Source organism: Macaca mulatta, chromosome 7, assembly GCF_049350105.2.
Source record: "Macaca mulatta isolate MMU2019108-1 chromosome 7, T2T-MMU8v2.0, whole genome shotgun sequence".
NCBI lineage: Eukaryota > Metazoa > Chordata > Mammalia > Primates > Cercopithecidae > Macaca > Macaca mulatta.
In genome coordinates, this window is record NC_133412.1 from 128,691,243 (window position 1) to 128,835,421 (window position 144,179).

At 37.3% G+C, this 144,179-nt stretch overlaps 1 protein-coding gene across 23 annotated transcripts; it reads left to right on the top strand.

Moving 5' to 3' along the window:
• The first annotated feature begins 14,854 nt into the window (after window positions 1-14,854).
• Window positions 14,855-119,044, top strand: KTN1 (kinectin 1). 23 transcript variants are annotated; one of them, XM_077941045.1, is made up of 45 exons: window positions 14,855-14,999; window positions 34,918-35,041; window positions 46,082-46,634; window positions 50,630-50,767; window positions 52,087-52,257; window positions 53,304-53,434; window positions 62,334-62,450; window positions 64,361-64,501; window positions 67,600-67,706; window positions 69,209-69,341; window positions 71,161-71,248; window positions 71,907-72,073; window positions 72,482-72,550; window positions 73,887-73,924; window positions 74,602-74,692; window positions 75,063-75,131; window positions 75,577-75,614; window positions 75,773-75,854; window positions 76,337-76,405; window positions 81,484-81,518; window positions 82,224-82,314; window positions 82,994-83,062; window positions 83,993-84,030; window positions 84,551-84,641; window positions 84,790-84,858; window positions 86,113-86,150; window positions 87,065-87,155; window positions 87,232-87,300; window positions 87,775-87,812; window positions 90,254-90,344; window positions 92,740-92,808; window positions 93,856-93,893; window positions 95,684-95,774; window positions 98,120-98,206; window positions 101,430-101,519; window positions 104,898-104,978; window positions 105,737-105,826; window positions 105,957-106,049; window positions 106,813-106,884; window positions 107,112-107,195; window positions 107,355-107,438; window positions 109,984-110,067; window positions 112,504-112,596; window positions 113,702-113,822; window positions 118,563-119,044. In XM_077941045.1, the coding sequence occupies exons 3-45, from the start codon at window positions 46,112-46,114 to the stop codon at window positions 118,565-118,567; spliced, it is 4,074 nt and encodes a 1,357-aa protein (XP_077797171.1). In that variant the 5' UTR covers window positions 14,855-14,999; window positions 34,918-35,041; window positions 46,082-46,111; the 3' UTR covers window positions 118,568-119,044. The 23 variants fall into 23 exon arrangements, with proteins under 23 accessions (XP_077797171.1, XP_077797174.1, XP_077797175.1 ...); XM_077941048.1 differs by lacking the exon at window positions 107,355-107,438; XM_077941049.1 differs by lacking the exon at window positions 98,120-98,206.
• Window positions 119,045-144,179: the final 25,135 nt, after the last annotated feature.

Sequence of the window (144,179 nt, forward strand, 5' to 3'; positions counted from 1 at the left end):
CCATAGGACTTTCTATATATAAGTTCATGTTACTTGTGAATTGAGATAGTTTTGCTTCCTCCTTTCCAATTTGGACTGCTGTCTTCAAGACCGCTGTTAAGCTGCAGAGGGGTAGAGAGAAAGGGTAAGAAAAATGCCACCAAGCTCTTCTAACATGTTTCTGTGGCCCTTCTCCTATCTGAGCATTCCCCTTGGACTATCTTCCAGTGTTCTGATTAAAATTGATTTTGGAAGCTCTTTTGGTGTTTTCGTGGAGGGACAGGTTCTCAGAGTTTTCTACTTTTCCATTCTTGCTGAGACCATGCCAGCACAATGTCCTTGGGATTCATCATGTTGTTTCAGAAATTCATTCTTTTTTATTGCTGACTGGTATTCTACTGTATTGATGCACTACAATGTATCTGATTGACAGTTACAGGTGTTCATTGTTTCCAAATTTTGACTATTATGAATAAAGAAGCCCTAAACATTCACCTATAGGTCTCTGTGTGGATATATCCTAGCAGTGATATATCTTTCATTTGCCTAGCAGTGAGATTATTGGTTTTATGGTTTTATGAATTGTGTTTCCTTCAAATTCCTAGATTGAAGCCTAACCCCCAGTACCCCAAAATGTGATTTGGAGATAAGGCCTTTAAAGAGGTACTTAAGTTCAAGTGGAGTTGTTATGATGGACCCTAATTCAATATATCTGGTGTAGTTATGGGAAAAGATGAGAATCCACAGAGAGACACCAGGGGTGTGCATGCACAGAGTAAAGACCATGAGCACACAGCAAGAAGAGGGCTCTCTGAAAACCACGGAAGAAACCAAACCTGTCGGTACCTTGAGATAGCCTCCAGAACTGTGAATTTTTTTTTTTTTTTTGAGACAGGCTAGGGTGCAGTGGTGCAATCTCAGCTCACTGTAACCCCCTCCTCCCAGGTTCAAGCGATTCTCTTGCCTCAGCCTCCTGAGTAGCCGGTACTACAGGCACACACCACCATGCCTGGCTAATTTTTGTATTTTTAGTAGAGACAGGGTTTTACCATATTGGCCAGCCTGGTCTTGAACTCTTGATTTCTCGTGCTCTGCCTGCCTGGGCCTCCCAAAGTGCTAGGATTACAGGGGTGAGCCACCATACCCAGCTATGTTAAAGGTATTTTTTAATGACAGCCCTAGCAAACTACAGGTTGAGTATCCTTTATCTAAAATACTTGGGACCAGAAGTGTTTTGGATTTTGAATTTTTTCAGAGTTTGGAGTATTTGCACTATACTTACCAGCTGAGCATCCCCTATCAGAAAATCTGAAATCTGAGCATCATGTCAGCACTCTAAAAGTTCCCAATTTTGAAACATTTCAGATTTTAAATTTTCAGATTAGGGCTGCTCAACCTGTTTTATATATATGCGTGTGTATGTGTGTAAACATATATGTGTGTGTGTATATACGTATATATATAGTGTGTGTGTGTATTTAATTTTATAAGAAATTGTCAAGCTATTTTCTAAAGTGGCTGTGACATTTTACAGTCTCACCAGTAATACATGAGAGTTCCAGTTGCTCTGCATCCTTGTCAGCACTTGGTACTGTCGTAATTTTTAATTTTAGTCATTCCATTAGGTACAGTCATTATTCAGTGTTCACAGGGAATTGACTTCAAGACCCCCTGCAGATACCAAAATTTGCAGATGTTCAAGTCCCTTATATAAAATGATGTAGTATTTGTGTAAAACTACACACATCCTTATACTTTAAATCATCTTTAGATTACATATAGTACCTAATACAATGTAAATGCTAGTAAATAGTTGTTATAATATATTGTTTTTAAATTTGTATTATTTTTATTGTCTTGTTATTTTATTTATTTTTCAAATATTTTCAATCCAAGGTTGGTTGAATCCACAGATACAGAGAGCTGATTATATGCCATAGGATTTAATTATGTTTTAAATTTGTGTTTCCCTAATGCCTTAATAACATTGAGCATCTTGTATTCTTATTTGCCACCCAATATGGTTTTAATTTGCAATTTTCTGATGATTAGCAATACTGGACACATACTTATTGGCCATTTGTAAGGTGCCTGTTCAAGTCTTTCACCCATTTAAAAAATAAGATGTCAGTCTTTTTCTTTTGGAGTTGTAGCTGTTCTTTACATGTTCTGGATACATGTACTTTTTACAAGTACTTTGTTGTATATCTGTATTGCAAATGTCTGCTCCCAGGATTTAGCTTGCATGTCACTCTCTTAATGGTGTCTTTTGATAAAAAGAATTTTAATGAAGTATTATTTTCCATGTATAGTGTTATGCTTATTTTTTAATCTTTGTATGACAAATTTTTGTCTATATCAAGATTTTAAAGGTATTCTCCTATGTTTTCTTCTAAAACCATTATTTTATTCTTCATACTTAGGTCTATGTCCATTTCAAATTAATTTTTTGTGCATGTGTATATGAGATAGGCATCATATTCCCTTGTCCAATTGATTCACCACTATTTACTAAAAAAATGCACAAAATTTAACTATGGATAATATTTGCAGAATGGAAGGTGGTGGTATTCCAACATGAGAAAATGGAAGGCATTACCAGTGAAATTATATATTTAGGTCTGTTTAAGGTGGATGTCAATTTATCTTTTTTTTTTGTGAGACAGGGTCTTGCTCCATTGCTTAGACAGGAGTGCAATGATGCAATCATAGCTCACTGTAGCTTTGAACTCCTGTGCTCAAGCGATCTTTCTGCCTCAGCCTCTTGAGTCACTGGGACTACAAAGGTGTGCAACCATGCCCAGCTAGGATGTCAAATTTTAATATCCATACATATTATCTATTATAAATGTTGACTCCTGGATATGCCTCCATTCTTTTCTCTCCCTCCCTACCCCTGCAACATTCAGACCAAGAAGTCTGGTGTGGATCACAATTTGTCAGTTACCCTTTGAAAAATGCTGGTAAAATCAGGGTAGGTGCTGTACTGTCTTTCTTTCTCAGATCAAGCTAATATAATTACCTTAAAAACTTTGTGGACTTTTATAATCAGTTTATAATCCACCCATCATATAAAAGCCAAGCCCACAAACCTCTTGATATAAGTATTTATCTTCCTTAGACTCTCTGAAGCTGTTGTGGGACAATGACCTTATATTCCTGGAGGCCCTGCTGTTTAAACAGAGAAAGTCTGCAAGATAAACTCTTAAAATCCCAAGAAGACCTTCTTCTGTCTGTCTGCAAGGGCCTAGGAGATGCCACCTTAAATTTCCCTGACTTCTTAATAAAAGATCTCACAGCTCTATGCTAGATTTGGTTTCGCTCTGAAGCTATTTGATAATAGTTTCCTGCCTAACGTAGACTCCTACCACTGATGGGACAAGAGTAACTAAAAGATTTGTGAAAAGACACTGGGAAAAAAAACATTTAGAAATCATTCAACCTGAAGACTTGTGTAATGCTCTGGCTGTTAATTTGCACTCCTCCTTCTAATAAAAACTTTCTTTGCAAGACACCTGTTATTTTCTTTTCTCAATAATAAATGACTTTTGACAAAACTATTTATAGAACTTAGTGGAGCATTGATGCTTGAGTCTGGTCCTTTTAGCACTCTGAACATTATATCCTCTATTGTCAGGCTAGAAGCTGAAAGGAGTTTGTTGTTGCTAATCTTGGTGCTTCTGTAATGCCGATTTCTTTTCAAACTCCTGAACCAGTGGGAATTGAGATCTCCCATAACAGTCCAAATACACTCAATCGAAGAAAATTAAGTTATAAAATAATAACTTTTAAACCCAAAGAAGGAAAAACGTGGTAAAAAATATTTTTCTTTAGAAATCCCCTTCTTTGCTGGCAATTTTACAGGAGGTAGACTCTGACAAACTGGAGTGAGACTCTAAGCATAATGAATATCTTTTGGTTACAATTTAAATGGTGTCACAAATTCTGTTCTTCTTTATTGCTAACCTCAAAAAATTAGAGGACTGATTCATGAGAGCAAAATGCAAGACCAGTAGTCTATTTACCCCATTATTTGACTGAGATTAGCACCAGTGGAAGATTTGTGGGATGGCATTGTTTTATCTCAGTTGTTTCTCATATGAAATGAAATAAATCTTAATCTTGGTTTTGAGTTCTACTCTGTGGTTGGTGCTGTAAGCCGGGTCCATATGGAAGCAGATTTTTTGACAATCACGGATGTTATTACCAAAACACAATAGAAAATGGGACTTAGCAGACCAACGTCCTCATCAACAAGCTCTCATTGAGTAGTGATTTTTGATGAGATGCTAGAGAACACTGAGGTTTTGAAAGTCTGAGTTTACCATCATTATACAAGCAAAAGTAAATTACTCACTACATCAAATGTGCAAGTGTAATTTTTGGTCAGTTGAAGAAATGAATGCCTGGAGAACATGGCAAATCATAAGCCAAAACAAAAATAACGAAGTTTTAAATAATAGGGCAGTTGCAGATGAACATGAAATATTTGGGTTTGGGTTAGATGATTTCTTGATCCCTTCTTGAACATAGATTTTCCATGGTGCTGGAAAAATCAGATTAATGAGAGAATTCATTTAAAAAACTAAAGATCAAGTAGTACATCATTCTGGGAGAATATGAGTAAAGAACAAAAATCAGCTCAAGTATATGACATGTAGGGTTTTCCCTTCAGCTTGCCAGGGAAGCACTACTCCATCCTCAAAGGCATACGAGCCACTGAGGATGATGTCTGTGGATAGAAGTAAGCCAGTGAAGGAGCAAGCCAATGCTATCTGCAAACATTTCTCCCTGGGATGCAAAATAAGTTTGCATGTCATCAAGGATCTACTTTGCGAGGATTGGGATGGATTCTGCTTGAGTGTCTTCAATGTCCTAGTGAAGCTAGTTGGGCAACCAATTGTCCCAAGTTGCCTAGGAGTAAGGGATTTTCCAGCATGTGAGATTTTGAGTGATAAAACTGAAAAAGTCTTAGACGAACTGGTATGAGATGGTTAACGTAGTTATGAGAAAACTAAGCAGGGTCAGATCCCCTTGGTAGTACGGATCCATGATTCCAGTAAGAAGAGTATGTCCCTTCTCTATCTGTTTGGTGGCTGGAGAAACACATAAACGACCACCTGGAAGCCTCGACTTTCAGATCAAATAGGACATATTTATCTCCTGATAGAAGTCTTCCTCCCCTGGCAACCAAGACCTCTAAATATGCAGAGATCATTAGGTATAATAATAAGAGCCGGCGGGGTGCAGGGTGCAGTGGCTTATACCTGTAATCCCAGCACTTTGGGAGGGCGAGGTGGGCAGATCACCTGAGGTCAGGAGTTCAAAACCAACTTGGCCAACATGGCGAAACCCTGTCTCTGCTAAAAATACAAAAATTACCCAGCGTGCCGGCATGCGCCTATAATCCCAGCTACTCGAGAGGCTGAGTCAGGAGAATCACTTGAACCCCGGAGGCAGAGGTTGCAGTGAGTGGAGATTGCACCACTGCACTCCAGCCTGGGAGACAGAGTAAGACTCTGCCTCAAAAAAAAGGGGGGAAAAAATTAAGAGCCATTCTCACTTCTTCCTTTTGGTTTCTGCATCTATATATTTTGTCTACAGATTTTTTAAAAAGTCATACAGATTTTAAAAAAAGTCATACAGTTTTGTAGCTGATTTGAAGCACATATTGCATCTGGTAGAATAGCACTCTAATGCCATGGTCTCTGTCTCTCATTTGTCACCAAAGCTGTTTTTTTTGATAGCCATTCCAACCATTCTGTAATGTTAGCTGCTTCTTGTGAATTCTTTGCCCATTGTCTCACTCTGCTGTGAAATCAGTTTGTCAGAAGCAATGTTGTATGGTGTGTCAGAAGAGCCATGTGGATGAGGTTTCCACTGAAGTCAAGGAAAGAGAAGCATTTCAAGAAGTGATCAGTGGCATCCTATGTAACAGAGAGGTTCTACCAGATGGATGAAGACTGAGATACTTCCCTAGAGTTAGCAGCAGGAATGTCATTGATGACTTTGGTGAAAAGTGTTTCAGAATCTAGTTGTGGGTACAGAAGCAGACTACCATAATATGAGGAGTGAATGTGAGTGAAAATACTGTCAAGTAAGTGACTCCTTTTTTTTTTTTTTTTTTTTTTTTTTTTTTGAGACAGAGTCTTGCTCTGTTGCCCAGGCTGGAGTGCAATGGCCGGATCTCAGCTCACTGCAAGCCCCGCCTCCCGGGTTCACGCCATTCTCCTGCCTCAGCCTCCCGAGTAGCTGGGAGTACAGGCGCCCGCCATCTCGCCCGGCTAATTTTTTTTGTATTTTAGTAGAGACGGGGTTTCACCGTGTTAGCCAGGATGGTCTCGATCTCCTGAACTCGTGATCCGCCCGTCTCGGCCTCCCAAACTGCTGGGATTACAGGCTTGAGCCACCGCGCCTGGCCTTTTTTTTTTTTTTTTTTTTAAGAAGAGGTCTCACTCTATCACGAGGCTGGAGTGCAGTGGTGCAATCTCAGGTTACTGCAACCTCCACCTCTCTGGCTCAAGCAATCCTCCCACCTCAACCTCTGGAATAGCTGGGACTACAGGCACACACCACCATGCCCAGCTAATTTTTGTATTTTTTTTGGTAGAGATTGGGTTTTACCATGTTTCCCAGGCTGGTCTCAAACTCCTGAGCTCAAGCGATCCACTCACCTCGGCTTCCCAAAGTGCCAGGATCACAGATGTGAGCCATCACACCCATCCTAAGTAAGTGACTCTTAACTAACCAATCAGCTAGCCAACCAACCAACCAACCAACCAACCAACCAAAAACCTGGCTTTGCAAGAAATGAGGTAGATGGGGTGATTTGGAGTTGGAAGTAACTTTTTTTTCCCATTTAAGTGGAGAGAGCTCTCAATGCACTAACGACTGACAGAGAGGGAGAGGTTGGAAATACAGACAGAATGGGCATTGCTAATGGAATGAGGTCCCTGAGGGGGCTGAAAAGGCTGACATCCCGAGTTCTGTGTCATGAGACTTGGCATCTAGAGAAAGTATTCTACAGCCTTCATGGAATAATGATTTGTAATGGAGCTTGGAATCTATTTACCTTTTCTCATAAATAGAAAATTTCCAAAACAATATACAGAAGTACCAAAAGGTACCTTTAAAAAAATTGTTGACTCAGATCAAAGAAATTGGTAAGTTGGAGATGTGGTCAAAAATAAATGGAACAAAGCCTGTGAAGGTTAATCACAGAGCTGTCATACTACAGGGGGGGAAAACACTGGGTAAGGGCTGGCTGGGATACAAACATTACCACAAAGGAGCTGAATAGGAGTCAGTAAACAGGAGCGAGGTTTAAAATGTGAGCACCACTTTGGAGCACAAAAATTTTTGAACGCGTGTTTTACATTCAAACACCTAACAGGATGCTATGCATGTTATAAATATTTGCTGACTTGATTTGATTTGTTGCTACTGATCTGCCCTTGCCTGGTCATATTAAGAGTTATTTGGACAGCAGTGGTGATGGTTTATGCTGACATATCCACATTCTCTTGCCTGATTCCTCAGGCCAGGTCCCTGCAACATAGCTGGTCAGGATGAAGGTTGTGCAGGCAGTGGAAGAGAACTTTTTTGTTTTTTGTTTCTCTCTTATATGACACGTATATGGCAGCCTGCTGCCCGAATGTTGACCAAATTTCTTATTTAGGCCTTGTTGAAGAGCTAATACTGATCAACTAAAACTGATCTAACCTTCCAAACAAATAAGACGTGTCAAGTGAGGACTAAAGAACTACAAAGTAACCTTCCATTACTGGGAGCATTCTTTAGGGATCTTACTAGCAAAAATGTAGCATTCACTATTAAAGAGAGCCATGGAAAACCTTCCAGACTTCCCCAGCTGCACCCCAACGCCCCAAAGGCGAGGAGAGCACTGGCAGCATAAGATGCATGGGTAATTGGATTAGAGGATGAAGGCTGCAAGGTTGATTTTTAATAAACACGTTAAAGTATTTACAGAAAAAGTAACCACCACAGAAGACACAAGAAAAGGTTGCAAACCACTGGGTTTTGCTCTTACATTTTTTTTCTGCAACTTTTCTACAATAGCCATAGTTTTGTTTTCTTCTTCTTCATCTTCTTTTTTTTTTTTGAGATGGAGTCTCGCTCTGTCGCCCAGGCTGGAGTGCAGTGGCGCGATCTCAGCTCACTGCAAGCTCCGCCTCCCGGGTTCACGCCATTCTCCTGCCTCAGCCTCCCGAATAGCTGGGACTACAGGCGCACGCCACAACGCCCGGCTAATTTTTTGTATTTTTAGTAGAGACGGGTTTCACCGTGTTAGTCAGGATGGTCTCGATCTCCTGATCTCGTCGTCCGCCCGTCTCGGCCTCCCAAAGTGCTGGGATTACAGGCGTGAGCCACCGCAGCCGACCTCAATAGCCATAGTTTCCTTTTGGATTTTTCCCTCAGTATTTTATTGTGAAAATTGGGAAGCATGCAGAAATGTTGAAAAACAGTGCAATGTACACCTGCACACCTACCGCTTAGATCCAACAACTGTTGACATTTTTCCATGTTATCTTTATCTATCTATCTATATATATTTACTCAATTATTTGAAATGAAAGTAAGTTACAGACATCATTTACTCCTAAGTACTTAAATGGGTGTTTCTGAAACACAAGGATATTGTACATAATTCTGTAGTATAAGCACACATATAATTCCCAAGAAAATTAACAAGTCCTCTAATATTATTCAATATTCATTCCATATTCAAACACCTCCCATTTGGACCAAAAACATTTTTCATAACTTTGTTTTTTGTATGGGGATCCAATCAAGGGTAACTTACCATGTTTCTTTATTCCGTCTGTTTTAATATATATTAAGATATATAAACAGTCTTCCCAAATTTATTTGTTAATTTTAAAGTCAGAAAGAAATAGATGTTAAAAAAAACCCCATGATATTATTTAAAAGTTTGGTGTGTATTACTTCATTTAGTATTTACTATCACAATTACAATAAAAGTATGCAGATATTTAAAAAGAAAGAAATAAAAATGTTACTCAGGGTTATCTCTAGATATAAAACTATAGGTGATTTTTCAAAACTTCTTTTTAATTTTTAATTTTTAATTTTTAGTTTTTTTCACAATGAACATGAAATTTAAAGTGTTTATAAGATTGAAGCCGGGTGCGGTGGCTCAAGCCTGTAATCCCAGCAGTTTGAGAAACCGAGGAGGGTGGTTCACTTGAGGTCAGGAGTTGGAGACCAGCCTGGCCAGCATGGTAAAACCCCGTCTCTAATAAAAATACAAAAAATTAACCGGGCGCACTAGCAGGCATCTGTAATCCCAGCTACTTGGGAGGCTGAGGCAGGAGGATCGTTTGAATACGGGAGGCAGAGGTTGCAGTGAGCCGAGGTTGCGCTATTGCATTCCAGCCTGGGTAACGAGAGCGAAAATCCGTCTCAAAAAAAAAAAAAAAGTTTCTGAGATTGAGTTCAGAGTGATAGAAGAATTACATAACTGTGAAGGACATTAAACCTTTAAACACTGGGTAAGTAGCTGTTGAGAAAGAGTGTTGAATTATATGTAAAATTTTTTAAAAATAAGGGCTGGGCTGGGCATGGTGGCTCACGCCTGTAATCCCAGCCCTTTGGGAGGTTGAGGCGAATGGATAGCTTGAGCCCAGAAGCTGGAGACCATCCTGGGCAAAATGGCGAAACCCTGTCTCTACAAAAAATAAAAAAATTAACCTAGTGTGGTGGCATGTGCCTGTAGTTCCAGCTATTTGGGGGGCTGAGGTAGGCAGATTGCTTGAGCCGCAGAGGTTGAGGCTGCAGTGAGCTGAGATTGCGCCACTGCACTCCAGCCTGGGCATTGGGAGTGAGACCTTGTCTCTCTCCCCTGCCTCCCCGCCACCCCTCTAAAAAAGGATTCCCCCCTATGTGGTGAGGCTAAGAGAGGTTTGGGCTAAAAGTGAGAAGAAAGAGATCAAATCTCCCTTTTTTTTCCTGCTGTTCAAGCAGGTTGTAAACTAGCCTGTTAGCATGTAGGGAATAGTTTGGTAGAAAGGAAGGAGCTTGAACTTTGGAGTTCCAGTCCCAGCTCTGCCACTTAGTAGCCATTTGACCTTAGGCAGGTTATTTCATTCATTCTTTCTATTTTTTCCTCCTTTTGCACACTTCTCTGTTGTGAATTATTTCCTTTCCTAAGCCTGAGCGTAATTACATCCCATGAGGTTGTTACAATTTGTAATTATATGTAGTATATGAAAAGTAGCTACTAGGGTGGTTATTATTATCAGATACATTATAGGTTAAATAATGCCTATTTATATTTAGACCCTATAATAAGGTGGACTCTGTTATATAGTTATATGCTATTTTGTAGCTTAAAAATATTTTAAAATACATTATCTCTTTTATTAATAATTCTCACACTAACTCTTGGAACTAACTCTTGGCCTCCATTAATTAGTGAGGAAACTAAAGCTCTGGGAAATGAAGTAACTTGTCCAAAGTCTCATTACTAGAAAGGGGCAGAACCGGGAGGAAAATCAGGTTTTGTAGTTGCAAATTCAATACCTAAAAAGAAAAAACAAATTATTATAAGGAAGTGTATAAAAAATCACAGAATCAAGCATCCAAGTGGCTTGGATTTTTCCTTCCAATTGCTAGGTGTACTTGGACAAAAATGTACACATTTCAATGCTACATTCTGTTAGAAAAATTTACATGAAACTGGTTGATAGTCAATATAATATTGCTGATTTAAAGTTACATATCTTATTATTTATGCAAGTGACAAAAAAGATATCATAAGCAAAAATTATGTATAAATGAAACTTCACATTTTAGTTGTTTGTGTACCTAAAGATTTACACCTTGGGAGTGAACATAGTATTGGGGCATGTACATGGGAATTGGAGTCAAACAGCTCTAGGTTCAAGTACCAGTTTGTGAGCCTTGTGTCTTTGCACTAGTTAGTTACCCGTGTGAGCCTGTTACTACAATATGGGGTTGTTTCGAGGACCACATGAGCTAAGATATGTTAAACACCTGGCACAGTGCATATGCACAACAAATACTAGTTTCTCTGTCATCATTTAATACATTAGCTTCCATTTCACTGGCAGCCTTTGAGGATGGGAGACATTAAGGTGGTTTTAATCATGTTAAGTAATGTTACATAATAGCTTTACCTCTCCACCTACTTCTGCCTAAATTTCCCTTGAAAGACTACAGGGATGTCTTGAGACTGCATGAACAAAGTAGAAATTTCCTTCTGCTTGAATAAGATTTCTTGCAGCTATTATTTTAAAAAGTGGAAGAAGGCTGTTCCATTTATCTATTACATGACAAATTATAAAAAAAATTGCAAAAATTATTTTATTTGTATGGGGTCAGAATTCGGAGGGTTCAGAAACTCAGGCAGTGCTTGGTTAGGTGATATTTTTGCTCCATGTGGTATTAACTGGGGTCGCTTGGTGGCATTGAACTTGTAGCATGGGTGGTCTGGAGTTCAAGAAGGCTTCATTTATATTTCTGCCATCTTGGTGGGAACAGTTGGAAGATGGTCCAGCTGAACCCCTCTCCCACCCAGTGTAGTCTCAGGGCCTCTCTACACGGTTTTTCCAGCAAGATGTATGAACTTTTTACATGGATCTAAGAGGCAGTGAGTGGAACTACCTGTCTTGTATAGCCTGGACCCAGAAGTTGGCAAAGCATCACTTCTGCCATATTCATTGGTCACAGCAGTCACGGAATCCTTCTAGATTCAAGAGGGAGGTCTATAGATCCCACCTGTCATGCAATGAGTGGCAGATAATTTTCAGTCACCTTTAATCTGTTATGAAAGCACATGCTTGAAGATACAGGTCAAAGGAGCACAGTGCAGACCTTTATGAAGCACCTTTCTGTGACAGATACTTTGCTAGAATAGCTGATGACCTCTAGATCTGCAGCCGAAGAAGTTTCGATGAACTTTCCCTCTCCATTACTTGGGTGAAAGTGGACCTGGAATCCTCCAGTTGCTTCCATCATACTTTCATTTCTGCCATCCCTGATCTTGTGGAGTCAAGAGATATAATCTGTTACTCATGCATTACTCAAATCTCTACACAAGTCACCACTTATGGGAAAACTACCCTAGTCAAAACAGGAATAGCCAGCTTGTCCTCCATCTGCAGGACAGGAATATATTATTTGTCTTTAAAACTTTCCCCAAACTCAGAAGAAAGCGTTGTTACATGCAAAAAATTCAGAAGACAGTCTTCAGTAAATTGCAATTTTGTTAAATTAAGAAAAAAAAGGATGTGAGCTCTTTAGGTAACAGTATTTAGACTTTATAGTTTTCAATAAAATTTAATTTATTAGTTGTTGCAACTAGAGGTACCTCAGATGCTGGGTGTGTTGCTAATCCTTTTTAACAAGTTAGTTGTTGGTTTCAGTGGCATTGGAGGGTAGTAAATAGCAGGCAAAGTTAATTATATCTTAGGTTAATTATATGTGTTAACTATAGCTAATTACATTATATTATACTACACTTCAAAACCTGGAGGGTTGGTGTTAATTCATAATAGGGCGTGCCTATTATGCATAACACTAGAGATGCATAGTATTTCTAGTGAATCTTTTTTTTTTTTTTTTTTTTTTAAGACAGTCTTGCTCTGTTGGCCAGGCTGGAGTGTGGTGGTGCCATCTCTGTTTACTGCAACCTCCGCCTCCCAGGTTCAAGAGATTCTCCTGCCTCAGTCTCCCTAGTCGCTGGGATTACAGGCGTGCACCACCATGCCCGGCTAAGTTTTGTATTTTAGTAGAGTTGGGGTTTCGCCATGTTGGCCAGGGTGGTCTCGAACTCCTGACGTCGGGTGATACGCCCAGCTCGGCCTCCCAAAGTGCTGGGATTACAGGTGTGAGCCACTGCGCCCAGCCTCTAGTAAATCTTTTTGTTTTTATGTGAATAAATAGAAAGCTTATAAAAAATAAAGCATTCAACCACTTCCCTTTCAATAGTCAAAGTTCAAACGCCAGAAAAGCTGAAATAGGTGATACAAAGTCATCCTTTAATATAGGCAGCAGTATATTTTGAGAAAATCCTAAACTCCACTTACTGTCTGTCTTATTTACAAGTGCACCAAAATATTATTGCCTGTAACTGACATTGCGGTTTTACTGGTCAGGAAAATATGATTTTTTAATTCTAATCTAAAACCTGCTTTAGTACTAACCTGAGGAAATTACATGGTTGTCTGTAAGCTAATCAAGAGCCCTTAAACTCCATTACATAAATGATACACTTCCCCTTTGTATTAAGGGACTAATGGCTTCGCTTTTCAACAAAGCTGGATCTTCTGGCACACGCTCAGAAGATAGCCAGTACTTCAGAGATAGATTGCTTTGAGGGCTCTGGAGCCGCTGAGGGGCACAGTAATCCTAATGAGAAAGGAAAAAGAGGACGCCTCTGGAGTTAAAATAAGACAGAATGCATCTGTGGAGAACGGTGACTGAAGACTGGCAGAATTCTCAATATCTCAGGCCACTTACACAGCGCGCAGTTTTCATTTGTATTTTGGAGGTGCTCTAGAAAACTTAGAAATGATTAGAATAAAAAGTATAGATACTTTTAACCAGCCCATGTGCAGGAAATTCTGTTGGTGTAGAAACGGTTCTGCTGTTCATTTCTTAATTGCTTCTGTTCCGACTTTGTCAGATGTAGGGCGAGGTGGTGGTGGTGGTGAGTCCTAATTTTTTGTATCTCTATGCAGTCTGGAAGCGTTTGGATTATTTTAAACCTTCATAACATTTGCGGAGAGCTTGGAGTGTTTTGTACATGTAGTGGGGCAGTGCCTGGCCTCCTGTGAGAGATTGATCATCTATAAACAATCCACACAAAACTCACTTGCCAGTGGACCGGGAGGATCGCTGCCATCCTTTCAGCAAAGAGCTAAACGAATAAGCAGAGATCCGGGCCCATCCATCCTCGCGCAGCAGTTTCTAAATTTTTACCTCGGCTTTATGAATGGCTACCAGCTGGCAGACACAACACTTTCATAATATTTGCACACAATTTATTTGGGTCGCTGTCTTTTCTTTCCTTTTTTTTTTTTTTTTTTTTTTTTTTGAGAGAAACGGAGAGTCGCACTCTCTCGCCCAGGCTGGAGCCCAGAAGTGAGATCTCGGCTCACTGCAACCTCCGCCTCCTGGATTCATGCGATTCTCCTGCCTCAGCTTCCCAAGTAGCTGGGGCTACAGGCGTGCGCCACTATGCCCAGCTAATTTTTTGTATATATGTATTTTTTTGTAGAGACGGAGTTTCACTACATGTTGGCCAGGCTGGTCTCGAACTCCTGACCTCAGGTGATTCGCCTGCCTCGGCCTCCCAAAGTACTGGGATTACAGGCGTGAACCACCGTGCCCGACCATTATGTGGGTCGCTTTCTAATTTCTTTCTCCGTTTGTAGCTAGCGTTGCCCGAAGGAGATTTCAGAGATCCCCTGGAGAAAGGGACGGGGGATGTCGTTTTCCAGTAATTTCAGGGGGTAAATCTAGTGCCGTTTGCTTAAGTTAAAAGAAAGGCGTGGGGAGCCAGGTGGTGCCCTGGAAGGAGCGTCGCGCAAGACGAGACCAATCTCCGGGACAGGGGAGAGCGGGGCTACTGAACGCAGGAGATTCCGCGGAGCCTCCAGCTCCTGAACGTCCACCTTCCGCCCAGCTTTGGGACGCGGTCTCGGGAGGAAAGCCCGGAATCCCGAGCCGGCCAGCCGCGAGCTGCGGGTACCGGAGCGTGTGGGCAGGCGCGCGAAGGCAGAGGCGGGCCGGCGTCTGTCCCTTTAAGGGGCCGGTCTCCCGGCGCCGCCGGCCCAGACGCCGGGACGTGCCGGGGCCGCCCCGCCCCGAAGCCGCCCGTTTCCTGCCGAGCGGCGCGACGGCACCTGAGCGACTGCGGCGGCGGCGGCGGCTGCGGCGCCTCGGAACGGGCGGCCCGGGCTGTAGTGCCGGCGCCGCCGCGTCTTCCCGGTCTCCTTCCCCGGCCGCACAGGGTGAGGGAGAGCAGGCCGCACCGGGCCGGGCACCGGCGGCAGGGAGCGCGGGGGGAGGCGGCGCCGGCCGCGGGGTCCTGGGGCAGGCGGGAGGGCCGCGCCGGGCGGGGGGGCGCGGCCGCGGGGTCCGGACGCCGCCCGCTGGGTAGGCCTCGGGCATCGGGTCGCCGCCGCCGGGCTCCTGCTGGGGCCGGGACGCCGCAGGGGGCGGGCTCGGAGGGACCTCCTCGTCCTCGCGGGGCCGCCCCGGGTCCGACCCCGGCTCTGTCGCGGCGCCCGGGGCGCGGCCGAGGGATACCCCCCTTCTCCCCAAGGACGACTCTCCCGAAGGCGAGGTCGACCCAAGAGGGCCCTGGGGTGACCGAGGCACCTATTTTTAGCCAGGCCTGAGGGCCCCAGGAGGGAAGGCGGATTACCGCCTCCTCGGTCGGTGGACGGAGGCAGCGCGTCTCCGGCGGCGTCCCCGGGCCGGAGCTGGGCCACGCTTACGCCATGCTGGAATTCCAGTCTTCGCCGCTGCCTCCGGCGGCCTGGGCGCTCGCCCCCTTCCCCGGCGCCCCTCCCGCTGCCCTTTGCGAGTCCCTAGGTCAGGGCGGGAGGCGGTTGGGCACGGAAAGCAGCGTTGCGGGGACTTTGGAAAAATCCGTGGACCACCCTCGACACCGGCGAAGTTATCCCTTCCTCTCCCCGAGGGGTGTGTCTTCTTAGCGATTCGGCCTGACCCCTTCAGTTTCCAACAGTGAGACTTTTGGCCTTGGGGACCTCGCCGGAAAACTACACGGGAAGTCTAGAGAAGTCGTCTGGCTCTCAGCCATACGCCTGGTGTGGGATGTGCAGCCCCGCACGCTGGCGGTGAAGGCGCTGGGTGCACTAGAAGTGGGCAGCCCCGGACGCGGGCAGCGGCGTCCCAGCCTGGCCCAGCTGCACCTTGACTAGGTTAGGTTAAAAGTAAGCTGTTCGATGTTGGCCCTTCTTTCTTCTGGGAGGAAGGGGGAATCTAAATTCAGAACTGTGTTGTCAGACGAATTCCTTAGCAGCTATTTAAGTTAGTAGTGCTTAAAGAGCTACAGTTGAAGTTAACTGTTAAGTTGTGTGTGTGTGTGTGTGTGTGTTTTGAGATGACTTTGTGGAAAGCCTTGATAAATGTAGACACCCATAGCCAGCCTAGCCGAAGATAAGCATCTTCCGGTGAACTAAACGTTCTGAATTGTATAGGAGTTAACTTAAAGTTAGAAGTTTTGCTAAATGAGGTTGCATTTGTTTTCCTTAGCTTACTTACCTAGCAGGCTAATGGCAACAGTGTCTCCAGTTTGGTCCAGAGCAATTGCTGGTGAGACTGGGGATAATGTTCCCAGGAATAACACTAAATTACTCTTTGAGTATTTTGTGTAGACATGCCTTGCAGTAGACTTTCATATTTGATGTGTTGCCTGTTAAAAAAGGCTCTTTTTTTTCTCCCCCTTTTTCCTTTTGTCTTTATTTTAGGGATCTAACCTGAAATAGCTGGGTCTGTTGATGAGTTCCCCTTCCACCTCAACATTGAGTTTCAAATGTCTCTTCTAATTTTTTAGCCTTCAGCAGACATAACAATACCTTGGCTAGTGAGCTTAGAGAATAAGGTGTTCTACTTAATTTACTTGAGGCTGATAATGAATTTGAAAATATAACAAGATATATTGAAAAATTTTCTTAATACTTGAAAATTATAAAGAATATCAAGTATTTAACTCTTAATGATTCAGGGTCAGCATTATGAAGAGACATTTACAATTTTGTTTCCAATTTAGATCTTTATATGTTCTTTTAATACCAGTAGTCTCTTCTGTTTGATATTGTGTTTTTCCCTAAAAATGCCTCACTTCAGGCTCCCTTCTAGTTTATAGACGTTAATCTGCTTTTGGTAGGGAGATCGTTTTAATAATTATATTTTTAATATCAGTCAATATGACTCTTTAAAAGAGCCTAAAAAGTGAAAACCTTTTTGAGGCTTAACTTCTAAAGAACCCATATTAAGATTGTCGCTGTTGCTAAGTTCTTAACTTGAATTTTAAGTTATGGTTAAAAGTTCTTAATCAGCCTGTAATGGTTAAGATGACACGTAGAATACTGAATCATAATTTTTTAAATAAAAGTTGAATGTGTCTTATACATTTAATATGTGTAAGTTAAGTTCTTAACTTGAATGGAAGATGTATTTTTAATTGTGTGCTTATAATTTTTATAGCAAATGAAGTTTTAACCTAAAAGATCTCCAATGCTGTGTTAAAATATAAAATGGTTGATGAACTTAAATGGTTCTAGGAAGGTTTTGGTTCTCTTGGGAATCTGACCTACTATGTAATAAGGAAATGAGAAAAATCATGCTTTGCAAGATCATTCATATATTTGAGAATACACCTTATGACTTGCTTGTTCTCTGTACTGTTTTTAGTGACTTTGAAGGTAAATCCAGAGTATACTTAGAGGATAGAAGCAAGTAACTATTTCTCTAGAAGTGACATTGATGATCACTCATGCCCAAAGAGAATTGCATTTCATTGCTTCCTCTTTCAGTTCCTGTGAACATGACTTTGAGTGTCCCAATCAAAAAATGTAATTTATTTTCAAATCACCGGGAAAACATTGGTCTAGATGAGATTATAAACCTTTTCCCCACCTCTGTAAATAGAAAATTAATCAGTAAGGGGAAGAACGTTATGTCCTGTGAACTAAGGAGTTTAATATAACCTGTGTCTGAGGTCTAGAGAGAGAGAAATAATGACAGTTTACAACTGTGCCAGGCTGTTGTGCTTGAATGTGTTTTTGGTCTTTGACAGAGGTAGCAGTGAAAACTAGGCTATTTTTCTTTTTTAAAAAATGGTACAAGCTTTTAATTGGTTTTATGTTAAAATAGGCAAGATATACTTTTAATTCTAACAATAGTTTTGTCGATACTCTGATAGGAAAAATAATATTCCTAGGAAATGTATAAGACATAACCTAAAAAAAGTTGTGATTTAGTATTTTACGAGTCATCCTAACTACTACAGGATGATTAAAACTGTTCCATAACTTAAATATGGTTTCAGCAAAGTGATTTATACACTAAATTTAATTTGTTTGTGCTCTTCTTCCAGGACATTCTGCTTTTTGGGCTGTCTCATTACTAATTGCTTTGTTAGTTCTGTCTTACGTCTTCTACTCTTAAAGTTGACTTGCTCAGTCCTTGTTTCACTTTTCTTTTTATATTCCTCTGACAGTCTTATCCAGTGTCATGGTTTTAAATACCTATATGCTGATGGCTCCCATATTTATATTTCCAACCCAGACTTTCCACATATCCTGTTAGGCCTATCCACTTGGATGTGCAGTGGTCAGCTCCAACTAAACTTCCATATTTTTCCTCAAACATGTTTGATGTTTCCATCAAACATTCAGGTAAAAAAACGTTGGAGTCATCCCTGACTTACTTCTTTCACACTTGGCATTCTGTGCTCTGTCTTATCTTGAAAATATAATCAGAATCCAGTCAGTACTTATTGCCTCCACTGCTCACCAGCCTGGTCCAAGCCATTCTTATCTCTTACCTTGATTTCTGTAATTAACCTCCTAACTGATCTCGCTGCCTCTGTACTCTCTACAGTCTTTCCAACACAACAACCGGATCATATCACTTATCTTCTCAGAATGCTACAGTGACTTTCTCTATGCAGAGTGAAAGCTGAAGTTCTTATGTCCTTAAGGCCATACAGAATCTGGACACTTCCACTCTCCCCATTCCCCCTTACCTCTGAGGTTAGCTACTATCTTCCCTCTGCTTATTTCCTCTGGCCCCGTTGGCTTTCCTAGGGGCAGCTACATGTCAGACACTGCGCTAAACACTTAGGCTCCATCAATAAACAAAACAGACGAAAAGCGCTGCCCTGATAGAAGTTATGTAATAGTGTGTGTTTGAGGGCAAGGGGAAGAGATAATAAACACAATCAATGAGGAAATTATATACTGTTGACTTCTCCTGGCAAGAAGGTGACAAGTGCCATGGAGGAAACAGAGCTGTGTTTTATACTGGCTGCTGCCCCTCCTTAGATCAGTGTTTTTTCTGAAGATACATGCATGACTTGTTGTCTCCGTCCAGTCTTTGCTTTTTAAATGTCACTTTCTTAAAAAGATCTGCCTATTTTATTTAAAACTGCACTCCCCTAACGTCTGATTCTTGTATTTTGCTCTGTTTTCTTTATAGCATTTGTCACCTTCTGTTGTACTGTATAATTTCCTGGTTGTGTTTATTGTCTCTTCCCCATAACCCCCAAACAACAGTATTACATAGCTTCTATGAGGGTAGGCTTTTTCTCTGTTTTGTTTATTGATGACTCTTTAAGAGTTCAGAGCAGTGTCTAGCATGTAGCAGGTCCTCAATAAGGATTTGTTGAACGCAGTAATTAAATCCTGGCTGGGTGTGATGACTCACATCTGTAATGCCAGCACTTTGGGAGGCCAAGGTGTGTGGATTGCTTGAGCCCAGCAGTTTGGGACCAGCCTGGGCAACGTGGCAAAACCCCATCTCTCAAAAAAAATATAAAAATAGCCTGGCATGGTGGCGTGTGCCTGTGATCCTAGCTTTTTGGGAGGCTGAGGTGGGAGGATTGCTTGAGCCAGGAAGGTAGAGGTTGCAGTGGATCATGCGGACTGCACTCTAGCCTGGGTGACAGAGTGAGACTTCGTCTCAAAAAAACCAAAAAATCTCGCATTCCTTCCTTTGATGGATACCTCATTATTGGATACATGTGGTTTTCAGTTTGCTTCTTTACTCTTTCAGGGATGGTCAGAGCGGAAGAAAGTGGCATGGAGCCTTTGGGAATGATGTTAGAGTGTGGTGGAGACCGTCTTACATACCCCACATAATTAGGACCATTCGTTAGTTAATTCAAAAAGTTGGTTAAAGCAAGGACTCAAAATATATGTGCACCTTAAATGTTTTCACTGAAAATATTTGATTTTACTTTTATTTACCTTTTTATTTGTACTGATTTCTTAAAATAAAGATTATCCTGATTTTCCTTTCATAGATTGTACTCTAAAAGCATTATCTATGATATCTAGTATTGGCTTCTTTAAAGTGCAATGAAAAGGTAGGAACTGGGAAACTCTCCAAGTACAAAATCTTTATAGATTTTTGCAGTTATTCGTCAAGGCCTTCCAAAGGATTTAATGCCGTTTTAATAGAAATAACACCTTTTGACTCTATTTTCATATTTGATAGATATATAGAAATAAGTAAGTAGGAGAGTAACCGCTAGCCAGAAACAGCTTTCTGAAGACACCAGCCTATGTATTTTTACAAAGGAGTAGAATGTCAGTTAATCCAGTGAGAGATCCTTTAAGACAGCTTCCACTTTGAATAGGTTTCATAGGGGCCGTAGGGTCATACCAGCCTGTAATTACTAGAGGAGAATGTTATTTACTTGTACTTCTTTATTTTGACTCTGAGTAACATCTACAATTAGTTATCAGAACTTACGTGAATTCAAGTAAGTGTCCATTGTCTATCAGGAGACATGATGTTACACTGCATTTTCACTGGAAAATGTGGGACAATTATTATTCTTACACATGAGTCATTGAGTTGTCAAGGAAACAGTCTGGTCTGGTATAATGAGCTGAAAGTCAGTAGTTAGGAGACCTATAGGTCTTAGACCTTATTAATTCTAAGGTTTTTTGCAAGTTCTTTATTGTCCAGTTCTTTAATTACATAATGTTCTGTGGGGTAGTAGAAACAGTGTGGGCACTAGGGAGTCTGAAGAACTTGGGCTTGAATTTAGTTTTGCTAATCAGTACCGCTTACTGCATGTGTGATCTTAACATATATTAACCTGCCTAAGGCTCATTAAGGAATTATCTTCAGTAGTTGCCTCATAAATGATAGCTAACATTGGAGTATATATTTGCTGTCAGACTCTAAATGCTTTATGTGCATTATCATATTTAATCCTCTCAACAACCTTATGAGGTAGGTACTATGTGGTGAAAACTAGGGAGACAAATAATTTGTTCAAAGACACAACAAATGTCTTTAGGAGGAGCCTTAATTTTAACTGAGGCATTCTGACTTAGAGCCCATTCTTACCCATTGAGCTGTTTTATAAGAATGCTTTCTGAAAAAAATGCCGTCCATGTGCAGCTGTCTACTGTTAGGCGTTACAAAGCTAAATTAAGGTTACTGTCTACTGTTAGGCGTTACAAAGCTAAATTAAGGTTATAAGGATTCCGCACCCCCCCCACCCCCCCACAGGAATTAGATTAATTCTTAAAACTAGTAATTTAAATTTAAAGACTTGAAGTTTTTCAAGTGGAGAAAATAGTAAAAGCTACCTAAAACACGTGCTATAAAATGTTTTAGTTATATGAAAAGCAGTAGATAGAATGTCATCCTTTTAGTTTCCAAGAAATTTTTCTGTTTCATTTCCTACATATGTTCATTATGAGTTACTCTTGTGTGATCTTACAGGCATTCCTCAATGACTACCTCAAAAAAGCCAACTCTGACCCTACCTAAAAATGCATACCCTCCCTATTCTTTGTCACAGCCTTATTTTTCTTCATTGCACCATCAGTCACAACCTGATGTTATAATATGCTTATTTCTTTCTTGGTATCTGCCTCACCTACAAGAATCTAAGTGAGGCAGGGACTGTTTTGTTCATCACTGTGAACTATGTGTTTGACACTTAGGTAGTGCTCAATTTGAATGAATGGATGGTCTGATGCTCGAAAATGATTGGGACTCATTGAGTCTTTTGCTTTACTTGCCATCCTTTATTAGCATGCCTAGCTGAGTAGTATTTGGTATGCCATATAAAGTGAAACTCTAAGAATAAGGGTTTCAGGTTTACTCTTGGGAGAGTGGAATGGAAAACAGTTTGAAACACAAATTTCAGCAAAATGCTTGTGCTTAGTCTCAGTTAATCTTGTTCATCAGTAATGTAAGTGTTCTGAGTGGAATCTCTACATAAATAATTCAGTGAATGCCTGTGTTTAGATCTAATTATCTTTTGAAATAAATTTGGACAAGCTAAGCTGTGCGCTGAAAACTCCCTAGTGTTCTGAACGCTGTGTTGCAGAACATTGAAGATGTTGCCTTAAATCTGTAATATCCACACAGGTTGAATTCACTTACGTGCTGCCAACCTTTACTTGCCCACTTTGTTAGGAAGTCATGTTCATTTGAAATGTTTCTGTAATTACTTTACGTAGTTTTCGTAATCTGGATCTCTTCAGGTTGGCTAAATGTCATGATTTCTGTGAAGGGAATTCCTCAAGCTTGTATTTAGTGCTCTTATTTCTGGGTACAGTTTCAGGTACTGTGCTGTATAATCTTTGTGCTTGGTACTCTATTGCTGGGGAGTCATTTCTTAAATAACTTCCAGTTTGACCTAGATGTTTGCTGTAATTTTAAGTTTAAATTGAATCCTTTTGTAAAAGTGGCTTGGTTCTTTTGCTCTTTTTTTTTTCTTTTAGTCTAAAGAATTAGATTTAGTTTTAACTTGAAGTATTTCTGAGCTTGAAAATTTTTTCAAGTGAAAAATACAGCTGACCTTTGGACAATGTGGGAATTCGGGGCGCTAGCACCCTGTGCAGTCAAAAATTTTTGTATAACTTTTGACTCTTCAGAAGCTTAACTACTAGTACCCTACTGTTGACTGGAAACCTTACCAATTACATAAATAGTCAATTAACATGTATATTGTATGTTATATATATTATATACTGTATTCTTATAAAGCTAAAGAAAATGCTAAGAAAATCACGAGAGACTGTATTTACAATACTGTACTGTTTATTGATACAGTAAGTTTATATCATCTGTAAGATGAATCATCTGTCTGAAACAGTGAGCAACTGTAACTGCAGACCTCAGTCTATAGTACATATCAAGTAATTCAACTTTTCCTTGTCATGACTTTTCTCTGCTTCTTGGGAGCACTTCCAGCATTACTAGTGGCACTTGGCATGGGTCCCATGGTGTTATTCAGGGTTTATGGTGTTGTGCTAAAAATGATGAAAAATGTGCGAGAACTAAGATCACTTTTTACTGTGTTACTGTTACTGGAAGGACAGAATGCTCATGTGGAGATAATTAGAGTCATGGATAGGAGTCATGGATACTTAGACACTTGAGCTCACAGTAATAGCAACAGGAGGTGGCTACAAAATTATTACAGTGATACAATATGTACTGCAGTTAATTTTATGCAGTTGTGATTTAGTAGTATATCTTTATATTTGTTTACATTTCCTTCTATTGCAAATGGCACCATGTACAGTCACCATATAGGGTCTGGTTTGTGTTTGTGTAAGTTTTGATAAATTTTAACTTTATAATTTGTGTATATTTTATGGTAGTAAATTATAAAATAGACTGGTATCTACATATATTTTATGCATTCATGACATGCCTTTTTCTTAATTTTTTCAATATTTGTAGGCTATGGTTTCTCTGCGAGTTTTTTTCAAATTATTGCATTCTCCAAAAAATTTTCCAATGTAGTTACTGAAAAAAATCTACATGAAGTGGACCCATATGGTTTAAACCCATAATGTTCAAAGGTCAGTTATATATTCAAGATTAGCCTTGGAATTATATGTAAAATACAGCCCAGGCATTTACCTTGTCTGAGGTTTTGGGGAGAAAAGAAGTAATTCATAAATATAAGTTAGTTGTAAAGTGATGAAAGCCGAATTTTTGTCTGCTCGTCTAGGATTAATTACCTGGCATAAATTGGTAGTTATATTTCATATTCTTTCAGTGTTATGTAACCTTTATTTAAGCAGAAAGTCCTGACAGCATTCAAAATAACATACTACTTTTGGTATAAAGAGATTCTTTTTTTTTGAAACGGCGTCTCGCTCTGTCACCCAGGCTGGAGTGCAGTGGTGCAATCCTGGCTCACTGCAACCTCTGACTCATTGGAACCTCTGATTCACTGCAACCTCCACCTCCTGGGCTCAAGCGATTCTACTGCCTCCCAAGTAGCTGGGATTACAGGCACCTTCCACCAAACCTGGCTAATATTTGTATTTTAGTAGAGATGGGGTTTTGTCTTGTTGGCCAGGCTGGTCTCGAACTCCTGACCTCAAGTGATCTGCCCGCCTTAGCCTCCCAAAGTGCTGAGATTACAGGCATGAGCCACCATGCTGGGCCAGAGATTCCTTAATTGTTATTCTTGGTTACTATATTTATCTGATTTCTTTTCTTTTTTTTTTTTTTTTTTGAGATGGAGTCTTGCTCTGTCGCCCAGGCTGGAGTGCAGTGGCACGATCTCGGCTCACTGCAACCTCTGCCTGCAAGCGTTTCTCCTGCCTCAGTCTCTGAGTAGCTGGGATTACAGGCATGCACCGCCACGTCCAGCTAATTTTTATATTTTTAGTAGAGACAGGGTTTCACCATGTTGGCAAGGCTGATCTTGATCTCCTGACCTTGTGATCCACCTGCCTTGGCCCGGGATATTCTTTCATCATGTTGTATGTAGCTCTAACTGATTTGGCTACTTCATGTATGAATATTTTACAACCTGTTTCCTGTTGTTGGACATTTGGGTTTCTAGGTATTTTTGTTGTTAGTATACACAGTGCTACTAGGAACACCTTGAATAGCATAGGTCTCTTTATTGCACTTGTGTCTCTAGGATACTGTTTTTTTTCAAACTTTTTGTTACCACTCACAGTAAGAAACACATTTTAAATTATTACTCATTATATTATCAGGTATACTATTCCATGCTATTCTGTTTCATTAAAACTAAAAACACTAGTCAAGACCTAAGTTTTATGCTAATCGCTAATGAGACAAGAGTGTAGATAGTTTTAGGGCTTATAACTAGCTAGAAATAGAATTGCTGGATTGTAGGAGACATATATTTTCAACCTTACTAGTTAGTGCTAAATTGTTTTCTTTCCAATATAAATGTTCCAGTTTATTCCTGTCACCAGTGTATATGTGTGATGGCTCCACATTCTTCCCTATACATGATAATGGCAGAAACCAGTTAGCCTATTGTGTGTGAATTGATACATTATATGTCTTTGCATTTCTTTCTTTCTTTCTTTTTTTTTTTTTTTTTGAGACGAAATTTTGCTCTTGTCGTCCAGGCTGGAGTGCAATGGTGCGATCTTGGCTCATCGCAGCCTCTGCCTCCAGAGTTCAAGCGATTCTCCTCCCTCAGCTGGGATTACAGGCATGCGCCACCACGCCCGGCTAATTTTGTATTTTTAGTAGAGATGGGGTTTCTCCATGTTGGTCAGGCTGGTCTCCTGACCTCAGGTGATCTGCCTGCCTTGGCCACCCAAAGTGCTGTGATTTACAGGCGTGAGCCACTGCGCCTGGCCTTACGTTTCTGATTAATGAGACAAAACATATTTTCAGTGTTTGCTGGGCACTAGTTTCCTTTTCTCTGAAATGACTGTTCATTTTTCTGTTGGGTTTATTTTTTTTTTTGGGTGGCAAGATTTCTTCATATGTTCTGAATACTAATTCTTTGCCACTTATGTGTTATAAATGTCTTCCTACTTTGTGGCTTGTCTTCTGACTTTCCTATGGTGTCTCTATTAAAAGGTAAAAATTTTAATGTATAATTAAATTTTCCTTTTATAATTTGTACTTTGTGTCTAGTTTAAGAAATTCTTCTCTGCCTCACGGTTATGAAGATGTTCTCACATGTTGTCTTCTAAAGTTTTATGTTGTCTCACAGTTCTTTCCTTTGAATTGATTTTTGTTTCTTCCCCTTTGTGCTGTTTTCTTTTCTCCAAGGTTTCCACTGCTTACCGTTTCAGTTTTTAAGGGCTAAAATGTGTTTATTTATAGATGCTTTGAAATAATACTTTGACTATCAGGTTGTTTTGAGGATTGCATCTACAACTTACTTTTAGAGTCACAAGAAAATAATTGCAAGTGGCCCTTGAACAACATAGATTTGAACTGCATGGGTCCATTTATGCGTGGCGCAGGATGGTGAAACCTGAGTAGATGGGCTATTTGACTTGACTATGGGCAGATTTTGGTATATCTGTGTGTGTCCTGTAACCAATTTTTGATGCATACTGAGGGATGACTGTATGTTTTTAGAAAGAAACTTTGGATAGTTATTCAGTAAACTTTGAAGTCCCTCCTCCAATCCCTAGTTGACATCCTAAGTGTTTTGTAAATATTTGACAGTGATGCCAGTGTTTGCATGTGGTTTTCTTAAATTGTTTTGCACATATATTGTGAAGTAGATCTTTGTGCTTGGTATTTTGAATAAATATGGACAAACTTCTGTGTATCCAGCTGGTACTCAGAGTGTACTTACAGTATGAGGAATCAAATCCTTAATTTTGAAAAATTCTTACCTCTTTAAATATTGCTTCTTTTATTTTCACTTTTCTCACTTGTTAGACCCGTCTTGGAGTCTTAGTTTATCCCGTGTCTTTGATTGTTCTATCATTTTTTTCTCTTCTCTGTGCTTCATGCTAGGTGAATTCATTACTGTCTAGCAATTTACCATTTTATTTTTCTATTTTGTCTAGAGTGTGTTGTATCTGTTGAGTCTATATGCCAGTATCTATAATTTTCATATTTTAGATTTGGAATTGCTTTTTCATAATCACCGGTTTCAATTCTCTTTTTGTTTGACAACCCTTTTGCTACTTAGAAAATCTCTATCTCTTCCTTTAACATGTTCAAATTAAAAAATCTTTGTCAGACCATTTCATAAAACATCTGACGTGAATTCATGTTTTTATATGATTGTTTTTTCTCATTAAATTTCTTGCTATGTTTTGGATTAAAAAAAAACCTGGTTTTAACATTGGACAGACTCATTATTTTGATGACTTTTGTGTTCAAATCAAAACCCTGATATTTAATCTTGTTTTTGAGTTTACAAATTGATCAGAAATAGACACCCCCCCAAAAAAAAAAAAAACTTGTTAAACACTGTGAGGGTACTATTAACAAAATTCACACTGGGAAACTCTCTAGGACTAGCTGCCTGGTTTTTTTTTTTTTTTTTTTCCCTCCCCAACTAAAAGTTCTAAGAATTGTAAGAAACTGAAAATGAAGAGATAGGTATAGTAGGTGAAAGGAGACAAGAAATATACCAGTCAAGGAATAACAAAATACTTACAAAGCAATTGGGGAATGTGAACGAACGCTAGCTTTGTATTAAGGAATTATTAATTTTTAATTTGCTATGACGTTGGATGTTTTGTTATCTTTTTTTTTTCTCCAGGCTTGGAGCTTCTATAAAGTTATAGCTCTGGATTTGCAGTGTCATTGTTTTTCTCCCCTCTCTTGCCCTCTCCTTTTTTACCTTTTTATTTTTTTAAAACCTCTTTTTACAAGCTGTGCAAATCCTGACCCCTTGGCATCAGGCAGTGAACCTGGTTCTGTTTTATTGCTGTTACTTTTAGGAGCTGAACTATCCAGCCATCTTCCTGGTTCCTTCTTCCCTCTACTCCACTTAAGATATGGGTTGCTACTTTGAATTTTTATTGCATTTCATCCCACTATGATGTTTATCTTAGTTTTGAGTTTAGCCATATCTTTTAAATCATTTCCTTTTATATTCTTGCAAAAGGTTGGTACAAAAGTAGTATTTCACACCATTATTAAGTTATTTGGAGTAGGAGGATCCTTATTGGAAGTCTTTATCTTCATTTCTATCTATCTTAGTCTTACTTGTTTTTTGAATCCCAGCTTGTGTATCCTGAGTAGTATTCATAGTGTATCCTGAGCACTCTAGTTCAGTGATCTTTTCCCTTCCTTTGCACAAATCTGTCTTTTAATCTTGTTGAATATTATTCAGCTCTACAGAACACATCTGATATTAGCATCACACTGATTTATGATGATATAATAATTAGTTAGAATCCTTAAGTCTTGAAATGCGATTCTTGCTTTTGCTGCTTGATCTTACTCATCTTGTGTTTCTTCATTCTGTTTTGGAGTTGCTATTCCCACTCAAGCAGAGTAGATTTTTTTTTTTTTTTCCGTTTTTTGAGTTTGGACTGGGATCTGTTGTTGTCTGAAATATTTTTGCTTGTTGTCTCCAACTTGAAAGTCACATATTCAATGTTTTGAATTTATTTTCTTGAAAACCCTGCTGGTAATTTAAAAGCTATTAAATGAAAGCATATTTCCATTAATTTTAGTAGGGAATTATGATGCAATATTTCATCCCAAACAGTTCTCACATGTAGGTAAATATTAATCTAACAATGAAGACAAGTTTGTGTAGGTATAAACAAGTTGAAAGTAAATACACTTTATACATAAAATATAATGTATATTGAAGGCTAATTGTATTTGCCAAAGGAGAAAGAAAATTTGATGGTGGATGGTAGTCTGGTTGGTAGGGTGTCACTTTTTGGAAAGTCTGTTTCTTCTATATTGTGTTTTTTCACCAATTCACGTGTTCTGGAGTTCAGAGTTGTCTTGCATTCAGTCTGCACTTAAGTTGTCTGCGCAGAAAAGCACCACTAGGGCAATAACAGATAAACACAAGTTGTTTAAAACACGGGAAATGGAACGCAAGCAGAAAAGACAGAGTTGTAGGAGCTAGAAGCTCATTGACTTTCTTGCTCTGCGTATATACACAAAGCATATCTAGGTTCATCCAGTATACTGTATGTGCAGTATAGATCTGTTGCATATGATATACGCTGATGGGAAATAATTATGTTGAATAAAACATTGATTGTGTCTTTGCCTGAAATCATAAATGTTGAAATTTCACTCTATAGAATATTTATTTTGTGTGTGCTTAGGTAAACAGTCACTAATACCAAAAAAGGTCATTGCTTGAAAAGTGGTAATTTTCAAGAGCCATTTTGATGAAAACCAGTTAAATGAACAGCTCATTATGTGGGGTAAGTTTGTAGACTTAATAACTGATATTCCAGCTTATCTGAACTAGTTGTCAGAATTTCTGTTATTCTAACCAGGTAGCTCAAAGAGTAACACAGGATAATACAAATCTTATTTTCTGAAACCTTTCATTGGTTTGCCCTTTGTTCTCATCCACATTTGTGAACTGGCAAGATTATCTTTAAGTAATCGATTAAAATGTTAGTAAGGTTAGGCTAAGAACCGAGTTTTTTTGTACATTGTTAAGGTACTTTCTAAACATTAATTGGCAACTTTGGGATATTATTGTTTAACCTTTTAAATATTCTCCAATTTATGCCACTATTCAGCCATGTTCAGGATTTATCAATCTTGTCACCAAGGATAGCTTGTTTATTGACTGTTCTGACAAAATCAGACATTCCATAATGTGTATTGGGTTTTCCTGATTTAGTAATCCTTTTATTTAAAAAGGTACTGGAGTGATTTTTTTTTTTTTCATAGTGACTGGTTTGGCGGCCGGGCGTGGTGACTCACGGCTGTAATCCCAACACTTTAGGAGGCCGAGGTGGGCGGATCATGAGGTCAGGAGATCGAGACCATCCTGGCTAACATGGTGAAACCCCGTCTCTACTAAAAATACAAAAAAATTAGCCGGGTGTGGTGGTGGGCGCCTGTAGTCCCAGCTACTCGGAAGGCTGAGGCAGGAGAATGGCATGAACCCAGGAGGCTGAGCTTTCAGTGAGCTGAGATTGCGCCACTGCACTCCAGCCTGGGCAACAGAGCAAGACTCCGTCTCAAAAAACAAAAAAAATGGTTTATAGTGGATAGCTTTTGATGTGCCTGTATTTTTTAGTAACAATTGTCTGGATTTACCTAAAATAAATTCATCAATTTTAATTTGACTACTTTCTATATTTAGTACATGATATTTAATAGCTTTTACTTTTTTTCCCCTGACTCTTCAGGCATCTTCTAATAGTGAGGAAAGCAGAAGCCTTTCATGGAACTTGAAATGTAGGATCATGGCAGCTGTGTCTGCTGAAGGCAACATCTATGTTTGCATGGCTGTTGAGGTGGTTGTGTTGTAAACATGGATTCTAAGGATGACTATAGGATAGGAGCCTCTACTTGTGGCTGTATTTTAGGTTCTGATAACTGATCACCTTTCAACCTCTTACTTCATATTTCTGTTGTCTGGAAGGCAGTCTTTGCGATCACAAATTTTGAAGGTTCATGGTATGCTGTGTTTTAATTATGCTAATTACGTAATTTTCGTACTTAAACCAACTTTCAGTTGGTGAAATCTCAAGGACTATTTCTTGGAGTTAGCTTCCTATGGTTGTTCTTAGTAAGATCTGTTCTCTCACTAATTTTTTGCCTAGGTTTCTTATTATTGTGAGTGATGTTAAAAGAGTAGAACCTTTTTTTCTTTTTTTGACAAACTTTTTTTTTTTTTTTTTTTTGCCACTGTAGACTTAAACTTTGTTAATATATGAGAGCTACACTTATTTCCAATTCAAGGTAATTGTGTCTGTACTTTCTGATGTTTTTTCTGTCATAGACTCTTGGCAGCTTCAAGAATAGAGCATTATAATGAAGACCATATCATGATAAAACATCCTTGATTTTGTGTTTCAGAGTACCAGTGAACACAAATAGAATTAGTATATACTGTATATATGAAGGATTATTTTGAAAAAAAATCCAAAGGGAAGAACTCACAAGGACCACCTATATAAAGTTAGTAAATATTTGACAACACTGCGTTGGACTCTGTGTTGGGCTCCCAGATAGATGGGAGAACATATATTTGAAAAGGAGAGTTACTCATTTGACTTATACTTTTTGAGTAGTATAAACTAAACTTTGTATAAGAAGTGAGTAAAAATCTTCAGTGAATGTTTTCTTAAGCCATAGTTCTTAAGGTACAATTTCAGAGAATGATAAATACATAAGATTGTGAATGTATTAAAGCAAATGCCTCTTTATTTCAGTGAATCAGAATCAGAACATTTCTTAATTTTATCGGATTCTTCGTTTGTACTTGTTTTTAGATTGTAAGATTTTGCTGTTTATTGACGATTTTGCTGTTTGTGTAGATGTTGAATCTCTTTGCTTTTTCTTAAATAGCAATGATAGGAATTTCCCTGTGGAATATGAACATTAAAATTGAAATGTAGAAGGGCCGGCATGGTGGCTCATGCCTGTAATCCCAGCACTTTGGGAGGCCGAGGTGGGCGGATCACTTGAGGGTCAGGAGATTGAGAACAGCCTGGCCAACATGGTGAAACCCTATCTCTACTAAAAATAAAAAAATTAGCCAGGCATGGTAGTGGGCACCTGTAATCCCAGCTACTTGGGAGGCTGAGGCCAGAGAATCACTTGAGCCCCGGAGGTGGAGGTTGCAGTGAGCCAAGATCATGCCCCTGCACTCCAGTCTAGGTGACAGAGTCAGATCCTATCTCAAAAAAAAAAAAAAAAAAAAGGAGAAATGTAGGTTGTAGAAGTGTAGAAATTAAAATGTAGACTACAGAATAGATTGTAAGGTTTAGAAAAAAATTCAGGCTTTCATCATTTAACTGGTGTACTTGACTATCTGTGAAGATTTGTCCTAATTTTATATGGCTTTGTACATGGAAGCTTGGAATCGAGGGGCCAGAGAGGGAAAACTCTTTGCTAGCACTCTTCTTTGTGCATTCCTGGAGTTTATTAGAGAAAAGCAAAGGTCAGCTGTAATCCCTAATGAAAGAATAAGAATATTGGTTTCTCAGTCAGGCATACTCTGGTTGGAAAGAGGTACTATTCATTAAAAAAATTACATTCTGGATTAGTAAATTTCATATAAAGTCTGAATTTTTACTATTTACTAATGTTAATCAGTTTTGTTTGTTGCATAGCTGACAGACTTATTGCTTCTGAAAACTAATAATATTCCAGTGTTCAGCAGGGTCTAGAATTCTGTGGTAATTAATGGTCATTGTTTCTATAGAGATTTTATTACATTATCCTTTGGCTTCTATTGCTAAGTACTATGTAAGTCTAAATTTCTTCTTCAGTACTCTTTTCTGTGTTGCTTTCAAGACTCGTTTGAGTTACACGGTGTTACTGCAAATATGTTTAAATATCTTTTATTCTGTTCAAATTTTGTTGCCTTTCCTGAATTGGAAGATTCATAGCTTTCAGCAGTTTTTGAAAATTCTCAGCCACTTTGTTTCTTTGTTCTTTCCTCTCCTTGAATTCCCATTTGATTCATTGGACATTCTCATTGTATCCTTTATGTCTGTTAATTTTTCTTTCATATTTTCCCTTATGTATAATTTTTTGTGGTACATTGTCAGTTTTTTAATCAAGTCTGTCTTGTTTGATAATTCAGCTTTATATAGTTATCAGGCCATTTGGCTTTTAATTTCTGGGGGTGTTTGTATGTCTGTGTGTGCATATGTATGCATACACATAATTTATAAAGTTCAAGTTCTAATTTTTCTTTTTTTTAATGAGTGTTTTCTGTGTTTCTGATTTCTTTTATAACTCTAATGGCTGACATTTTTGTTTTAATAGTCTTTCACATTCTGTTATCAGTTTTTTGGGATCTACTCTCTGTATGTGCTACTCTTGTTCATTTTGACTGGAAGTTCACCTTTGACAGGAGAATATCTGCAAATACTATACTGTACAGACTAGATTGGATAGAGGTAGTTTTTTTCCAGAGAGATTTTTCCTTCCCAGGAGTTTTTCCTGAGTCACAGGGCTTTTGTGGCTGTTGATCCATTTTTTTTTCTTTTTATTGAGAAGGAGTCTAGCTCTGTCACCCAGGGCGGAGTGCAGTGGCGCAATCTTGGCTCACTGCCAACCTCTGCTGCACAGGTTCAAAGCGATTCTCATGCCTCAGCCTCCGGAGTAGCTGGGATTAACAGGCTCCCGCCACCATGCCCGGCTAATTTTTTGTATTTTTAGTAGAGATGGGGTTTCACCATGTTGGCGAGGCTGTTCTCAAACTGCTGACCTCAGGTGATCTGTGAGCCATTTTTATGTTAGTATTTGTGGTAGGAAGCGGCAGTAGGGGAGTGTTCTGGATTGGCAGAGACTGTAGATAATAATTTATGATTGTAAAATCTTAATGGAGACTTTTGGGTTTTGGAAAAGCAAACAAGCTTTCTCTTGTGTCTTTTTCGCATTTGTGCCAACACTACTTATTAAATCTATTTTTTTTTCAACTTACTGATTTGAAATGGCACTGTGATAATATACTGAACTTTTTGTTTGTATTCGGGCTATTTTGCCTTTAATTGGGTGTTCTTGGACAAGGTTTAAAAATTCTTGTTTTCATAAGCCAAACTTTTTTGGTAGAGTCATTTTTGACAGTATTTGATATTCTCATTTACATTTCATGTTTAGTTTGTGAGATGTTTTAGGTATTATGTCTTTTCTGGGGATAAGCAAGAATAAATGTTTTAGGTATTATGTCTTTTCTGGGGATAAGCAAGAATAAATTATTCTTGAATTCACATTTGATTTATTGGACATTCATCATTGTATCCTTTATGAATAAATTATTCTTACTTATCCCCAAAAAAGACATAATACCTAAAACATCTGGTCATTTTAGTACTTCCATTGTTGAGTGACCTAAGGTGATCCACCTTAAATTTAATTTTGTTAAGTTTAAGCATCAGTTATTAAGACTACCTGGTGGTAGTGGGATTGGACAGATTTGTTAAGGTTAGGGTAGAGATAGGACCACTGGGAGAAGTTACAGGGTGATGCGATTTTGGATCAAAACTAAAAAGAACTTGTCTTTCTAAAGAAATAAAGGGGGTTTATGGGAGGTGTTCATCCCTGCTTTTCAAGCATGGGCTGGCTGCCTGTTTCAGCTGGGTCTAATCTCTGAGTGACTAGTTGGATTAGATGGCCCTTTCTTACTCAGGAATCTTATGAAAGGAAAAGTAGGTCAAGATGGTAGATTTTAAGGGGAGGAAAGCTTCTGTACATGGTGTAGCTGTTTTACGGTTACATTATTGGTATGAATTTCGTGTTGTAGTGTTAATTTTTGAACAGTTTTGATGACTTATGTTCTTTTGTCTTTGAAAACTGATTTTATGTGTTGATTTGAAAGACTATTTTAAAAAGTTATTAATTTTTTTGGTATTAAAGCTTTCAGTTTATCTAATTATAAATTAGATTTTTTTTACAGAATAAACTTTTAACCAGATTATTTCCTATGGAATTGTTTTAAAATGAGCAGTGCCTTTTCCTGAGAAAATGGGCCGGTTTGGGCATGATGAGTAAGCAAAAGTCTGAAAGATACTTTCAGCAGCTATCATCTATGCAATTCCTTTTCAGTTTCTTGAGAAAGCTGTTCAAATGGATTGATCTATTCTCATTAAAGGGGAAAAAGTTTGATTAAAAAATAGAAGTCTCATTTGTTGTGACATGATACCTAATGGAGAAATTAGATTTCGTTACTCATTTCTGGCATTAGTTATATTCATTTCAGATTGGGGTAGCAGTACTTTAGAATGGATATTGCTGAAGTAAGGGGTGTGTTAATAAGATGTGAGTCATAGAAATAACTGCCTTGCAGTTTAAAAGGAGAAATTGTACCACAGCTTTGAAATTTTAGTGTGGTCTATAGAGTTAATCTTAGAAAAGATACTGTAAATGGGATTCCCATGCTGAGGAATTCAGTGTTTGGATTTCCTGGATTGTTTTGTCTTTTGCTTACTTCGAATGTTTTTCCTCTTATTTTAAAAGATAATTGTTTAATTGTGTTGTGCACTCCGGGGCCATTATACTTTTGGTGTAGTGACTGACTAGGACAATAGGAATTTAGATGAGTTTTTGCATTTTGATGGCCATTTCAGGAAATGGTTAATGCTTTGTCTATTTTTCTCATTGATTTTTTTGTTTTTTTAAATCGATTGGTAGAATCATTTATTTTTAAAAATTCTTACTGCAAATGGAATATACTTACAAAAATTTAAACATATAGAACTATGTAAAATGAGCCTATCTGTTTTCTTGTGTTTTCAAGTACTTTATATTTTTTCTTTTTTTCAGATAGATTTTTGCTCTGTCACGCAGGCTGGAGTGCAGTGGTGTGACCTTGGCTTACTGCAACCCTTTGCCTCCTGGATTCGAGTGACTGTCATTGCCTCAGCCTCCTGAGTAGCTGGGATTGTAGGTGTGTACCACCACACTCAGCTAAGTTTTGTATGTTTGGTAGAGACAGGGTTTTATCATGTTGGCCAGGCTGGTCTTAAACTCCTGCCTCAAGTGATCCACCTGCTGTGGCCTCTGAAGGTGCTGGGATTATAGGTGTGAGGCACCACGCCCAGCCCTCAAGTGCTTTATATTTTTTCTTATGTTTGAAACTTTATTTGGATGTTTTTAGTTGATTTGAATGATACAGCCTTCTACTGATTGGAAATAACTTAGAGTAAACTGAATTTTTGTATGTATTTGGGTTCGTTTTAGATTTTGAATTCAATTATTATTTTCTTATCTTTATCATACTGCAGTATGTTGCTGCCTTGCTATATTAGTTGAAACCGTTTACTGTCTCATAGAATTCTGTGCATGTGTATGTAAATAGAGAATAAGTGCTCTGGAATTTTAGGAGGAGAACTAGCTGTGGACATGGTACTTGAGCTGGAAGAGTAGAATCACATGGAGGCTCAAGTTAGGCTTTTTGCTCTGGTTAGTTTTGTAGATACTATATACTTCCTTTCTCAGTGAGATTATAAATTCATTTAAAGTCAGCAAATTTATTTGTGAACACTGTTAAATACCCTGCATTCAAAAACCTAAGTGGAAAATTAAAACGAGTGCAACTTACAAAGAATAAAAACTACAACAATAATTGTAATGTGTTTTATAAGACCTTCAATACTGTTTTTTTTTTTTTTTTTTTTTTGTATTTTTGTTTTTTGAGACAGGGTCTCCCTCTGTCACCCAGGCTAGAGCGCAGAGGTGAAATCATGACTTACTGTAGCCTTGAGCTCCTGTGCTCAAGTGATCTTTCTGCGTTGTTCTCTCGAGCAGCTGGGACTACAGGTGCATGCCACTACGTCTAGCTAATTTTTTATTGTTTGTAGAGACAGGGTTCTGCTATGTTGCCCAGGATGGTCTTGAACTCTGGGCTCAAGCAATCCTTTCTCCTTGGCCTCCCAGCGTGCTAGAATTACAGGCGTGAGCCACCGTGCCTGGCCACCATCTTTTTTACACTTATTCTCTGCTTATGACTTTGCTTCTCATTTCATAAAGAGAATCGTAGCATTAGGAACAGAATTTTCACAAACGTCTATACCATCTACCTCCTTTCCTGTCTTGGGTCTGTGCTTTTGTATTCTTCCTTCTCTGTGTTCCTACAGATGAACTGTCTGTGGTACTATTTAAGGCCAATCACTCTTATCTACTTGTCCAAATTCTGTCCTTTCTTGCTATTTGAAAACATTGTCTCTCCCTCCTGCATCATTAGTCTTTCCCTTTTTAGTGAATCGTTTTTTTGTCAGCATATTATCATGCTGTAGTTTCTCCCATCTTTAAAAACCAAACTCTTAACCTCATATTCTCCTCCAAGTTCCATCTTATTTCTCTGCATCCTTTCACAGGAAGGCTGCTTCAAAGAGTTGTCCACACTTGCTAGAGTTCTTTTAACTTTTAAATTCGTTTCAATCAGGTTTTGATCACCACTACTCTACTGCTTTGGTCAAAGTCACCAGTAACGTCTATGTTGCTAAATTCAGAAGTCAATTACTAGTTTTCATTGTGTTTTACTTACCAACCCCATTTGACAAAATTGATCCATCTCTCCTCCTTAATAGACCGTATTCATCTGGTGTCCAGGACAGCACACTCCTGGTTTTCTTTCTACCTCTCCTCTCTCCCTTGAGAGTTCTTCATCTTCCTGTTGTTGAATTTCAGTGCTTCAGTCTTGAGACCTGGTCTCTATTTATACCCATTTGTTTGGGATTTTATCCAAGTTTATGGCATTAAGTATAGTCCATTTGCTGAATACTTCCAAATTTATATCTCTAGCCTTCACTTCTCACGTGACAACTCTTTTATTTAGCTGTCTACTGGACATCTCCACTTACCTAAAACCTAACTCCTTATCTTCAACCTTAACCATGTCCCTGCCACATTTCCCCTATCTCAGTAAAGGGCAGCTCCTTTGTTTTTGGCCTAGTCTAAAAGCTTTGGAATTGCCTTTGGCTTTGTTTATTCTCTCATACCCTATATCCAGTCCATCAGCAAATCATCTTGGCTCTACCTTTATAAAGTATCTAAATTTTGACCACCTCACCTGCTACCATCATCTCTAAATTATTTCAGTTGTCACCTAACAGTTTTCCCTGATTTCACTTTCTCCCTACACCCTTCCCTAGTCACACCCCTCCAGTAGTTTTCCCATATTACTGAGAGCGTTAGCCACAATCCTTTTCCTGTAAGAAACAACATGAATTGTTAACCACATCCCCTCTCCCTTTCAAATTCTCTTTGACCTCATCAGTTTATTCTTCTGTTCATTCTGCCTCAACCATGTTGTCCTTACTGCTCTTGCTCATATATAGCAGGTATGTTACTGTCTCATGGTCTTTGTGCTTGCTCTTCTCTCATTCACCGTATTTTGCTCTTCACTTAGATACAGATAGCAACATGGCTCTATCTTTCACTTATTTCAGGTCTTTATTGAGATGTCATTTTTTAAAAATGAAATCATCTCTGACCATTCTACTCTAAATTTTTTTTTTTTTTTTGAGACGGAGTCTCGCTCTGTCGCCCAGGCTGGAGTGCAGTGGCGCGATCTCGGCTCACTGCAAGCTCCGCCTCCCGGGTTCACGCCATTCTCCTGCCTCAGCCTCCCGAGTAGCTGGGACTACAGGTGCCCACAACCGCGCCCGGCTAATTTTTTGTATTTTTAGTAGAGACGGGGTTTCACCGTGGTCTCGATCTCCTGACCTTGTGATCCGCCCGCCTCGGCCTCCCAAAGTGCTGGGATTACAGGCGTGAGCCACCGCGCCCGGCTCTACTCTAAATTTTAACCATTGGGAGTTTCAGACCAGCCTGGGCAACATGGCAAAACCCTGTCTCTAAATAAATAAAAAAATAAATAAATAAAATTTAACCGCTGTCCACATCTTCCTGTTCTCCCTATTTCTCTTCCCTGCTTATCACTATTCTTGCTACTTATTGCCCTTTCATATACTGCATACTAATTGTTGGTCCGTCTTACCACTTAGTAGAATGTTAGCTCTGTAAGTGCAGGGTTTGTGGCCCTTTTACTGCTGTCTACTCAGAATGTCCTAGAGCAGTCCTGACATATGGTCAGTGCTAAATAACAAATGAATAATAAAGACTATTGTGGAAGAGAGTTGAAATTACATATTCATAGGTTTGATTTAAGCTGGGTTTTGAAGGTTAGGTGGAGATTTCATACAAAGGACAAGGCAAAGATTTTTAGATTTGATTGCAGGGATGAGGTGAGGTGCTTTAAATGGAACTTTAGAAAGTGGTTCCTCTGATTGCCTGATTTAGAATCCATAGTAGCCTCCTCCTGCTGATTTTTCCCACTTGGTTGACTGCTGATCTTTTCTAGCTGGTGGTCCCATATTTTCTTCAAAATCTGATCTACAACTCCCAGATAGGAACGTATTCCTGTATTCTTAATCTTGGCAAGGGGTTTTTCTCTTTTATGGAACCTTCCAAGCATGACATGTGGGAATTGTCTTACTAGAGTCCTCACTCACTTTCAAATAGTTGAGTTTTCTTGTTAGTTGTTCCACCCAAGTATTTCTGTGTTGAAATTGATTTACTGTCATCAGATCTACTTAAACTATTGAAAGTCATTTTAATTGATCTCTTTGCAACTATTTTTAACCTATCCATTTGGTTTTATTTATGTGTTTATTTTATTTATTTATTTGAGATGGAGTATTGCTCTGTCTCCCAGGCTGGAGTGCAGTTGGGGATCTAATTCTTTAGCTTGTTTCTTCTGCCTCTTGTTCATGATGGCTTGTCACATGTTCTGTTATTTTTTTGTGGGCTCATATCTGGATAATAATTTTTAAAAACCTTAAGGAGCCTGACTTGGGGAAGGATTCCACGGAGAGGTTATGCATTTGCTTCTACCATGGGTACTCTGGGCACCACCAACTGGGGGCCACTTGGATCTTGGCATATCCAAGATCATGCAAGTAGTTTGGACCCTAAAGCCATGTGAGAAGAAACTCATGGTTAAAATTTTTAAGTAAGACTGAGTGAAGGCCGAATTGGAACTAAAAGTCAAGACTCTTGCCTTCCATTTTACTGCTTCATTATATTGCTATTCACTAATCTTAAAATAATTTACTTTTGCTCAGGATGTATCTGCAATATAACACGCATACTATATTCGAAGGTTATCAACTACATGATGCCTAATATTTAATTGTAGCAGGAGGAGTTCATTGTAGCTAAACCTTTTGCGGAATGGAAATTTAATTAAATGATACTTGGCTACCAATAGTAAACTTTTTATCACTGTAGAGAACTTAACCATAAATCATTTTTCTTAAAAAAAGATTAACGTGTCTGTTTAAAAAAACATGAGATAGTATTGTGGGTTTAAAGAAAGGTAAACATGGTATGAAGAGTGGCACGTTTGGAATGCCAAGTATTTAGATTCAGTGTGATCAGATTACAGATAGCTTTTTTTTTGTTGTTTTTTTTTTAACCTATAAACATTATTTTTACAGATAACCTATAATAATAGCTTTCAGCTTAGGCCTCTCAGCTACTTCTGTCATATTTTAACTGTATTCAAATAACGAAATCAAGCTCTTATAGGCTGCTCTGGGAGCCTGTATATCTTAAGGGTGTATTCGTTTAGTTGTCCATTGATTTATACTGGAACTTTTATGGAATTTTGCATTCCTATGTTGAAAATTACCTTTCCCTCAACTTACTGCTTTTGTTTTTTTCAAATGTGTCTGCTTGCTTTGTATGTTTTTTGGTGGAAAAATACTTTCACTGTGTTCAGATTTCAGTCTTGAATTTTGATTTGTTAAGTTTTTGCTAATGGTTTTTTTGAGTCACCCTAACTGATAAAATTGTGTCAATTGAAGGACAGAAATATTGATAAAATTTTTTTTGTCATTTGCTTTCAATGTTTTTAATGTGAAGAAAAGGATAGCAGAAGCAAGAGCAACTGAAACCCTATAGTAAGAAAATAAAATTCAAAATTGTTGTATTACTTGAAATTTAATAGTATACTTATCAAACTGCCTCAGTTTTTTCTCATAATATGAATAATTCTTATTTTTATGTATTTAAGCTGTTGAAGTTTAGTACTGTGCATTTAGATTGGTTACTTATTGTTTTAATGTGAAATTTTAAAAGTTGAACAATTAAAACAGTAAAATGTTTGTAATAATCTCCCTTCAAAAAAATGTAATGATTCTCATTTTTTAGGTATCATCTATGAGTGTATATAATACTCAACACAAAAATTTTAATCTATGTAATGTATTTTGCTGCATTACAGTCTTAATTATTTTAAATGGTCGTATGATGTTTCTTCACATGTCCCACACTGAAACAGTTTCATGGTTTTATTATATAAACAGTGTGGTCTGTCTTGTATATACATAAATATATTATCCTTTTTGGTTAAGCAGTTCTATTGAAATTCTAATAATTGCCACCAGATTTTTGTATCACTTAAAATTTTAGGGTGCGGTGGCTCAAGCCTGTAATCCCAGCACTTTGGGAGGCCGAGAGGGGCGGATCACGAGGTCAGGAGATCGAGACCATACTGGCTAACAAGGTGAAACCCCGTCTCTACTAAAAAAATACAAAAAACTAGCCGGGCGAGGTGGCAGGCGCCTGTAGTCCCAGCTACTCGGGAGGCTGAGGCAGGAGAATGGCGTAAACCTGGGAGGCAGAGCTTGCAGTGAGCTGAGATCCGGCCACTGCACTCCAGCCTGGGCGACAGAGCGAGACTCCGTCTCAAAAAAAAAAAAAAATTTTAGGTTTCACCTCTTTGTTATATTAATATAAACGGGTCATTGTACCTTCTGAGAAGTTTATAGAATTTAACTCAGTGATGTGTCTCAGTTTTTATATGAACAAATGTAAGTTATAGGAGGGCGAGTAAATAGAATATTAAAACTATTTGATTAGTATTTGTAATACGTACTCTGATGAAACACAACTTACATATCATGCATGTTAACTTATAATTATTTTTGTAGTTCTTTTAAGATAGGGCAGGAATGAAAACTCTCATTGTAGAGCAGGATTTTAAACTTGGGGCCCGGGCATATTCTTCAGGGAATCCAGAAACCTTCTGGAGATTATATGTAAAACTTAGTGAGTGTGGATACTTTTTTTCTTTGAGAAAAAGAGTCAGTATCTTTATCAGTTTCTTGAAAGATTTATGTCCAAGTAAAAGATAAAAGACAATGGTGTGGAATGTGGTTTTAAAATAGTTTGGACTTACTTTCCTATCATTCCATGGATATTTCTCTCCTGGTTCTCTTGACAGAGAAATCCTATTTACCACCACTGGCTGTTTATTGCATTCAGATTGGAATCTATTATGACTTACGTGTGATGAGGTTAAAGACGTAACTAATACTACAAAGGGTTAGCCAGGCTAGGTGGTACATGCCTGTAGTGTAGTTGCAACCACTTGGGAGGCTGAAGTGGGAAGACCTCTATGGTTTGATGCTGCAATGCACTATCATAGGGATTGTGAATAGCCAATGTGGTCCAGCCTGAGCAGTGTATATATAGAGACCCCATTTCTTTAAAAAAAAGTGTAAAAATATTATAATTTTTTTGTAGTAACTCAGGTTGTGAGTTAGCAAAAATCAACAGTGTTAATGATTTTTTCCATGTGTGAAAGAACAGCATAAGTGTCTACATGTCTCCATTTTTCAACTCAACAAACATGTATTGAATTGCATACTGTGGACTTAAAAAATTTTAATGACCTGGTTCTTATCACCCAGAGCTAAATTAACGTTTTCTCAGCCTCTTTCCTTTTATTTTTCAATTTTGCCTCCCTGCTTTTAAATCTTTCTGTGTTTGTTCTTCCCTGAATTTTCCTGTTTCATTTTCAGTTCCTATTTGTCTCTTGTTTTTTCCTCCTTGTGTAATTCTGATGCTCGTGGGTATAATGTGAATCTGAGGTATATTAATTGGTATGGTAGTATTTATTCAATAGACACTCATGTTTTGCCTTTTTAAAATAATATTTTAAGAGTTTCTCATAAAGTTTAAAACTAGAGTATTAAGGCAAATGAGACTGTACCCATGATTTTGGCACTACTCCTTAGTTACTGAACTTGCACATATAAAATGTTTTGATCATATAAATACATATGATTTTGACTTTTTAGCAGCATTGAATTGAAGTTTTAGGTTCATGGTTTAATACCTATACTTTGAGTTGATATTTGCTGGTTGAAAACATTCTGATGTTGAACGTTTTCTTTTTTCAGTTTTTATGTAATGTTGCCGTGAACCTTTTTTTAATTTTTTTGGAGACAGAGTCTTGCCCTGTCGCCCAGGCTGGAGTGCAGTGGCGCGATCTCGGCTCACTGTCACTGCAACCTCTCCCTCCTGGGTTCAGGTGATTCTTTTGCGTCAGCCTCCTGAGTAGCTGGGATTACAGGCGCGTACCACCACGCCCGGCTGATTTTTATACTTTTAGTAGAGATGGGGTTTCACCATGTTGATCAGGCTAGTCTCAAACTCCTGACCTCAAGTAATCCGCCCGCATTGGCCTCCCAAAGTGCTGGGATTACAGGTGTGAGCCACCGCACCTGGCCTGTGAACATCTTTCTTTTTTTTTTTTTTTTTTTGAGACGGAGTCTCGCTCTGTCGCCCAGGCTGGAGTGCAGTGGCCGGATCTCAGCTCACTGCAAGCTCCGTCTCCCGGGTTCACGCCATTCTCCTGCCTCAGCCTCCCGAGTAGCTGGGACTACAGGCGCCCGCCACCTCACCCGGCTAGTTTTTTGTATTTTTTAGTAGAGACGGGGTTTCACCATGTTAGCCAGGATGGTCTCGATCTCCTGACCTCGTGATCCGCCCGCCTCGGCCTCCCAAAGTGCTGGGATTACAGGCTTGAGCCACCGCGCCCGGCCGTGAACATCTTTCTATATGTTTTTTTTCTTGCAAATAAATTCCTAAGGATAAAGAATTGGGATTATTGGGTTAAAGGAATGCAAACATTTTCTTCTTTTTTATTCTTCTAAAGAAAAAAAAAAGCAGGATATATGTGGAGAACATGCATGTTTATTACATAGGTATATGTATGTCATGGTGGTTTGCTGCACCTATGACCCATCCTCTAAGTTCCCTCCCCTCAACCCCCACCCCCCAACAGGCCCTGGTGTGTGTTGTTCCCCTCTCTGGGTCCATATGTTCTAGTGTTCAACTCCCACTTATGAGTGTGAACATGCATTGTTTGGTGTTCTGTTCCTGTGTTAGTCTGCTGAGGATGATGGCTTCCAGCTTCTTCCGTGTCCCTGCAAAAGACATGATCTCATTCCTTTTTATGGCTGTAGCAAACATTTTCTTGATTCTTAATCTCTTTGTGTCTATGTAGGTTCCTCTAAATGCATAGTGAGTCTCATGTGAGCTCAAGTGAAGGTGAATTGAATTGCGTGAAGAGGGACTCCCATGAAAATTCAGAGATAGAAAGCTTGATTCCTTCAGGCCTATATATGGGACCTGGAAAAGGAAACTAGAAAATCATTAAAACGTTTGAAGAATCGGTGTTTCAGAATTCTTGTGGTCTCATAGCCTCTCTTCTCCTTGAACATTTGCTACTTTTTCTTTCTATACAGGTGAATTTGCTGTGCTTGATCATAATTTCTGCTTTCCTAAGACCTAGGTTTGTACAGGGCTGCAGCTTATTCATTAGGCCTTTTTGACTTTTGCCCCTTTTTTCAGCTTCTGTTATTGCTGGTAAGTGCCTCAGCGCCTCTTCCTCACCAAAACAAAAATTTGAAGCATTCCAACTCATTGTTTTGTGCTTTTTCTCCCTTGGCTTCCCAGCTTATGTTGAATAGGCTGTGTATTCTGTGGATGTTATGTTTGAAAAGAAAATTCTGGGCTCTTTAAAAGCATTCCTGGGTGACGAATCACACTTAACGCAGGCACAATAAAATATGTCTAATTTTAAAACCTGGACAGTTCATGTTAATTTGAATTATCAGGGAAACAATTCTGTATGGAGTTTCTTTTAGTATTTTGTTAGCACATGATTCCTTTTCCCCCTTAACGTGTTAAAAATTTGTCTTAGTAAATCTAGGGTTTAACTAATACTATTTAAAAATTGGTTATGGAAGTATGAAATGTTACTTCAGTCATATAGATTAATAACATGTCTGTGGAACAAACGACAGTCATTCCTTGGCATATGCGGGAGATTGGCTTCAGGACCCCTGCATATATCTAAATCTAAGCATGCTCGAAGTCTTGGAATAGTCCCTGTGGAACCCAGGTATACAAAGTTGGCCCTCCATATTCTTAGATTTCATGTCCAGTGAATACCGTATTTTCAGTAACAATTGGTTAAAAAAAAAAATCCATGTGTAAGTGGACCAGTGCAGTTCAAACCCGTGTTGTTACAGTTCTGGCAAAGTCTTATATTCAATAAACTCACATTTGTCCAATTTAAAATCAGATGTTTTCTTAGGTGTAAAATAATTCTTAGAGTAAGTCCCCTGTTTAGGTAGAATTAATTTCTTTATCTAATCATTACGTATCAAGATTCTCCAAATCAATACTTTGAAAATTTTAAACATTCTTAGATTTATTTTTACATTAAAAGTGCAGAAATTAACTTTAATTTGCTTTATCCTAAACATGTCCTGATGTTTAATTATATCTGTATTATATACCTTGTCTTTTTCTACAACACATTTGAGATGACATAAGAATACAAGTCACTTTTATGTGGCTTATGCATGTTCATAAGGAGCATCAGTATGTAGAATCTCAACATCAGAATCATTTTTACTTTGAGATTTACTTTTAGGGGAAACTACCCTTCACGTAAGTGATATAATGTCTGTATTCAAGGCAGATGTTGGTAGTCAAGTTACATCTTTCCTCCCTGCCGCCGTACTTACTGAGTCAATCTAAAAGTAGGGCCTATGTCCTATTGATGAGGCAAAGCCTTTTATTTAGCAATTTAGGTAGGATGTTGATGGCAGCCTCGCTTTTGCTGTATAACTTGTTTTGTGCAGTATGGGGTGCCTTTAAAAAATTGAGATAAGTTCCTAACTTGTAATTTATTTCACTACTTTATTTTTTTGGGACAGGGCCTTGCTCTGTTGCCCAGGCGGGAGTGCAGTGGCAGAGTCACAGCTCACTGAAGCCTTGACTTCTAAGGCTCAAGTGATCCTCCCACCTCAGCCTCCAAGTAGCTGGGACTACAGGCTCGTTTTAACTATGCCCAGCTAATTTTCTTGGTGTTTTTTTTTGTTTTGTTTTGTTTTTTGTAGAGACAGGGTTTCACCATGTTGCCCAGGGTGGACTGGAACTCCTTAGGCTCAAGTGATCCATCCGCCTCAGCCTCCCAAAGTGGTGGGATTCAGGCGTGAGCCACTGCGCCTGGTCTGTAATTTATTTTAATGCCAAATGCCACATCCTAACATTTGGATTTTGATTATGTTAGATTTTTATATCCTTGATAGATCCCACCGCATCATGAGGCTGATAGTCACTGGTGTAAAGATGCAAGCAGTTTGTGACTGGTCTTAATCTGTAAATAAACCACCTCTTTTTGTGTGTGTGTGCATTTCAGAATATGACACTTTTAATGAATGTCCATTGAGTTGGTAATAGTGCCTCTTTATTTTCACATGTAGTTATCAACACTGTACAATAAACAAAAAAAATTAACTACTAATAAAATACCAAAAATGGATATTTGGGGAAAAGAAAGTAATGAATATTTAAAATTTTTCTCTTCAATTAGGATATTTTCACATGATTTAGAAATGGAAGGATGTGTTCTACTCTAGTTACCACTAGTCTTATTTTTCATAGTATGTATGAATTGTTGGCAAATAAATCAAGAATGTGATTTAAAGAACTAACCTGTTTAGATTTATAGGTCAGGTTAGATTTGAAATGCCACTTGAAAGAGCAGCAGTTTTGACTTTAATTTTTATGAGACTGACAGGTTCTTTTTTTTGTCCCTACCTTCTTCCCTATTTAGGTTTTATAGGATCACATTGACAAAAGTACCATGGAGTTTTATGAGTCAGCATATTTTATTGTTCTTATTCCTTCAATAGTTATTACAGTAATTTTCCTCTTCTTCTGGCTTTTCATGAAAGAAACATTATATGATGAAGTTCTTGCAAAACAGAAAAGAGAACAAAAGCTTATTCCTACCAAAACAGATAAAAAGAAAGCAGAAAAGAAAAAGAATAAAAAGAAAGAAATCCAGAATGGAAACCTCCATGAATCTGATTCTGAGAGTGTACCTCGAGACTTTAAATTATCAGATGCTTTGGCAGTAGAAGATGATCAAGTTGTACCTGTTCCATTGAATGTGGTTGAAACTTCAAGTAGTGTTAGGGAAAGAAAAAAGAAGGAAAAGAAACAAAAGCCTGTACTTGAAGAGCAGGTCATCAAAGAAAGTGATGCATCAAAGATTCCTGGCAAAAAAGTAGAACCTGTCCCAGTTACTAAACAGCCCACCCCTCCCTCTGAAGCAGCTGCCTCAAAGAAGAAACCAGGGCAGAAGAAGTCTAAAAATGGAAGCGGTATTGTAATCTATTTAATCTATTTAATTTTATTGTATGATTTGGAGCTTGGAATTGAGATACTCTGTTAGGTACATACACAGAAGTTTAATACTGAATTTGAAACCGAGATTATTCTTTTCATTATGTGTTTGCTTCATTAACATTAATTGCTGGTAGAAGTTAGTATTGATCATAAAATAGCACTTTAAACTTCAGAGCCCGATGCAGTGGCTCATGCCTGTAATCCTAGCACATTGGGAGGCTGAAGTGGGAGGACCCCTTGAGGCCAGGTGTTTTAGACCAGCCTGGGCAACAAAGAGAGACCTCATCTCTACAAGAAATTAAAAGAAAAAAACCCAACAAACCCATACATCTTATAAATATCCAACTTTGACTATTTTACTAAAACCACTTAGGACCTGTAAATATCAGCAGTTATGAACTTCACTTTCTAAATGATGTGGTAAGAATTAAAGGTGGAAAGCTAAAATCAGATATCATTTCTCACCTTTGATTGCTTCATTTTGCTAACATTTATCATATATCTGTTATGCTAGGCATTATGCTAGGTAGTAGGGCTACGGAGATGAATAGTGCATTTTCAAGGTAGTCGTGTGTTAGCTGTAGACACAAATAGGTCATTATAAAAGATTTAGTGTAGTGGTCTAGATATGTCTAAACCAGTGTAGGAATTCTAAGGTAGACCACTTAAAGCATGTAATGCCAGAAATTTTTAAAGTTTGGGTAAGTACTAGTTAGGTCTTTTGGGTGGGTGGCGGGGGAGGGAGATTCCAGGGAAAGGGAGTTGATAGGTACAGTGGAAAAGCCTTGAGAAATGGCGTGGTGATGTGTGCAACTGTAAACAGTTTGTTTTATTTGAAAGGACTCGTATGTACCATTAAGTAGTTTGTGTGTCTTAACTTGTAGGAGGTTATATTGGATTTTTTTTTTTTTTTTTTTTTTTTGAGACAGAGTCTCACGGTCTCGCCCAGGCTGGAGTGCAGTGGTGCGATCTTGGCTCAGTGTGTCCTCTGCTGCCCAAGTTCAAGTGATTCTCCTGCCTCAGCCTCCCGAGTAGCTGGAATTACAGGCGTGTGCTACCACACCCAGCTAATTTTTGCATTTTTAGTAGAGATGGGGTTTCACAAAATTGGCCAGACTGGTCTCGAACTCCTGACCTCAAATGATCCACTCGCCTTGGCCTCACAAAGTGCTGAAATTACAGGCATGAGCCACCACGCTCGGCCTGGTTATATTGGATTTTAAATATTTGCATGTCAGCTAGGATCAAGACATAGTAAGGGTAAACACTACATGTTTTAGTTGGGAAAAAGGACATGTAAGCCAGTAAAAAAAAAAAAGTGATTTATGTAGGAGATAGAGAAAGTATAGAGGAAATATAGAAGCTAAAGCAACTACTGCTTATGCTGGAGGAAAGGCTTTACAGAGGAGGCAGTGCCTGAGCATTGAATCGCTTCATCAAGCAGATAATGGAGTCTCATTCCTCATTGGCAGGATGTCATGTAAAGGCACAGAGCTGCAAGAGTACAGTGTATTGTTGAACCATACAATGTGAGGTGTAGAGAGTGGTAGGGAACAGAGCTGAAAAGATGGCAGTGGCTAGATCATGATGGGTTTTGGATACCGTGCCAGGGAGCTAGGACTTCTTAGGTTAGCCATTGTTGAAGATTTTCAAGCAGTTTAGTTACATGGTCATATTTCTGTTTTAGAAAGATTTTTTGGCAGAGCTAGCAAGAACAGATTTCATGGGGCGGTATTTGATGCCAACAGACTAGTTAAGAGGTTATTGTAGTTTTCTAAAATGAAGATGTAGGCCTGAACTATGGTAGTGACAGAAGAAACAAAGTTGAGAAGTATGCAAAGTAAGAATGACACGAATAACCTCACTATATAGAAGTGTGGCAGATAAAGGAGGAGACAGGATTAAAGCTGATCTCCCAAGTTCTAAGTTAGGTTGGGGTTGGCAGACTGCAACCTGTGAGCCACATGTAGCTCACTTCCTTTTCTTATGCCCATGAACCAAGAATAGTTTTTACATTTTAAATGGTTGGGAAATAGAATAATATTTTGAGAAATGTAAAAATGTAAAAAAAGTCAAGTCTCAGTATTCATAAAGTGTTTTTACATGCAGCTACATTCATTAACTCATTCATAATATGTTTATGACTGGCTTTCATGCTGCAGTAGCAGACTTGAGTAGTTGTACCAGAGTCCATATGGCCTATAAGGCCTAAAGTTTTTACGACCTGGCCCTTCGCAGAAAAAGTTTGCCAACTTGTGCTTGGCAGATGGTTGGTAGCACTAAAATGGGTAATACTGGAGAGAGACTAGATGTGAATGGAGAAGAGAACACCCCCAGTTTGTGTTTCCAGTACCTGTGGGGCCATCTACTAGAGCAACTCAGGATGCAGTAGGGTATGTAAGTGTAGAAAAGTAGATTCAGAAGCCTTAAGCATGAAGGTAGTAGAAGGCATGGGGGTAGATAGCTTATCCAAGGAAAGTATTTCAATTGAAGCCCCAACCCTGAAAACTAGCAGCATTCAGTAGAAGCAGTTCCCAAAGGATACTGCAAAGGAATATTTCAAGTGTAAGAAGAGAATTATCATGGGAGCTGATAGGAGATAATTTATTTTATTTTTATTGTGGCAAATTACATATAGCATGAAATTTACCATTTTAACAACTTTTAAGTGTATAGTCGTGTGGTGGTAAGTACATTCACATTCTCATATAATCATCACCACTAGCCAAGTCCAGAACTCTTCATCTTTTCTAAATGAAACTCTGTACGCATTATACACTAATTCCCCATTCTACCTGCCTCCCTGTTTTCCCCTGTCCCTCCACCTTCCCGCATATCTCGACAATTACCCTTCTGCTTTCTGTCTTTATGAATTTGACTACTCTGGGAATGTCATATAAGTGAAATTATATAATATTTGTCTTTTTGTCACTGCCATATTTTACTGAACAAAATAGAGAGGAGAGAATTTTAAGAAAGGGGTAGAGACCAGAAGTATAAAATGCCAGAGTAGTCAAATAAGGATTAATGGGTATTTGTAGAATATGGCATTTGGGACACTGGGGGATCTGAGTTAATCCTTTCATGGAATGAAAGAGATAAAAATCAGGTTGCAATTAGTTGAGGAATGATTGGTAGAAAAGGAACTAAGAGTACTTTGTCAATATGTAAGGAAATGTATGTGGGATGCTGGGAATTATGGTGATGGGGAAGGATTTTCTCTTCCTTCCTTCCCTTCTTTTCCTTCCCTTTTCTTTTTCTTTTTCCTCTTTCTTTCCTTTCTCTTTCTGTCTCTCTCTTTCTCTCTTTCTTTCTTTCTTTTTCTTTACTTTTCTTTTCTTTTCTTTTCTTTTCTTTTCTTTTCTTTTCTTTTCTTTTCTTTTCTTTTCTTTTCTTTCTTTTCTTTTGACAGGGTCTTGCTCTGTTGCTTAGGCTTGAGTGAATAGTGCGATCTTGGCTTACTGCAGCTTCAACCTCCGGGGCTTAAGCTGTCCTCCCACCTCAGCCCCAGAGTAGCCAGAACTACAGGTGTGTGCCACCACACCTGGCTAATTTTTTTATTTTTTTCATAGAGATGGGGTTTTATAGAGATTGGGTTTCACCACGTTGCCCAGGCTCGTCTGGAACTACTGGGTTCAGATGATCTGCCTGCCTCAGCCTCCCAAAGTGCTGGGATTACAGGTGTGAGCAACTGTACCTTGCTGTTTCTTTTTTTAGATGATAGAGACTTGATCATGCCTATTGGCTCAGTAGGGTTGAAAATAGCTGAGGAATGGGAAAGGAGGAGTAAGTACATTGAAGAGCTGGTGTAGTGGAGTAAGAAAGCTAGAATAAGTTATTAGTAAGAGTGTTATATGTCACACTTTAAATTTTTAGTGGTAAAGCATTCTGGGAATTACTCAATGATTGCATCTTTTCTGTTATGTTCATTGTTTGCTGCAATTATTTTTTTCATTTGTGTTTAATAAAGATGACCAGGATAAAAAGGTGGAAACTCTCATAGTACCATCAAAAAGGCAAGAAGCATTACCCCTCCACCAAGAGACTAAACAAGAAAGTGGATCAGGGAAGAAGAAAGCTTCATCAAAGAAACAAAAGACAGAAAATGGTGAGATGTTTAGATATGTATTTTTGTAATGCTAATTCTAAAGAAGTACACCAGCACAAGGACCCTGGAAATCTCACACACTCTTTAGCTCCCAGTTTAATGTGTGCTAATGACAACTATAATACTAATGCAGGTCTAAAATTATCTTTAGCCTTATGACTTTGTAGTGCTTTGACAGATGGGCAGAGTGTACATTTGAGGTGAAAAAGTTTATATACCATTTACAAAGGGCAAAGCATTTATAAATATTCTTAACTCAGTTTTGAAAAAAATAAATAGCATACAGACCATAAAAGAAAAACATTCTTGAAATATTTGTACTTTTTAATATCATTTAAAGATTATGCTTAAGGACATTAGCTAGATCTGGCATTAGCATACATTTCTAATTAATTCCTAAACAGAACTCGCATGTGTATATAGCAGCCATCAAATGATAAGAGATGGAGCAATCTTATTTGTTCACAGTTTTCCAGGGAAAGCTTGGCTGTGAAATTTGTGAAGACTAAACAACTTAAAATTATTACATATCAATTAGGTATGAGAGAAATATTACCTGAATATATTTGTTAAAATTAAATGTTAAACAATTTTAATTTTAAATAAAAGAAGAGACATATATAAGTACAAAAGTTCTTTTTAAAAGGTAGGAATGAAAAGAAAAGAGATTTTCATCTGGGTGTGGAAGTTTGTATCTCTAACCAGCAGACGTTAGACTTTATGTTCAAACTCTTTAAATTCTTCCCATTACAATTAGGAACAAAATAAAGAGGCTTCCTTCTTTCACTTTTAATGTTATTTTGGAAGTTTTAGCAAGTGTACATGTGCCATAGAAATTAGAGGCATAACTATTGAGAAACGAGAAGCTGTCTGCTAGGAACAGTGTGATTTTTGCACTTAGCAAGTACAAAGAACTTGATTAAAAATTATCAACTACAATAAGTTGGTACAGTACCAACATAAATAAAAACTAATAGTTTTCCTTGAGCACTAATTAAGTGGAAATAATTCTTATATTAAAACAAAAATTAAATGAGACCTAAGGATGCGTAAAAAGTTTTTAGATACCATTAGAGGAGATACGCTATACATTTTTAGAGAACTTAAATGATTTACTATAAAATAAGGCTATTGAGCTGGTACTGCTTCATTAGAATGAGTGTTTTGACTTGTTAAATGATGAAATAGGAATTTAGAACCAATTTGAACTACTATTAGAGGTTTCAAAATAACTGCATTTATCATTAAAGTATGCTTGCATGTCATTTACTCTGTTTTGTAAATATTCTAATTACGATTTTGTTGAACTTAAATTGCAGTCTTCGTAGATGAACCCCTTATTCATGCAACTGCATATATTCCTTTGATGGATAATGCTGACTCAAGTCCTGTGGTGGATAAGAGAGAGGTTATTGATTTGCTTAAACCTGACCAAGTAGAAGGGATTCAGAAATCTGGGACTAAAAAACTGAAGACTGAAACTGACAAAGGTAATAATGTATGGGATTTATAGTCTTCGTTGTACTATAAAAACACATTTCTGAGTTCTGATGGAGTCATATATTTCATTTTCTTATAGAAACAATGCATTGCAAAAGAATCAAATCCTCATAATAGAAGATTTATTGGTAGTCTTTTAGTCCAGCCTCCTCAGTTTTTTAGATCTGGAACTTGAATTTGACTTATTAAAGGTCCTACAGCTATTTTGCTATCTGATGATGATTTTCCAGCTACTACTGTCTCCTGTGAGGTTTCTTGGCTAATTCATAGCTGTTTTTTTTTTCTTTAATAGACTTTTAAGAGTAGTTTTAGGTTCACAGCAAAATTCATTGCAAAGTTCAGAGTTCCCACATATCTCCTGTTTCCACATATGTACACAACTACCTTTTAAAACTTATAATTTAGCTGAAGTATTAAAAACCCTAGGCTCCTTTGAGTCTGATGGGTGGCAGTTTCTTTTTAAGAAGAGGTTGTTAATGCCTAATACGAGAACCTTGGGAAAATAAGGGTGGATGGGTCAGGAGGTGCTTGATGCATGGATTTTTAAAATGTCAGGATGGTTTGCCTATATTTGATCTTCATAGAATCAGGTTTCCTTTTTATAATTATCTCAGAACTTATTTTCTCATGTGTGGAATTTGGCTTATATATCTCTCAGGATTATTTTGTTTTTCACAGTTGGTTGTCAGTGTGCAAGGATTATTAAAGTTCATTGAGATTATTGTTAATATAATAGTGCAGATATTAGCACATACTGGACACCTAAATGATTTTTTTTAAAGTGAGGGTATATTGGCATTTTAGTATTTTGCAATTTGAGCAAACTTTTAGCTAATGTAATTATTCCGTATTATAGATGATAAACCCTTTTTTTTTCCTATTGACTGGAGTATTTGTTTTATTTGACCTGAAGTATATATCTGTTTTCTTTTGGTTATTGACTTTCTGGGCCATGAATTCTTCATGCTTACCTTTGCTGAAGTTACTACTTGTGTTTTTTTAATGCCAACTCTTTTTTTTTTTTTTTCAAATTAAGAAAATGCTGAAGTGAAGTTTAAAGATTTTCTTCTGTCCTTGAAGACTATGATGTTTTCTGAAGATGAGGCTCTTTGTGTCGTAGATCTGCTAAAGGAGAAGTCTGGTGTGATACAAGATGCTTTAAAGAAGGTAAGCATGTTTTTTGATTGTGGGCATATTTGTGACCGGTCATTAGAAGTTCACCAAAGAAGACTTTAGCCAGAGCAATTAATATCTACTCCCGTCCTTAACATCTCAGAACATATAGTGTGGAATGCCTTCAGAAATTACTTCATATATTGTATTAGTCCATTTTCATGCCGCTGATAAAGAGATACCTGAGACTGGGTAATTTATAAAGAAAAAGTTTAAATGACTCACAGTTCTGGTGGCTGGGGAGGCCTCACAATCCTAGTGGAAGGTGAAAGGCACGTCTTACGTGGTGGCAGGGAAGAGAGAATGAGAACCAAGCGAAAGGGGTTTCCTCTTATAAAACCATCAGACCTTGTAAGGCTTATTTACTACCATGAGAACAATATGGGGGAAATCGCCCCCATGATTCAGTTATCTCCCACCAGGTCCCTCCCACAACACATGGGAATTATGGGAGCTACCATTCAGGATGAGATTTGGGTGGGGTCACAGCCAAACCATAACATTCCTCTCTGGACCCTCCCAAATCTCATGTCACATTTCAAAACCAATCATGCTCTCCTACTGGTCCCCCAAAGTGTTAATTCATTTCAGCATTAATTCAGAAGTCCACAGTCCAAAGTCTTATCCGAGACAAGGCAAGTCCCTTCCGCCTATGAGCCTGTAATATCAGAAGCAACTTAGTTACCTCCTAGATACAATGGGGTACAGGCATTGGGAAAATACAGTCACCCAAATGGGAGAAATTGGCCAAAATAAAAGGGCGACAGGCCCCATGCGAATCTGAAATCCAGTGGGGTAGTCAAATATTGAAGCTCGAAAATGATCTCCTTTGACTCCATGTCTCACATCCAGGTCACACTGATTCAAAAGGTGGGTTCCCATAGTCTTGGGCAACTCCGCCCCTGTTGCTTTGCAGGGTACAGCCTCCCTTCAGGTTGCTTTCATGGGCTGGCGTTGAGAGTCTGTGGCTTTTCTAGGCTCACGGTACAAGCTGTCAGTGGATCTACCATTCTGGGATCTGGAGGATGGTGGCCATCTTCTCACATCTCCACTAGGCAGTGCTTCAGTGGGGACTTCGTGTGGAGGTTTCAACCTCACATTTCCCTTCCTCACTACCCTAGCAGAGGTTCTCCATGAGGGCCCCGCCCCTGCGGCAAACTTCTGCCTGGACATCCAGGTGTTTCCATACATCCTCTGAAGTCTAGGCAGAGATTTCCCAAAACTCAAATTTTGACTTCTGTGCACCCTCAGGCTCAACACTATGTGGAAGCTGCTAAGGCTTGGGGCTTGCACCCTCTGAAACCACGGCCCATGCTGTACTTTGGTCTCTTTTATCCATGCCTAGAGTGGCTGGGATGCAGGACACTAAGTCCCTAGGCTACATACAGCAGGGGGGCCCTGGGCCCTGCCCAGGAAACCATTTTTAATTCCTAGGTCTCCAGCCCATGATAGGAGGGCCCTGCTGCAAAGGTCTTTGACATGCCCTGGAGACATTTTCTCCATTGTTTTGATGATTTACATTTGGTTCCTCATTACTTCTGCCGCTGGCACAAATTTCTGTGCTGGCTTGAATTTCTCCTCAGAAAGTGGGTTTTTCTTTTCTATTGCATCATCAGGCTGCAAATTTTCCAAACTTTTATTCTCTTTTTCCCTCTTAAAACTGAATGCTGTTAATAGCACCCAAGTCACCTCTTGAGTGCTTTGCTTCTTAGAAATTTCTTCCACCAGAGACCCGAAATCATCTCCCTCAGGTCTCCCTCAGATCTCTAGGACAGGTGCATAATGCCACCAGTCTTTTTGCTAAAACATATCAAGAGTCATGTTTACTCCAGTTCCCAACATGTTCCTCATCTCCATCTGAAATGACCTCATCCTGGATTTCATTGCCTGTGTCATTATCAGCAAAGCTATTCAGCAAGTCTCTAGGAAGTTCAAAACTCCCACATCTTCCCGTCTTCTTCTGAGCCCTCCAAACTGTTCTAACTTCTGCCTGTTACCCAGTTCCAAAGTCACGTCCACGTTTTTGGGTATCTTTACAGCAGTTCCTCACTCCTGGTACCAATTTACTGTATTAGTCTATTTTCACGTTGCTGATAAAGACATACCTGAGACTGGTAATTTATAAAGAAAAAGAGGTTTAATGGACTCACAGTTTCATGTGGCTGCCCTCACAATCATGGCAGAAGGTGAAAGGCATGTCTTACATGGCAGCAGGGAAGAGGGAATGAGAACCAAATGAAAGGGATTTCCCCTTTTAAAACCCTCAGATCTTGTGAGACTTATTCACTACCAGGAGAACAGTATGGGGGAAACTGCCCTCATGATTCAATTATCTCCCACCAAGTCTCTCCCATAACATGTGGGAATTATGGGAGCTACAATTCAAGATGAGATTTGGGTGGGTACACAGCCAAACCATATCATATATTCACACTAATCAATTCACTTATTTAAAATGTCATCTGATGTCATCTGATCCTTTGACAGAGCCAATTGCTTAAAATAAGATGATTTATATTACTTTTTTTTTTTTTTTTTTTTTGAGACAGTCTTTCTCTGTCTCCCAGGCTGGAGTGCAGTGGTGTGATCTTGGCTCACTGCAGCCTCCGCCTCCTGGGTTCAAGCAATTCTCATGCCTCAGCCTCCAGAGTAGCTGGCATTACAGGCATGCACCACCATGCCTGGCTAATTTTTGTATTTTTAGTAGAGATGGGGTTTCACCGTGTTAGCCAGGATGGTCGTGATCTCCTGACCTCGTAATCCACCCGCCTCGGCCTCCCAAAGTGCTGGGATTACAAGCGTGAGCCACCGCGCCTAGCCAGATTTATATTACTTTTAAAGTCATTTGGCCCTTGGCTAAACTGGACTGTGCTTTGCTCTGACCAGAAGTGCTAAAGTCAAAGTCAGGTGATTTCTGGATAGCATATATGAACTGTTTTTGTGACTGAAGATCACACCGTTCAAAGAACTTCAGGGCTGTTGTCGTGGGAGTGTGTGTATGTTGTGTTTACTTTTCTAAAAGAAATAATTTGAAAGGCATAGTCACTGCTATGGCTGATTTAAAAAAAAATTGTAAAATAAAAACCCCATGCAGTTAACATCTATATTATGGGTCATATTCACTATAATATCATATGTACTATGTCGTACTGGGAAAGGTGAAGTTTTCAAGGGTTACCTATGTAAAATAAAGTGATGTGGTGTCTGCTATTCAATATTAGCATTTAACTGTCATTTAAATGCTATGGTGCATTTAACTGCCTTTATTCTAAAAACACACACATGCACACCTCTTTTCCCATAACCTTTCAACTACTTTCAAACCTTCAGTGGTTTGATTTTTTCTTAGACTAGTCTAGACCATTACCTCTCACCTGATTACCTGCAGTAGTCTCCAAATTGATGTTTCTGCTTTTCTTCTTAGTCCTCTAATTTTGTTTTTTTCCCCCACATAACTGTAAAGTGACCTGTAAGAGATAAATTAGGTTATATTACTGCTTTAAAAACCCTTTGGTGTTTTTCTGTTTTGCAGTTAAAACATAAATCCAGATTCCTTAACAGGTCTATGTCCTGCCTGTCTCTGCAGCCTCATCTAATGACATTTTTTCTTATTTCTTCACTAAATTTCACCCATATGGAGTCTTCTCTGATTCTTCTCTCATATCAGATTTTTTTCTTCTGTCTGTCCTGTCTCCCCTTTCCTCCCAAACCCTCCCCTCCAATTTCTTTCTATGCCCAATTCCTCCTTCAAGTCTCCACTTAAATGTCATTTTCTCATATAAGGCTAACCTGAATTCACAGTCTAAATTGTTTGTCCTTCTATTCTTTCTTACAACCGTCTGGATGTTTTTGCCATAGCATTTATTGTAGCATTATAAGTCTGTCATACTTCTATTGACAGTGCATTTTACAAATCTGTGGCAATTTTACGATGTAGCATGCTTATTAGATAGTCTCCATGTGATGCCAGCAATGGCCCAGAGTAAAAAGGTAATCAGTAAATACGATAAATGTGACTTTAAATACGAAGACAGGTGTTTTGTTGCAAGGAACTTTCTTGATTATTTTTATTTTTATTTTTTTGAGATGAGGTCTGGCCCTGTCACCCAGGCTGGAGTGCAGTGGTGCGATCTCTGCTCACCGCAACCTTCACCTCTTGGGCTCAAGCGATCCTCCCGTCTCAGTCTCCTGAGTAGCTGGGACCACAAGCAATGCCTGGCTAGTTTTTGTATTTTTTGTAGAGATGGAGTTTCACCGTGTTGCCCATGCTGGTTTCAAGCTCCTGAGCTCAATCAGTCCTCCTGCGTTGGCCTCCCAAAGTGCTAGGATTACAGGTGTGAGCCATGGTGCTTAGCCTTGATATTGATTAAAGAATTTGTCCTTTGGTTTATTTTATTGTAATTGGGTGACTACTTTTCCCATAACCTTTCAACTACTTTCAAACCTTCAATGGTTTAATTTTTTCTTTAAAAAGTTGTTAGTTATATGTGGGGATTGAGAACAGCTCCTAGCAGGAAAGAACCTTGCTGAAGTTACTGTGTTACTATATTGCTGTTTAGAGTTAATGCTTTTTAAGATTAAAAATAATTGCTTTAAGTGTCTCTCTTCTAATTAAAGATGTTCCTGGTAGCTTATGGGGGCAAGAGTAATCATTTTATTGTCTGAGACAGCTTTGAACTCTAGAGTCTGGGTGGTAAATCAGACTACCCTTTGTCTATTTTAGGCAGGCCTTGGAAGAAGTTGGAAACTGTTAAAGATAGCATGGAGCAAGTGTTTTGAAACTGTTGATGTTTTTCCCCTTTTCCTTGGAGCCATTTGGTTTTAAATTAAAATCTTTTTGTTTTTGGTTTCTCATGGGGCGGTTCTATTCTCTACTGAAGGAACTCTGCCTTTGTAGGTCTCCTGTATCTGAGTAAGACTAGGTAAGTTTAATTTCTCCCTTTTCCTGCCTTAGAACTGAGTTGGTCAGACCTTTTCACAGATTGTTCAAAGTCTCAGAGGTAATTGAATCCTTGTGCCGAATAAAGACCACTTTAGAGCAAGGGAAAGATAAATACAGGGCACTGGCATAGGATAGAAGAGTTAAGGGATTTGCTGAGCAGTTGTATGTAGTGGCTAAAGAAGAGTCCATGGTGACTGCTTGTTTTCTCTCTTGAGTAACTGGATAGGTTGTGGTGAGTGTGGTTTTTGTGAACACTTTGTAGAGAGTAGAGGATTGAGAAATTTCAGAAAGCTGTTTTAGGTGTCCCTTGTGCCATTTAAGTGGATATAGTCATTTTACAATTAAAAACATATTTCTCTGGAGTAGAAGAAAGGCTACAATGGGAGTGATAGAGGAAGATAATCCACTATCATCAGTACATATGGTAGATGTATATTAGATCAGGGAGGATGTGAGAGGTGATAGAAGGCTCAAGAATGAACCCCAGGAAACACCAACAAGTAAAGGGCAAGGAAAATCACCAGAAAAGATACTGAAGAGACGTGAAGTGGGAGGAACACCAGGAGATAGTGGAATCACAGAAACTTTGAGTTTGAATGATCAACAGTAACATGCTTTAGAGATGAGTTTGATATCCTTAGTAAAAGCAGTTTCATTGCAATACAAGATTATAAATAAGTACCAAATGAATGGGAAAAGTGACAGCGAGTGTCCGCTATGAATAAGCTTAGGTGGGAAGGGGAAAACAGAGCAGAAGCTAGAAGGGTTGGAGCAGAGATGTTATGTTGTGTGAGTGCACACGTGCCCTTGTATTCGAGTTATGAGGCACTTGAGAGTGTACTTAAGATCCTGAGCTCTGGAGTCAGACTTCCTGAATTCAAATCTGGACTCTGCCAATTGCAGCTTTGTGGCCTTAGGTAAGTTTCTTAGCTTTAATGCCTCAGTTTTCCTGTGTCTAAAATGGGAGTGACCAAGTTTTGAGAATTAAATGATAGTGCATGTTAGGTGCTTAGAGTCCCTAGCATATAATAAATGCTGAAAAATATAAACTATTAATATAATTATTAGTAAAATGTTTAATTATTAATTTATTATTGACGTTTAAATATACTTGCTTCAGTTATATTTTAAACTTTAAATTATTAACAATTTGGGCCTCATGCTGCGTAGCAGGAGGAACTACTGTTATACCACTTAAATTTTTTTCCCCTAGCTGCTTTCTTCTACCCCTCTCAACTTTTGTTAATAATAGTTTTTCTGTTTGTCAGATACTTGTAATATTTAACATCTCTTCTGTGATTATAATTTTCATGTTTTAGTTTTATAGTTTAATGGTAGGTCCAGATCTCAATATTAGTATTTTTGTCATAGCTTCTTTATTCATCTCTTGGTTAGCTGAAGTTGCTTTTCCTGGGATTTCTTCAAGAAATTTTCCAAATTTTGGCAAGTTAACATGCTTTTGTTGTATTTATACTTAAATAATAGTTTGGTAGGGTATAACATTCCAGAGTTTCATTTTCTTTCCTTGAAACATTTTATGCATTTGTTGTTTCACTGTTCTCTTTATTCATATTGCTGGGTAGAGGTCTGAAGCCAGCCTGCATTTTGCACCCTTTTCATATATTTTTGTTAAACTGCACTCTCACAATAAAACATTCTTTGAATAATCAATCACATTTTTATTATTTACTGGATTTTTTTCAGTGTCTGACCGACTCTACACACATCAAGGGATTCAGTTTCTTTGGCATTCAGTAATTGTACTATAATATGGCTTGATGTTGACTGCTCTGTTAAACTTACCTTGGATACAGTATGTCTTTTTAATCATTAGATTCAAGTCAGCTTTTATTACTGGGAAGTTATATGTAATGTTCTTGAAATAAGTAAAATAATGGAGATCAGTTAAATACATGTGGGCTCTCCTCTGGCTACCTTCATTATCTTTCATATCTTTAACAACAAAAAAAACCTAACACATTACCAAAGAAAACTTTATTTCTCCTTTTTATTTACTTCTCTCTACCATGTACTCTGTGGCCCTTACTGTGTTTACAGCGGCATGTGCTTTTCTGTTTGCTGTTTCTAACTATAGTATATTTCTGGGATGGTGTTGCTTTTGCTTCCACTTTAGTTTTGCCAGCTCACATTTCATCTCATTTTGTGTTATCTTTTCTCTGAGCTCTTTTATTTTCCAGAGATGACTCCTATATTAGATTTTTAATCACAATTTTTATCTGCTGTTTGATAACCTTTTTCTGGTGATTTTTCTTCACTTGTTATTTGTGTTTTTCTTATTTTCATTTTTTTGATATCTAGTGTAGATCCTGTTTTGTTTTATTCTATTTTATTTTATTTACTACTGTTCTTCCAATGAGGGGTGTTTTTCTTGGATCATCTTTGTGCTAAGGCTTGGTATTACTAAAGGGTCAAGGCTGACTGGTGTTCTCCTTGGGGACTGTGTATGTAAAATGAGTTTTTTTAGCCTTCGCTGCTTTTCAGATAAGAGACTTAGGGCCTCCCTCTAGAGAATCTTTTGACTGCCTCACTGGCTAGTTGCTCCCTTTGAGTGATTTTTTTCCTGCTTGAGATGTGTGATTTTATCTGTGACTTTTTTTTTTCCTTCTTGAGACCTTCTGAGAAAGTTTCAATCTTTGCACTTGTTTGTTGTTTCCCATGTCAAATTGGGGATTGCTGGTTTTACCTTTCAGGATGTGCCTGTTAATTTCAGAGAACTACACATTTATGGCACCTCTATAGCCATGGGTGTATTCTGATGGGGTCGTGGAGCATCTGATTTTGATTTTTACTGTATTTGGTGATCTTTCCTCAGATGCTTTGAGATTATAGGTTACTGTTTCATTCATAGCAGCTTACATTTTGGTTTCACATTGTCTCTTTCGATCTGGTAGGAGAAGGAGGAAATTACTGTCTTGACTCTGAGTTTAAAACTAGAATTCCCATAATTCTTCGTAAAAATCTGTTTTTTGATTGATATGTATCTAGTTGGAAATTTCAGAATATACAACTTTAAAGAGATTTTTCTGAATATTTCACTGATCAGTATTTGGCAGTTATTTTACTTTTTATGTAATACAGAACTCTGCATTGACCCAGGAACACTTAATGTTAGATACTTTATTTTCATAATTTCTTAAATCTTAGCACCTTTTATTTTTTATTTTATTTTTCTTATACTTTAAGTTCTGGGATACATGTGCAGAACGTGCAGGTTTGTTACATAGGTATACACATGCCATGGTGGTTTGCTGCACCCCTCAGCCCGTCATCTACATTAGGTGTTTCTCCTAATGCTATCCCTCCCCTATCCTCCCACCCGCCGACAGGCATGTTCCCCTTCCTGTGTCCATGTTCCCCTTTCTGTGTCCATGTGTTCCCATTGTTCAACTCCCACTTATGAGTGAGAACATGCAGTGTTTGGTTTTCTGTTCTGGTGTTCGTTTGCTGAGAATGATGGTTTCGAGCTTCATCTATGTCCCTGCAAAGGACATGAACTTACCCTTTTATATGGCTGCATAGTATTCCATGGTGTATAGGTGCCACATTTCATTTTCATACTTTTTTTTTTCTTTTTGAGACGGAGTCTCGCTCTGTTGCCCAGGCTGGAGTGCAGTGGCACGATCTCGGCTCACTGCAAGCTCCGCCCCCCGGGTTCACGCCATTCTCCTGCCTCAGCTTCCTGAGTAGCTGGGACTATAGGCGCCCGCCACCATGCCCGGCTCATTTTTTTTTTTTTTGTATTTTTAGTAGAGACGGGGTTTCACTGTGTTAGCCAGGATGGTCTCGATCTCCTGACCTTGTGATCCGCACGCCTCGGCCTCCCAAGGTGCTGGGATTATAGGCGTGAGCCACGGCGCCCAGCCCCATTTTCATACTTTTTATTAGCCCTTGGTAACTATTACTAATTCTGCGTTGCTTTCTCAATTGCAGTCAAGTAAGGGAGAATTGACTACGCTCGTACATCAGCTTCAAGAAAAGGACAAGTTACTTGCTGCTGTGAAGGAAGATGCTGCTGCTACAAAGGATCGGTGTAAGCAGTTAACCCAGGTGAAGACATTCTTATGTATGAAGGATATACTTCGCAAATCAGAAAGATTTTAGAAATTATCTATTGTCAGTAGTTTAATTATTTATAATTTATATCCAACTAAAGTAACTTTCTTTTAGAGTTTTGGGAGAGTAGATAGAGCCGTCTCTCTCTTTCGTGATATTATAACCTATAGTTGAATTATTTAAAATAAGAGTACTTACAGATATCCTAACTTCAGAATAACAAAAGCATTCTGTACAGAAGCATGGGAATTTGTTTTAATTGGATCTGACCTAGATCTGTTCTTTATAGAAACACAAAATTTGGTGTGATCTTGTTTGAGTCTGATTAATGGAATAAATGTGAAACTCTTAACATAAGTAATTTATTTATGGAGCTTCTTGTGATAAATATAATTTTTTGTCTAGTTCTTCAAATCTCAGAAATATTACTCTCAGAGGTTAATAGTAAAAAATACTGGAAAAGCCAATCTTTAAAACATCATGAAACTGAGAGAACGGAATTGAAACTATAGAAAATATGGTTTCATTATTCCTGAAGTGCTTGTTTCTCTTTCTAGGGATTAAATGCAGTAGAGTACATGATGTTTATTTACTAGTCGTTCACCTAGCCACTTGATGACATTGTAAGAATGAATGACCTTGTTTGAATATAAATCCTTTATGTGAATTTGAAGTAAATAAAAAAAGTCAATGGAAAAAGTTGGCAAGATTAAAGTTGTTAATAAAATTAGAAACTTACAGTTTTATGTGACTATATGACTGTATTTAAAAAAATTAGGATAACTAATTTGATAATTCATTGAGCTGTGTACTTACGATGTATATACTTCTAAGTATGTCATACAGGAGTATAACAATTTGTGAAGATGAATGAATAAACTCAGGCAAACATAAATTATGTAATATCTCAAATTTTGTCGAAAAGTTGCTTTAGAGCAGGGACATGATTAGTCCTAATCATACCTGCAGCTGATTTTAAAATTGCTTGGCTTTCATGTACTTCGATAATTAATATTTGTTCTAGGAGTTCATAGTACCAGCAAAACAAAATGAAATCCCTCATTTAAGATTTGACTTAGGGGCCAGTTGCGGTGGCTCACGCCTGTAATCCCAACACTTTAGGAGGCTGAGGCGGGCAGATCACGAGGTCAGGAGATCAAGACCATCCTGGCTAACACGGTGAAACCCCGTCTCTACTAAAAATACAAAAAAAATTAGCCGGGCATGGCGGCGGGCGCCTGTAGTCTCAGCTACTTGGGAGGCTGAGGCAGGAGAATGGTGTGAACCTGGGAGCGGGAGCTTGTAGTGAGCTGAGATTGCGCCACTGCACTCCAGCCTGGGCAATGGAGCGGGACTCCATCTCAGGGAAAAAAAAAAAAAAAAAAAAAAAAAGATTTGACTTAGGAAGATGATAAAACTGCTTTCTGATTTTTACTTTCCCTTGTTTGAAACTTTGACTCTACTGTAGACATCTTATCCCTATTTCTTCCCTTAGGAAAGAGACTTTTATTTCCTTCTAGGCCTTTTTTCCCTGAAAGAGAATGTACCTGGGAATGATAGAGAAGGAACTATTGTGCTTTAAAATGTTCTTTCGTGTAATCAAGTTAGAATGTAGGATTTATTTTAGGTTCATAGTCTTTAACTTATAATAAACTAGAAAATGCATTTGAATTAGTAGTAAAACAGTGGCAAAGTGATTATGAAGGGAATTGGTGTGAAGAGCAGATGAGATGCAGAAGACTGTTTTTGAAATCTTTTGACCTAGCTTTTTTAAAGCAAGTACTTAATGTTTTATCATTCGTGATTATTTTACTGATGTTACATAACATCATTGTTTATCATTGTTGCAGGCTTATGATACTTATTAAATAACAAGTTTTTAAATTTCTGGGATATTCTTTTAGGAAATGATGTCAGAGAAAGAAAGAAGCAATGTGGTTATAGCAAGGATGAAAGATCGGATTGGAACATTAGAAAAGGAACATAATGTATTTCAAAACAAAATACATGTCAGTTATCAAGAGACTCAACAGATGCAGATGAAGGTATATTTTCATTCTTTGAAAACAAGATGAAATGTTTGCATTCATTTAATTAGCAAACTTTTAAGTGACTAGTATGTGCAAGGCCCTTTGCTGGGCTATCAACATACAGTGGCTAGTGAAATTCACTCTCTGTCCTAAGTAAAACAACTTTTCTAGGTGGGGATGAGGTAGGGAGGCTGGATGCAGATCAATATGATGATAAAGATAAGTATTGGCTACTTTAGAGCAATGGTGATGGGAGGTAGGGAAGAGAAGGATTTGATAGGGAAGACTTTTTAGAAGTGATAAGACTGTGTTCAATCTTTTAAAACAATTAGGCATTATCAAGTAAGAGAGTAAAGAAATGGGCACTGAGGATAAGAGTTACTTGGTGTGATTTCTTAGTCCATCTCTGGAGATGATAGTTCAGTGGGTATATTCTGGGACCCAGGATTGAGCTTTTTAATTAGTGCAATCCAGGTGCTACCAGTACAGATTGTCTGGAGTAACTGCTCTGTGAGAAATACAGTAAGAGTTGTGGTATTTGGGAATCAGAGCTGGAATGAAGAAGGGATATTGAGAAGTAGATAGAGGCCCCATCTTAAAAGGGCCTTGTATACCTGAAGACTGGGGAGCCAGGGAAGGAGTTTAAGCAACACAGCAGTCGCTGGAATTACACTGCTATTTTAAATTTTTACCTTGGTAGCAGTGGGGAGAGTGGAGCAAAGGATGGTTGGAAGACTTTGCTAGAATTCAAGTCAAAGAACAAGGGCCTGAAATTAGATGTTGACAATGAGAGAATGAGTTTGAGTATACAAAGAGTGAGTTAGATAGGGCTTGGTGTTAGTGTGGAGGGGAGAGGTGATAGTGAAGAATGACTTCTAAGGTTTTGGCCTGAGTGATTTTGTCTGTTGTTACTTCCTGCCGTTTCACTCATCTTCTGTCAGAAGGCTCAGTTTTTACAGTCTGTCTCTTGTATATATTTTCCATTTTCATGATCCTAGTTAGGACTAGACCAGTGCATTTTTTTTCTTATTTTTAAAAAGATTGAAATATCTTTATTACTGCTAAAGAGGCTATTGAAGAATATGGCTTGGGTCTGCTTGCTTAGGGGTCATGTAATACTTTCCTTAATTTAACTTTCTTGACCAGTGACTTTTTGAAATTGTTACTTCCATCTGCTGGCTGATCCTTCAATTTGGAAGGTCTGTCATTACCTCAGATTTAATATGTGTCTAAAACTCTCACCTATTGATCAGTTTGATTTTTTTTTTTTCCCCCCAGGCCAATCATGGTTTTTATATTTTGAGGCATTGTTATCTTTATGCTTGAATCCTGTGACTTCTCTCTGCCTCGCTTAGTATACAATTTGCTCTGAAATCTTAAAGACATTTTATTTCTGTGGCCAGGTGCTGTGGCTCATGTCTGTAATCCCAGCTGAGGTAGAGGATCACTTGAACCCAGGAATTTGAGAACAGCCTGGGCAAAATAGTGGGACCCCATTCTACAAAAAAATTAAAAAGTTAGCCAGGCATGGTGGCATGCTCATGGTCCCAATTACTCAGGAGGCTGAGGTGGGAGGCTTGAGCCTGGGAGGTTGAGGTTGCAGTGAGCCGTGATCACACATTTGCACTCCAGCCTGGGTGACAGGGTGAGACCCTGTCTCAAAAAACAAAAAACTCCAAACCACTTTATTTCTAGTTACTCTTGCATTCAATTCTTAGACGTGTCTTTAGTTTATTATTACATACTAGAATAATTACAGCTCATATTAATAGGTTTGTCATTTTCATTCTGTCTTGCATTTGGTACCAAAATTTTTTTTTTTGTAAAATATTGCTTTGATAATATCGCTAGTCTGCTAAAAATTTAAAAATATTCTTCGCTGCTTTCAGAGTCCCACTATTTTCCTCTGAAATGCCACTAATAGCAAAAAAGAAGTGAATGATGCTGTTTTTGTGTTTTTGCCTTATCCACTGCTTTTAGCATTTGTTTAACCCATTCCTTCATCTTCTCATCCCCCAGCAATTTGAGTTATTGAAGAACTAATTTTCCTAGCCTCAAGTGATCTTTTCTTCTTAGTTCCTAATTCCTGTTAATTTGAAAATTAGTCAAATACTTGTAGCAGCATCTTTTGTTGAAGGTGAAAGGTATTTAAGTGATTCATCCTGTTTTACTTGATTACTTACAGAGGTCAGGATACAGATTCCATATGATAACTTCTGTGAAAAATAGAAACGTATACCTTAATTTCTCTTAATAAGCAACAATTTCTTTTGAAAGAATTATTAATAAGATTATTTCATATAAAAACATGTTCTTATGAGAATGTAAGAGTCAGTGTGCTTTGTCTTTAGATTCTTTAATCCAAAATTTTAAAATTAGAAGAAGAAAGTTAAGAGTGGTGGTCGCCAGGGGTTTCAGGGAAAGAAATGGGAGTTATTTGTTAAAAGGTGCAGAGTTTTGTTTTACACAATGAAGAGAGTTATGGAGATGAATGGTGGTCATGATTACACAGCATTATGGATATATTTAATACCAGTGAACTGTATACTTGAAAATGGTTAGAATGGTATGTTTTATGTTATATGTATTTTATAATGTAAAAACTTGGAAAAACAATTAGAGGTCAGAATATTTTAGCAAGCAGGTTTTTGTGTTATCTATATGATTATGGCTCAATTTGTAACTTAATATGAAGTATACCAAACATATTTTCAGTTTTTAAACTTTGGCTTACTAAAGACTTTAAGAATATTGCTAACATACAGTTGACATAGGATCAGGACAAGCTTAATTCTGTATGAATCTATTTGATAGGAAAGAAGTCCTAAATCATACTTAGTTCTGAAACATCATCTCTAAGCATGTTTATCTTGTATGTCAAATATGATAGCAGCTAGCATCTACTTGTATTCTTGAATGTGATGAGAGTTTGTATTTAATTTGCAGTCATCACTAACAGTATATTTCTTTTAAATTTGTTCATGTTTATTTGAGAAGAAGGATTCAAACTTCATTCTATTGATGCTTTTTACATTCTCATTTTAATAAAGTTTATTTTGAAAGTTAGCTTTGACAGTCTTTGTTTTCTAAGTTTTATATATGTAAAATTTTAGTTTCAGCAAGTTCGTGAGCAGATGGAGGCAGAGATAGCTCACTTGAAGCAGGAAAATGGCATACTGAGAGATGCTGTCAGCAACACTACAAATCAACTGGAAAGCAAGTATGTTTCCAAATACCTTATTTTTAATTGAATGGCAGAGTATTTTCTTGAATCATCAAAATATTTATAGTGTTTGATAGTAATTGGTTAGACTTTTTTTTTTACATTTGTTTCTAAAATGAGTTACTTTTTTTTTTTTTTTTTTTTTGAGACGGAGTTTCGCTCTTGATGCCCAGGCTGGAGTACAATGGCGCGATCTCTGGCTCACCGCAACCTCCACCTCCTGGGTTCAAGCAATTCTCCTGCCTCAGCCTCCCGAGCAGCTGGGATTACAGGCATGTGCCACCACACCCGGCTGATTTTTTTGTATTTTTAGTAGAGACGGGATTTCTCCGTGCTGGTCAGGGTGGTCTTGAACTCTCAACCTCAGGTGATCTGCCTGTCTCAGCCTCCCAAAGTGCTGGGATTACAGGCGTGAACCACCACACCTGGCTTAAAATGAGTTACTTTTAAAAACAATTCTCTTTTGCTTTGTGAAGAACTTCTTCAGTTACATATATGTAAACTATATATGTTATATTAATGTCATACTATTATATACTTATACAAACACATTAATATATATCATATATTACATATTTATATAAACATGTATGTGTATATTATATATAAACTATGTAATAAATACTAGTACCACCAGTGGAATGGTCTATGAAATTTATAAGTTTTAATCCATCTGTCGCCTTTCACAGTAGCTCCTAAACTTCAGTATTCTGAAGAGCACCTGGCATTCTAGTTAAAAAGTGTATTCTTGAGTCCTACCCTTAAAAGATTATGATTCACTGACTCTGAGGTAGAGCCCAGCAATCTATATATTAAGACACTTTCAGGCTGAATGTGATGGCTCACGCCTTTAATCCTAGCACTTTGGGAGGCCGAGGTGGGCAGATCACCTGAAGTCAGGAGTTCAAGACCAGCCTGGCCAACATGGTGAAACCCTGTCTCTACTAAAAATACAAAAATTAGCTGGGCGTGGTGGCATATGCCTGTAATCTCAGCTACTCGGGACACTTAGGAGAATTACTTGAGCCTGGGAGGGGGAGGTTGCAGTGAGCCCAGATTGCGCCACTGCACTCCAGCCTGGGCAACAGAACCACACTCTGTCTCAAAAAAAAAGACACTTTCCTTGTGATAGTGATTGACTCTGAGGCCATACTTTGAGAAATAGTACCTTAGAGAGATTAGTAATATGAGTACACAGTACCCTGACTGGTTGATTTTTAATACATTTTCAGAAGACCAGTTTGAAGGTGACACTGTCTATTTATGGTCATCTATTTTTCTTGATATTTTACAGTGATTTTAGAATTTGTATAACTCGTTAGAATTATATAGGAATTACCCACCTAAACTTTATTGTTAGTAATCGCTTGTGTTCTGTTTCAGTTGGGCTATAAATAGAACTACTAGCTCAGCTCAGCGAAACTACCAAAGTATGTTTTGTTTATTTCTTATATCTATTTGTAATAATGGAAGGCTCCTAATCCAGTTACTGTTTTCAGGCAGTCTGCAGAACTAAATAAACTACGCCAGGATTATGCTAGGTTGGTGAATGAGCTGACTGAGAAAACAGGAAAGCTACAGCAAGAGGAAGTCCAAAAGAAGAATGCTGAGCAAGCAGTTACTCAGTTGAAGGTGATATATTCCCACCTTTGTCATTTCATGAATAATATAGGTGTATTCGTTCGTTTTCATAGTGGTATGAAGAACTGCCTGAGACTGGGTAAATTTTTAAGGAAAGAGGTTTAATTGACTCACAGTTCAGCATGGCTGGGGAAGCCTCAGGAAACTCACAATGATGGCAGAAGGTGAAGAGGAAGCAAAGCATCTTCTTCATGAAGCAGCAGGAAGGAGAAATGCCGAGCGATGGGGAAGAGCCCCTTATAAAACCATCAGATCTTGTGAGAACTCACTCATTATCACAAGAACAGCATGGGGGTAACCATGCCTTTGATTCAATTACCTCCACGTGGTCTCTCCCTTGACACATAGAGATTATGGGGATTACAATTCAAGATGAGATTTGGGTGGGGACACAAAGCCTAACCATATCAGTAGGTATTTAATTTGATGACTTAAATGTGTATATAGATTTGAAAAATATAGTTTGACGCTTAGTGGGACCTGTAGTCTAAATGCTATGCCCTGATGAAAGAAAAAGAAGCATGTGCCCTGTTGAAAGAATTGAATATAGCCTTGAATTTGAAGTTAAAGACTGTTTGAAGATATGGTAAATGATGTTAGCTGATTGACAGGTATAAACTGTAGAAGTTTGTCTTATATATGGGGGTTAGGGTCTACATATATAGGGCAGAAATCATGTAGTTAAAAATTACCCTTAATACCACTTTATCACCCATAGCTGGGATTTTTCAGTAGGTCCAGTAGAACCTAGTTTTCTTTCAGCACTGGAATAGGTAGTTTTTCCTTTGTTTAAGCACAAGACTAAGTGGTGTTCCAGTGGCTTGCACTCGACCCATGATGTACAAAAAAATCACATATTATGTTTTTAGACACCAGTGTGTCACTTGGTCCAATGAGATACTTATACTGTGAAGAGATGCATGGCTTTGCTCAGGCTGACTGAGGGAGGAGCAGATTCATTTATCTCATTTTATATGCATTCTGGAGCATATGTACATTGAATAGAATGATGAGTATAATTCTCTATTTCTCCTTTTATTGAAGAGGAGATTTGTTGAAAGTATAGTTCAATTTGTGTAAGTTAAATGCTACCTCATTATAATAGATTCCTACCTAGGTCATTGATACAGTTGTACTTTGATACCAGTTCCAGAGTAGGAGTTAAAAAGGCTTCAAGGGTAATTGAATATGGAAAATAGTGTGAGTAACCTTTGTTTTTCTTAAGTTTTCTTGGGTCTTGTTGGGAAATTAATATAAGTATCCTTTCTTTTATTTAATACTGATCTTGCTGATGGATTTACTACTGGCATAGATATGGAAGTCTGTTTTCTGTGGATATGGATAAATAAATGACATTAAAGATTATAGTCATGATTGGAGTGTTGTGTTATAGAAATACCTCAAAATAAGAATTTTTAGCTACTTAGATTTAGCAATAAAGATACTATCCTGTCCTTCGGAAGCTTATCAGCTGAAGGAGGGTTAGTGGGAAACAGGTTATTGCTAAGTGGATCAGATATGTATATAGTAGTAGCTATCTTGATCTAAACTCAGCACAAATATTGAGTCTCTGAAATAATCTCTAAACTGTAAACCCTGTAATGTTGGAGGATAGGATGGCTATGACTGATAAATAAATAGCTTTTAGACTGTGTTTATCTGCCTGTCTTATTGAAATGTAGGAGACTAGTTGTAATAAGCAGTTTTATGATACAACAGTAAAGGTAGAGGATGCTTTTTTTCCCTCTTTTTCAAAGTAGAAATTCTGTGTTTGTGCTAATTTATCCTTTCTCCCTTTTAAAATACCAAGGTTCAACTACAAGAAGCTGAAAGAAGGTGGGAAGAAGTTCAGAGCTACATCAGGAAGAGAACAGCGGAACATGAGGCAGCACAGCAAGGTAAGGGGACGAGGTATTCATGTAAACTTTGTATATAATTTTGGGTAAAATTTCCTTTCTCTTCCATCTGTGAAGAAAGTATAATTTGGTATTTTGGTTATAGCTTAGTAAAAATAGCTTTTATACTTTCAGAATATCTTTCTTTCTTTGACATTTGTTAGGGTTTTAAAATAAGTTACCTACTAGTTTTGCCTGAAGCATTAAAGTTGCAGGCAAAATTGTAGTACATGATAGGGTAATGGGGTCCTGGCTGTGTGTTTCTTTTCTGTAGTTATTCTCTTTGGTTCTTTGGTTAATTCTTCATTTTATTTTTTGTTCCCAAGAAAATAGTTCTTATTTTGAAGAGAAAAACAGAGCATTACCATCCCAAGTAAACTTAAAACTGCCCATTTAATACATGCTAACTTTTACTCATTTACTCTTAATTTGATGAATCCATCTGGGAGATAATGGAGTACGTGTTATGTGTGTTGTTTATTTCTCTACTACTGCCTTTCTGCCATGAAAAACAAGTATAGGCTGCTACAGGAGCATGCAAGAGTAGAAGCAGGAAAGATTCAAAGGAGGTTTTCTAGAGAAGAGAATGCCTACACTAAAGATGTGTATGAGAAACTAGGCAAAGAAAGAGACCTCTGTAAAATGTAATGTTTTATTACAGATTTACAGAGTAAATTTGTGGCCAAAGAAAATGAAGTACAGAGTCTGCATAGTAAGCTTACAGATACCTTGGTATCAAAACAACAGTTGGAGCAAAGACTGATGCAGTTAATGGAATCAGAGCAGAAAAGGGTGAACAAAGAAGAGTCTCTGCAAATGCAGGTTCAGGTATTTTTTCTTCTTTTTTATTAAAAAAAAAATACAGGTGGTCAGTTATTAGATCTGTGTGTCTAGAAGAGAGAGTAATGTCTACCTTATCCTAATTCTGAAATGATGATGAATAATAATAACTTTGAGCACTTGTGACAATATGGTATGTTTGAAGATGTGCTCATCGACAGTCTTAGGCTCTTTGTATTAGATTAGGAATAGCACAGACATATCTTTAACTTCTGTCTTATAAGCTAACTCAGAATGTCTAATCATTGTTTAAAATAATGCCTTTTGGAATCTAAGAATGCCTTAAAAAAGAAAAAAAGATAAAGATAAACAGATGTACCTATAATACATTGTGTTCATATACATGGGGTTATTTATTAGCATGCTTTTTTTCTTTTTGATTGCTATTTATGAAAGGATATTTTGGAGCAGAATGAGGCTTTGAAAGCTCAGATTCAGCAGTTCCATTCCCAGATAGCAGCCCAGGTAATGACGCTTTCTTATTGCTTATGATTCAGCCATTTAAACACTCATCTGAATGCCCGTTGAGTGCCAATTACTGGATTAATAGCTGGGAGACTAGTCATTGAATCAACAAATGATGATCCTGAGTGCTAAACACTTGCTAATTATGTACGGTGCTGAGGGAAAACACTCAGAAAGAAATCCATACCAACTAATCGGATGAGGAGAAGGTTAGAGAGCTTTTATTATACAAAAATATCCCCAGTCCTGTCACAAAACAAGGAGAGAGAATTGGCCGAATGCTGTCTAGAATAGTGGCTTATGTATTACAGATGTTCATTAAATATCAACTAGCTCTGGAAAATCCTAATATATCAGCAGGGGGAACAATATGGTAACCATAGATCACAGATTATATTTGCAAAAGAATCAATTGAAAATTTGTACCTCAGTTTAGTGACTCAACCTTCCAAAGTTTTCAAGTGATAGTGTAAGACCTGTTATTCTTTGACGTGACGTACACGTCTTTATAAATAATATAAAGAAAATCAAGTAAAAAGCAAGTTAAGTATTGCGAATTTTGAGCTTCAGTTTTTCAACTTGAAAATTCTGAGAGTTATTTGTAGCAAAAAGTATTGGCTTAGAAGTCTGACATTTCTGTATAAAAAGTGGTTTTTACATTAAAATTTTGTTTTTAAGGTTCAGAGAAGTTCAAACTCCCAAAGCTTTGACCCTATAAACATATTTTTCCCTATTGCTTTGTCTGTAGAAATTGTAGTCTAAAATAATTGGGGAAGAATTAACGCAGAAAAGGGTGCTGGTATGAATGTGTATGTATATGTGGATTACAAACTCAAATTGAATTGTGATCTTGGGTTATCAGCTGAGAAGTAGCTCTAAAAAATTTATCAGGAGTTAAATACGTAGAGAGTGCTTGTAAGAATCTTTTAAATAGTAAACATGAACATGGGTATTTCCAAACTATGTTAGTCATGGAATGGATAATTTTATTATTAAAAGTTGTTAATAAGGAGAAGAAACACAGGATGACAAATGGCCTTTCTGGCTGTTTTTCCTATTCATTTGTTGCTTGTCAATTATTTAGTTTCCAGACCTGTCAACTTGTTTTATTCTAAATGGCTTGTGATATGTAATTCCTGACTACTGGCTGTTGGTGATCAGACTTGCTTTCAGAATAGTAGTTACTTTTTATTGAACACTCACCATGGGCCAGATACTTTCTTAACAATTTATATACATTAACTTCTCTTAGAATTTAAAGCTCTGTTATGATTATTGTATAGCTTTAAAGCTTTCTCTTAAATACTTTTATGTTGACACTATTTTTCTTTCTTAGACCTCCGCTTCAGTTTTAGCAGAAGAATTACATAAAGTGTAAGCCTATCTTTTCACACTCTTATAATTGTGTAGTCACCACTAACTGATACTTGTTAGATGCGACACTTAAGATTAACTTTATACCTCTGACCTGTTCAGAAAATACTCTGAACTAGATTTGAGCAACTTTTGCTTTTTTTTTTTTTCCTTTTTCCCATTAGTGATTTGGGTCCCTAAACATTATATATTCTGCTTTTATTTATGTTTTTATTTTAAAAAGAGTTGGGGAGACTTTCATTTGGGTGTTAGCAATTATGTGGAAGAGGTAATTGTTTAGAAAGTAGTGGAAGTAAATTAGTTTTTGTGTCTAATAAGTAGTTGTAGTTCTTCTGTGTCCGACTCTGTGGTTGTATAACCAAAACAAAGTTATGTGCTTTTTTTGTGCCGTGTAATTTTGCATGGACATTGATCACTTGAGTTCGGAAGATCTGAAATCTGGTTTTGACATTGCTAGCTTTAACAAATTAACCTCTTTTATTTCGAGTTTTAAAATAGGGTTATGTACTTTAAGGAGTTATAGTAATGTGTATGACAGTTGTTAGTAAACTGAAAGGGGCTATAGAAATGGAAGGTATATGAGAACTACTGAAGTAAGGATGATGCTTTTTAAGGCTTTAAATCCTTTTGATTTGTGACTTCTGAATGTTTATTGAATGTACAAATATCTTCTAAAGGATTGCAGAAAAGGATAAGCAGATAAAACAGACTGAAGATTCTTTAGCAAATGAACGTGATCATTTAACAAGTAAAGAAGAGGAGCTTAAGGTATAGTAATTTGTATAAATGGCTGCAATATTTTACAGGACTGAAATTTAAATTACTTTTATCCACATAATCAGTAAGTGTATATGAAGAATGGAAAATAGTCTAGAGTTCATTTGAAATAACTGTTTTTCTAAACTACAAAATCCTTTAGCTCTCTATGAGGAAAAATTCAAAGGGCTTCTCTTGTGATATAATTTACAATAATTTACAATAGTTCGATAGGACTATGTTAAATAACAGAAATTGGTGATTTTATTTAGGAAATTTTATAAGTTGAGACATTTGCTTAACTCTTCTGTAGAAAAGATGCTTTACAAACTTTAAAATCAATTGTATTAAATATTTTAAATACTATTTTTCCTTGTTCTAGGATATACAGAATATGAATTTCTTATTAAAAGCTGAAGTGCAGAAATTACAGGCCCTGGCAAATGAGCAGGTAGATCTTTATTGCTTTAGAGCATTGACCTCAGAATTTCAGTTTGCGTATTTTTATTTTCACTGGTATTGTGAGCCCCAATTTGATTGTGTAAGTAAAAAATATGATGGTTTCTTATCTTTGGCTGCATGATTTGATGTTACTATTTTTATGTTGAAATAAATGTTTGATCCAATGAATTGATCACTTCAAGAGGCAGTTAAAATGATCTTACTATGCTGATTTGAGTCTTTGAGCCATTTAATTCAAAAAAGATATACCTTTTACTAGGATAAAAGTGAGAAGTAAAAAATATCAAACAGCAAAACATGTTACAGAAATGTATGGTATTGCTGTAACTTCAAATATATGGAACTATAACTTTTTAATATGTAAAAATTAGTGAAAAAATAGTTTTGAGTACTTCCTGAGAAGTGATACCATTTTCTTCTCATTCCATACACAGGCTGCTGCTGCACATGAATTGGAGAAGATGCAACAAAGGTGACTGAAGTATTGTACATCTAGTCATTCATACATTTATGTTTAAGTTTAATCGTTGCAGAAAATGTTGCTACTTATAATTGATAGTTGTGCCCATAATTCCTGTAGATTTTCTGAATGTATGAGGTATTTTAATTTACTTTTTTTCACCCTTATAGTGTTTATGTTAAAGATGATAAAATAAGATTGCTGGAAGAACAACTACAACATGAAATTTCAAACAAAATGGAAGAATTTAAGGTGTGTGATTAAGCTTGTAAACTCAGGTTTCTTAGAACAACCTTGCATACTTTTCAGTTGAGTGATTACAGAAATACTACATTTTATGTGAAGTCACTCTGAAACAGTGTTTCTGTAGTTCATTAGGGGACTTATGCAAACCATGAATTTTATCATTTTTCCTCTAGATTATCTGTTCTTTTAGTAGAGCTTAGAGATTTATTTTGCTCCCCCCCCAACCTTTTCTCAGCTGATAGTTTCTATTTAGGACTGTCTTTCTTGTCTCCACTATTGCTGTAGTTCTGGTTTCTGGTCATGGCCAACCAAGTGCTAGGGTGCATCTCTGTGTCCAGTGAAATTTGAATTATGTCAGTGTATAATTGACGTGTCACTTTGAGTACTGAAAGCTGAGATAAAGGTTTGATTGTTCAAAAACCCATTCAAATGATTGCTTTATTACCTTTTTTCTTAATAAAACAGTAAATTGAGATTCTTTCTTCCAGATTCTAAATGACCAAAACAAAGCATTAAAATTAGAAGTTCAGAAGCTACAGACTCTTGTTTCTGAACAGGTAAGGTTTTTCCTAAATTACAAAGTAGAAACACTTGATATATAACAAGATCTGGTGCTTCTTATTTAGGTACCAAAAGACTAATTGAGAAATTTTGCTTAAGCTTGGATATGTCTGTTATTGCCTTTCTATTCATCCTGTATCTAAATTAAGGACATTTTTTCTTCCTGAGATGAAGCTTATGCCAGTCTGCTCAAAAGCACATTCCAGAAAAACAAAAAAGTGTAATAGGATATGCATAAAAAGAATTTAAGCCGTTTTGATACATTTGACTCTCAGAATAAATGTCCTGCCTTAGACTTGGAACCTCAGCTTTTTCTTTTAGGGAGCATGGTATCTTTAAAGGTTGAAACTTATTATTAGCACTTAAAAGCAGTGTGATGTTGATCAAATAGCTTAACCTTTGTGACACCTCTCATTCCAAGCCTTTCACGTGGAGATTATATTTACACTATGAGGTTGTTAGATTTGAAAGGAGAAGCTTATGTATCATGCTTAGTCTAGTGCTTTGTTTATGGCAGGTATCTAAACCTTAATTCTTTTCTCTTAGAGTATTTATTTTATCCATCTCATCTCCATCCGCTGCCACCATCACTATTCATTTCATATTTATAGCAAGGCATCTAAACTATAGCAGCTTTGAATAAGCATGGTTCCATAAATTAGAGCCCAGTGGTATCTGTTCTCTGCCTATTCCTAAGTGGTGCCTTCATACTCTTCTCCTACGCAGCTCTTACAATTACAGTTTATTAATAAAACACGAACTCTTGGTGACACATTAGAAGGTTTGCATTTGTTCCTAATACTAAGTTTTTGAATTGTACTTTTATTGGAAGCTGAAATGTAAAGCTGTTGCAAATGATAGCACTTCTTTTAGCGAATCCTTGCATTCTTTCATTTATTTTAAAATTTACGTTTATGCAGATATTAAGCTGGTGTAAGTAACTGTGCCTCTGTAAGTATTAACTTGTCAAGAAATAATCTATTTTACCTCAGCATATGATATTAAGTGCATTATTACATAGTCTTACTATGTACTTTGTATTTGCTTTATCCTTGTAAACTAAAAGTAATAGAGGAGAAAATGCTGAAGGGATGATATTTAGTTTAAATGGCATTTAAGGCTTATTCTTTTTTTTTTCTTGAGACAGTCTTCCTCTGTTGCCAAGGCTGGAGTTCAGTAGCACCATCTTGGCCCACTTTATCCTCCGCCTCCCAGGTTCAAGCCATTCTTATCCCTCAGTCTCCTGAGTAGCTGGGACTACAGGCACGTGCCACCATGCTCGGCTAATTTTTGTATTTTTAGCAGAGACGGGGTTTCGCAATATTAACCAGGCTGGTCTTGAACTCCTGGCCCTAAGTGATCTGCCTGCCTTGGCCTCCCAAAGTGCTGGGATTACAGATGTGAACCACTGTGCCCAGCTAAGGCTTATTCTTGTCTTATTTCCTTTTCTGGTATAGCTTACAAAAGATATGATATCAATTATAAGGTTTCTCCCCCCCCCATTTCTGAAATACGAATGTATCTTGTAGTCTCTGGTTACAGTTTAGTTGTTTAATTGGCAGCATTTTAAATTTTTACTGTTAAATAGCAGTGGTGAGATATAACATTGGTGACTTGGATTAGATGTAATAGATTTTTGTGTGTGTGTGTTCTTACTTGGAACAGCAGAGTATATAGTTTCTGTGTGTTAGTTACCAGAGATTTTTGAAATGCTGCAGTGTATGAAGTTTTAACCTTTCTAAAATTAACTTCATGGAGGTAAAACAGATGCTTAGAAACTTCTGAATCTGTCCTAGAATTCTTGTATTCTAGTAGTATCCAGGTGTTGGTGACTCTTATTTAAACAGAAAACTTTTGTTCTTTACTAAAAATGGTATTTTCCATCATTAGATAAAAGTAAAACCACCAGCCTTAAATTTTTCTTTTCCTTTAAAGTCATACAATACCTTGAGAAATGCCATTGTAATAACCTTATGTAAAATTCCCAATCATTCATGAAAGTTAATATTATTGCTATCTTATTAAGTCAGCCTTTTATTATAAGATTTCTGCGTACTTTTAGATGTTCTGTTAAAGTGACAACTTTTAGTATGAGATGTGCTTTTGATAGGAAGAATAATTAACAATTCACAGGATAAAATTTTATAGCCACATTTTTTGATTTATTTAAAAGAATTAGTTGATAAGGGGGAAACTTATTTTGTGACACCAGTTTAAGATCTGCTACCGGGTAATTCTTAAGAGTTGTTCTGACTCTGAAAGCTTTTTATTAATAGTCTAGAAAGCATATGACTGAGGTTTTGGTTATAGTTGTGACTTCTTTCATTTTGGCAAAGAATCATCTTTGTGGCTTTTCCTCTAGTCGTTTTCATTGTTGCTAGTGAAAGAAGAGAAAAGATGGGTATAATCTTAATTTCTGTCGTTTCCACTTTTCTTTAACCCCTTTCTATCCCTCAGTCAGAATTCCAAGTGACAGTTGAGAGATTGAACAGTTTAGTTATGTAAAAATTTCAGTCCTTTTACCCCATGGATTTTTATTCTGGAGGAAAAGATTGAGCTTATGAAAGCAGAAACCAATAATGGTGCCAAGTTGTTGTTTCTTCAGGTGTAGGAAGCAGAAAGACAGCAGGTACCAAGTAAGGTAACCTGTTGATACCCTAAAGGAGAGAAGGCTGCATTTGGATTTAGGCTTGCAGATGGTCAGATAATGCAAATAAATCATTTACTAATATTTCATTAACTCAGAATAAGACTTTTTTTACTTTTTTTTTTTTTTTTTTTTTGCTGGACGAGAGCACATCCTGACCTTTAGTGAAAGAGCAGCATGACTTATTTATTCTTACTCCAGTAGATTTTTAAGATTCAGTGGTCAAGATTATTAAGTAAAAACTGTAGGAAGTTTCTTCTTTTTGCTCTGCTGCCTTGTTAAATTGTATTGCAGAAGAATTTATTGTATATGGTGTAGTTTTGGAAATCATCTAGGGTGGAAACAGTAGGATTGGATTAAACCAATAAAGTATGAAGTGAAGTAAAAATGTTGGAGGAGATGCAAACTAAGCTGGGTCAGTTTTATGCAATAGAGTATTTGATGAGCTGAAGACCAAGAATTTCTAAACTGTAACTTCATTAAAAAAAATTCAATTCATCAAATACTTATTTACTAGTTGAGTATATTACTAGGTACTTATCTACATGCTGAGCCTACAGAGATGAATGAGACTTGATTCCTGCCTTCCTAATATGGAGATAGATGTGTTAAACAGAAAATTATGGTGAATGAAATTTTGGAACTCTGTGTACAGGTTTAGAGGAAGAGATAATGCATTCTCTTAATATTTGAAGGAGGTAGGGAGGTAACACAGGGAACAGCTAAACCTGATTTTGAAAAATGAGCATGAATTTGCCAAAGAGCTAAGAGACAATCCAGGCTGAGGGAATACAATGTTCAAAGACATGACAGTGTGGCCAGATTGGCATATTCAGAGTGTTGGTGTATTGCAGAAGTACAAAATACAGGAAGGATGTAAGGAGTAGAGAAAGATTTGCTAAGACCTAATTATGAAGGGCTTTGTATGCTGTGTGAGGACCATGAACCTGATGTAGCATGTGGGTAAGCCACTAAAGGGTGTTGGAAGGATAAATGAGCATTTAGCCTAACATTTTAGAAAGAAGACTCTGGTAGGTAGGACTGACTAAAGGTACAATACAGTAAATGGTTAAGGTGCAGTTAACTTAGACTTAATAGTGTTATGTCTTTTTCTGAGGTGGCGTTCATTGAAAATAAATATGGACAAAAACTATCTTCATGAATGATTTAAAGGCTTAATGTATGATTTGTTTTTCATAGTATAAACCTGATTTAATGTACTTTTGACAATTCCTATTTCCCTTCTGATATTTGGATTATTTTTTCCCATTGGGAACTTTTTTCCTGTGCCTTCTACAAAACAATTCTTACGAACTAGAAGCAGAGAGAAGAATTAGGGTATTATGATATTTGAGATGAGTAAGCTGAGGGCCTAAACTTAGGCATTAAAGAGAAGGGTTTAATTTCATAAGTATGTACAGAGTGGAATTTTAGGACTTGGATAGGGCAATGGAAAAATTAATACTATTTGTGAAAAATGATTGTAATAAGATTGGGAAAAACAAAAAAAAGATTGGGAAAAAAAGAAACTAGCAAGATTGGGAAAGGGGCACACAGAAGAGAATGTTCTAGGAGAAAGACCGTAAATCTTTTTGGTCAGGCTGCTTGGCTGTCTGAAGATATGGGAATACTGAGGGAGAAATCCTGCTTTGGATATAAGATAAATTTTAGCACTGGGGACTTCTGTGTGTACCGGGGGATGCCAGGAGAAGTTTCAAGGGGGACTCACCTTACATGTCATGTTCTAATGCTTTATAAAGAATGTATTTCTGTTGCTTTTGCAGTTTACAATCAGTTTTAAAACATTTTATATTTTGATCTGGTTGGTAGTTACATAATATCTATCTAACAAAATTCACTGAGCTGTAAACAGGATTTGTGCACTTGTCTATGTAAATGTTACACCTTAGTATAGAAAAAAAAAATCAATTAAAAGAGCCCGTTTGCCTGCCTTTCTCTTTTTCTTTTTTTCTTTCTTTTCCATTCTTTTTCTTTTTCTTTTCCTTTTCTTTTTCTTTCTTTGTTTTTCTTTTTTCTTTCTTTTCTCTCTTTCTCTTTTCTTTCTTTTTTTTTTTTGGATTTGCAAGGTCTTAGAGTCTGTATTCTTTGAAGAATTGAATTAATGTAAAGGAAGTGAGGCAAGTTGTCTTAAGGTTATCTTTTCTAGTGATTAAGATTTTCTTCATAAGATACTAATTCATTTTGCCAGCCCATTTTATACTGCTGCTTTTTCTGTGTCTCTTGTGTAGATGTATCTCTTTGTTTTGTTTTCTGAATTCTTTAATTATCAAGTCTTCAGATAAGTTATTGTCCTAAATTTTGTATCTATTTAATAACCCTAAACAGTTTTCACAAAATTAATTTCTCATCTGGTTTTTCTTTATGCAAATTTGGTAAAGTTAAACTTTTTGGTGATTTTTATTTTAGCCTAATAAAGATGTTGTGGAACAAATGGAAAAATGGTAAGAGTTTAGTTTTCTTTTTATATTTTGATGAGTTACTTCTACCAAATTAACTACATTAATCATATTTTAAAAATTCTCTTTAAACTTTGTAATGGAAGAAAATGTGGTATACTGTTGATTTGGGATTACATTACCGTTTGTGGGTTTCATGTGTGGCAGTAATTTTACTTGTTGAGGCTAGCATGTAAGCATGAATTACTTGAGTACATTTTACTTGTAAAGAGGAAGTATCCTGAGACCATGATAAACCATCACTAGAAACCTAGAAACTTTTCTAGAATTAAGTTTATAAGAAATGATGGACAGAGGTTGATCCACTTAAAATGATTAGAAATAATACCATTAACTGGCCGGGCGCAGTGGCTCACACTTGTAATCCCAGCACTTTGGGAGGCTGAGGTGGGTGGATCACCTGAAGTCAGGGGTTTGAAACCAACCTGGCCAACATGGCAAACCCTGTCTTTACCAAATATACAAAATTAGCCAGGCATGGTGGCGCATGCCTGTAATCCCAGCTACTTGGGAGGCTGAGGCAGGAGAATCGCTTGAACCTGGGAGGCAGAGGTTGCAGTGAGCCAAAATTGCGCCATTGTACTCCAGCCTTGGCAGCAAGAGCGAAACTCTGTCTCAAAAAAAGAGAAGAAATAATATCATTAACCTTGAAAAATAGTTAATATATGTGTTATAAACTTATAATTTCAGCATTCAAGAAAAAGATGAGAAGTTAAAGACTGTAGAAGAATTACTTGAAACTGGACTTATTCAGGTGGCAACTAAAGAAGAGGAGCTGAATGTAAAGCATTTTGTAGTTTTGTTTTCCTTGTGTTTATTCAGTGACATAAAAGGATTTCACTGTAATTTGTGTAAGGTTTTCCCCATAGATCTTAAACTTAATAGTACCTCTCACATTTTATAAATTTATATAATGCTTTTTTATTAAAGATTTTTTTAGAAGTTAATGCATAATTGTAACATTGACTGCCTTAATGAGGTAGATACTATTGTTATAGTTTGTCAGTTTCCCCACTTGCACCCTTGTCCAAATTATAACCAAATGATAACTAGCAGACTTAATTCATGAAATGGTATTGGAGGCCAGAGAAGAGATTGCCATTCTATTTTATGGTTGTCATTAGCTTTAACTAACTTGATTGGGAAAAGGTTGCTGGAAGAAGTAAGTTAAAAGATGTATTTGAATTTAGGGAGAGGAGTAACTTAACTAACAAGTGGTATACTATGTATTTTTGAGGTTGTTCAGATATAAGTAGAAATATATGTGGGTGTAATTGAATTAAAAATTCATTTGGGTAGCTATTGAAGTTACAGAATTATAGACATGGAAAAAAGTGAGAGTTTTGGGCCTTCTAGAGTGGAAAAGAAGCAGCTAAAGAAATGAGAAGCTAATGTATTTTGAAGCTAGCTGTATTTTTCAGAAAATAAAAGCATGTTTTGCTTATGTGTCTTTGAAAAAGGCAATAAGAACAGAAAATTCATCTCTGACAAAAGAAGTTCAAGACTTAAAAGCTAAGCAAAATGATCAGGTAATGTAGTACATTTTTACAACTGTTCTTTGTCTCTGTGTTTTTTGTTTGTTTGTTTGTTTTTTTGTTTGTTTATTTAAATTAAAAGAAACGGGGTCTTGCTCTTTTGCCCAGGCTGGAGTGCAGTGGTACAATCATAACTCACCATAACTTTGAACTCCTGGGCTCAAGTGATAACTCCTTGCTCAGTCTTCTAAGTAGCTAGGACTATAGGCTCATGCCACAATGCTCAGCTAACTTGTATTTTATTTTTTGTAGAGATGGGGTCTGGACATGTTGTCCAGACTGGTCACAAATTCCTGGCCTCAAGCGGTCCTCCCACATTAGCCTCCTAAAGTGTTGGGATTATAGGCATGAGGCACTGTGCCCAGCCCATTCTCTTTTAAACAGGGGGCAAACTGTTGCATAGAAACAAGTCTGTTGTTTCTCTTCCTCCAGGTTGGAATTTGTCAATTATAGTTTTAATTTATGAATGATAATCAGTAATAGAGGCTGCAATTTATATAATACTGATTGTATGCCAGGTACTATGACGAATACTCCAGATAGGGTGCCATTGCCTCTTACTAGAGTGATAAAAAGTTCTAAGTATACAAATACAAAGTAAGACTCTAGTAAAAGAGGCTGCCTGAAATTAGGCAGTTTCTTAGTTGCATTTTCTCTATGGTTGGAATTATTGATTAAATAATTTTAACATTTATCTAACGATTTTTTTCTTTTGACATATTTATAAGTGGCCTTAAAGCTACCTCTTTTCAAAATGCTATTTATTGTCATTATTATGACATTAAAAAAGTCTCGAAAGAATGCCTGGGCTTTTCCTATTTGGATTTTGATTGTAGTGGAAAATCTAAGGATAATGTGCATTTCTATTTCTGACCCATTTCTATTTTGAATAAATTACTAAGTAGGATACTTTCCTATTTCCAGGTTTCTTTTGCATCTTTAGTTGAAGAACTTAAGAAAGTGTAAGTGATAACATTATTATAAACTGGTTTTTCTTCTTTGGTCCACTTTTTGTGTGTGTGTGCTCAGAAATCTAGTTTTATTGTGCAATTGGGACAGCTGATGTATGTTTAACTTTCACTCTAGAATTTTTCTTAATGGAATAAGAGAACTTAGCTGTGATTTCCCAAATTCAGTATTATAATAATAATTAACACAAAACAAAACAAAACCTGTTTCCAGAGGATGGGAGTCAGTATAGTTGAATGGAACTTGATTCTCCCCTGTGTTCCTCAGGGTACAAATCTTATATTTCTGATGTACTTTTGAAGCACTTAACTGACTTCTTGTGTGCATAGGCTTCAGCTGTCTGTTAGGAGGAGCTTTATATTTGCCCTGGCCCTTCTACAAAGACATGTTGCTATTTTATTTAAAATGGGAAAGGGTTGATTTGGAGAGCCATTTCATTATTTGCTGCTATTTTTATATCTTTGATGGGTCTGGTGATTTCTAATCAAATTATACTGCATTTCTTTATTGAAGGATCCACGAGAAAGATGGAAAGATCAAGTCTGTAGAAGAGCTTCTGGAGGCAGAACTTCTCAAAGTTGCTAACAAGGAGAAAACTGTTCAGGTATTGGGAGACATAGAACTGTGTTTTATGTTTTTGTTTATCAACTTTAGTTAATATCATTTAATTTCATGTGTTTGTCTGTGCATTGCATTTTATGTCAATTTCTGTGTTTCCATTGTCCAATCTTGTCTGTTTTGTCATTGTCAAGGATTTGAAACAGGAAATAAAGGCTCTAAAAGAAGAAATAGGAAATGTCCAGCTTGAAAAGGCTCAACAGGTAAAAATCCCAGAGCCATAGCATGACAGATTTATTAGTTATGTGTTATTTACGAGCTATTTGATTTTTTTTCTTGTTACTCAGAAAACACTTTTAGTAGTATGCTGTAAGTATATTGGGTTATGTGCTTTTAATTTTATTTTTTGCCTGATTTGAGAAAGTGTTCTTGATATTTTAATCTATATATCTTAAAAATTTTAACTGTTCATAGTTATTTTCTAGAACATTTTTTGTGTTAATGTTTCATTTTAGTTTTCCAATTAAAAATGAAACATGAAACACTTAGGCAATTTTTTAAATCCTCCCCACCCCTTTTAAAAGAAAACTGCATGGACCAAAATGTTATTTGAATATACATTGCTTGACCTCTGCCTTAGAACAAAGTACAAGTTTCATTGGGATTTCAGACGTAGATGTGATTACTGGAAATTGATGAATTTTGCTGATTTTAATCTGATAAGGCTTCCTTGAAAAAATGGTGAGATTTCATTGAAGAGATGATTCATTCATCTCATAGATTCATTCAGCAGTATTTATTGTCAAAGCAGTTCTCATCAAAGCACTGTACTCATGATTGGTGGATCACTAGTGATTGGAGATAATGTGTTGAGCGCAATAGGTAGGATGAAAAGATCATACTTTTCTAATATAGATTGAGAGTTCAGGAAAGTCTCCTCCCAAGGAACTGACATCTAAGCCAAGAATCTGAAGGGCCTGTGAGAAGAGAGTGGAGGATAAAAGGTATTATCAGACTGTGTATGACTAAGAAAAAATTAAAAAAAGACATCATAGAGTACTGTTGAGTAATTGGCCTTGAAAACTGGGATGGAGAACATCTCTGATAATGGTAGGGAGGTGTGTGGAGAGTTAATATTTTAATTTTTCACAACTGTAGAAGTATGGCTGATCTGAGTGCAGTGGTATTTACAACTGATTGATCACAACCAGTTAGAGATTTCTTTATTCCTTCTCCATCCCACTGCTTCACTTGACTAGCCTAAAGAAAAAAAGCATCACATTAATTAGACTTATTATTCATGACTATTTTCCTTGTCCCTCCCCCTTATTTTTAGTTTATTAATTTTTGTGTTACTGGAGTCAAGAGGAGGTAAACTCAAAACACACCTCATTTTGTCATGAAAAATTTAGCTAGTTTCTTTGTAATTTGAAATGTACACATTATAAAGACTTATAAAGCTTAATAAGTTAAATCGAAAGGATTATTAATAGATTTTTCTGTCCTTTGTATTTCAGTTATCTATCACTTCCCAAGTTCAGGAGCTTCAGAACTTGTAAGTACCATTTATCTCATTTCCTTTTACTATTTCTTTTTCATGAGTTAAATAGAAGTATAATGAAAATTATAGCTTCTTGATTTCAAGTGGTGTTTTAGAAAATACAAAAATACTAATTATCTCAAAACTCCTAAGGGCCCTAAGTTTCTTATTTGGCTTTAACCTGTAAGTTATTTTGTGGGAAGGAGGTAGGAAGTCTTTTCATGATTTATAATCTGAATATAACCTCAAATTGAGATGTTGCTCTTTGCCTATTTTAATAGCCATGTGAAATTGGTATCTTTCACATCCAGAACAATCTTAGTAAGTTTTCCAAATTTGTTTGTATAGACTTAAACAAGGTGATACAGGGTTGAGGTAGAGCTAAAATAACTTACTCATATCTGGATATTCAGTGATAGAATGATTTTCCTTAATCATCCTCTACTTCCTGATTTGATTGTCTCCAAAATCTTATATGCCTTTTTTTTTTTTTTTTGAGATGGAGTCTTGCTCTGTTGCCCAGGCTGGAGTGCAGTGGTGCGATCTTGGCTCACTGCAAGCTTCACCTCCCGGGTTCAAGTGATTGTCTTGCCTCAGCCTCCTGAGTAGCTAGGACTACAGGCATGCATCTCCACGCCCGGCTAATTTTTTGTATTTTTGGTAGAGACAGGGTTTCACCGTGTTAGCCAGGATGGTCTTGATCTCCTGACCTCATGGTCCGCCCGCTTCGGCCTTCCATGGTGTTGGGATTACAGGCGTGAGCCACCGCGCCCAGCCTTGTATGCCTTTATACTTGTTAAGTTTTAGTTTATTTTAATCAGCTGGACTGTGAGTACTACCCAAAATATACTTTTTTCAGTGTCTTAAGATTTTTGCTTTTTATGGTCATGTAACATTTTCATTTAGAGTTCTAATTAATTTATTATCAGATTAAAAGGAAAAGAGGAACAGATGAATACCATGAAGGCTGTTTTAGAAGAGAAAGAGAAAGACCTAGCCAATACAGGGAAGTGGTTACAGGTGAGAAGTTAAAAACAATAAAAAATAGCCTTTTTATACTTGACTGTCAATTTAATTTATACCTATTCTTTTTAAGGATCTTCAAGAAGAAAATGAATCTTTAAAAGCACATGTTCAGGAAGTAGCACAACATAACTTGAAAGAGGTATAGTATAAACAAATTACCAGCATGTTACATAAGGAATGAGAAATCTTTGTTTAAGGTATTAGAAAGTCAAGATGTTAATATGTTCTGAGTTTCTTTGCCAGAAAAATTATGTTGTACCATGGTTCTGTTGTTGTTTAAATAAGTTAACTTTTATTTCTGGCGAATCTTACTTAACTGCTTAATCTGTCAACCTGAGCCTACAAGCATTTCCTTATCTCTGCCTTTTCAAATAGACTCTTAGCTCATTCTTAACTATCTGTTTAAAGTATTAGTCTTTAATCTTTTAAGAAATAAGTATTAAAAATTGTTTAATAAAACTCATTCTGTCCTTGCTTTATAAATGGCCCAATCTTAAATTTACTGCATGTAATTATGTTTTTTTTTTTTTTTATTGGTGGGTGATTCTATATATGTGTCGTAGCACCTTTTTTTTTTTAATGTTAGCATTAAAAATGTGATTCTGTTTGTCAGGTCTCTTCTGCATCACAGTTTGAAGAACTTGAGATTGTGTAAGTATGCTCTAAGACAGCATTTTGAAGAGAAGCAAACGTCTCATTATTTTCCAGAGTGTGTTCGAATATAATGATGGGTTTCCTGTACATGATTAACTTTATTGTTAAGTGGAAATTATAATCCAGAGGCAAATAGGCTAAGTCTCTGTTGGGTAAAATAAAGGTTATAAATGCTTTCAGATACCTGGATTCTTTATCCTTTCCAAATCCATCAAACTCATTTTTTCAATTATTCTTTCTGCAAATATAGACTGGTTTTAAGTTATTTTTTAAAACAAAGTATGCAATTATTATAGAGATTAAACTTATTTCAAATGAAAATTAGTATTTGAAAGTGTTAGTAACATCTCTGAATTAACCAGAAGATAATTTTAGCCATAATCTTGATAATGAATTTTAAACCTTTCTATAATTTTAATTTATTTATAGGGAAAATGGAACTTGTCATCCTGTGCTGAATAGGAAAAATACTGAATCTAGTCAGCATAAGAGGCGTCAGTTTTTGTAGATATTAATCTTAGAAAATGTTTTATTCTAGAGAGTCTGTTGTCTTAAGCTACAGCAGGTTACAGTGGTGAGAAGGAGTATCTGGACCTGATCCTTTTGGCCCCCTTTAAAATTGCTCTTAACAAATTTTTCTTGGTGATACCATTACTCTTTATTGATATTTGTTTTAAAGAAGTGTCCCCTTTTAAACTGTCAAGATATTGAGTATATTTATTAGGTTATTATCTTTTTAAAAACAAGGGAGATTACTCTGTTTTTGGAAGATTGCTCGTTTGTACAATGATTGTTTGTCTTTTGGCTATTGTGTAACTGTCAAGGTGCTTATCTCTTATTTGCTTGGAAAGCTTAGGGCAGCATTTCTGGCCTGTTTATAGTAGGGATATGTAGACCATTAAAGTAGGTAATTTTAGGTATATTTCTGCCTTACATTTTTTTTTTGCCATTTTCTTTTTTAAATTAATAGATTTTATTTTTTGTGGTGGAGCAGTTTTTATATTTATAGGAAAAAATGAGAGAAATACAGTTTCCATATACTCTTCCCAATTCTCCCTACTGTTAACATCTTGCATTAGCGTGGTACATTTGTTACAACTGATGAGCCAGTAGCAGTATACTGTTATCATTGTTATTAACTGAAGTTCATAGTTTCCATTAGGATCACTCTCTGTGGGTTTTAACCAACGTATAATGGCATGTATCCATCATTACAGTATCATACAAAACAGTTTTACTGCCTTAAAAATCTCCTGTGTTTTACCTGTGCATCCCTCCCTCCCTTCCTCCATACCTCTGCAGCACCCCCCCAACCAATGACCTTACTGTCGTCAGAGTTTTACCTTTTCCAGAATATCATAGTTGAAATCATACAGTATATGGCTTTTCTGGATTGGCTCTTTTCTTTTCTCTTTTCTTGGAACAGAGTCTTTCTCTGTGGCCCAGGCTGGAGTGTGATCATGGCTCACTGCAGCCAGGACATCCTGGGCTCAAGTGATCCTCCCACCTCAGCCTTTTGAGTAGCTGGGACTACAGGCACATGCCACCATGCCTGGCTAATTTTTTAGAGACAGGATGTCCCTGTGTTGCCCAGGCTGGTCTTGATATCCTGGACTTGAGTGGTCCTCCCACCTTGGCCTCCCAAAATGCTGGGATTACAGGTGTGAGCCACCATGCTCAGCCTTGGATTGGCTTCTTTTACTTAGCAATATGTATTTAAGTTTTTCCCTTTTTATATATTTATCTCACTCTTGATGTATGCTGTTTTGTCATTTTTTCATATAGATTTATAAGCATCTTGAAATTCTAGATCAAGGTGCGGTAAAAATAAGTGTTCAGCTCAACGAATACTTGAGACTCTATTATGTGCTTTCTGGCATTGGGGATACTGAAATGGATAAGATTTCCTATCCTGAGGAAACTGTTAAACAGATCATTTTGATGGTGGTGTTATGCTATAGGTCTATTGCTTAGGATGACCAGGGCAATTGAGATTCACTTGGGCTAGATAAAGATTTACATCTGCATTGGGTAAGGGAAAAACAGATTAAATTATCCATAGCATCTCTTCAGTACAAAGGTTATACATATTTCATAATTTCCAAGGTCAACAAATTATGACTGAGATTCTTAGGGCAAAATTCCTTGCTTTTTAAGTGGTAATTTTTGCAACAATTAGATAAAATATAGTTTTGTTCTTAGTTTTTGTTTTAGAGTTTCTTCCTAGATAAAGCCACATTTGCTTAAGAAATGTTAAGTATGACTGAGTAAATGATCCTAGAAATATCTTTTAAAACAAACTTCTAAGTTGATATAATATGGGGGAAAAAAGCTGGTTTGTATTGTTTCTGCCATCTTTTTTATTAGGGGTGATATTGGAGTCTGGTTTTCTTTTTTTATGTACTTTAGTAAATGTAGATATTTGTAAAAAATTCTAGGTTGAAAGAAAAGGAAAGTGAATTGAAGAGGGTAGAAGCCATGCTAAAAGAGAGGGAGAGTGATCTTTCTAGCAAAACAAAGCTGTTACAGGTGAATATGGTGACTTAAAATTAATTATTTTGTAAATTATTGTCTTTGCATGCTTTAAAATAATTTTTAAGTGCTGCCAAAAAATAGAGTACAGAATGAATCTCCCTCCCACCCAGATACTAGGTCTCATTATTGGCATACTTTTTGAGTAAGTACCCATGCATAAAATGTGTGTATGTGTGTATACTTGCTTATAAAATACTCTGTTGAACTATACTAACTTGTGTATTTTGCTTCCTTCACAATTAACAGTGTTTTCAAGATCTTTCCATATAAAGCACATTTCTGCCCTAACTTTTAATAGTTTTATGATATTGGATGATTATATCATCATCTTCTATTTTTATTTTTGAGACAGAGTCTCGCTGTGTTGCTCAGGCTGGAGTACAGTGGCGTGATCTCGGCTCACTGCAACCTCTGCCTCCTGTATTCAAGCAATTCTCCTGCCTCAGCCTCCAGAGTAGCTGGGACTATAGGCGTGCACCACTATGCCCAGCTACTTTTTGTATCTTTTGGTAGAGATGGGGTTTCAGCATGTTGGCCAGGCTGGTCTCGAACTCCTGACCTCAGGTGATCTGCCCGCCTTGGCCTCCCAAAGTGCTGGGATTATAGGCGTGAGCCACTGTACCCAGCATATATCACTTATATAACCAATCCCGGCTGATGGATACCTAGATTATTTAGGGCTGTTTTTTTCTGCACAAACAATGCAGCAGTGAATATCCTTGCACACGTTTTGAATAGTATATCTGTATCCTAGAAGTGAAATTCTGGATCAAGGCTTATGTCGGTTTTTTGTTTGTTGAAAGAGATAGTTAAATAGAAAATCAGTATCTTCTCACCTTCATGCAGTTAGTATTCAAATTAGTTACAGAACATTGATTTGAAGTAGTAGCAAATTTGTAGATGCCTACATTGTCTTGGATTAATCTTGCTCACATTACATGCTTCAAAGTTTGAGTCTGTCACATTCCTTCTCCCTCTCATGTAGGTTCATTTTAAATTTTGTTAGACAGTGCTAAATAGACCTCCAAAAGTGTTTTTACTAATTGACACTCTCACCAACTAAGGGCCATTTCCCCTTCTTCCATTCCAACATTGACAAGGGTAAAAATATTTGATGTTATACTTGAAAGATGGTAAGATTATTTTTAATTTGCATTTGATTGTGAGAGAAGTTAAGCGTTTTTCATATGTTCAAGCCATTTTTATATGAATTGTCCTTTAATTTTTCCCACATTTTTTCCACTGGGTTGACTCTTTTACTAATTTGTAAGGTCTTTTTTATGTAATAAAGGAAATTAAATAACCTTTTGTTATTATACGAGGTGATTTATTTTCCCCATTTTTTCTTCTGACTTCATTTGTGAAGGGGAAAAACCTTTTTGGGAAATTTGAAACTTTTATGTACTCAAATACAAGTAATTTCCAGAGTTTTAAGTCTTTGGAAGAAAGATGTCTCTCTACGATCATAAAAATACATTCATCAGGGTGTGGTACGTTCACACTAGTAATCCCACCCAGCACCTTGGGAGGCCGTGGCAGGTGGATCTCTTGAGGTCGGGGGTTCGAGACCAAACATGGCCAATATGATGAAACCCCGACTCTACTAAAATAATATAAAAATTAGCCAGGCATGGTGGCAGGTGCCTGTAGTCCCAGCTACTCGGGAAGCTGAGACAGGAGAATCACTTGAACCCGGGAGACAGAGGCTGCAGTGAGCCATGATTACAACACTGCACTCCAGCCTGGGTGACACAGCGAGACTCCATCAAAAAAAAAAAAAAAACCATTTTCTTCTAATATGTTTATAATTCTTTTTGTTTGTTTAGGTTATTTCATGTAACTTATATCAGTAAGCTGTAACAATAACATTGTAACCATTAAAAAGAGAAGGCTAGCCACATTGCTAAATAATCCATCATAACAATAGTGATTCTGTTCCCCAGGGGACATTTGCCAATATCTGAAGACATTTTTGGGTGTTACAGCTGGGGCAGCGGGGCTGGGGCATCTAGTAGATGGGTGCCATGGATGCTTCTAAATGTCTGGCAGTGCATAGGATAAACCCCCGACAGCAAAGAAAAATATCAAGCCCAAAATGTTACTGGAGTTGAGGTTGATTTGAAATGTCACTTCATACTAAATTCTTAGAGCTATTTGGGTATATTTCTGGATTCTATTTTGTTCCATTGAGACATGCAAACTCTGCTTCTAGTACTAATATAAATACTCTAATTTCATCATATGTTTTAATATAGAGCTTATTACACACTTTAAAATTATTGCTATTTTGGAATTTTTCTAGCTTGTATGATCTGTTTCTAGCTTGTCTGATCTAAGTTTATGTGGAAAAAAATGTTTAGATACTGATGTTTAATTTTTATTTAATTAGGATGTACAAGATGAAAACAAATTGTTTAAGTCCCAAATTGAACAGCTTAAACAACAAAACTACCAACAGGTAGGTACTATTAGATGTCTTGCCTTTCACTTAGGTGGCAAAAAAATTATATAACCAGTGACATATAAGTATTTTTGCCATTTCTGCATTTTTATTGAGAATAAAGTATGTTTTATTTATGTTTATCAAATTTTATATAAAAAAGCAACTTGCTATGTCATATCCAAAGTAAAACAAATCTATAATTTATAATGTATACACAAATAATATTATTGCCTGTACTCCAGCTCTGTTTTGTATCTGTGTGTTTTCTGATCCTAGAATTCTTAGCAAGTCAGTTTAAATACTGTAGCGGTTGGCTTAAAGATGTGTGTACACACTCTGTCTTCCCAAATGAAACATTGGTAACTGGAGAGAAACTAACAAGTGTATCATAAGCGATAGTGTACTAGTATTTAAAAGAGGTTTTCAAGTTATAATTCTGCTTGGTAAAAACCAAAATGTGTTTTTATAAAAGATGCTACCCAAAATAGCCTTTAAATTAATTTATGAATGTATATGGATAGACTTGATAGTATTTTGAGAAACAAATAAATTGGAGTCCTTGCAAACAAGAAGCTTGAGAGATTATTGTCACCAAGGAATAAATACCATATATGAAGGGCTGTGTACCTTTGCATGTTGATGTATAATTAACTTTTTGTTAAACGTGAGGAAACATATCTTAGTTTTTCTTTTGATTTCATTTCTTTTTTTTTTTTTTTTTTAACTTGGAAGCTTAACATTTTTATGTAGTCAAATATGAATTGTGCAGTTTGAAAATTTAAGATATGCTTCCATACACATAGTGGGAAATTGATAAATACTTACTAAATGAAGAGTTTAAGTATGCTGCAACAGTGAAGATTGGATTTAGCATTCAATACATTTTACAGATTTGTACATGTTTTTATTAAAATTATTTGATTAAAATCAGGGTGACTTTTATATGAAATATGTGCTATTTTTACTTTTGTTGTTTTCTTAATTTATATCTGAGAAAAGCTTCAATATTTTTAAGTCTCCTGAAAAGTTTCGTTTTGAAATAACATTTAACTCTTTTGATAGGCATCTTCTTTTCCCCCTCATGAAGAATTATTAAAAGTGTAAGTAATAAGTTTGATTCACAGTATATAAAGTAGTGACTATTTTTATGTGATAAACCGTTCTCAAATAAGCAGTTTAGTGTAACTGCAAATGGCACCTGATTTTTACAGTTCTATTTGGATATCTTGAATTACAGTTTAGAGTTGAGCGGTACCTTTGGCTAAGATGCTTTTTTTTATAGTACTTGGATTTGAATATTTTGTTGAGGGAGATGTTTGTTTTTGTTTTTTTAGGCATTCAGATCAAGTTAAACTATGCTTTGCAGGGTTTTCTAAATCACCTTCTATTATCTCAATTATCTTACTGGGTCTTCTTCTAGGTGTGATTGTGTAATTGAATGATGCAAATTTTGGCTTAGCTTCATTTTTTAAAGAAATTTTAGGTTAGATGTGGTAGCTCACACCTGTAATCCCAACACTTGGGGAGACTGAGGCGGGAGGATTGCTGAGCCCAGGGGTTTGAGATCAGCGTGGGCAACATAGTCAGACCTTGTCTCTACAAAAAGTTTAGAAATTCCGGATGTGGTGGCATGCACCTGTGGTTCCAACTACTCCAGAGGCTGAAGTGGGAGGGTCTTTTGAGCCCAGGAAGTTCACACCGTTGCACTCCAGCCTGGCACCAAGAAAAAAAAATATATATGTAGTCTTTATGATTGTGTTTCTTAAGGAGATTTTTTTTTTAACTGATACATTTTTCTTGTTAGCCTGTAATTTTCTCTGTGAGGCTACATTTAAGGTCATTTCACATAAGTTAGTGTGTTTCAACATGTTAAAATGTCAACCACATTAAGTATATTAATAGATGATGTAAGTGATCTATCATCGGGAAAATTGTTAATTTTTTTTTTTTTTTTTAATAATCTAAATGTTTTTCCATCTTGGTTTACAGAGTTGCTTGTTTACTAGGTTAGAATTATTGACTGTTAAATCGAATCTTGAGTTTGACTATATAGAGCAAAGGTTGGCAAACATTTTCTGTAAAGGCCTTGATAGCATTTTAGGCCTGTGGGACACATAGGTCTGTTTTATACATGTGTATATATATGTGTATATGTGTGTACATGTATATATAAAACAACACTTTTAAAATGTAGAAACAGCTCTTAGTTCGAGGACCTACAGAAACAGACTGTGGAGTGGGCCCATAGCCCTAGTTTGCCAGCTTCTTATATAGACACTGATTCTAAGCGAAGAGCTATTTGTTATTTAACTTTCTACTCCAGCCACTCTCAACTATAACAGAATCAAATTATGAATCTTTGCCATTGCATTCTGCGTTTCTGGGAAACAGTAGCAGAAAAAAACATGAATGCTGAGATTGGTATGAAAATGGCAAGAAAACACTGAGCTCACTTTAATATTATACTTGTGTTGTGGGTTAGCCATTTAAAGTTATAACTGATTTCATTGCCCTCTGGGAAGAAAAATATTTAAGGGACTGCTTCTACATCCGTTTTAACTCCTCTGAAAATAGCTATTGTGTACTGACCCAAGTAAAAATATAAATAGCTACAACAGTTAATATATTCATAAACTGTTTCTTAGGGAATGAGATTTCTCTTTAGCACAAGCCTAAGCTTACCATATTAGGTATAAAAACTTAGAAATCATTTCTGAAATTCATAGGATGGGCTTTCTATGTTAAACAGTAGGTAGACTCTTTAATGTACTTTTCAAGGTACCATTTCTTGATATTCTTATTTTGTAGTAACAAATGTTGATAGGTAGGGATCTGAGTTGTATTACTGTTTACCTAAAATCTTGCTACACGTATTCATGTTCTGGTTTAGAATTTCAGAAAGAGAGAAAGAGATAAGTGGTCTCTGGAATGAGTTAGATTCTTTGAAGGATGCAGTTGAACACCAAAGGAAGAAAAACAATGTAAGTAAATCTTAATCAGAATGAAGCTTTTCTTTTTATTACTTTAACACTGAAATATGGTCCAGGAATTTTTTTTAATCTACTTTTACTTTAGATTTCTTAATCTTTGTGAGAAAGTACTATTTTCCGTGTGTAGTTTTTCGGGGGGTGGGGCATTATTGGAGAACAGTTTTTTTAAAATAAGTGAAAAGACGAATTCTTATTCTTATAAATATTTAAATGTTAAGTTATAATTATTACACCTTTAGTTATTTTTAAAAACTAAAAGTGCAGTTGACTTTTTGTGGAACTTTTATTTGGAAAACATGTTTTTCAGCTTGGTATTTTAAAATCAAAGATATTTCCTCTTAGATTGGGCTGGCCTTTTTGTAAACCAAAAGTAATACCAGTATTCAAACCCAGTATACTCAGTAATGAGGTCTTTTGAAAGCCTTCTGGTTTTTTTTTTTTTTTTTTTAAGACAGGGTCTTCCTCTGTCGCCCAGGCTGGAAGTAGCATGAACTCGGCTCACTGCAACCTCTGTCTGCTGGGTTCAGGTGATTCTCCTGCCTTACCCTCCCGAGTAGCTGGAATTACAGGTGTGCACCACCATACCCAGCTAATTTTTTTGGTATTTTTAGTAGAGATAGGATTTTACCATGTTGGCCAGGCTGGTCTTGAACTCCTGACCTCAAGTGATCCACCTGCCTCGGCCTCCCAAAGTGCTGGGATTATAGATGTGAGCCATGGCACCTGGCCAGAACCTCTCATTTTTAACTGAGAGGTGGTTCAAATTTTGGTAATTAAGTGTGTTAGAGGCCATAGAACCTAACTATGTTTATACTAGAAAGGGGAGGGATAGTGCTTTCAGAAATATGAATCTTAATAACTTACTGAGTAGACAAATAATGAATTTAGTAGAATTTCTTAAATTTTCTCATACCAGAGGACAACACCTATAAAGTAGAGTCCAAGCATTCTTGCTAGAGAAGAAATTTTTGTACACTGTACTGTGATTGCTAACACTTGAGCAAGGGTAAACTGTTACTGAAATCTAAGGGAGTATTGCTAGTAAATGGATGTGTGTTTTCTATTTTTCAAAGTTTGCATTAAATTCTTAATTTAACAAGTTGACATTTTCTTGTACCCCTGAGTTTGTCAAAATTAGGTACATGAATTGCCGCTTGTGTGTTGGTATAACAGTACTAACAGCATTGCTTAGCCACAAAACTTGAGGTGAACTTGCCGATATACTGCTAACATCTTAACTGTGTTTTATTATTGGGATTCTGAGATAAGGAGGGCATGGTAATGCAGCAGCAGCAGCATCAGCAGCAGCAGCGCTGGAGACACTGAACCCGTGTGAAAAGAGCCAGGACACTGGAGGCCAGCAGATAGCAGTGTCAGTCTTTCCTTTTAGTTCTGCCACTTCATTTTCTGTGTGTACTTGGCTCAGTTTCCTAACTTACTTGAGCTGTGGTTTCCCTATCTATAGAATGAGAATAAATACCTCATGCGGTTGTTGTAACGATGAGAATTTGTGAACTGCCAAGTACAGTGGTTGGCATATATTAAGTAATAAATGGTGATTATTGGCTTTTTATTTTTTGTTGTTGGTTTTTATCTGTTTAGATTTCTCATTCTGGAAAAAAGACTGAAATATAGAAGATTATATTTATATTTGTGAATGAAATGTTGTTAAAATCCAGATCTCTCAATTTTTAATAACCTCTGTCTCCTCCAAGAGAATCTATTTTATAGCCTTCCAGCCTTCCCCTTTGCTTTGATCAACTAGCTATACAATTCATGTAAGGTTGTTTTGTGGCATGAATGTTAGGCCATGCCAAGAAAGACATAGAACACAGTGGGTTACTATGGGATTCCTAGGTAGATTTGAAACATGTTAATTGTATTAAAACATAGAGAAAAAAATGTTACACTGCAGTGGAAAGTCCTATGAGTGTTATTGGGCCTTGTTTAAACATCAGATGAAAAGCTTTTTGTAATACTTCTATATTTGCTCTGTCTTTAATCTTCTAATGTTCAATGTACCTGAAATTATGTATGTATTCTTGGTTTGTGTCTTTACTTTTGAATGCTTTCTTCTTTGTCACATGTGCATAGTAGTTATTTTAAAAGCTGGCCTATTTGGTATATATACTAAAACATGGAAAGTGGGCGTCTTTATTTTCTCATTCAAACTTCTGAACATTGCTTTTTATTTTTTTGCTAATATGCATATTTTCCCATTGAAATAATTTTGCAGTAACCAGCATTTAAATGCAGTGCAAAATACTGATGAAGTAAAAAAGCAAAAATCTTTCAATAATGGATAAACTGAAATCATTCTTTCTAAAAATGATTAGGACCTTCGGGAGAAAAACTGGGAAGCAATGGAAGCATTGGCATCAACTGAAAAAATGCTGCAGGACAAAGTGAACAAGACTTCCAAGGTTGTAATGCTAACTCCTAGAAACAATCCACTGAACAGAGAAAATCTGCAGCTTGTCTTAAAATCAGACTAAACTTTAGCATTTACTTTTACTGCAATTTAAATATAAAATCTCCTTGTCCACATTTATCATCTCTATCATCTCTGCTTTTTTCATCTACTCCTTGAAGCTTTAATTTTGGGCATGCTGATTTGTTGTGATTACCTGATTGTTTGGGCTTTGTTGAGCACAACTTTAAGCTGAAGAGTCTCAGAAGACTGATGTTAACCTCTTGTCAGACAATATGCGCCTTTTGGGTTGGTTAAGATAACTTTCATGAAAACTTTGAACCAAAGAAATCTAGGTGAATTAACAAACACATTTGAATATGTAGGATGTGCCATAAACTAGGTGTTTTGGAGGGCACACCAAGATGTCACAGATAAGGTAGAAAAATGTTAAAAGTCTTAAATACAGGAAAGGCATCAACTTTCGGTATGTTGCTGGGAATGATTCCTTAGAGGTGGTGGACTGAAACTTCATATATTACTGGATAGCAGTGACATATATGGCATGTTTAGATGAAATATTACTGTCAAGGGATAATTCTCTTGACCAGAGTATGTGAAGTACTCTTGAAATATATAGCCCCCTTTGTCTTCAGAACAATGGAGGACATTCTCCTTGAGCTCAAGTTGTACCATTGAGTGTGAAGATTTCTAATGAATTGTCATAGAGAGGTTGTTTTTAAAGATTGAAAAAATTGAATCTGCCAGTCCAGTCAAGTATTTTGAAAATTCCTGCCAAAAATAAATGTGAAACAGGGGTATTGAATTTTGCAGATAGGTAAATGAAGGAACCTACATGATTCATTTTAGCACTATGAAAGTATTTTGTGTGCCACGGTACTCTATTGAATCTTTAATATAAGTCTTAGTGACACCTGAAGGAATTTTTAAGTATAAAATAGTTCTGTAATTTTTTTTTTTTAGCAAGTATACGTTTATAGTTATATTTCCTATAGCTTAGTGGATTTGTGTTTAACTACATCCCTATTCATCTAGCCATAATTTTCAGTAAAGCTTAAATTCGAGATAGCTGGGAGGTATATTGGGACCACAGAGTAGGAAAATCTAGGTCAGATAGGACGTTTCATTGGGACATTTCATTATTTCATTGGGAGTGGTTGCAATTGTACAGTCATTTCTGTCAGGGTTTTAGTGTGGTTTCTGGTTGTTTCTATTACTTTGTTTTTGACGGTTAAGAGCCACCTTTTTGGTTTTATTTTGTTAGTGAGACTGGGTATCTGGGTGCTTATCATGCCATTCCTACAAGAAGTTACATGCTACTTGCCATAGGCATTTTTGCATTTTATGATTCTAAAAGAAAGCTAGAATTCTTGTGCATGATGCCTTCTTGCATAGCTAAAGATCTGCAGAGAATAGAATAGAAAGTCTTCTATATTTCAATGGAATTTAGACAGTCCTTAGATAGCATAGGTGAGAGAGATGTTGATTGACCCAGTGCTGTAAATTATGTTGTGATGACAAGGAACTATGTGAAACACTTTCAGTATTTTAACTAGAAATAAGTTATGGTCAGCTTACCTAAAATGTAAAGAGGATGATATATGCTGTCTTTACAGGATTATTTTTAAAGGCTAAATACTCTTGAGGAGCTACTGAAAAAGACTTGTATACATTTCATTTAAAGATGGTATGCAAATTATAGTTCAGTTTCAATATTAGATCTTTCCCAGATGTTAAAGTGGAATGGAAATTGCTATCTATAACCAAACTACTATGTCAGATGAAAACTTCTTAGATAAAATTGTTGATACCAAATAAAAGTAACTTCCCATGTTTGTGGCTCTTGGTTATGTTAGACACTTTGTTCTTTTAGTCTGTTTTTTTCCTTGGAAAGTTTTCAAAAAGCTGTTCCTCAGTGTTTCTTTTGCTAACCGGTTTTCTTTAAAGATCACTGCTTTGGTCAAATGATAAGAATTACCTCTTAATATCCTTGAAGTAGCATTAATTATTTTCCTTATTTTATGTAGTTAGGTATATTCCTGAAAATTAGTGGACTTCATTGAATTATTGAAAATACCCTATTAAAACACCTATTGTAAAAATCTGCTGATCTTTAATTAACAGCTTTTTGTGTGTATGGAAAATGGCAAAATCTGCAGCTGTTTATTGTGTAAATTTTCATATGATTAGATTTTCTAAAATTGAAGTGTGTAGACCTTAAATCAGTGATAGATTTCAAATTTCACATCTAAATGTTGGGGGAAAGATATGGTTGAGAAGTTTCTAGCTTGCTTGCCTTCCTGTCACCTGTTGAACTTTGTGACTGTTGTTTTTAGATGATTTTCTTGGCTTGGTTTAGATGTGCATTTTTATAGGGGTCTTTTTTTTTTTTTTTTTTAAATCTCGTGGAGGTAGTTTGAATTAGATTTTTTTTTTTTTTTTTTTTTTTTTTGGTGTGTGATAAGTCATTACCCTAATTTTGACAAACCATGGTTTTGAGTTATAATTGATATGCATTAGACTTGGATTTAATATCAGCAAATTTAGACTTACACATTTGTAATACTTGTAAATTTATAGCAGAGTCCATATACAAGTGTCAGAACTAGTTTTTATGATGTGTGGCATTAGTGAAGTAATATGCCATCAGTTGCTCCTTGTTCTTTTTCCCATTTATATCATCCATCAGATTTTGATGGTCCTCCTTGTTTAGCATAAATACTTCACATGGCCTTGAAGTTGGAAATAAGGAAGTTACCATTTTAATGCCATGAGATTATATGGTCCATAAGTGATGCATTTTTTTTAATAGAGATATACCAGCCAATAAACCTCAGTTATGTTCCTCCAATGTGTATTTTCTGCTATCGGTAGTTTATGAAGTTTTAGCTATAAGAAGTGTTTTTTGTGTGTCTATTTTTGAAGTGTTCTGGACAGGCAAATCACTTGATTTCTAAATGCCAAGGAAAATGTCCATATTGTCAGATATTGCTAAGGCATTATTTGGTATTTAGGATGCTTTAGAGATTTTGCAGATTTTTTCTTATGGGAGCATTTTAATATCTTAAAGTGGGAAATTTTAACATTTGTCAGTATTAAACTTTTTTTTTTAACTTTTTCTTCCTGTAGAATTTAAGACACCATAGTTTTTTATTTTCTGTTTTTAAAAAATTCTGTGATCTTATGAGTTTGATTTGGTTCATCTTCTGCTTTAGGAAAGACAACAACAGGTGGAAGCTGTTGAGTTGGAGGCTAAAGAAGTTCTCAAAAAATTATTTCCAAAGGTGTCTGTCCCTTCTAATTTGGTAAGACTAATTTATTATTTTTTTAACATGATGACATTATTCAGGAAAGGTATGAATAAGCAACATCATTTGCACTCCTCTTGGTTTCAGTAGAGTGCTGATTCCTTGATCTTTCCCATTGTTAAGCTGGTGCTTTTCAGTAAAGATTAATAACTTGATTTGAAACTGATTTTTATTTACCTGATACTTTTGTTTCTATAACATTTTATGAGACGTTATTTAGGGGATTAAAAACATCATTTGGGAAAGAAGTGTTTTTTAATGCTAATAAAACCAATATGGTAACATTCTTAATGGCTTTATTTAAAACTTAATTTTAAGTGATTGCTTCTTAGTTTTAGCAACACTTCCTTAATGTACTTGATACTATGAACCAGGCTCTTTGCGTTTTAAAACTCAAGATTTTTGGTCATCTATTACCTTCTTCAAGCAGAAATCTTACAGATAATATAGAACAACTTGGTTTATTTGAGGTAGTACATGTTCTTGTTTGTTCAGAGAATTAACAATAATTATTTGAGGACAGAGAAAGTCAGTGAATGTGCATGTGAGTTTCCTAAAATAGAGTGTAGGGTCTTTTTTTTTTTTTTTTTTTTAAATGGAAAACTGTTCAACAGTAGAGAGACAAGCATAATGAGGCCCGATGTACCCAACATCTCTCCATGGCACTTATCAGTGCATGGCATGCATATAAGCAATCATGTTTTACCTCCTACCCTGTACTCCCTAGATTATTTTGAAGGAACTCAAACATCAGAGCGTTTCATCCGTAAATATTTCAGTACACATTTCTAAAACATAAGTATTTGTCTTTAAAAAGTATCATATTACACTTCAAAACACACTCTTAATTTTGTATAGTATGCGTTTCTCCAGTTGTCATATAAATTGTCTATTTTATTAATAATAACTTACTGTAGTTTGTTTTAATCAGGATCCAAATAAGGTCAGTATATAACTGGTTAGAGACATCTCTTAGATATTTTTTAATCCACGGGTTCTCCCACCCTTTCTCAGCAACACCCCACCTCCTTTAAAAAAAAAAACAAAAGACTTAGTGGTTTCCTATGAAGTTTCCCACAGTTTGGATTTAGTTGACTGCATCCCTGTGGTGGTAGCATGTTCCTCTTTTCTTTATATATCTTTTATGTGTCAAATCTGTAATCAGGAATCTGATTCCTGGTCAGATTAAGGCTCAGTATTTTGGGGGTAGGGTAGAGTAGGGGCAAGACCACTTCATAGGCAGTGGTGTGCACTTTCATCAGGAGATTCGTAATGTCTGCTTGTCTTCCTTTGGCCCATTGGAACTTATTTAGGTTGGTTACCAAGTCGTTTTGACACAATGCTGCTAAACTTTGATAGCTTCTATGCTTTGTGGTATGATAAGGTGCTCCTGATTTATCATATACATTTCCTGCCCCAAACATAGAATCAACTATTTCTCCAAGGAGCTCTGTGGGTGCTAGGGGTGGGGTAAGTAAACTTAATGGCTTGTTCTATTTGTAGTCTGAGTTAAGTATAGCCTACATTTATTTCAAGTAAGGAGATAAAACTCCTTTGTTTCACATTGTAACTATCGAGGATATGTTCAGATTTGATCAGTTTCGGAGATCTCTACCGCTTTTGAGTTGAACTGATGAGATATCTAGCACCGAGTAAATGTATAGATACGCTATCAGTTCTAGTGCTGTTGTTAAATCAAACCTAAGAGAAAGGGTTATTATTAATATATTTAATTTTTTTTCTTTGTGGCATAACCCGTTTTTGTTTCTACTTTATATTTTATTTATAGAAATAATATTGGGGGATGTATTTTTTGGCAGTAGTTTATGAACCAAGAGAACTAATGATTGATAATTTCTGTCCTTCAAAGATTGTATAAGATCACCAACAGTAAAAATTTTCTTTTTTAACAGCAATACTATCCACTGTCAGTAACCAAATCTTTTTGACACTATAAATATTTATAAGTCATCATAAGATATGGATGATATTGTTTGGCTTTTGTTCATATACTTGTTAAAAGTTGAATATTTCTGCATATAGTCTACAGGAAATGTACTAAACTTTCTGTGTGCTAACATTAGACTCTGGCATTTTAGATTTGTAAAGATATGAAGAACAATAAACTATTTACCTTATAAAATAATAAAGCAATAGGCTTCATTAACATTAGGATAAGTCAAGATAATCAGTAGATATAAAAATATATAAATTTTTTTACTGTTTTCTTTTATTGTTTTGCTGAGCAGTCAGCATAGGAGAGATCTAAATTATATGACCTAGAGGGAGATTTACAAACTTTAAGCAACGAAACTAGTTTTTTAACTTATTTTAATTTATGTTGGATACCAATAGTTGAAACTGTTAAGTAGGATTCTGATAGTGTACATTTAGTCTTGGTTCAGATTTATGTTGTAAGAAAGTTAAATAGTGTTTTAAAACTAATTTGATATTATTAAAGGTATTGTACTATGGAGTGACTCAGCATCTACTTGTTTTTTGTTATTTGATAGTTTGCAGAGAATCCTGATTCAGCTGCATATGTAACAGTTTATATTATAGCAGTTAATAAAAATTTCATGAGTTTTTTTATCTTAAATTTAATCCAAAGACTTAAGGAATAAGAGGAAATTTGATTTAAAGTATCTGACACACAGATACTCTTTATCAAAGTGTAAAATTCAGATAAGCATCAATAATGTAGAGTAATTTATTCTAAAATTTAGAGTAAATGCCAAAATTGTAATAGATGCATATTTACATCAGCTAACCTGTCAGCACAAATTGAGTTTTTGTTGGATTTAAATAAGTAAATGTGTGTGCATATCACTTCTCATTAGGATTTTAAAATACTTAATATTTCCTAATTTGAAATATTTTTAGAGTCCTTGGAGCATTTTCATAGAATTTGAAGTCCTCCAAATGGAACATCTTCAGTTGAACTTTCACTTTATGAACTCAAAATACTTCATTTTTGAGAACTGTTTTATCTGGAAACAGTTTTGAAAAATCATTCTGGGTTTTTTGTGTTTTAAAGATTATTTGTCCTGGTGCTAGTAAGTGGTAGAGGCCAGATTTGAACCCAGGTTTTTCTACCTGCAACTGCAGAATTCAGTTGAAAATATTCTTGGTTAGGTATATAATATTTTATTTTGATGGTAGGTACGTAGGTCTGTTTTTAGTGCTTGTTTTTAAAAGTGGGTTATGTCTAACTTACATAGTAGTTACATTCCTCTTTGAAATTTGTAGCAGTGTCCTGTTTGTCTGTGTAGGTTTCTTTTATAATTATCTAATTTGATTATTTTAAATGTTTGACTTGTTTTATTTAGATTTTTGTTTTTGAAAATTAATGATTTTAACTTTTCTCATCCACAGAGTTATAGTGAATGGTTGCATGGATTTGAAAAGAAGGCAAAAGAATGTATGGCTGGAACTTCAGGGTCAGAGGAGGTTAAGGTTAGTTCAAGAAATGAACTGTTTGTAATTTAAACATAGAAAAAAGAAGCAAATAAGATTTTATCTTCTTGAGCTTGGAAAAGATAAAAGATAATCAAATAAGGCTCTTTTGAGAGAGTGTAAGAAGGTGATTTCATTTTGTTTAAATTTTAGTTGAAATACAGTAGGTCGTCTTTGCATTTGGTTTGTTTACAAAGCTAGTGTTTGCCATTCCTTTCATTCTGTATTTTAATTGTTTCTAAAATTGAATATTTATCTCTTACTATCTTTTTAGCTTAGATTTAAAAAGTAAAGATCAGTCGAGATAGGTAGAATCTCACTGGTTTGCTGAAGCATCCCCAAATACATCATTAGAGGTATTTAGAAACTGGATTGGTTTTTATCCTTGGCTACTGAAATTGGGGAGATTTATTATTATTGTTTTCTTATATCTCAAGTGGCATGAATAAAACCCTGTTTCCCATGTGTGTAGTAGCATAGGCATTGTGACTGTACTTCACATGTGGGTCTGCTTTGATCTTACCACCTGACTAAAGACTTTAGTACCAAGACTTTTTATTATAGCACTGTTTAATAAAAATGACCAAAGGGGTCATTGAATGAACTTTATTGCTACTTAGAAAGGTCGAAATGTAGTGTGTCATTGTGAAATACTTTGAAACCATTTATCATAATACAGTATTAAGTACTAAAACAAACTTGAAGCACAAAACTTTCTGGTAGGATTATGGGAGTTTTCTTTATTTCATTCTTTGCAGGTTCTAGAGCACAAGTTGAAAGAAGCTGATGAAATGCACACATTGTTACAGCTAGAGTGTGAAAAATACAAATCCGTCCTTGCAGAAACAGTAGGAAATGATTTTTAATCTACATTTTGATTTTACTTTAAATCATTACCTTCTTCCTTCATGGCTTAAATAGTTTTTATCTTGGCATTAGAACATGAATTTTTCAAAACAACTATACTTTTGTCTGTAGGAAGGAATTTTACAGAAGCTACAGAGAAGTGTTGAGCAAGAAGAAAATAAATGGAAAGTTAAGGTCGATGAATCACACAAGACTATTAAACAGGTATTTACAAAAGAAAAGCTTAAAGCAGTGGTTCTCAATGTGTGGGGCTTGCCCCAGCAGCATCAGCATCACCATGTACATTCTTGGGCCCCAACCCAGCTACCAAATCCAAAACATGTATGTGGGGTGGCAGCAGTCTGTGTCTTCATGAGCCCTCCAGAACAGTCTAATGCCCACCCAAGTTTGAAAATCACTGGTTTTAAAGTATGACTAAAGGGTAATCATATAGAATGTAGAGTGCTAGTTATAGAACTATTGTGTGATAAGGTAAAGAATAGTGGGTTCAAAATCAGTTTTAAAGTATTTAACCCATAATACAGAATTCAAGAAAAAGTTAGTCATTCTTCTGTTTGTGGGACCTGAATGTTATTGTGCAACCTTAATTTTTCTCCCATTTACTTCAGCGTGATAAAGAGTACCATCTGTTACTCACTTATTTTTTGGGACCAACGTGCAGAATTTACAGTTGCTGATAGTACTCTACTTTAATGCACTTGCAGAATAAATACAGCTGAATATCAGTTAATCAAAAATTAATCACTTTTAGCTGAGCTTAATATACAACTGGAGTAGGTTTTGACCACAATTTAAATTGAGTTCAATGTGACTCTCATGTTTAAGGTCTTTTAAAATTCAGTAAGACTTTAAATGAGATGCATTTCAAAACCTTGGAAGTGTCTTTTAATTTATTCAGAATTCTACAGGATAGAAACCGCTATATCCTTGGTGGTTTACTTGGCCATATAATTGTTTCACATTTCAGATGCAGTCATCATTTACATCTTCAGAACAAGAGCTAGAGCGATTAAGAAGAGAAAATAAGGATATTGAAAATGTATGTTATTTGATTGTTTTACTTATAACCTATAGATTTGTTTTTAGCATTAATGGTTGTCTGAAGATGTATGGTTTAAGATTAGTTTATAGTTATGCTCTTAATATCTTGGGTAGTGTTTGAGTTGATATAGTTTTATATTAATAAGTGTCATAACTTTGCCTTGTGGGGAAATATTATGAAAGGAAATTTTAAGTGTGTTAACTTTTCCTTTGTTGAATTGCTAGCTGAGAAGAGAACGAGAACATTTGGAAATGGAACTAGAGAAGGCAGAGATGGAACGATCTACCTATGTTACAGAAGTCAGAGAGGTACTTACAACAGAATCTTTTCAAACTTGCTTCACAATTCAGATTAAGTTTATAACAGTGATATTTCAGTATAAGTTGTTTGTGGCAGAGCTTCCGAGTAGAATACAAAACATGGGCTATCATAAGGAGATCAATCTTAAACTCTAAACTTCATTGCAGCTGAAAGATCTGTTGACTGAATTGCAGAAAAAACTTGATGATTCATATTCTGAAGCAGTAAGACAGAATGAAGAGCTAAATTTGGTAAGATGCTTGTCCTCCACTGGGTATCAAGTAGGCACTGAAAACACTTTGTTGACATGTGGAGAAACCATCAAAGCTTTTTTTTCTTTGCTAACATCTTTAGCTTGGCCTTTTTGTAAGTCTAAGATAATCTTCATATTCCGATGATTCCTAAGATTATCTTTCATTTCTTGACTCCTAAAATGATCCTTCTTTTCTTAGCTCTTAACAATGGCATGTTTGGCTTCCAGCTCTTTTTCAAAATTTTCCATGTTTTATAAATCCTGTTTTCTCAAACAGCAGTCTTTTCTGTGAATAAAGAAATGAAATAAAGGTTGGCTGAGTTACAAAGATTTTCTTCTCGGACTATCATAATTAATGGGGCCTTTTATTTTCTAACCTGGGAGAAGATTATATTGAAAGCCAAAGACACATATTCTTCATTCAAGGACAGTAATCCAGTTTCTAATTTTAACCTAGTCTCTCTATATATTACAAATATTAAAAAACATATTAAAGTCTTTATTATCAACATATTTCGAGCATGGTGATCCTAAAAGCATAGACTTTGAGATAAAGTTAGTTAAATGTCTTAAAACATATAGTACCCTGTATTCCTATTCTTAAGTTTTCTAAAAACTGTACTGATTGTGACAGACTTAGCTATTAGACAAATATAGCTGTCTTGCTCTCTGTTTCAAACAATTGTTATGTCTTCCTTGTGAGTTAAAAATTGTTACAGCACAGGGATTAGTTGTTTTTTTTTTTTAAGTACCTTAATAAACTCTCAGAAGATTACAGTAAGTTTTCTCCTTACCCAGAGTTCACCCTGCCCAGTTTGGAATTTTCTTTTTAGCATTACTCCATGTACCAAGAAAACTTTAACTCATTCTTTTGTGGTTGGTATCCTGTTATGGCAAAAATTTATGGGAATCAATTTTTAGAGCTGTATGAAATACAGGTTGTGTATCCTTTATCTGGAATGCTTGGAACCAGCAATTTTTGGGGGGAGTTTGGATTATTTGTATTATATGCTTGCTCTGTATGTGTCCCTTATCTGAAAATCCGAAATCTGAAATGCTCCAATGAACATTTCCTTTGAGTGTCATGTCAGTGCTTAAAAAGTTCAGGATTTTGGAGCATTTCAGAGTTTTTCAGATTAGGGATGTTCATACACACACAGCCCTATACACGCAGAGCCCTACACCTCTAATTTTTAAATCTTTGTTTTATTTACCAATGTTTTGCTTTAATTGAACTCATTCACACTGCATTGTGAGACTAGTTCTGTGCTATACATTGCACAGATTAAGACTGTGATATGTCATGACTATAAGTCCTCACCCTATAATATGTTTTTAAAAAATCATTTCTAACTAGTTGTTGGAGATTTTACTTATTAACTTTGTGCTTAGTGGCTGACTCAACAGTTACATGGTTACATCTCCACTCAGCTTAATACTTTATTTTGATTTTTTGTCACTCTAGTTCTGTCAGGAGATTATTTTGAGTGGTTGATACTTACTTTTTTCCCCTAGTCTTGAGTTTGGAATCTTTATTTTGATGTTTGTTTGCTCAGGATAACTGCTGCTACTTTTTGTGATAAAATAGCTTTGTTTACCTGTATGTACTTTATGTATTCTTCCACCAAAAGGTTCATTTGTCTGATGGAGAATATTAAAACTCAAAGTTATATAAAGGAGCAAAATTTATTTAGGTACTTACAGAGTTCCTCAGATAAAATTTCCAAGTGGAATTTCCCTCTGCCCCACTGCTGCCCCTTTTTAATTCTCCCTCCAATTTTAAATGTCACTGCCTTGTATTTCCACCTTTGGGCCTCCAGAACTGTTTCAAAAGTGCCCATGGGTGGGAAGCAAAAACAATTACCTTATGAGAGTAAGTAGAAAGTTTTTTGGGAGCAATATAGTTCATTTTCCTTGCTCATATTTAATTGGAAAATCAGAGAAGTGGCGTTATATATTTGCATTGGAGTTACAGAACTTTCTGTTTTGACAGATTGGTTATTCATAGGTGTATCGTAAGGCATTTCTTGATGGTATAATTTAGGCCAGTGTGGTCTTGTACTACCCCTTAGTGAAGCCTTAAATGATGGTCAGTATTTTGGGAGTTTTAATTTGATTGGATTTGTAGTCTTCTGTTCAATGTCTTTAAAAATATTATATAATTGACTCTTAACTGTATAGATTAAGAAAACCTTTAGAAACTAATGGGTAAAGTATCTGTTTGGTTTTTAATTTGGAATAATTTCAGTGACTGTAAATACCGATACCTTTAAAAGGCACTTTACTGGAATTTGATGGTTTTGTTTTTGCATTTGTGGTTTTCTACTCTAAACTAGTTCATTTCTGTGGCTTTTCTTATGTTTAGCTTTACAGATGGAAACCTCTACTGCTTAGCCTTTCTATACATCTGGTGCAGCATATTGGCTAATCCACTGTGCATAATAACTGTTAGCAATCCCATTCATTCTTCAGTCCTATAGGTATCAGCATAATCAAAGAATGATGCAAATTAAGTTAATTGTGATGTTCCTTTATTTTTACAGTTGAAGGCACAGTTAAATGAAACACTCACAAAACTTAGAACTGAACAAAATGAAAGACAGAAGGTAGCTGGTGATTTGCATAAGGTAGGCACTGTTTGTCCTAGAGATGTAGTATCATGAGCCTATGTTGTGTGTTGAATCTTAAGCAAAGTTATGCTGCTAATTCTGGGTTTGTTGTTTTGCATCATTATATTAACCTTTTATAAATTTAAGCTGCTTGTTATTAGTTACTATTTTGGAACGAAACTTTTTGGCTTGTTTTTCCAGGATTCTTAATTCACCTCATTATTTCATCACATTTCTATATTTAATTGCTTTATAAAGTACAGAGTAAAATTTAGTTGGAGTTATTAAAATTTGGCTGCATCCATATATTTTTTAAAATTGGGATTTGGCTGTGTATTCATTTACAAAGTATTTTTCTCTTGGTCTTTTGGATAAAACAAAGTTATAAATTTCTGGTTTTTTTTAAGAAGTTTTTCCTTCATTTATTTCTTCATACAAATATATTTTTCCTAATCTCAATGCAAATGAATGATTTTTAGGACTGCATTTCTTTGCATTGGCTTGACAGGTTATTTATAATTCTATTTTGAGATATTTTTAATGGTAGAATTCACATATGCTTATATCAAAGCTGTTTTAGAGCTATGATAGTGTTTATGGGATATATCATCATTAGCAAAACAAATGTCACTCTTTGGAATTGCAAGAACAAGAGGTACGCACATCTTAAATTTTGATAGTATAAAATGGAATCCCAGAAACCCAACAGTAATACTTTATACTGCTCCCAACATGGTATGAAGACATGTATTTCCCTATACCCTCACTAGTATTGGATATTGTCTAACGTTTAAATATTTGATATTCTAATAGATTTTAAAAGTTATCTCATTTTTAAAAATAATACTCCTTTTAAAGAGTTGAATTTTTTTTTTTTGATTCTATATGCTTATAGTTTATAATTGTTATGTAAAAGTCTAGAAATCCACTAGTGTTTCAGATTATTTTAGTGTAGACAGAATGTGAATTTGGGTCTGTTTTAGAGGACAAATTTTCATGCTTACTGCACTGTCATGGTTGAGCAGTCAGTTTACTTTGATACATGATTTTAATTTTTGACCTCTGGATCAAAATAAAAAACATGCAATTTAGCCTAGCAATGTAGTTTCCTAGAAAGTACTTTAAAAATACTAAACAAGTGCTTAAAGTTACAGATATACCATCTTATTTACTTACATACCATCTTATGGCAATGATAGGTGACAATTAACTGTCCCATACCTATACAGTAGAAATATTGTGCAACATTTGATTGGAAATACACATAAATATTTGACTAAAAAAAGTTAATAATGGCTGGGTGTGGTGGCTCACGCCTGTAATCCCAACACTTTGGGAGGCTGAGGTGGGCATATCACCTGAGGTCAGGAGTTCAAGACCAGCCTGGCCAACAGGGTGAAACCTCTCCATCTCTACTAAAAATACAAAAATTAGCCAGGAGTGGTGGTGCACACCTGCAGTCTCAGCTACTCAGGAGGCTGAGGCAGGAGAATCTCTTGAACCCAGGAGGCAGAGGTTGCAGCGAGCCGAGATTGCACCACTGCACTCTAGCCTAGGCGACAGAGCAAGACTCTGTCTTTAAAAACAAAAAAAACAAAAAAAAAAAGGTTAATAACATACTTTTTAAAACAGGTAAGTATAAAGCAGTATGTATGTTAAAGCTCATTTATGTAATATTTTCTATAAGCACATAATATGTAGAGAGGGATCTAAACTAGGGGTGGACAAATCCCAAAGCTTTTTTAGGGTTTGTGGGTCACACGTGATCTCTTTAGAATATTTTTGTCTCTTTTTTAACATAACCCTTTATTTTATTTTTTTTGAGATGGAGTTTCGCTCTTGTTGCCCAGCTTGGAGTGCAATGGCACTATCTTGGCTCACTGCCACCTCCGCCTCCCAGGTTCAATCGGTTCTCCTGCCTCAGCCTCCCTAGTAACTGGGATTACAGGCATGTTCCACCACACCCAGCTAATTTTGTATTTTTAGTAGAGATGGGATTTCTCCATGTTGGTCAGGCTGGTCTGGAACTCCCAACCTCAGGTGATCCACTCGCCTCGGCCTCCCAAAGTGCTAGGATTACAGGCGTGAGCCACCGCGCCCCACAGCATAACCCTTTAAAAAGTAAAAAACGTTCTTAGCCTGTGTTCTGTACAAAAACAGGCTTTGGGCCAGATTTGGCTAACCTTTAATCTAGATTAATACTAACCTAAATATCAACTATGGTTATCTCTGTTTTTAAATTTCTTTATATAGTTTCTATATTACTTAAGCTTTTAAAAGCAGTGAACATATATTCTTATAATCTGGTGGGGGGTGAAGCTATTTTCATTTTGGAGGGAAAAACCTTATCGTTTGAGAGGAGCTTTTATCTTCTACAAAGTGAATAAAATTATTCATTTTTTATGTATTTATCAACTGTATTATTTAGTACCTACCATATTGCTTTCCTTATAGGCTCAACAGTCACTGGAGCTTATCCAGTCAAAAATAGTAAAAGCTGCTGGAGACATTACTGTTATTGAAAATAGTGATGTTTCCCCAGAAACGGTATGTATTTTCTTCATCCCCAGATCTCTGAGCTAGTTACCTTGTGACCTGTGTGAAGACCAAAAATGTATAAGGTCCGTCTCCTAAAGTCATCTTTCTTGAAAATATCCTGTCCCTAAAATGTAGTGATGTTTGATCTCATTTTTGCTTAGTGAGGTATGTTAATTTTAAGGTTTGTGTTGAGAGGTATGGAGCAGGGGTCCCCAATCCCTGGACTGTGGACAGGTAACAGTCAGTGGCTTGTTAGGAACCAGGCCACACAGCAGGAGATGAGTGGTGGGCGAATGAGCATTACTGCCTGAGCTCTGCCTCCTGTCAGATCAGCGGCAGCATTAGGTTCTCATAGGAGTGCAAACCCTATTGTGAACTGCATGCTCCTTATGAGAATCTAATGCCTGATGATGTGAGGTAGAACAGTTTCATCCCGAAACCATCCTCCCTCACCCATCTGTGGAAAAATTGTCTTTCACAAAACTGGTCCCTGGTGCCAAAAAGGTTGGGTGTCACTGGCTTAAAGTATATACTCTGGAGCTAGACTGCCTACGTTTGAATCCTGGCTCTGCCACTTAGTAGCTATGTGAATTTGGGCAAATCTGTAGCCACTCTGTGCTTTAGTTGCCCCATCTGTAAAAGGCAATGATAATAGTATCTATCCTGTAGGGTTTTTGAAAGAAGTAAATGAGTTAATACATAAAAACACTTAAAATAGTTAGTACTTACAACAGTGCCTGGCACTTACTTAGTAAGAGCTCAGTATATATTAACTTTTTTTACTGTTTGGAGTGTGCTTTCTTTTGTGGGGCAAATTTTTTCTCTGAAAGAAAAAATGGATATGTTTCTGATAGTCATAGATTCTAGATTTTTTTTTCTTTTGTGGCCAAGTGACAACATTTGTAACGCAGTTTTCTTTGGTGCCAACTAGTTTGCACCACTAGTTAGCAAACAGTATTTCTCTGTGTGTTTTTTGCTGTTGTTGATTTTCGTGTCATTGTTCAGATTTTTATGTGTTTGTATTTAAATCAGCAATATAACATTTTCTGTTGTTTGGTTGTACATTTCTTTTCCTTGTGTATGGAGTTTATCATCACTTCCATCTTCTTTTCAGGAGTCTTCTGAGAAGGAGACAATGTCTGTAAGTCTAAATCAGACTGTAACACAGTTACAGCAATTGCTTCAGGCAGTAAACCAACAGCTCACAAAGGAGAAAGAGCACTACCAGGTGTTAGGTAAGGACAACTGAAATATTGTTGTCTATGGGTAATTGACATTAGGTGTATATGTAATGTATATTTACATAAATAAAGGAAACTCACTTCACTAGAGGAAATATTTCTTCTTTATCTGTCTCAGAACTTCCAGATGATAGCCTTTAGCTTTCTTGGAGCTTTAGTTCTATTTTGTGCATATTTTGAAGGTCTTGTAGCTTGGAGGGGTTATCTTTGCCTCCGTTGACCTTTGTATCAAACAGATTCTCTTGTAACTTGGCTGCCTGGGTTTGTGTTTGTTGCCTTAATACCTGCAACTGCTTCGGTAGTTGATTCTGTCTGTGACCTTTTCTCCCCTCTCCCTTCCTTCTTCCTTTTCTCCCTCCCAAAATAAAATGACCATAACATTTTAACTGAGGTAAGATTGCTGAACTGAAAGTAAAGTCACCACATTTTCTTAAAATTGAAAGCTGATTTTTATTTAAGTTTGCTTTTGTTAGGTAATCTAAGAAATTCATTCATTAGCTCCTGAAGTGAGATTTTTACTTGAGGATAAGTAAACCCGTAATTAACCAAGTCATGTTATGAGCTTTTATTGTCTATATTACCTTGGAAGGGTCAGGTTTGGTAGCATTTTAAAATGACTTGTATTCTAGCTGGTGAGTGCAGTTTTTGTTTTTCTGGTTGTAGGTTTTTTTTTTTTTTCCCCCCCAGTTGCTACCTGGATTTTACCTGTTTTATGAATAACTGAAGTCACACTGCCTAGAGCGTAATTAGAGTATTCAGATATGCACTGAATAGTTCAGATATTCTTCTTTTGAAGCTATTTTCTCTAAAATAATCCTGATATCCTGGAGACCCTGAGGGGCAACTCATCACTAAATTATCCCTTTCAGAACCTCTGATAATACTGTGTTGGGCTAGACAAGGCCTCAGGGAGAGCTTAGGTGTCCTGGAAAAGTTGGGATGGACTTCCATTTTGATGTTACAGGAGCATTTTGTCTCACTTTAGAGTGATCATCCTCTGGCCTACCTTGACACATGCTCTCCTTCAAAATGCTAATTCAGGTCAGTTATTTCAAACATGACTTTCCATATAATAAGCCCAACATATCAGCAAAAGTAATTAAGCTTCATCCCAAATCTTTTATCCTTGGTAAGCTGACTTCTCCAGCTTCCCAGTGTAAAAATTCTGCCGCATTTCCTCACTTTTCCAAATTAGGAAATAACCTTGCTTCCTAGGGAAACTGTTCCATCTCTCCTTCCCAGGACTTCAGCCTTATTCTTTCCACTGGCTCCCTCTGTTCAGTCTTGAAAACATGCCCAGATGGCTTATTTTAACCTTGTACTTCCTTCAGATTACCACCCTTATTTTTGACTTTTTTACTATTTAGTATTCTTAAGAAAATACTCTCTTAGTATCTACTTATTTATTGTTATTGATTACTTTTATCTGCTCTAGAATGGCTTTTCTTCCTGCTATTCCAATGAAATCATTTTTGCAAAAATCATTAGTGATCACTAATTGCTAGATCCAATATAGGCCCTTCTTTTGCATATGATAAGATACTGAAAGTACTTATGAAATATGTCAAAAATGCTGACGTTAGACCTTTGTGTTATAAGGGAAGGGTTTCATTTCTAGAGAGCTTAAACAATGAAAAGATTGCCTATTATCCTTGCTTTTAGACCTAAGCAATATTCTCTCTTTAGCATCTCATAGGTGTTCTTTAATGTTTTCCTTTTCTTCCTAAATACATAGTCTACTCATTTTAAGTCTTAGGAACTATTTTTGGCTTGTCTGTTGCCACATTTGTTTTAATTGTATTACATTTGAGACTTATATGAGTCATTGATATTAACACTTTTTCTTCTTGATTTAGAAAATTGTAGTAATTTATTAAAATATATCTGTATACCCTCACAACACAGTTGGCAGGCAGCTCCCCTAAGTGATAGTGCAACATTCTTTTGTCAGCTGATAAACGTAAGTCCAGGTTTGGCAAGTGGGTGGTTGACAGTATTATATCATGAATGATAGGCTGGATTGTTATGAAAATAGAGGCCCACCAGGCACTCTTTTTTTTTTTTTTTTTTGAGACGGAGTCTCACTCTGTAGCCCAGGCTGGAGTGCAGTGGCCGGATCTCAGCTCACTGCAAGCTCTGCCTCCTGGGTCCACGCCATTCTCTTGCCTCAGCCTCCTGAGTAGCTGGGACTACAGGCGCCCGCCACCTCGCCCGGCTAGTTTTTTTTGTATTTTTTAGTACAGACGGGGTTTCACCGTGTTAGCCAGGATGGTCTCGATCTCCTGACCTTGTGATCCGCCCGTCTCAGCCTCCCAAACTGCTGGGATTACAGGCTTGAGCCACCGCGCCCGGCTGACACCAGGCACTCTTGAACTTCATTCCTTAGGCTCTACCTGGCATTGACGTTGATAATTCTTACTTATGTACTTATGTTTTGGTTCCAATAGCTCTTCTTTATGCCCTTTAAATGTTTGTGTTACCCTCAGGTTTTTATCCTTAGCTATCATTTTTGCTACATATATTCTCCCTCCTGTGTACTCTATTTAAACTGACACGAGATAATTAAATTGAAAATACACATTTCTTAATCATTGGAATGTAGGTAGTAGGTTAATATATCTGATGTCAAGAAACCTTTAAAAATATACACAAGTACATATGAATTGTTTATGATAATGCTGCACATATTTCAATAAAGGGAGAGTTGTTTTTAAAAACAAATATGTAAGAGATAATATGCAGTAATATGGTTTTTCTAAATCCTGATACATAATACTTAGCGTTTCTTAGAGCTGTAGGGGTAGGTGTATTTAACTGATATCTTTAATTTGTGAAAACTTTTCTTTTGGAAATTTTTTTTCCCATTGCCTATTTTTCCTCCCCACCCCCCCCCAATCAAAAAAAGAAAAGGCTACCATCCTCCTCTTTCCATTTGGGGGGAGTGGGAGATTGATTAAGATACCTTTTATATGAATTGACAGTATTGGCATTTTATAATATACTTTTTTGTTCCCAGATATCTCCTCTTTTTGTTTCACATTTGCCTGGTTTCTAAGTATTCTAGGTGTGTTTCTAACCAAATGAGAAAACTTTATTATCCCAGGTTACCTTATCTTGGAACCAGTTTGTAGAATCCTGTTGAGGGAGGATGATAATTTAAATAGCTGATACTTCATGAGTATGTCTGTAAGCATAAGCATGCTTCCAACATGTAGCAACTCGTTTAACTTCACAACCACCCTGTGTGTTAGGTAGGGTAGGTATTATTATTCCCATGTTACAACAGACCCAAAGAGATTCTATAACTTGTCCATGGTCATACAGCTAATAAATGGATAAGCTGGGGTTTAAATCAAGGTAGTTTGGGCACAGGGCTTGTGTTCTTAATCAGTGCTTTTCTTCTCCCTAATTCAGGCACTGTGTTCCCTGATCCCTTTTGTCACTGTTTTCTTTTCTCCTCATTTTGTCTTTTTTTTTTGGCCAGCCTCTTACAAGTTTTGTCAGTCGATTCTGACTTTTTCCTAAAGTTGATATTTGATTTATCAGTAGTGTATTGGAGAGGCTTACAGTATTATCCAGAAGAAATGGAGGTGAAGCTCTGTGTGTGCTCTCTGTACTCCCTGTAGCAAGTAGATTCTTATGTGATTCAGTCATCTGTTGTTTCTGAAAGAAAAAGTCCTTTCATAGTGCTCCTGAAATACAAGAGTTAATGCTGTGGAGAAAAACTTATCTTATTTCTACACTGAACCTTGGCTATCATACGGATCAGGTTTTCATTTTCAGTAATATGTTTACATAGCACTTTAGAGTTTAATGTCCTAGTGATCTTTTTAGACTTTCTGATCAACTGTTAATAGCCAGGGATAACTTTGCTTTTTAATTTTCCAATTGCTTCTTTCCTCTAAACTTTTTATTTTGAAAAATTTCACACATAAAGTTGAAAGAATAGTACAGCACCCGTAAATCCTCCAGCTGCTTCATCTCTTTCTATACATCTACATATTTTGTTGTTGTTAAACTAATTGAAAGTAAGTTTTAGTCATTATGACATTTTATCTCTAAGTACTTTAGCACGCATCTCCGAAAACAAGACATTGTTTTACCAATCAGTGGTACCATTATTACATCCAAAAAGAGGAAACAGTAGTTACGTACTATCCAATATTAAACTTTTATTCACATTTTGTCAGTTGTACCCAATATAGCTTTTTAACTATTTTCCCCGAACTAGAATCCAAGGCAAAATTTAACATGTTGTGTTTGGTTAAGTCCTCTTAGTCTCTGATGGCTTTTGAAGTTTAATTTCTGTAGTCATCTGACTTAGAAAACTTCGTATGACTTAAAAAAAAAAAAAAAAAAGGTATGTCTGCTCTTTTAAATTATTTATTCACTGAGGTAAGATTGTATTCAACCTCTTTTCAGTGCTACTCAATCACTTTAGCTTTACATTCTCTTAGTAGGACTAATAAAAATGGATTACCAGTGTTGTTCTCTTAAATGTTTTCTAACATAATTTGGCTCACATTTAAAAATACCTACCTAAAAGCTTGTTTCCTTTGAATCCTGAGAGTTTTCTCATTTTGATTACCATTAGTGTGAATTGCTTTGAGCCTAGTTCAAAGGGCCATGCTAGATCAAATGGAATAATGTACTTTTGGTGTTTGACAGATGTCTTCTGATTGCCTTCTGTTGCTTTGTTTTAAAGTGAAATTCATTCTTTCTGATCTTTTACAGAGTGAAGTAATTGGCAAACTGTTCATTTGAGGATAAAAAAGGCATTGTATTATATTTTGCCAAATTAAAGCCTTATTTATGTTTTCACCCTTTCTACTTTGTCAGAAACACTGAACAGAGTTTTGTCTTTTCTAATCCTTGTTAGACTACTGATTTAAAGAAAGAAAAAAAAAAGCCAACTCTGTAGACACCTTCAGAGTTTAGTTTTATAATAAAAACTGTTTGAATAATTAGACCTTTACATTCCTGAAGATAAACATGTAATCTTTTATCTTATTTTGCTCAATAAAATTGTTCAGAAGATCAAAGTGGTAAAGACAATGTAAAATTTAACATTTTAATACTGATGTTGTACACTGTTTTACTTAACATTTTGGGAAGTAACTGCCTCTGACTTCAACTCAAGAAAACACTTTTTTTGTTGCTAATGTAATCGGTTTTTGTAATGGCGTCAGCAAATAAAAGGATGCTTATTATTCAAACTTGACTTGTTCTAATTTTTATTGAGCTTTAACAGTTTCATTAGTAGTACAGAACATTATAATTTAGAATACAGCTATTAATTGCAACTATTCAACAAGGTAGGTTTATGTAGCTTCTATAACCTTTCTAACTGGTGCTCTGGGTCCTCTTCAGTTTGGTCCAATGTAAAGTGCCCAGGAGTGCTGGGATTTCAGAAAGGACAGAGCAAGCATTTAGGATTTCAGACTTACCACCCACATTTCAGGTAGAGGAGCTCTATTTTTACCATTTCTATAATTTTTTTGAAGTAATAATAATTAACTTTTAGTTTTCTTTTTCAGGCACTGTTACACTGTTTAGATGTGTTATCTTTTTTGTTGAAAGTTTCGTCGTCGTCATTGTTTTTTGATAGAGTCTCACTCTGTTGTCTAGGCAGGAGTGCAGTGGCGTGATCTGGACTAACTGCAACCTCCACCTCCCAGATTCAAGAGATTCTCATGTAGCTGGGATTACAGGTGTGCGCCACCATGCCTGGCTAATTTTTGTAGTTTTAGTAGAGAGGGGGTTTCACCATGTTGGCCAGGCTGGTCTTGAACTGCTGACCTCAGGTGATCCACCCATCTTGGCTTCCCAAAGGGCTGGGATTACAGGTGTGAGCCACTGTGTCTGGCCGATGAAAGTTTTTTTAATAATTGGTTAAAAACACTTCAGATGCTAAATAACTACTGAGAAATACTTTGTGCCATTCAGTACTAAAGTACCCATTAGGCTGCACTGTGGTCATCTGGTTATTTTTGTGCACGTAACAGTCATGCTTCTGTCATGGGGCCTTTGCATTTACTGTTCTCTGGGCTTGGAACTCTCCTCTGGTATGTCAGCTTTGGCTTGCTCCTTCACTATGTTGAAATCTGCTTAAATGTCACCGTTCTCATTAAGTCTTTCCTGACTATCTACTATCCTTCCTGCCCTCCCTATTCTACCTTATTGTCTGTCATACTTGATATCTACTCCCCTTGCTCCCATCAGTAAGGAAGCTCCACAAGGGCAGGAAATATCTCTTTGGTTCATTGCTGTATCTGTAGCCTGAGACAGTGCCGGATACTTCATTGTGCTCAACTATTTAAATGAATGAATGGATAAAATTCATTTTTGGAGATTGAAGATTATCTAAAGTGGTGTTTCCTAACACTGCACATACAGTATTTCTAAGGCATATAGAAATCAACTGAAGTGACTTCTTAGGGCCAGTGAGGACTGGTGTGGGGATTCACATTACCTTTTGCTACCTTTGCTGCTTTCAGCAAATCATTAGGAAATTGATCTGAAGGTCAGATATCATATCAGCCTCTTAACTTTGTCGTTTGCCATTGCCTAAAGGTGCTCATGTTGCTGCCACCTGTAACAAATTCTGCCTTCCAAGTTATGGTGTCTTCTTACTACTCTTTCTCTCTTCAGAGCTAAGTTCCTCAGAAGAATTGTATAATTCTATTTTTTTTCAACCTCTCTGTATGTTTTAATTTAAAAAAATAAATGTCAAAGGACTCTGGGGACACAGTCCAGTCTCCTGTCAGTTTGTATCCCTTCCCTCAACATCTCAACCTTACAGTCATTCATCTTTTGCCTCTGATGTAGCAGGAAGTTCACAACATTGCCTTTTCTAACTTGACAGCTCTAATTGTTAATGGTTCTTGTATGACATTAAAAGTTGTGTCCCTGATACTTGTATCAATCTGTCCTTTCTTACTACAGAATCACATAGGAAAAAGCTTATCACACTCTCAGTGATTGTTCAGATATGCAAAGATAATTCTGTGCTCTACGTTCATTTCCCTTACAGTTAAATATTCCCAGCTCCTTAGTTGCACTGAGTGCTTAAAGGCCAAACTAGCCTCCTTGCCTCATTAATCCCCGACCGTTCACCTTCTCCCAGTATATTACAAACCTGTCTCCAGGAGAGGAAGGGAGCATCAAAAGAGAAGGAATCCTGTACCATCAAACTTGAATGGCTCTCCTTGCCACTATCACAGTCTACTGAGGCAGAAAGCCCTAAGAAAATTACACATTGAAGAAAGCTTACAGGAAGAGAATAACGAATAGTTAGGGGCAGACTTCTTGATCCCCAAAAAGAGAAGAGAGAGATGTGGAAGGGAGGAGTGGGGATGCCTGTGAAACTGGCCGTACCCTTGGGTTTGGTGTAGGAAAACTAATTCATTTCCTGGAGGTAGTGATATTGTGTAAAGCATCCAGGCTTGAGCTGTCTTGCATGTGTTTCACTCTAGCTGCAAGAGGCTATGTGGTGTATAGCTGTGGGCAATAGCTGTATTGCTTACAGAGTTACAGCTAGATTTTTCATGTGTCTTGCATCCCAGGACAGAGACTGCATATGGAAACCTGCCACTTGTGGAATCTGCCCAGGATGAGATGTAGGGAGAAGCAGTTACCACCAGAAGGAGGCCGCAGTTACACCCTCGGTTAAGACATGTTTGTCCCTTGACCTCATTTGGGTCCCTGGAAAAGGGAGGGCAAAGGAGGAATGAAAGAAAAGATGATTCCTTGTTGACATTATTAAAGCCAGGGGGCAGATGGGAGATGGGTTATTACACTGGATTGGACTGGACTTGTAGTAACCAAAGTTACAGAACAGCTGTCGGGTCTGCTTAGGATGTCCAGAAGAGGGAGACTCCGCAAAGCATGGTTGAAGACCATGGTTGGGAAAGGACACTAAGTTCTTAGGCTGTTCTGCAACCTGAGTGGTAGATTTTTTTTCTTGACAAAATTTTTGTTTTATTTTCCTAAAAAATCTGGCCATTTTATATTTGTTGGCAGAGTTCTACCAGGCAACCAACGTACTACTTGTACAACCTATCACATGCCAGACTTTTTTTAAGCAGTTACGTTAGTTCATTTAATCTTTCCTAGAGTTTTAACTGGCCAGGGGATTGTGCTTTCATCATCTTCATTTTATAGATAAGGAAACTAAGGCACAGGGAGGATAATTAAATTATCCAAGGTCTCACAGCTACTAAGTAGAGGAACCAGGTTTCCAACCTCCAACCTAAGCTGTCTGGCTTGATTGCCTTATTTATACTCATTAAAAAAAAATATTTTGTATATATGTATGTATGCATTTATAAATGTGAGTGTAACTATGTATATAACTTACTAGAGTAATTTTTAAAATTAGACTATACCTAGTCTTATAATTTTAAAATTTACTCATTTGTTCCTGATGTTAAGGTACCTTCTTTCATTTTGTCTTGATTCTACTTTGCAAGGGATTGCCTACCTTTGTGGTTGTCAAAAGTATGGTTTGCAGACCCCTGGGAATCTCCAAGACCCTTTCTAGGAGTTTGCAAGGGCAAACTTAATTTTCATAATAAGACATTATTTGCCTTTTTCACCATACTGACATCTGTGCTGAATGGTGCCTCAGCAAGTGTTAAAGCAGTGGCTCCCAACTGTGGTGTTAGTTACTGTATTTACACCACTACTCACCCCAGTAAAAGTCCTGTTACAATACCAAAGTCACCTGAGAATGTCGTCTGATGAGATCAGCAGTGATGGTAATGAATGTGGTTTTATGATATGTGTAATGAAATGTGTCAACATTTGGAAGATCTGTATAACTCAGTGAACCAGTATTTTCCAAATGATCAATGCACAGTGTTACAAAGTCATGCGTGGGTGAAAGATCCCTTCAAAAAGCAAGACAGGGCTGGGCATGGTGGCAGGCACCTATAATCCCAGCTACTCGGGAGGCTGAGGTGGGAGAATCACTTGAACCTGGGGGGCGGAGGGTGCAGTGAGCCGAGATTGTGCCACCGCACTCCATCCAGCCTGGGTGACAAGAGTGAAGCTCCATCTCAAAAAAAAAAAAAAAAAGGCAAGACAAACCAATGGATTTTAATGTAACAGTGCAAAAAGTTCATTGATAACGTTATTGTGATTAATCTTTAATAAATTACCGCTTGAGTTTGACTGTAGCATTAAAGAATATCCACAGTTGTCTGAATGGCTGCTTTTTTTCCAAGGATATATGTCTGTGTGAGGCCAGATTTTTTTCATACACTTCAACCAAAACAACATATCACAACAGATTGAATTCAGAAGCAGTTGCCTTCTATTAGGCCAGGAATTAAAGAGATTTACAAGGCCAGGTGCAGTGGCTCATGACTGTCATTACAGCACTATGGAAGCCCGGAGTGGGAGGATACCTTGAGGAGGCCAGGAGTTCAAGAGCAGCCTAGGCAACATAGGGAGACCCCTTCTCTACAAAAAAGATTTGCAAATATGTAAAGCCATGTCACTTTTCTCATTTTATCTTTTGAGTTTTGGAAAATGAAGTTATAGTTCATGAAAATATGTTCATTATATTGTTATTTTAAATTAGTAAACTTCCAATTTTCTTGGTTTTAATTTCTAGTACATTGAATATTGATAGAAACAACAAAAGTTTTTAAGTCTAAAGCAGTTCTGAGATCAAAAACTTGAGTCACTGATCTGGCATGTTGGTTTATTTTTCCAACAGTTTTAAATTATACTGGACAACCTAGCACTATTTTTTATGTATTTTGTTTTATATTAAATTCATTTATGTTTTTATACTTTTTATTCTTTTTATTTTCTTTGCCAACTTACCTGTAAATTTTAATTCATTTATTTTCAGTTCCTGTTTTCTAATAATTTAGGCTATACATTTTCCTCTGGACTTCTTTACCTGCATCTCAGATTTTGATACATAGGTATTGTGTTGTATTCCAGTGTTGAAATACTGGAATTCATTGAAATACTCACAAATTTAAAAAATTTTTTTAATTTGTGAGTATTTCAAACATATAGAAAAGCATAGAAAATAAGAGAAAAAGCCGTGTTCCTCCACCTTCTGTTTGCTTGAATTTTTTAAATAAAACATTAGCTACAGTTGAAACATCTTGTAAAACCCCCATCCCATTTCCCTCCATTTTCGGAGGTAGCCACTGCACTGAGGCTGAGATTTATCATTTAATTTCATGTTGTTATCAATTAATACCATAGCTAGGTATCCATAACTAACATAATACTATTTAGCATGTTTTCAAAATTTATATAAATCGTTCTGCCATTTGCTTTATTCATTCAATATTGACTTGAAAATTTCTTCATTTTAAACTATGATATGCCACAATTTATACATTCCTCTGCTAAGGGACATGTAAGTTGTCATCAGTTTATGCAAATTTTATGTAACTTTCAGTTGGGCTTTAAGCTTTTTTTTTTTTTTTTTTGGAGTGTGTTATATATTTTTCACATGCATAGATTTTTAAAGGATCTTTTTCTAATACTGCATTTGTGTCAGTGAATATGACCTATATGACACCAATTTCCTGAATTTGTGGAGACTTCAAAAAGAAATTAAAAACCAAAAAAAAATTATTTAGTCTTGATTTAGAATGTGTCAAGAAGAATGTGAAGCTTTGGCAGGAAATGATCTCATTATCTGAAAGTTTGAGTTTTCAAGTTACTATACCAGGCTGGTTATTGCCTTCTTCAGTTAAAAAATAAGAGGGAGTTGGGGAATATTTATTTTCCAGTGATCTCAGAACACAGGAAACACAGTCAGATAGGTGGGGAAAGGTCTTATTTACATTTGCATTTCTGCGTTGTCTCTTGCTTTTGCTATGAAGAATCTAGCAGTTACGAGTTTATGAGTCAATAGCAGGTTCTTCCTGAGCTATTCAATACAGAGTTCTTGGGATTTCATCCAGTGCCAAATACAAAGTTCCTGTTTATCTAGTGAATGCAGTATTCATTTCAAAATACATAAAATATGTCATTGTTGAGTTAATCCACAGACTGTAGTTATAGGAAATGGAAATTTGCTTACTTATGTTGATGAATTGTGTTGGTAAGTTCCATTGCCACCTAAATTATGCAGGCTTATCAAACCTCTGCATCTAGTTTTTCTCCTTGCTAGCTATGTAAATAAAATAAAAACGTGACCGTGTTAGTCACTTTTTTTTTTTTTTAATACTTTAAGTTCTAGAGTACATGTGCATAACGTGCAGGTTTGTTACATATGTATACTTGTGCCATGTTGGTGTGCTGCACCCATCAACTCATCAGCACCCATCAACTTGTCATTTACATCAGGTATAACTCCCAATGCAATCCCTCCCCCCGGCCCCTCTCCCCGTGATAGGCCCCGGTGTGTGATGTTCCCCTTCCCGTGTCCAAGTGATCTCATTGTTCAGTTCTCACCTATGAGTGAGAACCTGCAGTGTTTGGTTTTCTGTTCTTGTGATAGTTTGCTGAGAATGATGGTTTCCAGCTGCATCCATGTCCCTACAAAGGACACAAACTCATCCTTTTTTATGGCTGCATAGTATTCCATGGTGTATATGTGCCACATTTTCTTAATCCAGTCTGTCACTGATGGACATTTGGGTTGATTCCAAGTCTTTGCTATTGTGAATAGTGCCACAATAAACATACGTGTGCATGTGTCTTTATAGCAGCATGATTTGTAATCCTTTGGGTATATACCCAGTAATGGGATGGCTGGTTCATATGGTGCTTCTAGTTCTAGATCCTTGAGGAATCGCCATACTGTTTTCCATAATGGTTGAACTAGTTTACAATCCCACCAACAGTGTAAAAGTGTTCCTATTTCTCCACATCCTCTCCAGCACCTGTTGTTTCCTGACTTTTTAATGATTGCCATTCTAACTGGTGTGAGATGGTATCTCATTGTGCTTTTGATTTGCATTTCTCTGATGGCCAGTGATGATGAGCATTTTTTCATGTGTCTGTTGGCTGTATGAATGTCCTCTTTTGAGAAATGTCTATTCATATCCTTTGCCCACTTTTTGATGGGGTGGTTTGTTTTTTTCTTGTAAATTTGTTTGAGTTCTTTGTAGGTTCTGGATATTAGCCCTTTGTCTGATGAGTAGATTGCAAAAATTTTCTCCCATTCTGTAGGTTGCCTGTTCACTCTGATGGTAGTTTATTTTGCTGTGCAGACGCTCTTTAGTTTAATTAGATCCCATTTGTCAATTTTGGCTTTTGTTGCCATTGCTTTTGGTGTTTTAGACATGAAGTCCTTGCCCATGCCTATGTCCTGAATGGTATTATCTAGGTTTTCTTCTAGGGTTTTTATGGTATTAGGTCTAACATTTAAGTCTCTAATCCATCTTGAATTAATTTTCGTATAAGGAGTAAGGAAAGGATCCAGTTTCAGCTTTCTACTTATGGCTAGCCAATTATCCCAGCACCGTTTATTAAATAGGGAATCCTTTCCCCATTTCTTATTTTTGTCAGGTTTGTCAAAGATCAGATGGCTGTAGATATGTGATATTATTTCCGAGGGCTCTGTTCTGTTCCATTGGTCTATATCTCTGTTTTGGTACCAGTACCATGCTGTTTTGGTTAGTGTAGCCTTGTAGTATAGTTTGAAGTCAGGTAGCGTGATGCCTCCAGCTTTGTTCTTTTGACTTAGGATTGTCTTGGCAATGTGGGGTCTTTTTTGGTTCCATATGAACTTGAAAGCAGTTTTCTCCAATTCTGTGAAGAAACTCATTGGTAGCTTGATGGGGATGGCATTGAATCTATAAATGACCTTGAGCAGTATAGTATTCTCTGATGGTAGTTTGTATGTCTGTGGGGTCGGTGGTGATATCCCCTTTATCATTTTTTATTGCGTCTATTTGATTCTTCTCTCTTTTCTTCTTTATTAGTCTTGCTAGCAGTCTATCAATTTTGTTGATCTTTTCAGAAAACCAACTCCTGGATTCATTGATTTTTTGGAGGGTTTTTGTGTCTCTATCTCCTTCAGTTCTGCTCTGATCTTAGCTATTTCTTGCCTTCTGCTAGCTTTTGAATGTGTTTGCTCTTGCTTCTCTAGTTTTTTTAATTGTGCTGTTAGAGTCTCAATTTTAGATCTTTCCAGCTTTCTCTTGTGGGCATTTAGTTCTATAAATTTCCCTCTACACACTGCTTTAAATGTGTCCCAGAGATTCTGGTATGTTGTATCTTTGTTCTTACTGGTTTCAAAGAACATCTTTATTTCTGCCTTCATTTCGTTGTGTACCCAGTAGTCATTCAGGAGCAGGTTGTTCAGTTTCCATGTAGTTGAGCGATTTTGATTGAGTTTCTTAGTCCTGAGTTCTAGTTTGATTGCACTGTGGTCTGAGAGACAGTTTGTTATAATTTCTGTTCTTGTACATTTGCTGAGGAGTGCTTTACTTCCAATTATGTGGTCAATTTTGGAATAAGTGTGATGGGGTGCTGAGAAGAATGTATATTCTGTTGATTTGGGGTGGAGAGTTCTGTAGATGTCTGTTAGGTCTGCTTGCTGCAGAGATGAGTTCAATTCCTGGATATCCTTGTTAACTTTCTGTCTCGTTGATCTGTCTAATAATGTTGACAATGGGGTGTTGAAGTCTCCCATTATTATTGTATGGGAGTCTAAGTCTCTTTGTAAGTCTCTGAGGACTTGCTTTATGAATCTGGGTGCTCCTGTGTTGGGTGCATATATATTTAGGATAGTTAGCTCTTCCTGTTGAATTGATCCCTTTACCATTATGTAATGGCCTTTGTCTCTTTTGATCTTTGATGGGTTAAAGTCTGTTTTATCAGAGACTAGTATTGCAACCCCTGCTTTTTTTTGTTTTCCATTTGCTTGGTAGATCTTCCTCCATCCCTTTATTTTGAGTCTATGTATGTCTCTGCATGTGAGATGGGTCTCCTGAATACAGCAGACTGATGGGTCTTGACTCTTTATCCAGTTTGCCAGTCTGTGTCTTTTAATTGGAGCATTTAGTCCATTTACATTTAAGGTTAATATTGTTATGTGTGAACTTGATCCTGCCATTATGATATTAACTGGTTATTTTGCTCGTTAGTTGATGCAGTTTCTTCCTAGCCTTGATGGTCTTTACATTTTTGCATGTTTTTGCAATGGCTGGTACCAGTTGTTCCTTTCCATGTTTAGTGCTTCCTTCAGGGTCTCTTGTAAGGCAGGCCTGGTGGTGACAAAATCTCTCAGCATTTGCTTATCTGTAAAGGATTTTATTTCTCCTTCACTTATGAAACTTAGTTTGGCTGGATATGAAATTCTGGGTTGAAAATTCTTTTCTTTAAGAATGTTGAATATTGGCCCCCACTCTCTTCTGGCTTATAGAGTTTCTGCCGAGAGATCTGCTGTTAGTCTGATGGGCTTCCCTTTGTGGGTAACCCGGCCTTTCTCTCTGGCTGCCCTTAAGATTTTTTCCTTCATTTCAACTTTGGTGAATCTGGCAATTATGTGTCTTGGAGTTGCTCTTCTCGAGGAGTATCTTTGTGGCATTCTCTGTATTTCCTGAATTTGAATGTTGGCCTGCCCTACTAGGTTGGGGAAGTTCTCCTGGATGATATCCTGAAGAGTGTTTTCCAACTTGGTTCCATTTTCCCCCTCACTTTCAGGCACCCCAATCAGATGTAGATTCGGTCTTTTTACATAATCCCATACTTCTTGAATGCTTTGTTCATTTCTTTTTCTTCTTTTTTCTTTAGATTTCTCTTCTCGCTTCATTTCATTCATTTGATCCTCAATCGCTGATACTCTTTCTTCCAGTTGATCAAGTTGGTTACTGAAGCTTGTGCATTTGTCACGTATTTCTCGTGTCATGGTTTTCATCTCTGTCCGTTCGTTTATGGCCTTCTCTGCATTAATTATTCTGGTTATCAGTTCTTCCACTCTTTTTTCAAGATTTTTAGTTTCTTTGCGCTGGGTACGTAATTCCTCCTTTAGCTCTGAGAAGTTTGATGGACTGAAGCCTTCTTCTCTCATCTCGTCAAAGTCATTCTCCGTCCAGCTTTGATCCGTTGCTGGTGATGAGCTGCGTTCCTCAGTTGATAATGCAGAAATCACCTGTCTTCTGTGTCGCTCGCGCTGGGAGCTGGAGACTGGAGCTTTTCCTATTCGGCCATCTTGCTCCGCCCCCCCGTGTTATCACTTCTTGCATTGCTGTAAATAAATACCCATGGCAGGGTAATGTATAAGGAAAAGCTTAATTGGCTCACGGTTCTGCAGGCTGTATAGAAAGCAGGGTACTGGCATCTGCTTCTGATGAGACTTCAGGAAGCCTATAATCATGGCAGAAAGTAAAGAGGGAGCCAGAGTATTGCACGGCAAGCAGGAGCAGGAGAGAAGGGGAAGGGGCCACGCACTTTTAAGCAACCAGTTCTCGCCTCAACTAACTGAGCAAGAACTCACTCATCATGCTAACTAAGCAAATCATGAGGAGTCTGCCCCCGTGATCCGAATGCTTCCTGCTAGGCCGCACCTCCACTGAGGATTACAGTTCAACATGGATTTGGAGGGGACAAACATCCAAACTGTTATCAGGGACTAGCAAATTCTAACCCAAATGCAATAATACAAGTTTTGTTTAACAATTCCTTTGTTGCCAAGTATATAGTCAATATCTGTAAATGTTCCAAACTATTGAAAGTATTTTATATTTGTTAAATTCAAATTTGTTAATTGATACATTCCCAGTTCCCAAACTGTGTTTCTGGTTCAGTGGGTGTGGGTTAGGGTTCAAGAATTTGCATTTCAAACAAATTCCCAGCAGCTAATGCTGCTGGTTTGGGGAACACACTGAAAGTTATGCATATGGTTTTCAATTTGCCTTTCTTCTTTTGCAATTTCTTCACAGTTTCTTATTAAATGAGTGTTCTTGTTTTCAAGGTTTTAAAATATTTACTAAGTATTTTTATACCATGTCTATAAATTCTACAGATTTGGAGAGGAACAGAGATTGCAACATGTGCTTGGCTCCGGTTGGTGGTTCTCTAGGTGTTTCTTGATATTTTCTCATCATGTCACACGGGGAATATTTTTTTCAGAAATAAGTCAAATTTAAGCTTTTTTCCTCTTCAGTGAATTTCTTTATTATCCACCCCCACAAAGTCTGAATATGCATGGATGCTGTTCTCCTCCAATTGACCAATATTATAATTTTTATCCCCTTGAAGAAGGAATTGCTTGGAATAAAATAAGATGAGAAAAATGTAAGTTTTTCCCATTTTTGGGAGCAAGGACAGGGTGGTTTATTCACCTAATACTATGAGGACAAATAGGAACCCAGGAACAAAAGTTTTTATGGAATCTTAGCCCTAATGTTCTGTTAGGTAACAGTCTCTATAGACTTAGTCTTCTGTTAGAATAGATAAACATGTCCAGTCAGATGAAACAGGTTTTTTCCCTGACAACTAATCCTGGTAACTTTCTGCCTGTATCTTGACACCTATTTTGAATAAACTAGCTTGCATTTCCTACCCACATTTGCATGGAGAATAGAGGACTTTTGCACATGTGCTGAGCACCTGGTTTTAATATCATGAGTAGCCTTAACACATAATTGCCCCAGTTTCTATTCACTCTTACAATGGCCTAGGAGTTAACTTTACAATTTTTAACTGGATTGTGACTGATGCTTCTATAAAGCGATTAACAAGTATTATTAGTAATAATTACAACAACAAAATAATGACAGTTATAATAATTGCAAACATTTATTGAGTGCTGTTTTCCAGGTGCCATGCTTAGTGTTTTAAATGCATGTTTCATTTTGCTACTGGTATGTTGGAAGGTTATCTAGAAAGTTGTATTGCTTTAGGAGTTTATTCTTTGGAGTCTTTATAGAGCTTTCCAGTGCCTAAGTTGAATATTCGGTAATAACTGTTTCTTAAAATTACTTTTGTTTAATATTGATTTGATTGAGAATGACAGTTACAAAATACATGTGAGGTATAAATAAGAGTGCAATGAGCACTTGGTTGCCTGCTATCCTATTTAAAAGAGAGAATGTTACCATTACTTTGAATTTCCTTGGATATCCTTTTCCAATCCCATCCAACTCCAACCACTCACAGACATAATCACAATTCCAAATTTGTGTATGCTATTCCTTTATTGTAAGTAGTGTTTTTGTATAGGTTTACACATCCAGTAGTACATTATTTAGTTTTATATGCTTTTGACCTTTACTAAGATGGATGATTAATGTGATGTGCCTTTTTTGTTCAACATTATTCTATGAGAGTCATAAATATGGTTGCATATAGTTTGAGTTCCTTCTTCTTTTCCCTTTCTCTTTCCCCTCTCTTTTTCCTCTTACCCCTTCATCCTCCTATATAATGTTTTATTGAGGGAATACACCAAAATTTCCTTATCCATCTGTTCTAAATGGACAGTGACAGGGTTCATTTTTTAGAATATGAGCTATTGTGAATAATGGTGCTATGTATATTCTGGTACATATGTTCTTGGGTATGAGGATATGAGCTTTTCTAGGGTATATACCTAGGGACGGAACTTTGGCTTATAGAATATGCACATGTTCCATTTTAATAGGAACCACTAGACTGTTTTCTATAGTGATTGTTTTAATTTACATTTCCATAAAAAGTATGTGGGAGTTTCTATTGCTCTATAACTTCACAACACTTGGTATTATTGTACAAATCATTTTTCTTTTGCCAATATAGTGGGAGTTAACTGAGATCTCATGGTTTGTTTTTAAACCGTTTTATTAAAATATAATGAATGTAGAATAAATCGCACATATGTGTACAGTTGGATAAATTTTGCAATATGAACCACAATCAAGATAATGAACATAAACATTACCCACAAAAGATTTCTTGTGTATCTTTGTAACTTGTCTTCTCCCCAACTTTCCTGTCCCCAAGCAACTCCTGATATGTTTTCTGTCTCTCTATGGTAATATGCAGTTTTGAGAATCATATAGTAGGTGCTTATTTTTTGTCTGGCATCTTTCACTCAACATAATAAAAATCAATAGTCCCTTTTATTTCTGAGTACATGGCATTGTATGTACATACTACAGTTGATTTATCTGTTCATTTATAGATGAATGTTTGTATTTTTCCAGTTTTTGCCTACTATAAATAAAGCTGCTATCAACATGTATATACAAGACTTGTACTTAAGTGTTCTTAAAAACATAAACCAAAATACCAAGCTATAATTGAACATTAAGAGACGTCCACCAGGATAATCTGTATCAGTCTTTTGCACAGATCATTATTTTAGTAAACAGGGCTTCTCCAGCCATCAAATCATGGAAAAGGAAGATTATGAGGGAGTGATAATTTGGGATATGGTGGGCAGGAGGGAGTCAGGGGACAGCATCACTGCATTGCCCATCAGTCTCTCCCCTTCGGAAGTCACTCTTTGACTTCATTTTCATAGCTCCCTCCTGCCAAGCCACTGTGTCTGGAGCTGATCCACCTTCCTATTGATATTCTTTGTGATCTTTGTTTTTTTTTTTGCTACAGCGGTAATAACAATAGTTAACATATGTCGAACTTTCCATGTGCTACCTCCTTTCTCCCTAATGGTTTATCCTCACCTCATTTTACCCTCACAGCAACTCCAGGAAGTCAATAATGTTTCTCATTCTCCCTGCCACATAGGGCTGCTATAAGGGTGAGGTAAGAGAATGCTCATAAAGCACTCAGGCTAGTGTCTGGAACATAAACTTAATGTATGTTAGCTGTTACTATTGTTTTTAAAATGGTTGCCTGGATACTAAACCTCTTTCTGTAACCATTATCTTTATAAGAAATGTACCCTTTATCTGGCCCCTGGCCTCTGAGGGCTTTGGGCACCAGTTCGCGTTTTCCAAAAAATCTTTTCCAGGATTGCAAAGGGCTGGGAGAGGCCAGGAGTGAAACAGAGAATCCCTCACGGTCAGGCTTCCAACTTTGCATTAAAGAAAGCATATTGAATAAAATTTTCTCTTCTCCCTCCTAAGATCTCACTAAAATGATAATAGAAGAGTTATAAAGAGGTATAAACCTGAGACATTTTCAGATAAATGAAAACTAAGAGAATTTATCACCCACACACCAGCACTATAAGAAGCGCTAAACGCAGTTCCCTGTAGCTGGAGGTAAAGGTAAATGACACCAGATGAAAACTTGAATGCACAGGAAGAAATGAAGAGTTCCCAAAAGGCAAAATATGTGAAAATATAAAGACTATCCTTTTATTTTTAAAAAACTTATTTAAGGGGTAACTAAAGTTTAAAGTAAAACTGTATAGATGTAAAATACATGACAGAAAGAGCACAAAAGACTTGGGACAAATGGAATTATGTTACTGTAATGTTCTTGCATACATGGGGCAGTACCACATTAATTTCAAATAGACTGATAAGGAGGCGTAATGTAATCTCTAGAGCAACAAGTAAAAATAATTATACAAAGGGGCACAGCTGAAAAGAAAGAGAATAAAACATAATACTAAAAAGAAGACTGGAAAAAAAAGCAACAGTAGAAAATAATGATGACAAAAACAACCAGTAACTAAAAAGCTGAACAAAATACAGAATCCACCATTTTTAGACATTGGACAACAGACAACAGGACCATAGTGACTGAGAAAAAGGGGACAAATGAGATGAGCTTTCACTCCCCAGAGTCTCTGCCTGGGAGCCACGTCCAAAATACGGTGTGAGGAAGGGGATGTTAAAAGAGTTATGCAGCCTCACGGAGTTGAAGAGATAGAAGTCAGAATTTGAGATAGCCAAACCAACTATAATTTATGGAGAAGAATACCCAAGAGGAGGGAGCTATAGAGTTTCAGAAATCCAACAGGGATTCCCTTGAGTCTTTGGCTGAATACAAATCTGTTCGTGCTTAGGGCAAAGCCCCACAAAGCTAAGCCAGGATAACTTCCAGATAGAGAATAATTACTGCTCATTAACAATTCAAGTGTTTATGAAATAATTGGCTTATTAAACATAATTTGGGAAGTTGTGGATTGGTTCTTTGATGCTTGTTCAACCTCACAGCAAAAGATTTAAAAATCTTCATTCTGTTCCAGAAAAAGAAAAAGCACAAGATTCTGAACCAGTAAAGACCCTATCAGAGTACATGCCACTGTCCTGAATGTCTTGCTCCCTCTACTCCCCACCCTGCATGTCTTTATTTCTATTATAATAGCAGAATTCCAAACACCAAGTTCCTTCCATGTCAGATAACAGACTTTACTAGACTTACCATCAGCCTTTTGTGGGTGAGGTAACCAAGACAAAGCAAGTTTGTATCTTGTTATAGATGACATACAGAAAGTCAGCTGGAAGTAGGACTTACTGCACCAAGGTTTCCGTCTAACTTACTCATAGGCTTAAGAGGGAAAATGTCTGCTCATGCAATTTATCCCAAGAGAAAGTTTAGAAGCAGGGGTAATTGCAGAGAAAAATTCCACAAACTGTGGCATTTTTACGATTGGCAAAATAAGCCACCCAACTCGATTTAAATGATTAGAATCAGCACAACTGAGGCTTCAATGTGGGACCATTTGTCTTCCTGCCAGAAAATGAACAAATGGCAGATTCTGTTACTACCATTTTAATGACAGCCATATTGTTTCCTTTTATTTGAAGTGTTTGAATGTTTAGAGTCCCAAACTTAAATTACCCTAATCATGATAGAGCAAATAAGCACATTTTAGTGATATTGACACTTCCCACAACCATAGCCCTCAGCAACATCAATAGCCAGATCTGAAGAGAAGATCTGAAGTTTGAGAGCCGCACTTTAAAAGCTTCATTAACTACAGAGCAGAATCAAGTTGAAATTCATTAAGTGTTAAGGCTTGATATCTTTACTTCCTTGAGAGATCATGTGATGATTTCACCTGGCTTCTTGGTGTGTCTGATGAGATCGTATTTTACATGCCTTTATGGAAGTGGCTGAGGGATTCGAGGTTACAAATTCCAAATGAAATCTGGAAGGGAGTTCACCAGCTGCTGAATTATAAGGTGAGTGATAGGACTTGGGATTGAGGCTACTTTCTATGCCATAACTTAAATAAAAGAAAAAAAACTCTTTTCCCAAAGCGGTTGTAGATTGAGGGTGGCCTAATTAGGCCCGGGAGGGACGGAGCTGAATGAGATGACGTGTAATTTGATGTCTTAGACATTGTAAATGTTGAAATATTTTGCAGTTTGCAAAAAATTTTTAGGTGTTATTCATAGTCCTGGCCTTTGGCTCCCCCCAGGGCCCGTTCTACACAGGTCTTAGGGTCTACGGGCTCAGCTGCTCTACACTGGCCTTCGCATCTACAAGTGTGGCTGGCCACCAGCTGGCCACCTTCTAATCCTCAGTTCTTTAGTAACTGTACACCAGGGTTTTTCTGGAAATTAAGACCAGTAAGCTCACCAGCCTCGTATTACTGCCATCCTTGGTTACCACCCCCAATTTAAAGGCCCCCTGAGCCAGTTATAAATTTATTGCTTCTCAGCTGCAAACCTACTTTTCATTGTTTGTCCTAAAATGGAGCTGGGTCCTTTAAACATTTCTCCTTTGGAGCAGATGCACTTATGTTAAGCTTTGTCAGTAGAAGTTGTTGGAGGGACATGGAAGGAAAAGGACCTTCTCTTCCTGGTTCTGGTGTTTTCTATCTGCTTACTGCTCCTATGGTATGGCTGCCAAGAACATGTGTGTGTGTGTGTGTGTATGTATATGTGTGTGTGTGTATATATATATATATGGACTTACAGGGTTATTCACCTGTAGTGAGTTTTACCAACCACCACAGGAAGAATCTTGTAGATACCGTAGTGGCTGGCTTCCCCCACTAGGCCTGCCAGCCTAGGGGGAGTTTTCTAGTGTGATAGGCAGAGTAATGGCCCCAGATATGTTCATGTCCTGATCTCTAGAAGATATGATTAGGTTTTGTTACATGGCAAAGAGTTTGTTACATGGCAAAGGTTACAGATGGAATTCAAGTTGCTCGTCAACTGACCTAAAGATGAGGGATGATTTTGGATATCTGGCTGGGCCCTATGTAATCACAAGGGTCCTTTAAATGTGGAAGATGGAGACAGAACATTCAGTCAGGTAATGAGAAGTGACCATGGAAGCGACTTTGGAGTGCTGCAGTGTGAGGACTCATCCTGCCACTGCTGATTTTGAAGATGAACGGGGGCCATGAGGCAAGGACTAGGCTTTCTGGAAGCTGAAAAGGACAAGGAAGAGGGTTCTTCCCTAGAGTCTCCAAAAGGAACCCAGCCCTGACAGCTGGGTTGGGACTTGTGTTCAACTTCTGACTTCCAGGATTGTAAGAGAATAAATCTGTGTTGGTTTAGATTTGTGGTCATTTGTTATAGCACCCACAAGAAACTGATAGCACCACTTTTGGCTGTGGCTTCCTGCCCGTCTGCACCCTGGGTGGGAGTTTTGTACTTGTCCAACAGTGGAACAGCTCTCACCCAGGGCAACCCAGCTAGCTTCTCTGCCACTCCTGGGCTGCAGCCATGCCTTCTCCATGAGGTTTGAGCCTCCCCTTCCAAGTTTGTCTTTTCCTGCAAACTCTTCCTCAGCCCCAGAGTATTTTTTTTTTTTTTTTTTTTTTTTTTTTTTTGAGACAGAGTCTCGCTTTGTTGCCCAGGCTGGAGTGCAATGGCATGATCTTAGCTCACTGCAATCTCTGCCTCCCGGGTTCAAGCGATTCTCATGCCTCAGCCTCCCAAGTAGCTGAGATTACAGGTACCTGCCTTCACGCCCAGCTAATTTTTGTATATTTAGTAGGGACAGAGTTTCACCATGTTGGCCAGGCTGGTCTTGAACTCCTGACCTCAAATGATCTGCCTGCCTCGGCCTCCCAAAGTGCTGGCATTACACGCATGAGCCACCGCACCCGGCCCAGGGTATTCTTTAGTGCTGTTTTTACCCATATGTAGGTCATCTCCTGTGGCAATGAATAACTATATTAAACTTTTTCTGTTTGAGTTTTGTGGGGTTTGTCTCCATATTGGACCTTGACTGATGCACTCTTCAATCAAATATCCTCCCCCAGCTTCTCATCCCCACGCTGCCTCATGCTTCCTCACTTCTGACCCAACATCTTGTTTTCTTTTCACCTGGGCCATCCACTCCTCCTTTTGATAACCCTTTCCTTTGGAAAACTGATACCCCTCCCCTATTCTTTAAAATAAAATTCTGCTCCCCTGAGCCTCACGCTATCTAGAAACAGTGCTCTCCCCTTTGCTGTCACCCATTCACCCCTTGGTCACTTCTCCCCATGTGTTAGAAACTGGCATCTGCCTTCCAGCTTCCTCTCCAGTGCAAATTCCACAGTCGTTGCAGGTGATTTGACTGACTGTGGATCTAACCCAGCGCTCTAGGCTCACAATTCTTAGACCTTGACTCATGTATAGTTTCTCACAACTGATGAAGCGAATTACCACTAGTGGCTTAAAGCAACACAAATTTTTTCTTTTACAGTTCTGGAAGCCAAAGTCCAAAGTAAGTCGCATGGGCTAAAGTCAAGATGTCATCAGGATTGGTTCCTCTGGCAGCTCCAGCGGGGAGTCTCTTCCCTGACATTCTCTAGCTTCTGGAGGCCCCCTGCATTCCTGGGTTTGTCGGCCCTTCCTCACAACACTCCAGCCTCTTGCTTTGTCATCACGTTCCCCTTGACCTTTGTATTGGTCTGGATTCTCCAGAGAAACAGAAGCAATAGGAAAGACATCTATGTATAAAGGGATTTAATATAAGGAATAGACTCACAAGCTTATGAAGGGTGAGAAGCCGCATGGTCTGTGTTTGGCAAGCTGGAGACCCAGGGCAGCCGACAGTAGTTTCAGTCTGAGTTCGAAGGCCTGAGAACCAGGAGAGCTTATGGTATAATTTTCAGCCAGAATATGAGCATGAAGACAGGAGAAAGTTGATGTCCCAGCTTGAAGACAGGCAGAGAGTGAATTCTCTCTTACTGAGACTTTTGTTCTATTCAGGCCTTCAATGAATTGGGTGAGGCCAGCTCACACCGGGGAGGGCAATCTGCTTTACTCAGTCTACAGATCCTTATGTTAATTTCATATAGAAACAGCCTCACAGACACACCCAGAATAATGTTTAACCAAATGGGTTAACTGGGTACTCCATAGCCCAGTCAGGTTGACTCATAAACATGATCTTGACCTATTGCATTAAACATAAAAGGCTTCTTGCCTCCCTCATATGAGGACCCTTGTGATTATATTTAGGGCCTATCGGGTAATCCAGGCTAATTGTCCCTTCTCAAAGTCCTTAATCACATTTCCCCTTGCCTGGCAACATAACACATTCACAGGTTCTGGGGATTAGGATGTGGCTATCTCTTGGGGGACCATTATTCAGACTATTGCAACTCGAAAGACCTTCATCTTTTTCATGCTTAAGACCACAGCTTGAACCTTGCTATTGTTCTCCAGTGTTCTACCCTCTGATACAACCTCTCACCATTCCAGATTTCTTAGCTGCTAAATTCCATTGTTCCTGTCGTTTGCCCTCATGGAGGTGTTAGCCCCTTGACAGCTTTAAAAATTGTTTTAAATAATATATATTTATTTATCTGTAATTCATTATAGACATGTCTTTTGTCAATATATTACATTCTTTTACCCTCTTGTCCCTCACACATGCTTTGCAAAGAGCTCCAAATCTGTGTATTAATATATCAAAGTGGACGCTCACATGTATAGAGACGAAATTGCAAAGTGGGGTGTGATTCCGAAACATGCAGGACTCTGAAAATGGAAGATGGAGAAATGATGTTGCTACTCCTAATTCCTGTATCCATGATCATATAAATGGGAGTTAGAAATTAGGAGAGAAGGGAATTTTTCAGAGATTGCTGTTATTGTACTGTGAGTCCCACTGCCGTCAAGAGTCAGGAATGGGGGAACCCTTCATCTAAAGAGGGAGGACCTTCCACGAGACCAACCTGGCAGTTTGTTATGCATCCTCTGCATTTGGAAAACAGAGTAGACTGGGGTCTGACTCCGTCCCAGAAAATACAAAGGTCAAGACATGGCTACTTTGATGGCAAAATAAGGGAGTGGTGGCTATGCTGGATGGCCTGCATTTCCCAAATTTTTCAGAACAAAGGGTGTGTAGATGTCTGCCATGGACCAGACATGAGTCATGTTAGAGAGAAAGCCAGTGGGATTGTCTTGGCATCTATCCAGTAGGGCCATCTGGAGGAAGAAGAGACCTCATCAGACAAAAGGCAAAGAAGCCACTAGACACCTATGAACTGAGGAAGAAGTCAGCGACTAGTTGGAATAGCATGTTCTTGCTCTCAAGGGAGTTGCAGGTGCGAGATCATTAAGCGTGGAAATGAAGGACCTGAAGTTGACAGAATCACACCAGGACACCAGGGAGCTCAGGTCCCAGAGTCACTGCCTGGAGGAAAGCTGAGCAGGGCAGTGCCCACAGCACAATTTGCATGGGTGAGAAATGATCTTCTATTCTGTTTACCCACTAGGGCTTATTAGTTAACACTGCATTTTATAGCCTTGTTGCATGTTCCCACAAACAGCATACCCATTGTACCTCAGAGGGTTGTGAGAAAAATGGGATGGCCTGTGGAGGGCCTGGTGCGTGTTGGGCCCTCAGCAAGTGTTCGTCTCCCTCCTTCCCTGTGAGCACACGCCAAGGGCCAGCCTGTGTTCCGAGGCGTGTCTGTAGCAGGGAGCTGGCCCTTGTTGCCAGAAAGCCAGTTTAGGTCCTTTGAACACCGTCTCCTGATTGTTGGTTTGTCTTTCTTATTCTTTCTAATTTGGGTTCCAATATTAGGATTATGTATAGATGTCAATAGAAAGTAGCACTTTGGTTGATATTGAGCCCTATCTGGATTAAGCCAGTTCCTTCTCGGCTTCACTTCTAGGGTGGTTTTTGTTTGTTTGCGTTCTTGCTTGCTTTTTGGCTAGGAAGAAAGGCACTTGCCTAAAAATATGGGGATGCTACAGCATATCTACGGAGGATTTGTGATTTTTGTTCATTCAACAAGTTTTTATTGTACATCTTCTAGGAACCAAGCAGAAGTTCTGGGGCTAGAACCACAGCAAAGAACAATAGAGACATACTGGTGCTTCCATAAAGCTCAGGACAGCCGTGGGGATGACAAAGACAGAAAACCAAGCAGGAAGGGCACTGAGCCTAGGCTAAGGAGGGCTCCTAGAAGGACACAATGTCTAAGCTAAGGCCTGAAGCAGTACAGGGAAAGAAGAGAATGGAGGGTGCTGGAGAGCAGAGAGGGAGCAGGGGATGGAGCAGGAAGTACAGGAGAGGACAATGGAATAACGTTGCACGTGTTTCCATCTTTGTCCAAATAGTTCTGCCTTCCTGTTGTTGAACAGGTGCATGGTAATGATAATATGAAAATTCTATACATAGAATTCACTCTCAAAGCATTTCTGAATGAGAACTAGCACATTGATAATGGCATTCATTTATGGGTTATGATATGGTTTGGTTGTGTCCCCACCAAATCTCAACTTGAATTGTATCTCCCAGAATTCCCACGTGTTGTGGGAGGGATCCAGGGGGAGGTAATTCAATCATGGGGGTCGGTCTTTCCTGTGCTGTTCTCATGATAGTGAATAAGCCTCACAAGATCTGATGGGTTTATCAGGGGTTTCCGCTTTGGCTTCTTGCTCATTTTCTCTTTCCGCCGACATGTAAGGAGTGCCTTTTACTTCCTGCCATGATTCTGAGGCCTCCCCAGCTATGTGGAAGTGTAAGTCCAATTAAACCTTTTTTGTTCCCAGTTTCAGATATGTCTTTATCAGCAGTGTGAACATGAACTAATACAGGTTATGAATTAGAAATCAAGATTTGGCTTAAGCATCACATCTGCTTTGAAACTTTCCTGCCCATGTGTGGTCTGGCTATCTAAATGTCACATCACACCTCCTTCTCCCTTACTGCCTGTCTACCAGAGGGGCTGAAAACCAAATATTCACTTTTCCAACTTCCCTTGCAGCTAAAAGTGGCCATGTAAACTAGATCTGGGCTGTGACCACTAAATAAAAGTCTGCAAGGGAGGCTTCTGGAAAAGCAAAAGTTCTCTTGGAGTTTTTTTTTTTTTTTTTTTTTTTTTTAAGAACATATGAGCTGATCCAGCCCTTTTTCCTTTTCTCCTTTTCTTGCCTTGAACATAGACATGATGGCTGGTGATGCAGCAGCCATCTTGTGACCAAGAAGAAAGGCCAAAAGAATTGCAGGAGAATTGGCCCTAAAATCAATGAAACTCTCACCCACCCCTTTAACCTCTTGTCTGCAGACTTCTAGGTATGTAAAAACAAAACAAAACAACAACAAAAAAACAAAATAAAAACCTAAGACTAAGTACCATTGATTTTATTTAAATCACTCTAGTGAACTGTAGGCAAAATAAGTCCTATTACATCAAACTGGGCAGAATCTGGTAGTCCTTCCTCTGAGTTCCCATCTCACATGTTGCATAGGTCTACATTCAATTACCATTGAGTGTTTGTTATTTTTGTTATTTGTTAACTTTCATCTTCTTTCATCTGACTTTCCCAATACTGTAAGTTCCTTGGAGTCACGGACTGACTTTGGTGACCCCAAATCTACTACTATGCCTGGCAATGTTAGCTGCTTACTGATGCTTTGTGATACTTAGTAATGCTTAGTGAACAAGTGAATGGCTGACCGAATGTGGTTATGTGGAGGGTGATGTGGGGGAGGAGTCGTCATTAGTGGCAGTGAGATCAATGAAGAGATTTTAGCAGTGAGAATCCAGGGAAGAGGTGATGAGAGCCCAAGCTGTAAAAAAGCAGGCCCATCTCAGGACAGAGAAAGGGATGGGTTCGGGAGTTATTTAGGAGACAGAAGAGAGAGGACCTGGTAGCGCTGAGGGTAAGAGTGAAAGAGAAGAGGGGCTCAAGGATGGCTGGAAGATCCTTAATGTGTGGTGGATTTGGGCATGCACCAGTCCTGGGATCTTGGACAAGCTCTTCAAACATGTTGCTGCCTTTGTCACCTCATCTGGAAAACAAGGATAACAGTAATGTGCACTGTGGGAAATAAATGACTTAGTGTGTGTAAATTGCTCATATCGGTGCCTGGCACAGAGTAAGTGTTCAGGCTGTGTTTTCAGTTACCATCATCATCATCACCGATATGGGGGCAGGATAGCAGGAAAGTGGGGAGACTGTTGAGAAAGAAGGGTGAGAGTGAGCAGGAAGGGGCACTCGGGAGGAATGGAGAGGAAGAGGTAGGTTGGTAGCAGTGACTTTAGGATGCTAAACACTTCCTCTCTCTTCCTTGGAAAGAAAGATTTCATTTAAAGTGGGACTGCAAGTTGTTTAATGAGCTCAAAAGGAATGGGATTAGGGACAGCCTGCTTTTATTCAAGGCGTGTGTCAACGGGTTATGCTGCTTTGATTATTGTTTTAAACATGTCCCAGGAGGCTTGGGGTGAGAAAAGAAGGGTTGAGGATGCTCATTTTTAATATGAAGAGTTGTAAGCTATTCTGGGCACAGTAGGAGTCTCAAGAGGGTTGTACCTAACAGATTTCTGCAACAATTAATGAAGCCCAACAGCAAGAATATCATAAGAGGCACAGTATGAGGGCCATTAGCCTCGAGGCAGTGGAGGATCCTGCATGATTAGGCAGGAGGAAATGGTAGGGCAGAAACCACACTCAAAATACTGCAGCCGGGAGCCATGTACGAGCTTCCATGGGAACAGTGAGCTCCCACTTATGACGTGCCTAACAGGGTCCAGTATTTTACACGTTACTTTCATCCTCTTGATTTCCCTGCAAGAGTGGGCTAATATGCCCATTTTAAGAATGAGGAAACCAAGGATTGAAGAGATTAAGCAACATTTCCATGATCCACAAACCCAGAAGAGGTAGGACTAGGATTCAAGTCAGACCTGGCTACCAAAATGTGGCTATTTCCTTCTCACCGTGTTGTGCCGCAGGACACCATATGCAGGAGATTTTATTTGGTGAATTTTTGTCTCTGTATTACAGGAGGTGTTTTTCAGCTCATACTCAGTCTGAAGTTTACTTGCCACTGGCAAGAGCAGAGTATAAACACTAAATCACAGGCTGAGGATGGAGGGCCCAGCGGGAGACATGGCTGCAATGCAGGGAGGAAAACCTCACACTGCATGTAATGGTTACTTTTTTTTTTTTTTTTTTTTTTGAGACAGAGTCTTGCTGCTCCATCGCCCAGGCTGGAGTGCAGTGGAGCTATCTCCACTCACTGTAAGCTCCGCCTCCCAGGTTCAGGCCATTCTCCTGCCTCAGTCTCCCGAGTAGCTGGGACTACAGGCGCCCACCACCACGCCCGGCTAATTTTTTGTATTTTTAGTAGAGACGGGGTTTCACCGTGTTGGCCAGGATGGTCTCGATCTCCTGACCTCGTGATCCACTCGCCTTGGCCTCCCAAAGTGCTGGGATTACAGGCGTGAGCCACTGCGCCTGGCCGTTATGGTTAATTTCATGTGTCAACCTGGTGCCCAGCTATTTGGTCAGACATTATTCTGGGTGTTTCTGCGAGGGTACTTTGGGATGAGATTAACATTGAAATCTGTAGACTGAGTAAAGCAGATTGCCTTCCCTAGTGTAGATGGGCCTCATTCAATCAGCTGAAGGCCTGAGTAGAACAAATACTCTGACCCTCCCCTGAGTTTTTCTGAAGGAAGTCAGACCCTCCTGCCTGATTTCCTTCAAACCAGGATAGTTTTTTTTCCTGCCTGCACGACTTGAACAGAAGCATTGGCTCTTCCTGGGCCTCCAGCTTGCCAACTCTCCCTGCAGACCTTGGGACTTACTAGCTTCCGTAATTGCATAAGCCAATTCCTTATAATAAATCACTTATAATAGAACCTGTCTACCCTCTTGGTTCTATTTCTCTGGGGAACCCTGATGATACACTGCAGTACCTTATGTGTATATGCCAACAAGTTGTGGTAAAACAAGAAAGTGCCTTTCCCTTCAAAATGGAAACTTTTTATAGAAATATGTGGACTTGGAGCAGATATTAGTTATCCCTTGCATTTAGTGTTATGGACCCTGGTTCAAGGAAAGGAACAAGTCAGGGGGCAAGGCGTTGATGAACAGGGCAGTTGACAGCTCTTTTCCTTAGGCCCTAGAACTACTACCACCAGACTTCCATCACAGCCCCTGTGAATGCTCTGTTGACCACGCTGGTGTCTGATGACCAGTCTGGAAGCTCTGCCTTGCTCCTCGTCCTGGCATGAAGATAGATGGGGAGAGGGCACATGTTGCTTGGAACAGAATCTGCAGAAAATGCAAAACCAAAGAAAAGAAAGACATTTCCTTTAACCATATC

Bases quoted from the DNA above. Each gene is read 5' to 3' on its own strand.
- KTN1 (XM_077941045.1), top strand. From the start codon at position 46,112: ATGGAGTTTTATGAGTCAGCATATTTTATTGTTCTTATTCCTTCAATA. The intron at 72,074-72,481 runs GTATTTTTTCTT...TATTTATGAAAG, and splicing joins CTCTGCAAATGCAGGTTCAG to GATATTTTGGAGCAGAATGA. The intron at 84,859-86,112 runs GTAAAAATCCCA...TTTGTATTTCAG, and splicing joins AGCTTGAAAAGGCTCAACAG to TTATCTATCACTTCCCAAGT.